Raw genomic sequence first — 144,179 nt, forward strand, 5'->3', positions numbered from 1 at the left:
TGTTTAATAAGGATCTTATAAAAGTTATGTCAAAATTACTTAAGCTGTAAACATTTTTAATTTTTCTTGATAAATTATTAAATAACAATGTTCTGGACGATGACGCTAAGTAATGTATCGATAACCGAAAGGTTCCTTTGTACACCAGGCTTTAGAAACAAATGTTTTGAGCGCTTTGTCCTTCAATAAACAAATTAATATAAATTTTAGTAAAAAACATAAGATTTAATGAACAAACCAAATAGTTTTTCTATTTGTTCTTTATAAAGTATGAAGAAAACTTGTAGAATACAAAGTTTAAATGCTACTGTGAAAATAGCTATATTGGACAAACTTTCCGTCACCTAAAAACAAGAATAAATGAGCATGTTGCAAAATGTATTATCTCGCACATCAGTGACAAAAAAGATAAAAAGAGCGTCGCAGTCAAAAATGCGATGAAAAAATTAATTATAAGAACATTTAGTAAACTACACTTGCTGTGGAAACAATTTTAATATAGTTAATTTTAATTTAAAAAAAAGTATTATGCGACAATATTCAAACACTTTTAATTAATAAGACTACAAGCCATTCTTATACATTTAAACAATCCTAATTTATGTAAAAAGAAAAAAATGATTACACTTTAGCCTTATTTAGTTAAAAACCATTTTGTTTAATTTACAAATATATTATGTTGATTACGCTTTAATTTAGATAATTGATTAATTAATAAATTTTTGAAATGTATTTTGTTTGTGTTTTATCTTAGTTTTTTATTTCAACTGTTTTTTCCTGACAAAAATTGATGAAATATATTGGAAAAGAAAAAAATTTAGTCTTTTTATTTAATCCGTAAAACATAAATTACTAAAATACTTAATTATTTAAAATTGAGTATTAGGTTTGGTATTTTAAAAGAGTTGTATTTTTGTGTAGTTTAGTTTTAGGCAACTGATCAAAAACATAAAAACTAATCGCAGAAAATGCTCATAACTAAAAAGAAAACAGTAAACTATATTTTCAAATAAATCCGCTATTCTTTAAAATCAATATATTTAGCAAACAGTTAAACAGTTTAATTATGCGATCAACCATCTTAAATCACTAGTTATACAGTTGAGTTTTACTTTAAGTCTAATAGTCAAAGTTATTTTTTGTTAAATTTAAGTTTTAGAAGTCTTATTTTTGCAAGACTGATTTTTTCAATATACAGTTAAATGATTATATAAAAGTCAAAAATAAACTAACTTTAATTTTTTTAAATTATGTTAAAGCCGTTTTAAATATTATACTTTTATAAATTAAATATATCTATTGTGTTTACAGTTGAGTTTTACTTTTATTCAACTAAAAATAGTGTTCTGTTATTAAGTTTTAGTTTTTTTTTTTTTCCGAGGCTGGTTTTCAAAAGAATTAATGTTTGAAATTTTGAATTAAAACCGGTATGTTAACTTATTCTTAGTTTTTTTTCCAAAAGTTTTTAAAAAGTATTTAATAAAACTTTTAGTATATGTTTTAAACTTAAATTTATTGTTTTTTTTTAACAACTTATTAATTTGATTTCAATAATTTAAAAAAGGTTTTATGTGGATTTATATTTAGGTCTTATTTTTTTCTGTTTGAAAGTGTATTTTATATTAACAATGGCAGCATATGAAAAGCTGAACTTTAATTATTCAACTAAGAACATTCCTTTATGCAACAAGACAGAATACAAAATAAAGTTAATGGAAAAAATTAGAAGTTTCTGTAGACGAATTAGAATTAAACTTTACTTCTGCACCAATGATGAAGATAGCACAGACATGATAGAAAACAAAGAGACATATGGTTTCAAATCAAAATTTACACCAAAACAGCTCAAGAACTTTTGAAAATGATATGTTTGATCTAATTAATCAAGTTAAATTTCGAAAATCAAAAGACAATTTCCAACAAGAGCTTAAAAAAGACTTAAGACAAATAGGCAAGACCAAAAGCCTAATAGTACCAGCCGACAAGACAAACAACTACTACAAGATTCCTAAATTAGAATACGACAGCCTATTACTAAAATCGATTCGAAAATCATACAAAAAGAGTGACAAAACAATTACAAATGAGATAAATAAATAAGCAAAAGAGATAGTAACAAATCTTAAACTTGAAAAGAAATTATTAAACTACTTACCGAAACAACAATGCTATATAACGCTAAAAGACCACAAAAAGGATTTTGCCAGCAATCCCAAAACAAGATTAATAAATCCTAGCTATATCACAGATGTTCTTGTGCTAAAACTTTATTCCGACTAACGGCGTTTCACTGCTCTCAAATAAATTTAAGAACAGATCTACGGAGTCTATAAAATGTTAACACACATTAGAAAAAAAGCAGAAAAAAGCATGTATAATTATGTATAGTGTTTATCTAGGTAGTAACTATAAATGGACTTTATGGTTTAAAAACAAAGTTTGGGATAAAAGCGTAAAATTATAAAATTGTCTACAAAAAAAACAAATTTAATAAAAGTAGGCACCAACCTCAAAAAGCTCTAAGAATAGGCAAATTTTAAAAATGAAAATTAAATTGAGTTGTGCAGAAATGTTACGTCATAATAATTTTAACAAATTATTCAATAATTTATACAGCTTGAAAACATGAAGTATTAAACTTGCAAGAATATATAAGTTTTGTGAAATAAATTGGTACATAAATAGACAGAGTTATTTAAAGTAGAATCGTCGGTTATGGGGACAGATATTCGATAAATCTTGCCGCTTATTCAGAAGTAGGTCTTTATCTTCTGCTTCAATTACTGCTCTTTCTGTATTGCAAGTTGGGCAAATTCTACTTACTCCGTTGGATGTATGTTTTATCTTTGAAACAATACTCCACTCCATGTTTGGCCTTTTACCGTACCTGTGAAAAAAGCTCCAGACATAATCCGATAAACGCGTGCTTTGTTTTTTATTTATATTTTTAAAAGTATGTTTATGATTAGCATATCTATCCTTGAAACTACCTGCTGTACTTCCGATATAAATTTTATCTGGGCCCTTACTTTCAACTTTAACTTTATAAATTACATTTTTAATTAAGCAATTACCTTTTAATGGGCAGTTATCTTTGTTTAATTTACGGCAATTACATGTTTTAGGCATATTACTTAACTTATTACTATTAGGGTTAGCTGGTTTTGAATATTTATTTATAGTTTTATTGTTATGCACAAAACTTATATATTCTTGCAAGTTTAATACTTCATGTTTTCAAGCTGTATAAATTATTGAATAATTTGTTAAAATTATTATGACGTAACATTTCTGCACAACTCAATTTAATTTTCATTTTTAAAATTTGCCTATTCTTAGAGCTTTTTGAGGTTGGTGCCTACTTTTATTAAATTTGTTTTTTTTGTAGACAATTTTATAATTTTACGCTTTTATCCCAAACTTTGTTTTTAAACCATAAAGTCCATTTATAGTTACTACCTAGATAAACACTATACATAATTATACATGCTTTTTTCTGCTTTTTTTCTAATGTGTGTTAACATTTTATAGACTCCGTAGATCTGTTCTTAAATTTATTTGAGAGCAGTGAAACGCCGTTAGTCGGAATAAAGTTTTAGCACAAGAACATCTGTGATATACATTCCGATAAGCTTAGCTTATCAGGATCTCCAGGATTTAACGCCTTATAACGTTACATCTTATAAATCCTAGCTATTCAGACATAGGTCAAATTAGCAAATGTATAATTGACAGAATCAACAATGTCTTAAGAAAATCAACCAAATGCCTCCAGTGGCGAAGTTCCAAAGAAGTCTTAAACTGGTACAAAAAACTTCAAAAATACAAATACAAGTTCATGAAGTTTAACATTGTGGAGTTTTACCCATCTATATCAGAAAAACTACTAAGTAAAGCTTTAGCTTTTGTAAACGAAAGTACAAAAGTAAGCGAACAAGAAATGAAGATTATCTTAAACGCATCTAAATCAGTACTACATAATAAAGAAGAAGTTTGGGTAAAAAGAAAAAGTAACACAGAAGAGAATGAACTTTTCGACATCACCATGGGAGGAAAGCATGGAGCGGAAATATGTGAATTAGTAGGTCTCTATATACTACATAAACTCAAGAATGCGCTCCCAAATCTAACAACAGGACTGTACCGTGACGATGGATTAATTGTCATAGAAAAAAACAAAAGTAATGTTGATATAGAGAAAATTAGAAAATCTATGCACAACATATCAAAAGAAATGGGAATAAAGTTAGATATCGAAAATCCTTCACGTAAAATTAACTATCTAGACCTAAGCTTCAATCTATACAACCACACATTCCAACCGTATAGAAAAGAAAACAGCAAAATCATATATATTAATTCAAAGTCCAACCACCCTCCAGCAATACTGAAGCAAATTCCAAAAATGATAGAAGAAAGACTTTCCAAAAATTCTAGCAATGAAAATCTATTCAATGAAATAAGTAAAGATTACAATGACGCAATAAAGTTAAGTGGCTACAATTACAAAATAAAGTTCAAAGGTGAAGATGATGGAAAGAAACGACCTAGAAAAAGAAAAAGAAAAATAATATGGTTTAATCCACCATACTGCAAATCCATAAAAACAAACATTGGCAAGAAATTTCTCCAAATAATAAACAAATACTTCGGAGTAGACCGTAAATTCAAAAAATACTTGAATAAGAACAACATCAAATTAAGTTACAGCTGTTTGCCAAACATTGAGACAATCATAAAGAATCACAACAAGAAGCTCACAAACTGCAACAAGAATGATGAAGATGAAACATGTAACTGTAGAAACAAAGAGAAATGTCCTTTGAAAGGCGGTAACTGTCGAGCAAAAAATGTCATATACCAGGCCACAGTAAAAACTGACAATGCAACTAAATCATATATTGGTCTAAGCGCCAACCAATTCAAAAAAAGAGTGGCAACCCACAGAACAACAATAAATAGCAACCCAGAAGATAGAAATTATATGCAATACAAACAAGCAACTGAACTATCAAAACACATCCACACATTGAAGAACGAAAATAAAAATTTTGAATTGACTTGGACAATACTAGAAAAAGAATATGAATCAAGACCTAGAGTAGAAACATGCAGGTTATGCTTGAAAGAAGCATTAAAGATCCTTCAAGCAGATAAGAATTGTATTAATAAAAGATCAGAAGTGATGAGTTCTTGCAGACACAGAAACAAATTTTTATTATTTTATTGGAATGAATCAAAAACCTAATAATTTAAATATTACTAGCATTTTAATCATCTGTTAGTTTTTTTTTTTCAGAATTTTGTTAAGAATTTGTTGTGTTTTCGTTTATATTGCATTTAGTTTTTTTATTAATTTTTTTTTTTTAATTTTATTTATTAATCAATACCAATATTTAGTTCACCTAATTATGCATTTTTCATTAAAATTTGAATAGTTAATGTTTATTTATTTTTTTACGCATCAATGAGTTCAGATTCACATTACTGCCAATGTCTAAATGTTATTTACTGTTTTGAATTTATTTGACAAGGTCAGCTAACGCTCACCGAAATAAGGTAATAAACCAAAGCAGTGCTTAAACATTTGTTTTATTATATTGAAAGTGTCCAAAACAATAATTTAAAAAAATAAGACCTAAATATAAATCCACATAAAACCTTTTTTAAATTATTGAAATCAAATTAATAAGTTGTTAAAAAAAAACAATAAATTTAAGTTTAAAACATATACTAAAAGTTTTATTAAATACTTTTTAAAAACTTTTGGAAAAAAAACTAAGAATAAGTTAACATACCGGTTTTAATTCAAAATTTCAAACATTAATTCTTTTGAAAACCAGCCTCGGAAAAAAAAAAAAACTAAAACTTAATAACAGAACACTATTTTTAGTTGAATAAAAGTAAAACTCAACTGTAAACACAATAGATATATTTAATTTATAAAAGTATAATATTTAAAACGGCTTTAACATAATTTAAAAAAATTAAAGTTAGTTTATTTTTGACTTTTATATAATCATTTAACTGTATACTGAAAAAATCAGTCTTGCAAAAATAAGACTTCTAAAACTTAAATTTAACAAAAAATAACTTTGACTATTAGACTTAAAGTAAAACTCAACTGTATAACTAGTGATTTAAGATGGTTGATCGCATAATTAAACTGTTTAACTGTTTGCTAAATATATTGATTTTAAAGAATAGCGGATTTATTTGAAAATATAGTTTACTGTTTTCTTTTTAGTTATGAGCATTTTCTGCGATTAGTTTTTATGTTTTTGATCAGTTGCCTAAAACTAAACTACACAAAAATACAACTCTTTTAAAATACCAAACCTAATACTCAATTTTAAATAATTAAGTATTTTAGTAATTTATGTTTTACGGATTAAATAAAAAGACTAAATTTTTTTCTTTTCCAATATATTTCATCAATTTTTGTCAGGAAAAAACAGTTGAAATAAAAAACTAAGATAAAACACAAACAAAATACATTTCAAAAATTTATTAATTAATCAATTATCTAAATTAAAGCGTAATCAACATAATATATTTGTAAATTAAACAAAATGGTTTTTAACTAAATAAGGCTAAAGTGTAATCATTTTTTTCTTTTTACATAAATTAGGATTGTTTAAATGTATAAGAATGGCTTGTAGTCTTATTAATTAAAAGTGTTTGAATATTGTCGCATAATACTTTTTTTTAAATTAAAATTAACTATATTAAAATTGTTTCCACAGCAAGTGTAGTTTACTAAATGTTCTTATAATTAATTTTTTCATCGCATTTTTGACTGCGACGCTCTTTTTATCTTTTTTGTCACTGATGTGCGAGATAATACATTTTGCAACATGCTCATTTATTCTTGTTTTTAGGTGACGGAAAGTTTGTCCAATATAGCTATTTTCACAGTAGCATTTAAACTTTGTATTCTACAAGTTTTCTTCATACTTTATAAAGAACAAATAGAAAAACTATTTGGTTTGTTCATTAAATCTTATGTTTTTTACTAAAATTTATATTAATTTGTTTATTGAAGGACAAAGCGCTCAAAACATTTGTTTCTAAAGCCTGGTGTACAAAGGAACCTTTCGGTTATCGATACATTACTTAGCGTCATCGTCCAGAACATTGTTATTTAATAATTTATCAAGAAAAATTAAAAATGTTTACAGCTTAAGTAATTTTGACATAACTTTTATAAGATCCTTATTAAACAAAAATATAATACAATTATCAAAAATTACTAAACTTTCATCTTTAAAAACGTACAATTTTTGTTTCATTTTTAATTAAGATCTTTACTTTTAAAGTGTAAATCGTTAGACATTTGTTTCAATATTAAATATATAAACTATACTATGTTAGTAAAAATTTGAAATAAATAGTCACCCTAAAAACTACTTTAATTTTAAATATGTTTTATGGTATTTATTTCTAAGTTATAAAAATCCATGATGTTTAATAACTATTTCAATTATCTTAAACTGTTTATATACCAATCGATATTTTTATTTTTAAAAATCTGTAGTTGAACAAGTTATAAAAAACAGGACTTTTAGTTCAAACTGTAACAATTATATAAACTTTGTTATATTTTATTGATTAAATACTTTCTTTTTAACGGACTACCAACAAGAAAATAAAAACCACTTAACAACAACCTTACAATGAGTTTTGTTCGGTCGGAGCTAATAAAATAATTTTATGTATACCGCTTATGTTCGCGGCTTTAAATAACGTGTCAAGTCCTACACATTCTGAGATTGTAATTTCAAATATGATATCTTTATTTATAATATTTGTGAAGGGGTGTACTGTGTGGTGACGTCAGCAATAAAGAGAGAAAAATCATCAGCGTTACGGATTATGATTAGCGATAGAAATTGCTCTTATTAGATAATCTGTTACTAGTTCTCAATATTGCTTAAATAAGTAGCATTATTCTAATATTTTTTTTTGATAGTCATTTAAGTTTTGTATGATTCATTTTCATTCTGTATAACTTTCTCTGTATTTAAATCATAGCTGTAAATAAGTAACAAATGTAGAGTTTTTTAAGCATTTCTTAAGTATTATATAACTATATTAAAACACAAAGTTGCTAAAGATTGTGGTTATGCTGTTTCTTTGTTTTTATAAATAGTTTTATAAATTGTTACTTATATTCTAATTATTTTTAGTTTCATTGTAACTAAAACTTTTTATGTATTATTAATTACCTTTTGCTCATTATTTTTACTTTAACATTGATAACCTTTTGACTATTTAAGCTGGATTTTAGACTTTATTATTTAGTTTAGTAAACAACTAAAGAGTTGAGCAAGAAAAATATTTTTTTATAAAAATTTGAATTGTTTATATTTTTTAAATTAATTATTTTAAATCTAGATTTCTCATGTTTCCTAGCACAACATTTATCAAATATTCTGCAATTGAAGATCCTTAGCTGATTTTTTAGAGAAGTCTTGTTGTAAAGGGCCATAGCTTTGCAAATCTCTTTAAAGTGGGTTTGAAAAAAATTTAATAAAACCCTCTTCTAGATAACATTTACAATAACACAACTAAACGATGAATATTTTGATATAAAATTCACCTAATTGAAACCAAAACTCATCTGTAAAATCATTATGACTAATTTTTTTAAAGTAAACTGTAAAACAAATTTAATTAACTTATTAATACAAAATCATAAGATAACAGAGAAGTTCTGGTACAAAAATCTTGCCATGCGTCCAGACATTTAAATTTATTTGCACCGATACTTTATTGCACACTAAATAGCTTTATTTACTGAAGAAAGCAGTTAAAACAATGAAATGTTGACCGCTTGAACTGCGGTTTAAATCGATCATTTGGTCGAAGAATTTGGAAAATTATAAAATCAAATACTACTTTTTTTATATATTTTGTTAGTGAATCGATGTATTGTGCTATGACGTCAGCAGTAGATTTTTAAAATTCTGTCGCATATTATTTTTTGTTTATAAAATAAATGCTTCTTTTGAAGAAAGGTAATCTTTTTCGTGTCAATTCAAATGTGGTTTAAACGAAAAAACCTCAATTAAATTTATTAAAATGTATCTGTTTTACTTAATGTAAATTTTTTTTTGTATAATTTTTAGGAAACAAACTAAAAACCTTATAATAAAAAGTATTTACAGTAGCAACACTGTAAATCATTTCTTAAACTTTTTAGTAACATTTATTATACTTCAAATTTAGTATAAAGTTAATGAAATTTATATTCTAGATTTTTACATAAATTTATTTAAAATATTGTATTATATACTTTTTAAAACAATTTTATCCTTTGTATTACCAAAAACCTTTTAAACTAAGTTAAATTATTCGCTCTCATAGCTTTAAATAGTTTAATTAATTTTGACTTTTTAAATTATATTAGTTGATAATATGTAATAAATCTTTTTATTTTTTATTTTTAATAAAATATTTACCAATTACAAAGTTAGATTATAAAACATACTTAAACAAAAAAATTAAGTATATGTAATTAATGATAAGTTTTGGTGCTTTAATTACAAACTTAGTTTAATCAAATATATTAAATCAATTTTAACCGAAAATTGTACGATAACTAAATGCTGATGTTCAGGTTCTGGTTATAGCAAACTAATTGCAACATACACTCAAGTAATGTCGTTGCAAACTTATACTTTTGTTGAGTTTTATAAGCCTTATATTTTATTCATAAAACACTTTAAAAAAAATTTAAGATATGAAAATAGTAACCCTGAATCTTTATCTAACCCGCTTTAATAGTTTTGGCCAGTAATACTTAATTGTTTTATTATGTCAAGTTAAAGTATTTTTGTTAATTTACATTAATAATATAAATGAATTCATCACGTGATTAAATCTGAATGCGTCACAATTTGTATAAAATTATATTAAAATTTTTTTTTTTATTAGTTTGATAAATAACTAACTGTTACATTTTTTATAACATTAACTCAGAAGTAAAAATTAACTGAATAAATGATTTGTCACAAAATTTATTCATAGTTGTATACAGTAAATGTAAACACTAATTATTGAATCAAAATTTAGCAATAACTGTAAAAGTTTTAAGATTAATAACAGTGTTTTTCACTTTTACTTATAAAGTGAGTTTTGTTTTGCACAATTGAAGTTGTTACAATTTTTAATGTTTTTTTGAATTATTTGGTGGTTAAAAAAATGATATGAAAAAGTCATTTTACAAATCACTTTTAATGTGCAACAAGATTTTAAGTTTTAAGTACATTAAATTTAAGTTTTTTTACAATTTATACTTTAAAATATTCAAACTTTTTATTCATGTATGTACCTTACGCAAATTTCAAGTTAATACTTCATATGTAAGACAAATCTTAAGCGGTGTAATGCAGACATGTTAAAATGCTAAGAGTTACTATGGTTATTTAACAATGAAGCGTATAAACTTTGGTTTGTTTTAAGTTAGTAATTTCACGCTCGAGTACACAAAGCAGTGCTTTTTAACATGTTTGGTGTAATGTGTTTTTAATTTTTTTTATAGTAGAAATTAATATTTTAGACTATGTTAAGGAAATTTTCTTAAAAGTTATAAAAACCGTTGATAGTTTTTATTGTTTATTGAACTACAAAAAAGCGCTCAAAAGTTTGGTTTGAAAAACTTTTCGGTTTTAGCTAGGTCCTCTGCTTTGTTTTATTTTTAAGAAAAAGTTTTTTTAGTTTTGAAAAAAAATTCAAAACTTTATTTAGAGGTACTGTATTTGCTAAGCGGTTTTAACTAAATTTAAATTTTAAATAATAAACAAACATTCATAGAAGTTTTATAAATCCTAAGAAATGTCTAGATATATTTTGTAATAATAGGAAATAAAACTATCAGATTTAGTTTTGTTTGTTTACTGAATACCCAACAAAAATTTCAAAGACTTTTGAAATAAAAAATATTTCTAAAAGTAAAGTAATTTTAAAAGCTATTTAAAACCTTTGAATTGCAAATGCCACTTTATTATGGTATAGTTGTAAAATAATGTAATTATTATTTATATTAAGCATATAAAATAAGTTAAAATTACACTAAAATAAACTTTAAAATTCAAAATGATAGTTAATTCTTATACTATTTACTAAAAAGTTTAGAAAAGTATATGTGAAGAGTATTCCTTTAACACAAAATCTCTCGACAAAAGTTATTTCGGAGATAATACTAATATTAATTTTTTTACACAAAGGTAACGTCGTTTTATCAAATAGGTTCTTCAGGCCTTTAACAATATTATTGAGTGTTTAAAAAAGAAGTAAAACTTGTAGAATATTAGTGTTTAGTAGTTCTAAAATTTAAAATTAGACATCAGTAAAAGAAAGAACTCCAATTAAAGTAAGAAGGTAATAAGAAATTTCTAATAAGCAATTTTTTATTAAAAACATAAGGTTTTATTTATCTACTAATAAAAGTATACTTTCATGGTATTTTACTTCTGGAAAAGTTATAAACTTTAAAAATTGTTGTTTGAAGTTTAACTTGTAAGTGCTAAAAGTTTCTTAGCCTTAGTAATAAAACTCAAAGTTTTTTTTTATTCAAAAATAACAGCTCTTAATAATGACTTTATAGAACATAATTACTAACTATCTACTTAGTTTAAGTTTACAGAAAGTCTTAGTCTTTTGCTATGGTAACTTTTGAGTTATTTTTAGTAAAAAATGTTGTGCTTTAACTTTCTAAATTTTGATGAAAGAGCTTTATTTTTATTAGTTTATTAAATAAAAAACTCTGCTCAAAATACTTGGTCTTAAGACCTGGTGCACCAAAAAAAACCCTTCGGTTTTTCAGTTTGTTTCACCACCTGGATACCTTCTAATGTCTTGTCCAGGACAACAATAAATTGAATTAATAGATCAAACTTATTTATTTGTTTATGAAGTCGAAAATTATATTTGATTGAGACTTTATTATTGATTGATGATCAATTTTTTTGAATGAAACATTGTTTTGAAAACAAAATCATAAAATATTAGTAGTCAATTACATGTTATGAATAGAGCTTACATACTTAAAAAAAAAAACAGAAAAGTTTATAGCTGCATATTTTAACTCTGCAAATAAAAAAAAATTTTTTTTTAATTGTTCAACTTTTTTGTCATATAGAGAATAAAACGAAAACATAATTAGAAAAACACTTTCTGTCATTTATTTTAAATTATTTGATATAATTAGCTGATTTGTGTAAAACGTGGTAAATAGTTGTATAATAATCTTTTAAACTATTTAAGTGATTATTCTAAAACTATAGTTTAAAGATACTTTTTTCTACTTACTAAAATTTAATGGATGTTTCGTATCGAGTTTAACACTATTAACAGTATGCTAAATCTATAGTTTTATTTTGGTTTTTACAAGGATTAAGAGAAAATAAATTCAATATAAAATGTTTTTTTAATGTTATAAGGTAGTATTTTAACACTTTATATAAACTTAGTAACCATTTAATTAAATTACTTTTAGTCATAAAAAAAAGAATTGCAATATTCAATTATAGTTTACAGTTGGTCTGAAAACATAACTTTATGGGAAATAAATTTAAAATTAATTTTAACATACTTAAAAAAATAATAATCTTTAAATAAATTTCTACATCTTCGCTTTGATTTGATGTTCTAACAGTTATGTTATTTAGGTTTAATTAAAATTTAACCCTATTTTAATATATATTTTAAATGAAGTACACTTTTAATTACTTTTTAGACCTGAACAATGCCTTTAAAGACTATGAAAAGTGTTCTACAACTTGTTTCGGTTAATCTAAGTTAAATCGACCGAAATACAAATTTAATATAAATCTCAAATATTTGTAATTTACTACTGTTCTTAAAATTTCAATCTAGTTTCAAATAATATTAGAAACTAATCGTTGTTACTAGCTTATGGTAGCATATCATTAATGTCTTGTTAACTGAAAAAAAATGCGAACCAGATTTTCTAGAAGAACTTTATAAAAACACCAGTTTGTTTAGGGTGTCTTGCGAAACACATGTACTATTTCAGCAATTATACACCTGTTTTTTATGGCTTACTGAGCATAAAAAAAGCATTCAAAAAACTAACTTTCAAAGTTCAAAGCAAACTAATTAAAGACGATATGTAAGCTAACAAGTAAATTGAGAAAGAAAAAACTAAAGTCAATAATAAAAGATCGTTAAATATCAAACTAACTAAGGTTTGCATAAAAAAAGCATTCCAAATGATAAATTTTAAAATTGAACGAAAGCTAATTAAAGACGATATGTAGGCTGACAAGTAAATTCAGCAACAAAAAAAATTAAGTCAATAGTAAAAGATGATTAAATATAAAAATAATTTAGGTATATAAGCAATAAAAAAACCTTAATAATACTTATATTGATTTTAAATCTTACTATTTTTAAGTTTATTCTAAAATTTTAAAGTAAAAAAAACATAAATATTTTTCGTTATATTTTCTTTACTTTAAAACAAATTACTTTCTTTAACGTTGTTTTATTTATCAAGAAAAGTACCTTAAAGTATGAAAAAGAATATTTATTTTATCTTTTTGATCATTACTTATTAATATAGTTTTTATAACTTGATAGGTTAAATGTACATTTTTTCAATATTTTTTTAGATAACTGAAAATAATGCCAACTAGTTTATTTAAATGTATTTTATTTCAATTTTATAACAAGTTTTTGTAAATAAAATGTTAATGTCAAATTAACTGCGCAAAATAACATTTATAATAAACCATAGTAAATTTCTAATATAACTAGAACTACTTGACTAAAAAAGTATAAAATTACTCACTTTAATATAATACTTCTATTAATATGACTCATATAGAAAAATTTTTTAATAAAAAATAGTTTAAGTATTTAAAAAGGTTACTTACAGATATCTTAGTAGTTTATACAAGTTTTTGTAAAAATTATATGTTTTAGATAGATTTTTAACATTATTATAATTTGTATTTAAAGTATGTTTTAAAAAATATTACGTACTTATGTTAAAAATAATTTATCATTTGAAAAAACGAACTTACATCCCTAATTAAATTTCATCAATTTATATTTTATCTTTATCTTAAATGTCTTTGTATCTTTTTAGTTATTAAAACTATCGGAATATTTACACTACTTATTAAATTTTTTTAAAACAATATCATTAAACAAAAACTACATCACAATTCATGAAGTAATTTTTGATAAAAGCGATATTACGATGAACTTTAACATTATATTTTATCTTATTAAAAGTTTAAAGTTGCAACTAGCAAAACTTAAAAAATAACTGAAATTTAAAACTTTATTATTTAGCTATTTAACAGTAAACAAAATTATAAACTCAAAAGAGTAATAAAAATAACGGCGTTTTTACAAAAATAAATTATTTATTTAAGCAGAGTGAAAGAAAAAAATCTTTAAATTCATGATTGATATGTAACTGTAAGATAAAAAGTTGAAACTAAGAATAGATTAATTTAACTCAAAACATTTAAATAGACATAAAGTTTGTAAGGGCCAGAGTCTTTTAACTTTTTCTAAGTTTAAGTCAAATATTTTACTTTATTTATCTTCATAATAAGTTAAGTCAAAGAAACTAATACTTACATAAGGTTCGTTAAAATAATTCTTGTTATATTGTTTGTTTCTTGTTTTATTGTATCACAATTTTTTTGTTTACTAAACAGTTTTAATAGTAAAAATATATAGTAGTTTTGCAAAAAACAATTTAATTTTTGTGAGCGATAGTTTTCTAATGATTAATTGTGTATGGAAGAGAACTCCAATTAACTAATTTTGTGGATAAAAGTAAAATATATAAACTCGAAATTGGCAATTTTTTAAACAACCACATGGCCGAGCGCTCTAAAGCGCCGAATAAATCTTTATTAGATAAGAGAACCAAGTTCAAATCCGCGCAGAGGCACATTATCATTGAATTATTTTTTTTTTAATTAAATTAATTAATAGTAAATTTTTCTCAAGTAAAGTTTAGTTTTTTTTTAAATATAAAGTTATTTTTCTCAAAAACTCATTAACTTCTTTCAACTTATAATTACAAAATATTGTTGATTATATGTTTGTAACTGTATGACTGTTGAAAAAAGTTTTTTTGAATTAGCTAAAAACTTTTTTACAAAAAATCAAAAAGTTACAACCACAACACAATAGAAACTTAAAAATTAAGGAATACATTGAGAGCGACCATGTTAGATCTGTTGAAAATTTATAATAAAACTATAGGAGGGTAAAGGTTTTTTTTTACAAAAGTTGAGACATAGGGGGGTGTGCTTTTATATTTGAAGAAAAGGCCATAGGGTGATCAATAACTTAAAAAAAAAATTTGGCTTTAATATGAAAGCTTTAAGCACTAATAAAAGCCTACTTTTTTTAAGAATTAAAAAATATCTTAAAAAAAAAACAGGTAAACTCAAGGAAGTTTAAGATCAAGGGATGTTTCTAGTCACTGAGGGAAGATTTTTTGATTCGGAGAAAGGCAACCCTGCTATAAAAAATCTAAATTCAAATAAAGATTTATATCTATTAACATAAGTGCACTTTGGTTTGAAATTCACAAACATATTAATGTTAAGACTATAAATTAGTCCTAATATAGAGTACTTTGGTAAATTTCGTAACGGCAGTGACCACGAGAAGGAAATGAAAGCACCAAATATTAATGTTTAGGTAACTTTAAGTCAAATAAACAAAAACAAAAAGTACTTTCAAGTGTGCACATTTTATAACAAGATTAAAACTATCTTGTTATAAACACCGCCATCCTGACTTTCCTGAATTAAAAAAAAACTTTTCCTGAGTTTAAAGAAAAATAAAACTCTAACTTAAAAGAAAAAATACTAACTAATTTTAGTTTGTGTCTGATCAAATAAAAAAAAGAAATAGAATAAATAGAAAAATGAGTAAACCTACATCAGAATTAACTGTTAACCATGCAACAAAAATGTTACAGTGATTAAGCTAATTAACTACATCACTTGTAGATTAAACCCATTTAATAAAAAGCTCTCTCATTTTTAAAAAGATAAAGAAAAAAAAGTTATTTTTTAGGAGACCTAGTTTTTTTATTTCCATTGCAGGGTTTATGAGCTGTACTTAATGCTGACAATGGATATAAATTAGCCTTATCTGATGACTCTAAATATACCTTATTATTTATTACTTTTCTTAAACTACCCCCCCCCCCCCTTAGAGTAAAATTCCTTCTCTTAATTGTTTCTACATTACATTCCTCAATGGAAGCTGAAAAAAGGTTATTTTCAAAAAATTCTTCAACCAAAGAGTTTAAAAAACTTTCATCAACACTGCTTAATTCAAAACTACCACCTGGAAATATAAAATCACCCCCGTTAGTAAACATTTTTTTTATATTTATAAGTTGAAGTTCGTTTAATTTATTTAAATATTTAATAAGTTCTAGAGGGTTTTGAGCTATCAAGTTATTATTAACAGTAGTACTTGTGGAAATAGATGTTATAGCTGGACTTAATGCAGGCGATGAAAAATTAGTTATAGAAGGTTCTACATTTTGGTTAGTGCACTGGGAAACTGTTTGAAACAAATTATCATTACCTATGTTAATAGTTAGGGGATTGTTAGTTAAGGTTTCAGGGGATGGTAAAAGAGAATAAGAAGTACTAGAAGAAGAAGAAGAAATTAAAGGTTCTACAGAGTTTTTAGTTATTACATTTTGGTTCTCAGTGCACTGGGAAACTGTTTTAAACAAATTATTATTGCTTAAGTTACAAGATGAATTAGGAGATTGTGAAAGAAAAGAAAGATAAGAAGAGGTAGAACGAGAGTCACTTACTTGTACTTCTGCAGCACTTAGAAGTATCTTAAGAGCTTCTAATATGTCTGGCCTCTGCTTCATTTCATAAAGCAATAAACCACAGGATGTACTTTGAATAGATTTAAAAAAATCTATTACATTTTTGGACATAGCATCATTCTGTAAAATTAAAAAATACTTAATTTCTAAACTAAAGGTAATTCAAACTAGTTTTATAAACAAATGTAGGTAAAACTTCTAAAAAAGAATGGGAAATACTTTATAATTATCAAAACAAAAAACTTAACTAATGCTCTATCTGCAAAGAAAAAAAAATCTATCTGACTTTAGATTATAGCACAGAAAAATAAACTCTTCATTCATTCTTATTTATTAAATCTTTAAGTACATATAAAAAACTAACCATATTTGTTTTTTAGTTGTTTTTTTGAATACTTTAAAATAAAGCTGTAAACATAGAATTATACTCAAAAAAGCTTAGTATTTCACAACAAAAGTAACTTATGCTTCTCAAAGAAAAAACTACTAAGTTTCAAAACAAATTGAAGTTAATATTCTACAAAAACTGCAAGTAAACTTTTGTGTAAACTAAAAGTTTCAAAAAAAATTAAGGGCATAGGGAGGGTGTGATCTTATTTTATAGAGTTTTATCTGATTATTTGCAGGGTTTTTTTAATTTTAAGAAAAAAAATTATTAAAAAAAACCACCTACTTTTTTGTTTTTTTTTCATCTCAAAATTTTATTTTTTAATATTTTTAAAATCGCAACATTCAAAGTCTTTTAAACTATAAAAGCAACATTTCCTGAAAATTTGAGGTCTCTAGCTTAAAAAATGAAGGAGGAGATAGATTTTTAGTGATTTCAAGATATATTAGTTTTTGTTTGTGCCTCCCATTAGGAACCTCGGTCACCAATTGATCGCCTATATCTCAAAAATTACTTTGAACTTTATAAATATGTAAAAAGCATCTTGTAGCTTGTATAAAACTCTTTAAAATAAGATCAAGTTGTGAAAAAGGTAATTTACCCCCCTATGCCTTTAAACTATCTAGCTAGTATACTAAGCTTTTATTCTTAAAATAATTTTTTTTTTAGACAATTTAATAGTATTAATACCCATGCTTTATAGTCAAAGGGGGGTCCTATCCAGTTTTTGACAAACATTTGTTATTTGTTTTAACTTAGCTACTTGACATATTTTTCTAATACTTATAAATTTCTTAGGGTTGCCACTCTTTAAGTCAAAACATATTCCCTGAGTGACAAGAAACTTCTCTGAGTAACCTAAATTTCCTTGAGTTTCCCTGAGTTGTTTTAAATCTTGAAAAAATCAAAGAACTAGCCGCAAGGCTAAAAAACTTCTAAATAAGCATTTATAGAAAAATAAAACTATTTTTTTGATTAAGTATAGAAACTGAATTTACTAAATCTCATTCTAGATCCAAAAAAAAGTTTTCCTGATATTTATATATATATTTAAAACTTTCCTGAGTTTCCCTGATACTTTCTTTAATTTAAAAATTCCCTCAGTTTTCTTGAATGTGTGGCAACCCTAATTTGTCTTTTTGCTTGTTTTCAAGGTTTTTTTCTAAAAATTTGAGATATAAATCAACTGAAGACCATCTTGTTTAAACTTTGATTTGTATATATTTTTTACTCATATTATGTATCATATTATTATTTTATATCATATCATCTCATATAATATATTTTATATCTAAATTATATTTCATTGTACTAAATAAACAAAAATTGTGAACTTCAATGTTTTATATGGTTTGAGTAAAAAATTACAGGTTTTTTTAGGTTTTTTTGGCTGATATTTTTATTCACAATTTAAATTTCTAGGTTTTCTGGTAAAAATACCAACTTCTTTCTTAAAGTTAGATAAAAGTCCATTTTTTTTTCATTTCACATTTTAAGTTGTTTCACAATTTAGCTTGCCTTAGATGTCATTAGTGCAATTCTAAAACATTGCTATTTCATGCTCAGTGAGCCATAAAAAACAGGTGCATAATTGCTGAAATAGTACATGTGTTTGGCAAGACACCCGTTTGTTTATTGAGAATTATTTTTTTTTTGGTAGCATAAGGTTCAGAGGTTAAAATCACATCATTTAATCTCCAACATGAAATAAGTTATCTTGCCAATGATTGAAGGAAACAAAGGCCACCTAACTCATGGATATTAATGTATTGGATCGCAGTAATTGTAAGTCAAAAAATGTATTAAATTTATTGCTGTTATAGTAATTAAAATTTTTATTTATCAATAAAAGTTCTAAATGTTGAAAAGTGCTTTCTAAGTTGAAATATTGAAAATTTGATAAAATATAGCTAATGACATAAATCTCTTAAATTAACAACAAGACTTTTCTTTAAGAGATATTTAGACATTTAAAAAATCTGTGATAAAAAATAAATTGTTTTCAGGGTTGCCACACACTCAGGGAACTCAGGGAACTCAGGGAATCTCATGGAATTTTCAAACTGTAGAAAATCTCATGGAAACTCAGGGAATCTCAGGGAAACTCAGGGAATTTTGGCATTTTTCTTTTAACTCAGGGAAACTCAGGGAAGTTTTGACTTTTTCTCTAAATTTTAGGGAAGTTTTTGAAAATCTCAGGGAAATTTTTTTCTAGATCTAGAATGAGGTTTAATTAAAATCCAGTTTCAATATTTTGTTCAAAAGTAGTAATTTTTATTATTTAAGTGGTTATTTAGAATTTTTTTAGCCTTGCGGCTAGTTCTTCAATATTCTTAGTAAACATTGTAGTTTTTTTAAGTTTTAAATTTATATTTACTTCAGTAAAATCAAACAGTTTAGAGAAATGAAAGTTGTTGTTAACTATTCATTATTATAGGTATGCATTTAAGTGAGTTCTTCATGTGAAATTATTATTATAGTATAATTAAATTTTGTCAATTAAAATGTCAAACAAATTAAACTTTATTCTTTTATGTAGAAAGTTAACTAACAAGTTTACACAAAGTTGTGCAAAAATTTAGTTTTTAATTTTTAATTGGTTTAAATTGAACCTTTTAAGATTGAGTTTTTGAAAACATATTTTTCATAAATTTAATGCAGAAGCATACACATACAACCTTCCTTTTATTATTAAAGAAGAAAAATGAGAATGAGGTATTAATAACTTGTGTTAAAAGAGAAATTTTTTTTTTTAAGATTTGAAAAATACTCAGGGAAACTCAGGGAAATTTAAGGTTACTCAGGGAAATTTTTGGTCACTCAGGGAAGATTTTTTGGCTCAAAGAGTGGCAATTCTGTGTTTTAAATAATTTTATTAACAATTGTCTAATAAAGTCTCAAGACAATCAAAATTATAGTGGGTCAATTTAAATAGTATTTGAGGAGGTCATAATTAGAAATAAAAAGAAATCTAATATATTAAGCAGAGAACTGAAACTAGTTTTGATAGAATTTAATCTTTATTGCAATACTATTTTCAAGCACATTTGACTGGTGTCTTTACATAGTTTAACTTCATAAAGTTTTAGTCAAATTTACTAATCATAAGTAAAGTTAAAATGTCATGTTTGAAATGTAATATTTATCCACTCATCAAAAATAATTTATTGCAAAATGACTGTAAAATAAAAATTTAGTTTGTAATTCTAGTTATAGTAGCTCTTTTGTAAACTAATGCAATTATCTGTATTACGTGTAACTATCATATTTCAGAATATTTTATTTTTAATGAGTTTGAAATAAGATAAATATTATCTTGTAACAAAATTCAAAAATTTAAACACAATATGACAAAAATCAAACAAACTGGGTGTCCATGTCAAATTCCAATTTGTTGGCATAAGATGTAAAATTAATTGTTGATAGCTAATTTTATTATTTTTCATTGTCATTAAGCTCTTCAACATCATAGATCTTACCTACTGCAGGCAGATTGGAGTCTTTTTCAACAATTTTGAAGAATTCAATATACATCTTTGGGCCATTGCCTGCCCTTTTTCATTTTATACATCTTAAAGCATTAAAAATGCAGATTTTAAAGTTAGCATTTATATGCTGATGTACCTAAGAGCTACTTCTAAATAATATTCTGTTATTCATTTCATAAATAAACATAATTTTGAATGTGTGCTATTTAAATTAATTACTAGGAAGACAATTATAATTTTTAATGCTAAGCAAAGTAGCTCATGTGGTCTCACAAACAAAAAGTGAATAAGATCTGAGCTAATTTATTTAAATTAATTGATCTTTGTATTTTGGTATGATGAAATTTTTTACTACTACAGTACATTTTATTCCTGCATTATGGAAATATTTTTGCCTTACACAGTGTTTCAAGCATCTAATAAGACATTAACATTGTGAAATTTTACTATGCATGTCAAGATGCAAGACAATTTATACTTTTTTTTGATGTTGTGTAACTTAAACTGCTGTTACAGAAGTAAAACAATCTCTTATAAACTAATAGCCAAAATGTTAGTTTGTACAAAATAGACTCTTAAAGTTTATTAAGTGTAATTATTTTCCCACAGTTACATACAAGTTCTTCTGTTTTATCAGAATTGAAGAATAACTCCTTGTCAATTTAGTTTAATAATTTATTAACAATGTAAAATCTGAAAAGAAAACAAGTATAAACATAAACACTAAAATTAGCTATAGTCTAATTATCCTACATCCCCTCCGGCTCATTAAAGATAATAACAAGTTTAAGGCAATGACATAGCTCGTCAAGAGGGGATTTAAACGAGTAACAAAAATATTTTACTAAGATGAAACTAAATTTTATGCATTAAAAAAAACTCAATTGACTTAAATAAAAAATCTTTAAACAAGGGATTTATTTGAAGAAAATCAAAACTACAATAAAACGCACTAAATAAATCAAAAACAATACAAATTCATGCTATTTCACGCTGAATCCTTCCTGGCTCAGCAATCATCACTATCAGCATCAATTGAACACTCAGCACAAACTTTTGTATAAACAGGAACAAACAGACTTCACTTACGGTGATTTCTACTTTGGAGTACTCCACTTTCAAGCCTCCCTGGCGCATTGAAGTCTTTCAACCTACGCAAAGCAAGCGGCACCTTATTTTTTTTGGGAACTATAGGAGCAGGAATGTACTCTTCCTCAACCTCTTCATGATCCGCTTCAACCTCACTGGTTTTACCACTATTGGCACTGTTGGAATCCTCTGTAATCTTTACAGAAGAATCAGGACGTTGAGGACCAACATTGCACTCATGTGAGCTTGGTAGATAACTGCTCCAACTATGGGAAGTTTTTGCTTCAATGCTTGTTGAGGCTGGGTTGTACATCCTTAAAAATTTTCTGTTCCTCCGAGTAAGTCTCCGTGAACCATCAACTCTGACTACATACTGATCATGTGGAAGCACCTCCATTATCACTCCGCTTCTGTCCCATTTACGTGGATGAGTGCCACTCTGGTTCTGTAGTAAACACCTACTGCCAACATAGAGAGGCCGCAAATTCTGGCTCTTTGGTTAAGTACTTCAGAATTCTTAACAAATCTTGTACGGAGCGCCTCTTCTTTAAGCTTCCATGCTTTTCTCCACATGGGTTGCACATTAGGATTGGAGAATTTGTCAAGTTTGTTCAAGAATGAGAAACTATCTCGCAGCTGACGTCCATATATGATCTCGGCTGGAGACACTTGACAATCGCTATCAGGAGTATTTCTCAGATGGAGCAAACTTGACAAATTCTCCAATCCTAATGTGCGACCCATGTGGAGAAAAGCATGGAAGCTTAAAGAAGAGGCGCTCAGTACAAGATTTGTTAAGAACTCTGAAGTACTTAACCAAAGAGCCAGGGATTTGCGTTACTATCTTTTTGTTAATTCTCTCACGTGAAGGGCTTCCGGCAGAGGTTTTTGGAACACCACGAGAAGTTTATCCTCAGTCACGTAATCTTGAAAATGACTGACTATGGGGGATTGAAGTGATTAATTTCGGTATAAGTATCGTCGTGCGACCATTTGAAAATCAAGAGTAGTAACGTAATTAGAACCCCCAAGAGTAACAGTACATAGACTGTAAATAAGAGACTACGCTAGCATTTGTTGTTCCACCTAATAACTCCAGAGCCTGATATATATAGCCCAACCCATCCAACATCCAAAGAATTTCATCCGGAGAGGCATTCGAAGTGCTCAACCTGAAATCGATTAAGAAGCTCTGATATGATTTCTTTATCGGGGCCGAACTCTTCTGTCTTAAAATCCGCGCTGCAGCAACCCAAGCCAAAGCTCCTCCTCTGGGACCTAACCACATGGGATTGAATCCGACCTCGAGCGTGACACCCTGTGCAAACAAAACGGCAGCCTTCACTTTGATGTCCACCTTTAAATCTGTCCTGATATAATTCTGATCCAATCCCTGAGCGTTGATAGCAAGCGTTGTTGCATTTAGCTTCAGCCCTTCAGTACCATAAAATTCTTGTCCTATTCTCCCATAACCCTTAAGCTTGCATACTGTATTCCCCGCCACTATGCTATTCGACGTCAGTATCATAACTTGATGCAGACTCAGCCCCACAACCCCTGCATTTGTATGCACACCAGTAACGTGCAATCTCGCAGAAGCACTGGGAGCCTCCGGGGGAGGAGGGCCCCTGACATTTTGACTGCTCGCTAAAATCGTATCAATCCCATTATTTGGTCGAGCAACTACGTAATCGTGGGCTTCAACAAACCAGCTGATATAATCCTCCCTTGTCTGACCATCCAAATTGCTGATTCCTATGCCTCTCAGGTTGTTCTCGAACTGGGTCATATATCTGCCGTTAGTAGAAGCAACTACCTTAGCACTCTCAGCTGCACTTTACTATAACCATTTTACTTTTCTCAGATTGTTGATAAGATTTTACATGAAGAATAACTCCTTGTCAATTTAGTTTAATAATTTATTAACAATGTAAAGTCTGAAAAGAAAACAAGTATAAACATAAACACTAAAATGAGCTATAGTCTAATTATCCTACAAGAATATTGAATTCTGCAACTAGAATCTATTTATTTCTGACAAAATAAGTTGTGAAAAAACCAATATATTTTTTTTGTGAAAATGTTGGTGATCTTCATTATCTTTTAAATTTGTATCATCATGAGGCTTTCTGTGAAACCATTTGGCTTAATAAATTATGTGAATTTTAATCTCAAGAGTAATTTTCATTTCTAACAAAAATACTGCTTTATCTATCAGTGTTTTTTTTGGGTAACCTGTTTCTGATAACTTTTAACTTTTATACACCAAATACAGTTTATATATATTTCACTTTAATTTGGGTTAAGTTACCCATTTCAATCTAAATTTGTTTCTTTTTATACTTTCTTCAAATGCCAAATATCTATATATAAGTTTTGTGTTTACTTATAAACAGAAATCTTAGACTTTCAATCAATTTATAGCTTATTTTACTGCAAATAAAAACCTTGTTATCCTTTAGTTTAGATGCATTTTACTTATTAAATTTATTGTTTCCAGAGAAACTTTTTCACATTGTATTTAAAGCTGTAGCAGTACACATGAGACTCTAAATTAAAAAAAAACCTCTTTTTTATTAAATATTTTAAATCTCCCCACATCCTTTCAACCTTCTGGGTATAAACCCAAATGTTAAGAGGGTGTACAAAACCTACCGCATAATTAACTTTAAAATGAAAAATTTATTTAAATTACGCTTATTCTAGAAATTAAGCTATTTCTTTTTATTTTTCTATTGAAGACAATTAGATTGTTAATATTATTACACAAAGCTTATATTTAAATATTATTTGAACTAATAGAGTATTAAAACTATACAACCTCAATTTAAGGTTTGGTGCCCTAGGATATAAATATGAATTTAAGGTTGCAAATATTCAGCTAACTATAGAAACGTCATTGCTACTAAGTAAATTTTCTATATTGTTATTGGCCACAGCTGTCTGATATAATAGTAGTGCTCAATATATTTAATAATTACTGGCTCCAACGTCTCCCTATCTGTCCTTCCCTCCATTCCCAAACAATGTATAAAACGTTTACTGCTACAACTCCATACCGCCAAATACCCAGTGATGGGTCCTTATAAGTGTTTTAAATGGTTTACTTTTGCAAGGTGATATTTTTGCTTGGAACATAACTTTTGCATGCAGGTTGATTAAATGCTTCTATGTAATACCAAATCTAACAAAAATTTTTAAGTTTTGAAAACTGAAAATCGTATAAATTATTATAACTATAAACTAACTTGCAGTGACTTTTAGTACACCTATAGTTTTTTATTCCCTGAAGCATTGGTCCTATTATATGTAAGAAGGTGCCCTTCAAATACTATTTTGTTGTGTTTGCCTACACAAGGTACTTCAGTAGAGTGTTTACTCTATAATTCTTTTGTCGCTTTTAAACTTTGAGAAAAAATACGTCAATTTATTAATGTTATCTTCAACCTTCCACGCCTCTTCTAATTCTAGATCGCGACTTCTTCTGCGTTAAATCCGGTAAAGAAACTAACACTGGAAATCTTACCACCATAAAAAAGCTGATCCGCTGACAGTCGACGACTCTCACTTTTTGTCTGAATCATTCTAATGATATTAAACATAGTTGGATCATTAGTATTATTCTCCATAATCAAATTTAAACAAAATGTTCTGGCAATTAATCACCGTTCTTTTTGTCTTCTTTGATCAAATTTAAATAAATTATTCTAACAATCAATTTATTATCTTTAACTCTTTAGTCAAATTCAAATGCGAAGCTATCTAACAATTATTTTATTTGGCTCCAATGAATACTTTTTTAAATAAAAGAGAAAACACTGAAATTTTTAATATATTATAATTTTTTGAATGAATCATGTTGTGGTAAAAACTTTGTTGATCCCATTTCAATTGGATCCTTGTTCAGTCAAACTTGATTGTTGAAAGCAGGTTTTCATCAGATGTGTGTTTGTGTTGTTTAAAAAAATCTTCTTTTGTTGTTTCAAAATTTTCCATAACTGAAACCAAACTTTCATCATTAGAATCTACTTTCAATGACTAGTAATTTTTACAATAGAATATAAATTCTAATTATTCACTTTTATAAATTCAAATGTTTCTCAGGTATATGTTCAATTTTTTAAGAGCTTCATACTTTCTTTTTATCTCTTTTGCCTTATAAAAATTAAGCATACATTTTTTGATATTAGGATCTAATACCAAATGATTTCTCTTTATTACTTGACATCCTAATTTTTTTGATGTTTCTCAGGTACATAGGTAATTATTTTATAACAGTTTTATACTCTGTGGTTATTCATTACTTAAAAAAAGCTTTATTAATGACATTTAGAAAATCAGCAGTACTATGGCTTAAAATCATGTTTTAATATACAATATTCTTTAAGCTTGTTTAAGACTTACTTTTCATGTTTCCAATTTACTTTTAGTACACCTATAGTTTTATTTTCCCCTGAATGATTGGTCTTATTATATGTAAGAGGTTGCCCTTCGAATACTATTTTGTTGTGTTTGCCTACACAAGGTACTTCAGTAGAGTGTTTACTCTATAATTCTTTTGTCGCTTTTAAACTTTGAGAAAAAATACGTCAATTTATTAATGTTATCTTCAACCTTCCACGCCTCTTCTAATTCTAGATCGCGACTTCTTCTGCGTTAAATCCGGTAAAGAAACTAACACTGGAAATCTTACCACCATAAAAAAGCTGATCCGCTGACAGTCGACGACTCTCACTTTTTGTCTGAATCATTCTAATGATATTAAACATAGTTGGATCATTAGTATTATTCTCCATAATCAAATTTAAACAAAATGTTCTGGCAATTAATCACCGTTCTTTTTGTCTTCTTTGATCAAATTTAAATAAATTATCCTAACAATCAATTTATTATCTTTAACTCTTTAGTCAAATTCAAATGCGAAGCTATCTAACAATTATTTTATTTGGCTCCAATGAATACTTTTTTAAATAAAAGAGAAAACACTGAAATTTTTAATATATTATAATTTTTTGAATGAATCATGTTGTGGTAAAAACTTTGTTGATCCCATTTCAACTGGATCCTTGTTCAGTCAAACTTGATTGTTGAAAGCAGGTTTTCATCAGATGTGTGTTTGTGTTGTTTAAAAAAATCTTCTTCTGTTGTTTCAAAATTTTCCATAACTGAAACCAAACTTTCATCATTAGAATCTACTTTCAATGACTAGTAATTTTTACAATAGAATATAAATTCTAATTATTCACTTTTATAAATTCAAATGTTTCTCAGGTATATGTTCAATTTTTTAAGAGCTTCATACTTTCTTTTTATCTCTTTTGCCTTATAAAAATTAAGCATACATTTTTTGATATTAGGATCTAATACCAAATGATTTCTCTTTATTACTTGACATCCTAATTTTTTTGATGTTTCTCAGGTACATAGGTAATTATTTTATAACAGTTTTATACTCTGTGGTTATTCATTACTTAAAAAAAGCTTTATTAATGACATTTAGAAAATCAGCAGTACTATGGCTTAAAATCATGTTTTAATATACAATATTCTTTAAGCTTGTTTAAGACTTACTTTTCATGTTTCCAAAATAATAGCTTACATATTTTACAAATTTACATTTTATCTCTTACCATAAAACATTCATCAAAAGTGATCATGCTTTATCACTTGACTTCCAAAGATGAACTTTGCAGTGCTCAACTTATTAAGACTCAAAGGATTGCTCAAAACAATCTACTTTTTTACCTTTAACAAAGTATACATTATAACTATCCTGTTAAGGATAAATATCTATTTTTGTGTGAAGTCTGCAATGTTTTTATACGATGAATGAGTTCCCATTTGGATAACAAATAGTTTTCTGGTTCTAAATTGTTTTAAAAACAAAGATTGCCTTTGTACTGGTTTTAATTAAAATTGTACTTATTTTATTTGAAAGCTAAATATTTCAATTGTGTAAGCTTTCATTTTGTAAACTCACATTTATATCTTTTATACCTACTCCCACAAAATTTAATAGTTATCACATTATACCCTTTTGTGTATGCAAACATGCTATTTCTACAACCAGTATGATGTAATAACTAAAATTTCTAATTGACTGCTATATGAGTGATTCTCTTACATGAATGAAGCAACGCTTGAACATTTTTGTTGCTTCTATTAAATCAAACCCGTTGTAGTTTTTCCTTTTTGTACAAGACTTGACTTATTGAACATACAGTATACTAAAAAATGTTTATATACTTAAACAAGTATACTTGACTTGAAATTATTTTTTAACTAATATTATGTTTTAACAGCCAAGCAATGGAGTTGCCACATACAAGTTGTTCATCTCTAGCTATGCTATCTTCAACAACTTGTCTTTGACTATTGTCTATTGATTTTACCAGAAATTCTTCTTTTATTCTTATTTAAATGTTTTGAGTTAGACTCTTCATTTTTATGTAATGTTTCCATTCCTAGTAATAAATACACTCTTAGTAGGTTTTAAGGTCAGTTTTTCTGTACACCTATTAAAACCATGTTAGGAAAAAGAAATCTTTTACTCATTGTAAAAATGTGTTTTGTATTACCACTAAATGTTACTTGCAACAAAAAATGGTAATTGTTTTTCTAGATTCTTTTATTTTGACATGTTTATTTTCAAAAGCCATCCCACAATACGGGTTGTGCTTACTAAATTACCAAGTAAATATATTTAACCTTTCTAGGTGAATTACATAAAGTAAATATTATTCTTGATCTAAACAAAATTTATTAGTCGGAAATATTTAGATTATTTACAGTTCAAAATATTTTTAAATACTTTCTTTGGCTTTAACTTTGAATAATTTGAGTGGTAGTGCATCAAGTTCAACTAAATTTTATAAATAAAATATTTTATTTAAACATTTTTTCACCGTATTAAAGTTACTTCTTCCTTTAATTTTCAAGGAGATTTTTCTAAAATTCTTCATCACTCACAAAGAAACTTATCAAACCTGTTTTCTGTTTGAATGAATACAACACTAGTTTGATAAACATAAATTTGTGTTTAGAAATTTGTGTTTAGAAAAACTTAATACGGTTGTTGCAATGCAAGATTTAAATTTTATTCTCTTCAAATGTTCCTCTTATAAAGATATGAGCAATTTATAAAGCATTATTTATTTTTTCGTATGAACAAATACACACTATGTAGGTTTTAAGGTCAGTTTTGCTGTACAAATATACAACTCTTTTATGAAAAAAGCTTACAATTTAATCATTGTGAATTTATGTATTTTATTAAAACTAAAATGTTGGCAATGAGCCAAGGCCCAAGAAAAAGGTATTTGTTTTTCTGGATTTTTCTATTTTGATATGATTATTTTTTAAAATATCAAAAACAATATTACACTAATTTTTACAATATTACACAATTAATTTAAAATTGAAAAACTTTTTTACGTGATCTTTAGAAACTGGCCATTTTTTATAATATCAATGGCCCTTAGATTTTCAAATTTTGACTTTTTAGTTTTGTCAAAGCTTGAAATTTCTTTTTCAACGTTTTCTTCCACTGTTTATTTATCAAGTTTATTTACAAGTATTAAGTTATCAGTCCCTCTTGATTTCATAAGTTGAGCCAACGCTAGAGACATGATCTGACCCTCATCAGTAACCGATTAGAAGACCCTTAAAACTCCCCATGGCATCACCATAAGTTTGTCTATAAATGCAATTGATACTTTATTTTTGCAAGACTAAAAAACAGTCTTACTGTATTGCTTGTTTAGGTAGTCTCTTTTATAGGGTTTTGAAATTGTAATTTTTCAAGCATACAAGTACAACAAATACTAGAGAATTGTGTATATTTTAATATATTTTTTTCAATTCCATTATATTTTGTAAAAGAGTTGCACTCTTCAATCAAAAATTTTGATTTTTAAGAATTTCATTATCAATATTTGCTTTTGAATTACCATATATATGTCTGCTAAAAAGGATCCTGGTAGAATTTGAAAACACAGTATTAATTGCTTTTGTTACAGCTAATCTTTTAAATAAATAGTTTCATCTGCTATTTTGTGCAAGGTTTTATCTATGGTTTTAAAAAAATCAATAAAAACATCAAATTTCAGGATGCTTGAAAAAAAATTAGTCCTATAAAAGAAGCAAGGTCTTTTGAAATCTGCGATACAGCTTTATATTTGTATAAGTTAATGTAGTAATTTAAAACTCTGACCTATCAAAATCTTATCAACTTGTATAAAACATACATAATTTGAATTTGTAACAAGCAAAAATAGGTCATATTGACTGTCCTTAATATATAATACAAAAGCAGCAATTCACTTTTACATTTATTTAAGATGTGTCTTCAGATAAAGCAGATCATATAAAGAGTAAACAAAGTTCTTAAATATTCGTTATCAACATTCCTTAGTTCAAAATTGCGAAAACAATGATTAATTTTAATCATTTCTTTAATATTAAGAAGTTGTAATTTAGTTAAGTTTTCAATTTCTTCAATTAATTTTAAAGGTCTAAGCAATTGATCATTAAGGAGCTGCTTAATTTTCCTATTTACACTTTCAGCACAATTATTTGTTTAAGGAATACAAGTACATGGAGTATTACATGTAAAATTTTTAATTAAAGGATTACAACATTGATCTTAATTTTAGGAAATTTTTAAAATGTATAGAATTTAATTGATTCATTACTATTTATTTGTTCTGGAAAGTTTGAAAGTAAATGTAAATTATCATGAAGTTTATTTATGGTCCTGCAGTAAGATGATTTTTTACCATTAGTTTAAGTTTTTTTTTAGAATTAGTTTTATGAGAGATACTTTTTGGTACTTGTAAATGGCAAAAATACATATCTATGTTATTAGAAGTCTCATTTAAAGAACTTACAATACTTGCTTCCTAGTCAGTGCAAAATGAAAATAATTGGTCAAAGGTTTGATTTATGTTTTGTTTTACAAAATCTCTCATTAATACTTTAAAGTGAAATCAGGTTTTCATCAGAAGTTTGTTTGTTTTGTTTGAAATAAAATCTAGTTTGTTGTCATCAATTTTAATACATTTTTGATGAATCTCAACAAAGCTTGTTCCCTCTTCCGGATCAACAATTCCCTCTTCTCAGCAACAATTCCCTCTTCCGGATTAAAAATTCCTTCTTCTGGGTATTTTTCATTTTTGAGGCTGAAAAGACCGCAGTCAATAGTAGTGCCCAATTTAAAATGTTTAACAATTATTGGCTTCCAATGTCTCCCTATCTCATTTTTCTCTTTTTTCATTAAATTCTTACCTTTTTACTTAAAAATGTTTATCATTAAAAGATTAAGGAAAAGTTGTTAATAAACTTTTACCGCTGCCAAATACTCAGTAAAGAATTCTTTGAGTTGCCGTCCTCTATGATACTTTGCTGTGCTGAACTTTTTAGAAAATTCATTTGATTTTGTGTGTGGTGGAGTGTTGGATTTTAAATTATTTTTTTGTTTATGTAATGATTTATTTTCGGAGTAAGGTCTTATAGCCCCGGGTTTTAGTTTCAATTTTAGTTTAAAAAATTAAAACAATGGCAGTCTATACCTGTATTACAATGTTGGAAACGTTCATTATCTAAAATTATTATTTAATTATGATATTTATAGTTTTACTAGAATACACCTTTCTACTTCTTACACCTAAAATACTATAATTATTATAATTTATATTATTATTGGAAAAGAAATCTTTTTTAAATTTTCTTAAGCTGTTTTTATCTAGGTTATAGCTACTAATTTCTTAATCCGGTAGTTTAGAGATTACCTTTGGGTTAACAATATATTTTTTGATATCTTTAAATTGAAAAAGCAGTAACTATCTTAATTTTTGGACTATAATTTTAGGACTTGCAGGTTCCTTTACAGCTGACTTATTCAAAAATTGGTGTTTTCTGCTACATTGTTTAAAACAGGCTTGTTCAGGTTTAAACAAATATATGGCTGTAAAACATATCTGAAAATTAAGTCCAAACTTTTGTTAATATACCTTTTTCTTTTTAAAGTGCAGGATGAGAATTGTTTAGAATTTAATATATTATTTTATTTCATTATATTTTGTAAAAGAGCTACACTCTTCCATCAAAAATTTTTATTTTTAAGAATTTCATTATCAATATTTGCTTTTGAATTACCATTTTTTGTTTGCTACAAAAGATTCTGTTAAAAGTTGGAAACACAGAATTAATCGCTTTAGTTATAGAATATTCTTGATCACTGACAAAAATTAATTTGTAGATTGCCAATCTTTTAAATAAAAAGTTTCATCTGCTATTTCTTGCAAGGTTTTATCTATGGTTTCAAAAAAATAAATAAAAACATCAATTTTCAGGATGCTTGAAAAAAAATTAGTCCTATAAAAGAAGCAAGGTCTTTTGAAATTGTTTGATACAGCTTTATATTTGTATAACTTTATGTAGTAATATAAAACTATGACCTATCAAAAGTCATATCAACTTGGATAAGACATTTATATTTTGGGTTTGTAATAAGCTTCTATAGGCCATAAAAACTATCTTTAATATATAATACGACAGATTACAATTCTTATTTACATTTGTTTAAAATGTTTCTTTTGAACAAAGTCATCATTACCAGCCTTTTTACTTAGATTACAGATTTGTTCAACCACATTTCTGTCAACCAAACGGTTTTTTTTTTTGGTTTTTTCTCTACTCCCTTTGTTACATCTGTACATTCCTCTTTTTATGTCATAACTGAATTTAAAAGTATTTGTAAGTTTAATGATATTTATATTTAATAAAAAATATATTGAATAGTTTGTAAAACAAGTAATTACTCGCATGGTTTGCTGCATTTTGGACACAGAGCTCCTTTTGACAAAACTCTGTGTTTTTGAAGAAACTTTCTGGAGAATTCTGGGCGTCAAATAATACTATTCTTATTAAGGGGTTGTCTATACAAAAACAGTTCATAATAAAATTATACATTAACTCTATGGCTTCTTACTAATTAGTTTTTATCTTTAAAAGTGTAGAGAAAAGTTATTTGTATTGGTACTATGTTACCAAGCAATGTTTTTAATTTTTATAAGTTAATGTAGTAATATAAACTCTTACCTATCAAAAGTCTTATCAACATGGATTAGACATTTATAATTTGAATTTGTAACAAGCAAAACAGGTCATATAGACTATCCTTAAAATATAATACAAAATAAGGCAATTCACTTTTACATTTGTTTACAATGTATATTTGCACAAAGTCCACATTACCAGCTTTTTACTTTGATCACAGATTTCTTCGACCATATTTCTATCTACCAAACGGGTTTTTTTAGTTTTGTTTGTATGATAATACATATTATGTTTAGTAATAAACTTATCTATAATCAGATCTTTCCAGAAGAACCTTATAAAAACACCAGTTTGTTTATTGAGAATTATTTTTTTGGTAGCATTCAAGTTCAGAGGTTAAAACTACATCAATTACTCTCTAAAATTAAATAAGTATGTCTGCCATAGGTTGAAGGTATCAAAATCCACTTACCACATGGGTATTAATATTTTTGCTGATAGTAATTGTAAGTCATGTTTGCACAATCTCCTTAGTCTTATTGACTCTCCAAATACAATTGGTTTGCGAAGGGAGCCTGGATGGTGTGACTTTCCATTTACAAATACACAATATTTTGCTGTCGGTTTTATATAGTTTTTTACAAAAAATCTGCCTTTTGCTGTTTAATCAATGACGTGGTTGACATCCAAAATATATCAGTTTTACAGTAGTTTATTGCAACATTTTTTATAGGGCTTTGGAGCATGGTGGTAATTCTAGATAAGAAAGTGTTGCCTAAAACCCTAATCATTCTTTTTGGTGTTTCTCTTATGTTTTTAGTTTTAACTTGTTCTGAGTTTAATTTATGAGTTTTAAATATTGGGTAAATTTGTCCTAGGTTATAATTTTTTAAATATTTAGCTTTTGGACCTGTTATTTTTAACAGTATTTATCCACTTTTGTTTATTTTTTCCAATTGTTTGAAATAATATATTTTCATCTATTCAATAACCTTCATCACTTATAAAAACAGTTGTATATTTACCTTCTGCTTCACTTTCAGTATTTGAAAGTGTTTGTCAGACAATTAGGTAAAATATTGTTTACTACCACATTTTTTACTTGAATTTTTTATAATTTGGACAGTTTTCAAATCTAATACTCCTGACTTTTTTTATTTATGACATGTTGCTGTCATTTTGAACTTAATTTTGGCTTTTAATGATTTTCAATTCAAGCATAGTTTGAATTAATCAACATGATTCTAGTTGATAAAATTTATTTTAACCATATATTTTATACTTGAAAAACTCCTTATGCCTGCAAAATTTCTTTTTGACTTGAAGTATTTATGATACTGTTGGTAAATTTCAACATTTTTTATTTCTTTATTGTCATTAACATTTTTTTTTAATGTTGTAACATACTACAGCTATCATCTGGTGCTCCAAAAAATTATTTAAAATTCTGCTTAAGACGTAGTCAAACCATATATAATGACTTAAATTGTCTTATACTTGAAGGAAAAGAATTTGGAAGCTCATCCCTTCTGAGTTAAAAGATATTTTAGGGGTTACACCAGTTTGTGGAGAAATTAAAGAAATATTTTATTTTTGAAAAGATCTTCAAGCTCATACCTAGGAGTTGAAGGAATACTTAAACACCTTCTTTTTGAATTTTTCTGGCATTGCTGATGTTCTACCTTCTAAAAAAGATAAAGTTCAAAATCTATAAAAAATGTTCGATACATACATCTAATAACACCTAAGTTTTTATTCACAAATGCAAGTTTTGTTTTTAAGGTTATGTAATGTGACTGTGCCCATCACCATAGCACTTACAGGATTACAAAAGTTGATGCATCCACAGCTCCATCAGTGGCATTTTCAACATTGCTAACAACTTTACAACACTTTTCACTAACTTTACTGAAATTAAAAGTTGATGCATCCACAAGTAATCACAAGAATTGAAGATTTTTCAGGACTTTTCAATATCTATAAACTGAATGTCTACAAGCGTCTTAATCTTTTTAACCACTTCCAAAGGTTTTAAAGTGCATGATCCTGTGATAGTCTTGATTTTAGCATTTGCGCTTTCTGCTGAAATATTGATGAGTGGTTTTTTATTTGGGAGTTTAAGTTTGAAATAAGAAGAAATTAATGAAATATTATGAGATGCGACACTGTTCATTCTGGTAACATAGTCCACTGACATGATCCATAGTAGGTTTTATTTTGGTCCACTTTGAAATAGCAATTAGTAAACTTTAAAATGTTTGTCTTGGAAATTTACTACTTTAATATTATTGGAAGGAAAATTGTGCCAACAAAGCTAAAAAAATTCAATTTTACAACTATTATCACGTCATTGTTTATGGCATTACTTATAGTTTTAAAGTTATTTTCCTGGTGGCTGTTTATAACCAGGCAGTTTTTACCAGTATTGTACTATTTTTATTACATTAGCCCAAATTGTAATATCAACAACCTGCTGTGATTCTAACCATCTTGTGTCAAAAAGTAATAAAGGAATTGTTCTTTAAACCAGTTTCATTTACATTATATCTTCAAATTTCACAACTTTTATTTTTATAATTTATCTTATTTGCAATTTCGCATTCAATTCAATACATTGTTGTAGACTTCATATCTGCTCAAGGTTTTTTTTTATGTAATAACTTGGGGTGGTTTCTCCTAACAACTCTTTTATTTTATTGAATATTTTGTTGTCTTCTTCAACAACTTTTTAGATTTTGTTGTTAAAGTTAGTATTAGAAAAATTACAGCTTGAATTTTTCTGATATAAGTTTAAATTGCAATAATCTGCATATTCATTCTTGTGATACATTCCAGTGTATAAATATATCTTCATACAGAGTTTAAGAATTGAATTGTCTTTTTATTTATACTTTTTGTAAAAATTAATGTTTGATTTTATTAAATTGTAAGTTATGTTCTTGCTTATATGTAGATAGCATCTAAACTTTAAACTGTCAGAAATATTTTTTATACTGAGTTTATTAGAGCTTGTTCTCCATCTTTCACAAACGATAGTTTAGACAGATCAAATTCAGGAAATAACTTTGTGTTTAAATTTGTTTTAATGAAGTTGAAAAAATGATCATAGTCCTCTTCTTAAGCATTTTTATGTAGAAAACATGGACCTTAAAACACAGGATTAGAATTATTATCTCCCAAGATAACTTTGTTGTTCTTAAAATTCTTACGAAGTGTGCTCCTAAGTTGAAATTTCTGTCTACACTTCAACAGATCTAAGATCTTTTGAACGAGTTACCATGTTCAGAAACTGATCTTTTGTAACAAGGACAATAGGAGAAACGTTATTATGTACATTATTAAATACCAGGTTATTAAATTTTACTATTTATTTACTATAACCAAATTTTTAACACTTATTATAACAAATGTAATATTTCCAATGTTTCGTTTATGGCAGTATTGTTCACATTGCATAAATAAAAAATTGAAATAATATATTTTTGTTGTTCAGTTTGCTATTTAGTGTTGTATTGTGTGTTGCTATACGTTTTTTCAGCTGATTGACACTTAGTCCAATGTATATTTTTGATGAATTGTCTGTTTTTATTGTTGCCTGGTAAATTACATTTTCTGCCCTACATTCTCCTTCTTACAAGGGGTATGTTGTTTCTTTCTGCAGATTTTCATTAACAAAAATAAGTACGCATAACTTGTTTTTCTAAAAGCTGTTCAAAAATTTAGATAATTTTCTTTTTAACTTCGTTAACAGGTATGCAGATAGTTTTTTTTTTCTCCAGATGCTCTTCTTTGTATTAGTATTTACATTTACAAGCTTTTATAGTGTCAGACATCACAACCTTTTTAATGAGATTAACTGCTTTACTACAAAAAAAAAACGACCTACAATTGTGAATAAACACTTTTTATTGTATGTTCAGCTACAGTAAAAGATTATTTTTCTACATTAAAGTATGTGCTACATCTTTTGTTTTAAAAATTTAAGTTTTGAAAACTGAAAAACATATAAATTATTATAACTATAAACTACCTTGCAGTGACTTTTAGTACACCTATAGTTTTTTCTTTGAATGATTGGTCCTATCATATGTAAGAAGGTATCCTTCAAATACTATTTTGTTGTGTTTGCTTACAGTAGGCACTTCAGTAAAGAAATCACTCATTTAAAGTATTTACTGCAAATTGACTCTATAAAAGGGTAAATACTGAAATTTGTAATGTATTATTATTTTTTATTAAGGCTATTATTTTAAACTAACATCAAATCATACATCCAGCTTACTAAAATCACTTTTATTATTTTCCATAATAATCAGATAGCAAAAACTTTGTAACACTTAAAATTTGTTTATTTTTCAACATTTGTTCAAAGGCTGTCTAGTAATTTTACTGAGCTCATGTTTTATAAAACTTGTTCTAAATTTTTTTCAACATGTAAGGTTTTTTGCATTGTAGTTGTGGAAAAGCCCACTGCCACGTCAAAATTGTCAGAAGATTTTGTCTAGATAATTTTTTTCCAATATTAGTTTTTACTGAATTGCTAAAAGAAGGGTTGTACCAGATCACATTTCTTTTATGTATTGATAAGTTTTAGGTTGTTGCTGAGGTATTCAGGTTCAAGTTTATTGTATCCGTATTTTTTCATTGTTGTTTCATAACCATCTTTTATCCTCTTCACTATATCGTTTGTTTAAGCGTCGATTAATTATCCTTCGAAATTGCTTTATGATATTTTTAGGATGGTTTGATTGTTTGTTAACAAGCATAATTTTTGCGTTTTGCTTTTTATAAGGTATAAAAGAGATATCATTCAAGTTGAGCTTCACATCAAGGAAGTTAGTTATCACTAGTGGCGATTCCACAGTGACTCGTAACCCCATAGATTTGAAGAAGGCATGAGTTTGTTTTTTTAGCTTCTTAATTTTATAGCCAGAAGAGTTATATGTTACAGCTAGACCTTCGTCTCTGTACAACCCAACTCTATTTAAAAAAAAAGATATCTTTTGTTTTATATATAACCGATGATGTTTATTTTTGTTCTTTATTTGAGCGATCTTTTGAACTTATTTAACCAAATCTGAAGAGACTTGATTGTTTGATGTCTGTAAAGTGTTCAATAGAAGAGGTCCAAACTTAGTTTGAATTACTTTAAAGTGATAGAATATTTATTGTATCTTACATATTGCAACAGTACTCTCAGTAGCATCAAAACTTAATGTTATAAAATTATCTGATATCATGATTGCCTCACTTTTCTGGCAAACCATGATAATGAACTTTCTAGAACTTTAAACTGGTTAGTTTTGAGAATTATTTTTGTAGTAGTTTTTAATGAACTTATCAGATTTGCACTCACTGTTTTGATTTTGCAAATGTTTCTGAAGTTTATCCAGCCTTGATAGTTACATGTTTTACAAAATAAAGCGATTTTCGTGTAAATAATATAAATATTTTCGTTACCTTGAAACTTGATTGACCCTGAGGCATAAAAAACCCATAGACAAGTACTTATTACATTTTATTTTTCATAGTAGTTGTTTTTTGGCTGATCGAGTTTATTTCACATCGTGAAGACATTCTCAGCAAACTCCCCAAGATCTTCGATTTGGAAGTTGCAAAAATACCCAGTCATGTACGAGGAAAGCATGAACATCGTTCTTGTGCAAGAAAAGTAAAGATTCAATTAGGTTGTTGAGTTATTTGTAAAACATTGTTTAACTAGTTAAGTTATTTAAAATTTGTTGTTTATTTACTAGTTAAAATTAGTGGATAATTATGTATAAAACTCTTATTTGTTTAATATTTATTACCAGTCTGTTGATTTATGTATAAAATGTTTGTAAAATAGCTGTTTTAATTAAAATTTCGTGATCTTTAATTATTCTATTGAAAATTGTAATGTTTTTGATAACCTTTGATTTGAGGATTAATAAATTTTTTAGGTAACTTTTAATTGAATTTTGTACAACTATATTTGTAAAACTAATTTGTACAACAACATTTGTTGCTTTTTTAGATGATCTCATTTACTTATTCTACTAATTAAATAATTAACAGCTTGCTGAGAGTAATCCGAGTGAAGCTAATAAACCTGAGGAAGACGATCAGAAGTTTGGTCGTCATGAACAGCGAGTTGGAAGCCCTGGTTGAAAAGTCTCATAATAGGGAAAGTACCTGATGTGTGGATGAAGCGCTCCTATCCCAACTTGAAGCCGCTGGGAAGCTACATCACCAATTTTTGTGTATTTATTTTATTCGTATCAAATCTGTTAATCTATATAAAACTGTGAGCACACTGAATTGTTGTTTTATTTCGCCCGAATAGGTATAAGGAGTAAGTATATATATTGACATTGAAATCTTAACAATAAATTGCTTGAGAGTTTAACTTTTAAGGAGCCAATATATAACTAAATCAAAAGTTCTATTGAATTTATTGCTTTACCTTTTTTCTCGCTTACCCAACGATCACAAGCAAGTAAACTAACAAGTGGCTATGGATAAACACTTTATATAGTTTTAGCTGGGAAATTACTTGTATAAAGATATGTTCAGTAAAGTTAATTATCACTAAAAAGCTAAAATAATAAGAACAAACGTAGGTAAATCAAATTTAGATCTGGCAAGTTATTTAGACAAAATACTTTTTGTCAACTCAGTAAAATTTTAAAAACAACGTATCTTTTAAAAAGTCATTACAGCTAGTATAATTTTTGATTTAAATAAGCATTAAAAAATTAGATAGCTTTCGTAAAATTAGTTACTGAATATTGTAACATAAATTTGCCGTATAGTCTTAAAATATGACTTACAAAAGCTAAATGTGTCAATAGGTAAAATATTATACTTATTTACGTGATACAATTTATTCTATTTCTGGTTTAAATTGATAAAAATTAAATTTGTCATTATTTATAGAAGTTTTTTAATAAAGGTTTGGTTTTTTTTTAAATTTTGTTTAAGTTAAACAATTTTTGATGCAGACTTTTTTAGATTGATTAGTTAACAAACTAAAATTTCTGTTAAACGAATTTCATCTTAATTTAAGGTTTAAGTTAATTTATAACTTAAACGTTCTTCTTAAACTTAAAAAAATTGCTAGTATTTGTACAAAGCTAAAAAATAGTTTTAGTTTATGCTTATTTTTGTTAAAAAAGAATTAACAAAGCTTAGAATAAACATTTTAATAACACGATGACTTACGTACCTATTGATACTTGCTAGATCTTACTAAAGATAGAGAAATTTTCTACAGTTACCAGCAGGTAATATAGATTATATACAAAGAATAACCAGCTATGTTTATGTGAAATTCGCATACAAATTTAAAACACAATTTAAACTTTTTTAAATGTTTTATTAATTAACTTGACGTAAAAGTTGTCTAAACACTACAATAAAACAATTAAAAAACACCTCTTTAATAAGTTTTTATTTTATTGAATATCCAGATACTTCTACCACTGTTTGGGAGAATATTAATACAACGAAAGTTGCTTTTAATTATATTTAGTTTCTTTTTTAATCACATCGAAACATACCAAATAAAAATAAATAAATTTAATAAATTCATTGTGTTTATGAACATACTTTAATGACATAACAAACAAATTTTAATCTTACTTGTTTGTATATACATATTATGATAAATAATTACTGGTTAGTCAATATGCTATTGTAAGTTTATTAAAATAATTTACATGAGCACTAAAAAAGCTTCTTAGAAAAAGAAGACAAAGATTATTCTTAATAATCTTTGTAATTCTTTATAATCATGGTATGTATATAACACAGACTAAAATCTTAAAACATAACTTACAAAACAATAAATCAAAATTACTGATTAAACAAAGTATTCTTGTAAGTTCCTTTAGAGAATTTTGAGCATTAAAAAAGCTTCTTAGAAAACAAATGACAATTAATTCTTTGCAATCACTGTAATTCAGTCACTTTATTGGCATCTATATAATATAGACTAAAATCTTCAAGCGTAACTTTTAAAAAAAAAATTCTCAATAGGTAAAATAATAATAATGACAACTATGACATAACACATTTATTTTTTAAAGTTACACATTAAGATTGATAGAAACTAAATCTATTTTAATTAATAAAGTTGCATGAAATATTTTAAAGACGACGTCTACTTTTACTGTTTTACTTTTTGTTTAAATTAGTTTGAAACATTTAAAACATATATACATGTTTTTTTAGATTGTTTAATTGGTTTGGTTCGTGTACTTGAGAAACTAAGAACTTAACTAATAAGTTTTATTTTTATTAAGTATTTTACGTTAGTTTATTACTATAATAATTTCATTAAGATATTAAAACAAAAATTGCTAGTACTTAAACAAACTAAAAAACATCCTTTGATTTGTTCACACTTTTATTAAAAACGACTTCAACGTTTCAGTTGAAGTAAAATTAAACTTACAAAGAAAGTATTAATAAAGTAAACGATGACTTACTAACACAACTATAAATACTTGCTAGATCTGAATTAAGATTGAGGTTTTTATTCACTTTACAGCAGTCTTAATTTTATTTGAAAAGTATCTAGATCACAGACATATTCTTCTGACATTAAAATAAAGAAATAACACAGACTGGTTTTTTCGACGTTTTATTAAGTAAATTGACATAAAATTTAAATTCCTAATATTGTACTTAAACAGTTAAAAATCATCACTTTAAAAGTTTTAACTTAATTTAAAAACAAAATATTTTATTTACTGATTAAAAGCATATTCATTCAAAATAAAAGCTCAAATATTTATACAGCCAAGATTGCATTGTATTATACTTTTAGTTTCTTTTTAATTAAAACGAAACAAACTATTTCAAAATAAATTAAGTAAAACATTCATCGTTTTTTGAGCATACTTTAGCGACGTAATAAACAAACGTTAAAGTATATCATTTGTATATATATATATTAAGATAAAACAACTGTTGAATCAAGGTGCTCTTGTAAGTTCCTTTGAAGAATTTGCTTGAGCGCAAAAAACATTTCTAAGAAATAGAAAGGGCAAATTGTTTGTCATTATTTTAACAAGATCGCTTTATTGTTATCATTATAACATTATATAGTCTAATAATGTGGACTGAGTTCTGATCATCGTTTGGGATTTGGTGTTGGTGCCTTCGGCGCTTTTGATCCTGACTGTCTTGATCTATCCCACCCACACCGCCCTAAACTTCTTCATTCAATTTATATTTATTGTGTAAGCTAGTGTTTGTGGGTGCAAAAAAAGTTATCTTTTACTTGACAGCTTCTTTAGTTGAAAAGTTAAACATTACCTCAATGCAAAGTTGCATTATTGTGTTGCTTACTTGCAAACTTGTTTTTCGACAAACTTGCAATGCATTGCAATTGAATTTTTAAAAACTGAATCTGAATATAAATTTTACTTGAATGCTTGCGTTTGTAAAAGACGTCAGAATACCATGCCTTTGTTGATGAGAGCTTTACTTCAGTAATTTTCATTGAAAAACTTATAACAATCTTATAACATCAAAAGAATTAGACACAATAGTGATTTAAAGGTATCACATTAGACCAGTAAAAAGTAGTTTTTGTTAATATTAAATAGATTAGTACTTTTTTATAAAAGCAAGTATTTTTAAGCTTAGTTTCTATATTTGTTAAACATTTTCAATAATTCATACTTCTATATCATTCAAATCATGTTTATCAAAATTAAATAATATCCATGAGAGTCTACTAATTGAAACTTAAACGCTTTAGTTTATCTTTTGTAAAAATAAATAAAAAGTAGTGCATATTACTTTATTTATTAACCCTAACATAAAACTTTTTGTTACTTAATTAGCTTAAAACGTCTGTATAAGTCGTTATCATTAAAAAAAAGTTGTTTATTCATTCTTTAAGTTATTTTTGTATTTTTTTATTAAAAATATTTAACAAAACTTAGATATACTTGTAAAGTATATGATACTAAATGTTAACAAAAAGTAATTTTACTGGTTTAATCTAATAACTTTGAGTCACAGCAGTGTCTAATTCTAAATATGTTATGAAGTAACTAAATTAAAATGATGACAAAATATAAACTTCTTTTTATTTATAAGAAACTCTATTATTACTCAAGCAATTTTTTTTTAGAAACTTTAAGTAATATTTTATGTTAATTTATAATTAATTTACAACTGTTTTTTTTTATGAGTTTGTTATTAAAAATGTTTCAATAAAAAACAGAAACCAAACTTAAAAAATAATTATTTTTATAAAAAAATACGTTTTTACAAAATGTTAACAAAAATTTTTTTTTTACTGATTTACTGCAATAACTTTGAGCACCTTGTTTAGGTATTAATTTCATTGTTATATATATATATAATTAGTTAACTTTAATATTTGTTTGTTACGTCACTATAGGATGTACATAAATACAATAAACGTAACTGCTTAATTTAATTTTACACATTATGTTAATTTTTTCAAAAAAAGTATCTGGGTATATAAGATAATTCTATTCTCACTATACAAATTTTAAAGCTTAAATTTTTTAAATACTCTTCTAATCTGTAGTTAAAAACGTTTAATTTTTCAATAAAGTTAAAACTTACTAAAGTAATGTTTTTAATTGTCAAAACTTAATACTTAAACAAATTTTATGTAAATTTACTTATTAAAACGTTTGAAAAAAAATGTGTTAATGCTTTTATTTCAGTTTTTCATTAATATATAACTAGTTAAATGATGCTTTGTAGATAAGCTAAAATAAAGTCTACTGAAAATTTTTGAAAATTCTTCAATATTTATTAAAAATCAAGCAAGTAGTTATAGCTGCTTTAAAAAGTCATCGTTCGTGATAATGTTATTAAAATAATATTTTTAAACATGTTACATATCATTTTTATTAAGACATGTTAAGTTTGGAAACCTTTCATGAAACCTAGGATAAGTTTTCAAAGCCAGTGGTCACACTGTCAAAACACTATTATTTTCATTTTAAATAGTATTTTTAAGATAAACAAGTATCAGCGTATTTTGTTCACCCTTAATCTATAACCTTAAATCACTAAACATTCACTTTAAAACAAACGATGCTAAACAGTAAAACTTTCAGTTTCATTTTTATGGCACCGACTTTTTTTTGTAGATTTAGTTCGTTAACTAGAAATTTTTTTATAACCCCAAGTGTTCAGTCAGGTTTTCCTGATACCAACTTAATATTATTTAAGTTTTGCAAAAGTTTTTCTTCACCACCTTCTTGTTTGTTATAAGTTGAACAAAAATTGTAATAAAAATTAATAACTGCAAATATTGCCATATCCATTACTAACAACATGTAATTGTTATTTGCATTTAACTTTTTATTGATTTTCACATTAATTACAAATAAACTGTTAAATAAACTAGCAAAAATTAAGCTTAAGTTTCAATAACAACTAAAAAGTACTATAAAATGTTTTTAATCACATGTTTAAGTACGTATACCACTCTAAAAACACTTATAACATAATAAATAAGTGAAAATTGTTTCAAAAAAGATAAAAACTTACATATTTTACAACAAATCCTTCAAAAATAACAACAATAGAACAATATTTAACATCTGCAAGATAATAAATATTAATTTTGATAAGTGGGATAAACTACTTAATCGAAAACTTAACAACTGTATTTTCTAAACAGGACATAAGTAGTAATAAAAAACTACTAATATTTAATTCAATAAAGTTAGCAATAGAAAAGTTATAAACATGTGCAAAACTCTTAAAGTAATTTGCAAGTAACTGAAATAATTTTTTGTTAAAAACAAACTTTAATTTTTCTGTATACAGACTAATTTGTCGCTTACGCACTACTAATCTTACAATCTAGTTCAAAATAAACTTTTTTGTTATACCAAACAGAAACTTGATTGTTTATTTACAAACTGATACATGTAGCTTCTTATCTAACACATACTATGACGTAGGTTAATTACGTGTTTAATATCCGCTTCTATAATAAACCTAAAAACAATATAAACCAATATAATAGTTTTAGTGTTAAGTGGTGTTATTAATATATGTAAGGTGTTTGTCAAGCTTTAAATACAAACTAGCTTATTCGAACCTTTTTCGTTAAATTCTAATGAAAGTTAAACTAAAATTAGAACTAAAACAATTAAAATGAAGCTAAAAATTTTGAAATAGTATATGATATAAATGTTTAGTGCTATTTAGGCTTAAAACAAAAAAATGTCATTTTAACAAAGTTAAGCCTAAACCAAACAGTCCTTAAACTGTTAAAGTAAGTATTTAGAATACTTTTTTATTTAGCTCTCATAATTTTACCATTTTATTGCTATTTGTTTAGTGTTAACACAAATACTATGCTAAAATATTTGCGAGCCATGATAAAACTTATTGTCAAAGAAAAATAATTTCGTAAATCAATTGTTTTTATAAAGAATTTCTGACTACATAAACTGAATACACTTGGTCTTATGATGCAAATCTTTTACAAATTAAATTTTTAAAATTAGAAACACTTTTACAAATATTATAGCTTTATATGAGTACTTATTTAAAAGTATGAGTTTTATTAAAATATCTTAAATAGTACTTAGTAGTATAACTTACCTAATTTAATTTACAGTTAATATTCGATTGTTTGCACAATTAATACTAATATTCTAGTTTTAATACTCTATGTCTTTTTTTTTTCTTTCGAATTTTGATATACATTTTATATACATAACTTAGAAAAAGAAACTAAATAACTATAAAAGAACATTTTTTCTATAAAAAAATTTGAAGTAGATTTTTTAAAACAACTAACAACTTTTAGTGTTAGAAGTATATAAAAACAATCAAGTAAAGAAAGTTTAGACTTCAAAGCGTTGTTTAGTTTCTTTGTATAAATTAATTTTCTTCAGTCACTGTGTCGTTTAGTTTAAATTTCGAAAGGAATAACATTTTAGTATACAAACAACTTTTTACCATTTTTTTTTTCTAAACTCTGACGTTCAAGAATATAATTTTAGCATTAATTTTTTTTTAATTTAACGAAAATTTGAATAACTTATTTAGTTTTTAACTAAATTATTTTTTATATAACGTATATATGCACAACTACCAAATTCAATCTAACACTTAAAGTTCAGTTAACATTTTAACTAAACTACTTCATTTAAAAACTAAACATCAATGATTTAACAATATTTTAGATTTCTACAGCTCAAACAAAAAGAAAAAAAGTGTTTTAAAAACTAGTCTACACTTGCTTGAATTTTAAATAATGACATAAGTATTATTTTTAAATATAAGAACTTCTACTACCTTCTAATATAGCCTTTACAAACTGCTTTATATTAACATATTTTTACAGCTATGACCTATTAAAAATTATGATTATTACAAAACTAATTTTCTATTCAAGTAATACTTTTTTATAATTATAGTCATAAAGTTATAATTTTAAAGCTGTTTTAAATACAGTTATGAAACTTTTACTTTCTTTAAGTAAATATAAGTAGTTTTAAAGCAATTTAAAGCACATAAGTCATATGACTTACTTTCATTAATAAATAAACATTCAAAAACAAACAAAAATTTACAATATCTTTTCAAAATAACTGTAAAACTTTGTTTGTTACAAAAAAGAAACAAATTAACTTCAAATGTATAACTCAATAACAACATTTATAGTTACTGCTTAAAGAAAACTAGCAACCTAATGTTATTACAAAAAGTAGACTATTAAAATTGAAAAAAAAAACTAATTAATTGGTTATACAATTTACACTTATAATTTGAAATACAGTTATTGTTTTAGTTGTAAAATGTAAGTATACCTACATTTAAAAAATTATACTTAATTACTATAACACATAAACATTTACAATTTAGTGCATACTGCATACTGTTTAAATTGATTCATTTGTTGTTGTTTTAACATCTATTTCATTCTATAACGGTACAAACTCAAATTTTTTTTATTTTTAGTTTGATATATTCAACTTTAAAAATTTATAGTTCTTATTTTAAAACTGCTAAATCCGTTTTCTAATTCTTAAAATTTTTCTGTCGAATTCATATATAAAAAAATGTTTAGAAGGAATTTTTTCTAAAGGATTTTGTATTGGTAAATTGCTTTAGTAAAATTACAAAAATCTTGAAAGAATAAACATAAAAAATGCTAATGATACTATCAATACTCTCTGTTAACAAAATAATATTTAAAAAAATTATACTTTTTTTAACTTGTTTTCATCATAAATATAGAAAAATGTCATTAATTTTTCATTTATTAATTGATTTAAATTATTAAAAGAAGTGTTTATTTTTTGGTACTTTAAAAATACTTACTAAATTTATGTATGTACCTTAAAGTAAAAGAAATTACTGATTGAAAAATAAATAAATCACTTATAAAATAAATTAAAAATACTTCAAATTTAACAAAATTAGAGAATTTCTTGTAACTTTCAAAAATATTTGAAAAAATGTTAAGTATTTACAGCTATATCTGCTACTACTAATAATGTTTTTTCAATTAAAAAAATACGTCAATAATATATAGAATTATTTAATAAGCTAATTTTGCTCACTTCCTCAAAATTATGTAAATCATAATAAATGTTTAGATTTTTTTTTGTAACAGACTGAAATAAAACTATCAGATATTAGTTTTGTTTGTTTATCGAAAACTTAAACAAAAGTTTCGAAGACTTTGGAAAGTAATAAATATTTCTACAAGTAAAAAACATTCAAAAGCTATTTCAAATCTTTAAATTACAAATGTTATTTTATTTTTGTATAGTTGTAAAATAAAGTGATTTTTATTTATACAAATAATATAAAAAATTAAAAATTACATCAAAATAAGTTTTTACATTCTAAATAATAGATAATTCGTATATTGTTTATTGAACGACAAAATAACGCTCAAAAAGTTTGGTCCAACGACCTGGTGCACAAAAAAAAACCTTTCGGTTATCGAGTCATACACCAAAACAGTTTAATGTCATGTCCAGCAACATACTTTTTATCAAGAAGTTTAAAAAAAAATTAAAACTTGTAGAGTATTAGTGTTAAGTAATTTTTAATTAAAAATTAAACATCAGTAAAGGAAACAACTAAAATCAAAGTAAGAAGGTAAAAAAAATGTCTAAGAAGCAAACTTTTATTGGAAGTATATTATTTTATTTATTTACTATAGAAAATATATCTTCATGGTATTTAACTTATTGAAAAATTATAAACTTAAGAATTTGTTTTTTGAAGTTTAACTTGTAAGTGGTTGAAATTTCTAAGCCTTAGTAATAAAGCTCAAACATTTTATATTAAAAAAGAACAGACTATTTATTGAAGAACTAACTATAGACTTAGCTTAGTTTTTCAAAAAGTTTTAATCTTTTGCTATTTTAATTTTTATGTTATTTTTGGTAAAAAAATGTTTTGCTTTAATTTTTTTTTAATTTCGATCAAACAGGTATATTTTTATTGGTTTATTAAACGATAACAAATACGCTCAAAATATTAAATATTTTCTCTTAAGACTTGGTGAACAAAACAACCTTTCAGGTTTCGAGTTCGTTTCACCTCCTGGACTGGATACCTTTTAACGTCTTGTCAGAACAACAATAAATTGAATTTATAATTTAAACTATTTATTTGAATAAGAAGTCAAACATTCTATTTAGATAAAACTTTATTATTAACTGATGATCTATACTTTTGAGTGAAACATTGTTTGGAAAACAAAATATTAAAATATTGATAGTCAAACAAATGTTATAAATAGAGTTTACACACTTTTTAACAAAACAGAAAAGTTTTTAGGGCATATTCTAACTCTGTAAAGAAAAAGATCATAACTTTTTTTCTAAAATCTGTTCAACTTTTTTGTCATATAGATAATAAAATGAAAACATAATTAAAATAATACTTTCTACTATATGATTTTAAAATATGTAATATAATTAGCTGTTTTGTGTAATACGTGGTAAAAAATGTATAATAATCTTTTAAACTATTTTAGTGATTATTCTAAAACTATAGCTTTAAGATACTTTTTTACTAGTTAAAGTGTTACGGATGTTTCGTATCGAGTTTATTATTTTTAAAAGTATGCTAGATTTTTAGTGTTATTTTGGTTTCTTATAACCATTTTAAAGAAAATAAAATCAATATAACATGCTTTTTTAATGTTATAAGGTAGTATTTTAACACTTTATATAAATTTAGTAACTACTTAATTAAATTACTTATAATTATTAAAATAATGAAACAAAATATTCAGTTTTAGTTTAAAGTTGGTCTGAAAACATTACTTTATGGGAAATAAAATTAATGTTATTTTTAATATACCCAAAACGATTATAATCGTTAAGTTAATTTCTACATGTTTGAATTGATTTGATGTTCTAACAGTTATATTATTTAGGTTTATTTAAAAGTTAACTCTAAACTATTTTCAAAAATATTTTAAACAAACTTCACTTTTTTTTTTCTTTTTTTAGATCTGAGCAAGGTCTTCAAAGACTGTGAAAAATGTTCTACCATTGGTAATATGCTTTAAGTTTCAACAAAATACTTTGTTTCGGTCGATTTAAGTAATGTTTTCATAAAAAAATCTCAATTTTTTGTAATTTACTACAGTTCTTAAAATTTCAATCTCGTTTAAAATAGTTATAGAAACTAATCGTTGTTACTAGCTTATGGTAGCATATCATTAACGTTTTGTTAAGTGAAAAAAATTCAAACCAGAATTTTCTAGAAGAACTTTATAAAAACACCAGTTTGTATATCGAGAATTAATTTTTTTGGCAGCATTAAGGTTCAGAGGTTAAAATTCTTTCAATTACTCTTTAAAATGAAATAAGTTAGTCTGCCATAGATTGAAAGAATCAAAGTCCACTTACCACACACATGGATATTAATGTTTTGGATCACAGTCATTGTAAGTCAAAATATGTATGAAACTTATTGCTGTTATAAAAATTAAAGTTTTTGTTCATCAATAAAAGTTCAAAATGTTTAGAATTGCTTTCTAATTTGAAATTAAATTGTTATCATAATGATCTTCAAAGACTTTTTTCCAGAAATATTTAAACACATTTAAAATCTGTGATAAAGTATTTTTATGTTTTTAATAATTTACTAAAAGTTGTCTAAAAAAGTTTAACACAGTAGAAATTAAAATAACTCAAATTAAATTCTATTTCTGGTAAAATATTATTGAGGTCATGATTAAAAAGTAAGAAATATAATATATTAAGCAACTGAAACCCATTTTGACAGAATTAAATATTAATTGTTTTACTATTTTCAAGCACACATGACTGGTGTCTTTGTTAAACTTCATAAGGTTTTACTCAAATTTACAATTTATAAGTAAAGTTGAAATGTCGTATTTGAAATGTTATATTTTCCACTCATCTAATATATTTTATTGCAAATAACAGTAAAACAAAAATTTAGTTATTAATACTGGTTATAGTTTTAGCTTTTTTGTAAACTTATGCAATTATCTGTATCATGTGTTACAATCATATTTCAAGAATTTTTTTTGATGAATTTGAAATATATAAATATTATCTTGTAACAAAATTCAAAAATTTAAACACAATACAACAAAGTCAAACAAAATGAAGGTCCAATTATAAACTGGGTATCCATGTCAAATTCCAATTTGTTGTCAAAGCTACAAATTTAATTGTTGATATTACTATTAATATTACTATACTTTGATTATTATGCATTGTCATTGAGGTGGATTGAGCTCTTCAACTTCATAGATCTTACCTACTGCAGGTGGATTGGAGTCTTTTTCAACAATTTTGAAGAATTCAATATACATCTTTGGGCCATTGCCTGCCCTTTTTCATTTTATGCATCTTAAAGCATTAAAAATGCAGATTTTAAAGTTAGCATTTATATGCTAATGTACCTAAAAGCTACCTCTAAAAAATATTCTGTTATTCATTTCATAAATAAACATAATTTTGAATGTGTGCTATTTAAATTAATTACTAGGAAGACAATTATAATTTTTAATGCTAAGCAAAGTAGCTCATGTGGTCTCACCAACAAAAAGTGAATAAGATCTGAGCTAATTTATTTAAATTAATTAATCTTTGTATTTTGGTATGATGAAATTTTTTACTACTACAGTACATTTTATTCCTGCATAATGGAAATATTTTTGCCTTACACAGTGTTTCAAGCATCTAATAAGACATTAACATTGTGAAATTTTACTATGCATGTCAAGATGCAAGACAATTTATACTTTTTTTTTGATGTTGTGTAACTTTTTCAATACCAAGAAAATACTTACATCCCATCAATAAGTCCTCGTTTCCGCTCATAAAGATTTTAGAGTCATCAAAACCGTTTATCACGGCCTTAGCAGTTTTAAGCAACTGCAAACTATCTATTCTTTTGTCGCTTTTAAACTTTGAGAAAAAATACGTCAATTTATTAATGTTATCTTCAACCTTCCACGCCTCTTCTAATTCTAGATCGCCGACTTCTGCGTTAAATCCGGTAAAGAAACTAACACTGGAAATCTTACCACCATAAAAAAGCTGATCCGCTGACAGTCGACGACTCTCACTTTTTGTCTGATTCATTCTAATGATATTAAACATAACGTTCTCCCATAACCCTTAAGCTTGCATACTGTATCCCCCGCCACTATGCTATTTGACGTCAGTATCATAACTTGATGCAGACTCAGCCCCACAACCCCTGCATTTGTATGCACACCAGTAACGTGCGGTCTCGCAGAAGCACTGGGAGCCTCCGGGGGAGGAGGGCCCCTGACATTTTGACTGCTTGCTAAAATCGTATCAATCCCATTATTTGCTCGAGCAACTACGTAATTGTGGGCTTCAACGAACCAGCTGATATAATCCTCCCTTGTCTGACCATCCAAATTGCTGATTCCTATGCCTCTCAGGTTGTTCTCGAACTGGGTCATATATCTGCCGTTAGTAGAAGCAACTACCTTAGCACTCTCAGCTGCACTTTACTATAACCATTTCACTTTTCTCAGATTGTTGATAAGATTTTACATGAAGAATAACTCCTTGTCAATTTAGTTTAATAATTTATTAACAATGTAAAATCTGAAAAGAAAACAAGTATAAACAAATACACTAAAATGAGCTATAGTCTAATTATCCTACAAGAATATTGAATTCTGCAACTAGAATCTATTTACTTCTGACAAAATAAGTTGTGAAAAAACCAATATATTTTTTTTGTGAAAATGTTGGTGATCTTCATTATCTTTTAAATTTGTATCATCATGAGGCTTTCTGTGAAACCATTTGGCTTAATAAATTATGTGAATTTTAATCTCAAGATTAATTTTCATTTCTAACAGAAATACTGCTTTATCTACCAGTGTTTTTTTTTGGGTAACCTGTTTCTGATAACTTTTAACTTTTATACACCAAATACAGTTTATATATATTTCACTTTAATTTGGGTAAAGTTACCCATTTCAATCTAAATTTGTTTCTTTTTATACTTTCTTCAAATGCCAAATATCTATATATAAGTTTTGTGTTTACTTATAAACAGAAATCTTAGACTTTCAATCAATTTATAGCTTATTTTACTGCAAATAAAAACCTTGTTATCCTTTAGTTTAGATGCATTTTACTTATTAAATTTATTGTTTCCAGAGAAACTTTTTCACATTGTATTTAAAGCTGTAGCAGTACACATGAGACTCTAAATTAAAAAAAACCTCTTTTTTATTAAATATTTTAAATCTCCCCACATCCTTTCAAGCTTCTGGGTATGAACCCAAATGTTAAGAGGGTGTACAAAACCTACCGCATAATTAACTTTAAAATGAAAAATTTATTTAAATTACGCTTATTCTAGAAATTAAGCTATTTCTTTTTATTTTTCTATTGAAGACAATTAGATTGTTAATATTATTACACAAAGCTTATATTTAAATATTATTTGAACTAATAGAGTATTAAAACTATACAACCTCAATTTAAGGTTTGGTGCCCTAGGATATAAATATGAATTTAAGGTTGCAAATATTCAGCTAACTATAGAAACGTCATTGCTACTAAGTAAATTTTCTATATTGTTATTGGCCACAGCTGTCTGATATAATAGTAGTGCTCAATATATTTAATAATTACTGGCTCCAACGTCTCCCTATCTGTCCTTCCCTCCATTCCCAAACAATGTATAAAACGTTTACTGCTACAACTCTATACCGCCAAATACCCAGTGATGGGTCCTTATAAGTGTTTTAAATGGTTTACTTTTGCAAGGTGATATTTTTGCTTGGAACATAACTTTTGCATGCAGGTTGATTAAATGATTGCCTTGTGTAGGCAAACACAACAAAATAGTATTTGAAGGGCACCTTCTTACATATAATAGGACCAATCCTTCAAGGAATAAAAAACTATAGCTGTACTAAAAGTCACTGCAAGGTAGTTTGTAGTTATAATAATTTATACAATTTTCAGTTTTCAAAACTTAAAAATTTTTGTTAGATTTGGTATTACATAGAAGCACTATGTAATACCAAATCTAACAAAAATTTTTAAGTTTTGAAAACTGAAAATCGTATAAATTATTATAACTACAAACTACCTTGCAGTGACTTTTAGTACAGCTATAGTTTTTTATTCCTTGAAGGATTGGTCCTATTATATGTAAGAAGGTGCCCTTCAAATACTATTTTGTTGTGTTTGCCTACACAAGGTACTTCAGTAGAGTGTTTACTCTATAAAAGGGAAAACACTAAAATTTTTGATATATTAAAATTTTTTGAATGGATCATTAAATAAATATATCTTTCTTTGTTGAGTTTATTTACAAACTAATTAAAAGAATGATAAAGTCTGTAATACAAAACATAACTAAAACTAGGTAAATACTTCTACAATCATGTTGTGGTAAAAACTTTGTTGATCCTATTTCAATTGGATCCTTGTTCAGTCAAACTTGATTGTTGAAAGCAGGTTTTCATCAGATGTGTGTTTGTGTTGTTTAAAAAAATCTTCTTCTGTTGTTTCAAAATTTTCCATAATTGAAACCAAAGTTTCATCATTAGAATCTACTTTCAATGACTAGTAATTTTTACAATAGAATATAAATTTCAATTATTCACTTTTATAAATTTAAATGTTTCTCAGGTATATGTTCAATTTTTAAGTTAGAGCTTCATACTTTGTGATTGTCTGTTAATTTTTTAAACATCTATTACAATAAAATAGAAAAAAATAGCAGTACTATGAGAAGTATGGCTTAAATATATTTCAATATACAATTTTTGAAAGCTTGTTTGAAAACTACTGGTTATTTTTCCACAACTAAAGCTTGTTTGACAAACTTTCTTTTTATCTCTTTTGCCCTATAAAAATTAAGCATAAATTTTTTGATATTAGGATCTAATACAAAGTAATGTTTCTTTATTACTTGAATCCAATTTTTTTTTTGATGTTTCTCAAGTACTTAGTTTTTATTTTGCACACGTTTTGAACAGTTAAGCGACCTGATCCATTAACTTTGACAACACATTGATGACAGTCCTTCACTTTCACCACCACTCCACTTTCAGCACACACTGAGCTCCTAGCCATGCAGTTATTCCTCCACGAGTACCCAGCCATAAATTATTAAATCCCACTTCGATAAACGACCCCCCATTGAACGCTGTAGCAGTAGTTACCTCAATAATACGTTTCATATCTTTTCTAACATAATTGTCATCTAACGTGTCGCTCGGTATAGTAACAATATCCAAAATTATCTTCTCAGTCCCGTAAAACTCCTGACCCACCATTCCGTAGCCTCTCAATCTAGCTATTAAAGTACCAGCTGCTATCGTAGAACCTGATTTAACCTCAAAGAGCACATTATTCGAACTTACTAACACAAGTCCCAACCCTGTATTGGGGACCACCGTGACATGCGGCCTAGCTGCTAAGCTCGGCGGAGGGGGAGGACCTCTAGCCATCAGGGTAACTAGCCAGCAACGTGTCCACACCATTATTTGCTTGCGTTACCACATAATCATGCGCATCAACGAACCAGCCTATGAAATCCTCTCGCGTCTGCCCTTCTATATTCGAGAGACCCACACCTCTTAAATTATTTTCGAATTGCGTCATGTAACGCCCATTACTCGCTGCTAACAATCTAGCGCTTTTAGATGCCTCAATAACCCTACGAGCTATAGTCCCAACGTAATCAGCCCACCTGCGAATTCCCTTATATGAATAAGTACACTCAGTGTAGGTTTTAAGGTCAGATTTTATGCACAAATATAGAACTTGTTCATGAAATAAAAACTACATTTTGTGTATTATGAATATTTTGTATTTATTTTTATTACAACTAGAATGCAGGCAATAAGCCAAGGCTCAAAAAGATGGTAATTGTTTTTTTGAATTCTTCTATTTTAACATGATTATTTCTAAAAGCCAGCGCACAATACAGGTTACTTACTTAATCATTATCAGGTGAATTTGTTTTTCCTTTCTAGGTCAATTACATGAAGTAATTATTATTTTTGATCAAAATGAAATTTATTAATTTTTTTTTAGCTATTTTGATCAAATATAGCTATTTTGATATTTACAATTCAAAATTTTTTTTAAATACTTTCTTAGGCTTTAACTTTAAATAATTCATAGTGGCAGTGCACCAAGTTCCAATTTTTATTTGATAAAATCATTTATTTGAACACTTTTTCACTGTATTAAAGTTACTTCTTCCTTTTCTTTTCAAGGAATTTTTCATCATTTACAGGGAAACTTATAGAACCTGTTTTCTGTCTGAATGAATTCAACTCCAGTTTCATCTCCAGAACCAAATACAACAAACAAAAATACTTTTTAGTAATTTTTCATAGCCATGGTTGTCACTACAAATATATGGTTGTAAAATAAATCTGAAAATTAAGTCCAAACTTTTGTTAATATACCTTATTCTAATTAAAATGCAGGATGAGAATTGTTTAGAATTTAATAACATTTTATTTCATTATATTTTGTAAAAGAGCTACACTCTTCCATCAAAAATTTTGATTTTTAAGAACTTCATCATCAATTTGCTTTTGAATTACCATTTTTTTGTGTGCTACAAAAAGTTCTGTTAGAATTTGAAATCACAGAGTTAATCGCTTTTGTTATAGAATATTCTTGATCACTGACAAAAATTAATTTGTAGATTGCCAATCTTTTAAATAAAAAGTTTCATTTGCTATTTCTTGCAAGATTTTATCTATGGTTTAAAAAAAATAAATATAAACATCAAATTTCAGGATGCTTGAAAAAAAATTAGTCCTATAAAAGAAGCAAGGTCTTTTGAAATTGTTTGATACAGCTTTATATTTGTATAACTTAATGTAGTAATATAAAACTCTGACCTATCAAAAGTTTTATCAACTTGGATAAGACATATATAGTTTGAATTTGTAACAAGCAAGAATAGGTCATATTGACTGTCCTTAATATATAATACAAAAGATGGCAATTCACTTTTACATTTATTTAAGATGTATCTTCAGACAAAGCAGATCATATAAAGAGTTAACAAAGTTTTCATAATATTCATTATCAACATTCCTTAGTTCAAAATTGCAAGCAGGAAAACAATAATTAATTTTAAACATTTCTTTAATATTAAGAAGATGTAATTAAGTTAAATATTCAAGTTCTTCAATTAATTTTAAAGGTTTAAGCAATTGATCATTTAGGAGCTGCTTAATTTTCTTATTTGCACTTTCAGCACAATTATTTGTTTAAGGAGTACAAGTACATGGAGTATTACATGTAAAATTTTTAACTAAAGGATCACAACATTAATCTTAATTTTAGGAAATATTTAAAATGTATAGGATTTAATTGATTCATTACTAATTATGAATTCTGGAAAGTTTGAAATTAAATGAAAATTATCATGAAGTTTATTTATGGTCCTGCATTAAGTTGATTTTTTACCATTAGTTTAAGTTTTTTTTTAGAATTAGTTTTATGAGAGATATTTTTTGGTACTTGTAAATGACAAAAATATATATCTATGTTATTAGAAGTCTCATTTAAAGAACTTACAATACTTGCTTCCTAGTCAGTGCAAAATGAAAATAATTGGTCAAAGGTTTGATTTATGTTTTGTTTTACAAAATCTCTCATTAATACTTTAAAGTGAAATCAGGTTTTCATCAGAAGTTTGTTTGTTTTGTTTTAAATAAAATCTAGTTTGTTGTCATCAATTTTTATACATTTTTGATGAATCTCAACAAAGCTTGTTCCCTCTTCCGGATCAACAATTCCCTCTTCTGCGTCAACAATTCCCTCTTTTGCGTCAAAAATTCCCTCTTCTGCGTCAACAATTCCCTCTTCCGGATTAAAAATTCTTTCTTCTGGGTATTTTTCATTTTTGAGGCTGAAAAGACCGCAGTCAATAGTAGTGCCCAATTTAAAATGTTTAACAATTATTGGCTTCCAATGTCTCCCTATCTCATTTTTCTCTTTTTTCATTAAATTCATACCTTTTTACTTAAAAATGTTTATCATTAAAAGATTAAGGAAAAGTTGTTAATAAACTTTTACCGCTGCCAAATACTCTGTAAAGAATTCTTTGAGTTGCCGTCCTCTATGATACTTTGCTGTGCTGAACTTTTTAGAAAATTCATTTGATTTTGTGTGTGGTGGAGTGTTGGATTTTAAATTATTTTTTTGTTTATGTAATGATTTATTTTCGGAGTAAGGTCTTATAGCCCCGGGTTTTAGTTTCAATTTTAGTTTAAAAAATTAAAACAATGGCAGTCTATACCTGTATTACAATGTTGGAAACGTTCATTATCTAAAATTATTATTTAATTATGATATTTATAGTTTTACTAGAATACACCTTTCTACTTCTTACACCTAAAATACTATAATTATTATAATTTATATTATTATTGGAAAAGAAATCTTTTTTAAATTTTCTTAAGCTGTTTTTATCTAGGTTATAGCTACTAATTTCTTAATCCGGTAGTTTAGAGATTACCTTTGGGTTTACAATATATTTTTTGATATCTTTAAATTGAAAAAGCAGTAACTATCTTAATTTTTGGACTATAATTTTAGGACTTGCAGGTTCCTTTACAGCTGACTTATTCAAAAATTGGTGTTTTCTGCTACATTGTTTAAAACAGGCTTGTTCAGGTTTAAACAAATATATGGCTGTAAAACATATCTGAAAATTAAGTCCAAACTTTTGTTAATATACCTTTTTCTTTTTAAAGTGCAGGATGAGAATTGTTTAGAATTTAATATATTATTTTATTTCATTATATTTTGTAAAAGAGCTACACTCTTCCATCAAAAATTTTTATTTTTAAGAATTTCATTATCAATATTTGCTTTTAAATTACCATTTTTTGTGTGCTACAAAAGATTCTGTTAGAATTTGGAAACACAGAATTAATCGCTTTAGTTATAGAATATTCTTGATCACTGACAAAAATTAATTTGTAGATTGCCAATATTTTAAATAAAAAGTTTCATCTGCTATTTCTTGCAAGGTTTTATCTATGGTTTCAAAAAAATAAATAAAAACATCAATTTTCAGGATGCTTGAAAAAAAATTAGTCCTATAAAAGAAGCAAGGTCTTTTGAAATTGTTTGATACAGCTTTATATTTGTATAACTTAATGTAGTAATATAAAACTATGACCTATCAAAAGTCATATCAACTTGGATAAGACATTTATATTTTGGGTTTGTAATAAGCTTCTATAGGCCATAAAAACTATCTTTGATATATAATACGACAGATTACAATTCTTATTTACATTTGTTTAAAATGTTTCTTTTGAACAAAGTCATCATTACCAGCCTTTTTACTTAGATTACAGATTTGTTCAACCACATTTCTGTCAACCAAACGGTTTTTTTTTTTGGTTTTTTCCCTACTCCCTTTGTTACATCTGTACATTCCTCTTTTTATGTCATAACTGAATTTAAAAGTATTTGTAAGTTTAATGATATTTATATTTAATAAAAAAATTATTGAGTAGTTTGTAAAACAAGTAATTACTCGCATGGTTTGCTGCATTTTGGACACAGAGCTCCTTTTGACAAAACTCTGTGTTTTTGAAGAAACTTTCTGGAGAATTCTGGGCGTCAAATAATACTATTCTTATTAAGGGGTTGTCTATACAAAAACAGTTCATAATAAAATTATACATTAACTCTATGGCTTCTTACTAATTAGTTTTTATCTTTAAAAGTGTAGAGAAAAGTTATTTGTATTGGTACTATGTTACCAAGCAATGTTTTTAATTTTTATAAGTTAATGTAGTAATATAAACTCTTCTTACCTATCGAAAGTCTTATCAACATGGATTAGACATTTATAATTTGAATTTGTAACAAGCAAAACAGGTCATATAGACTATTCGTAAAATATAATACAAAATAAGGCAATTCACTTTTACATTTGTTTACAATGTATATTTGCACAAAGTCCACATTACCAGCTTTTTACTTTGATCACAGATTTCTTCGACCATATTTCTGTCTACCAAACGGGTTTTTTTAGTTTTGTTTGTATGATAATACATATTATGTTTAGTAATAAACTTATCTATAATCAGATCTTTCCAGTTTGTTTATTGAGAATTATTTTTTTGGTAGCATTCATTTTCACAGGTTAAAACTACATCAATTACTCTCTAAAATTAAATAAGTATGTCTGCCATAGGTTGAAGGTATCAAAATCCACTTACCACATGGGTATTAATATTTTTGCTGATAGTAATTGTAAGTCATGTTATTATTTCTATTATTTTTCTATTCGAGATGCACAGTATGGATCTTGAGCAGGTGCATTGTCTTTTATAGTTATTTTCATCTTATGTATTAAATATTCTTCTGTGTAAAATATGTTCGCATAATCTCCTTAGTCTTATTGACTCTCCGAATACAATTGGTTTGTAAATGGAGCATGGATGGTGTGACTTTCCATTTACAAATACACAATTTTTGCTGTTGGTTTTATATAGTTTTTTACATAAAAGCTGCCCTTTTCTGTTTAGTCAATGACGTGGTTGACATCCAAAATATTTCAGTTTTACAGTAGTATATTGCAACATTTTTTATAAGGTTTTGGAACATGGTGGTAATTCTAGATAAGAAAGTGTTGCCTAAAGCCCAATTCATTCTTTTTAGTGTTTCTCTTTTTTTTTGTTTCAACTTGTTCTGGGTTTAATTTATGAGTTTTAAATGTTGGGTAGATTTGTCCTGGGTTATCATTTTTTAAATATTTAGCTTTTTGGCCTGTTATTTTTGACAGTATTCCACTTATGTTAATTTTTTCCAGTTGTGTGAAATAATATGATTTCATCTATTCAATAACCTTCATTACTTATAAAAACAGTTGGTTATTTACCTTCTGCTTCACTATCAGTATTTGAAAGTGTTTGTCAGTCAATTAGGTAAAATGTTGTTTACTACCACATTTTTTACTTGAACTTTTTAAAATTTGGACAGTTTTCAAATCTAATACTCCTGACTTTTTTTTATTTATGACATGTTGTTGTATGGAACTTTATTTTGGATGTTAATAATTTTCATTACATTCAAATTCAAGTATAGTTTGAATGTGTTCAACAGGATTCTAGTTGATGAATTTATTTTAACCACATATTTTATATTTAGAAAATTCCAAATATTTGTAACATCTCTTTTTGACTTGAAGTATTTGTGGTACTTGTGGTAAAATTCAACATTTAAATTTCTTTGTTTTCATTAACATTTGTTTTTCAAATTTATAAATATCACGTTATCAAATTTATAAATATTACGGCTATCATCTGGTGCTTCCATAAAATTCACCAGAAATTTGCTTTTAATTCATATATTTGTAATTCTTTTATAACAACTATTGCTTGAAAGATATAGTCAAACCATATATAATGATTTGTATTGTCTTATAGTTAAACGAAAATGTTTTTGAAACTCATGCCTTCTAAGTTGAGGAATATTTTAGGAGTTACACTAGTTTGTGAAGGTTTTCAAGAAATGTTGTATATATATTGTTCTTTCATTTCCTACCTATAAGTTGAAGAAATTCTTTAACATGTTCTTTTTAAAAATTTTCTGACATTACTGAGTTTTGTTTCACACTCTAAAAAGATATAATTTAATTCAAAATCAATAAAACATTTTTGTTACATAAATCTAATAATACCAAAGTTTTTATTGACAAACTTTTGTTTTTAAGGTAAAATTATTAAATTTATTTGACTATCATGGTAGTTTCTGTTTTTTTATGGCCAACTTTGAAGTAGCAATTTGTAAAATTTTAACTGTTTGTCTTTCACTTTACTATTTTAATATTATAACTTCAAGCACAGCTTTTGGTTGATTGGGTACCATATTCTCAGTTTTTATTTTTATAAACCTTTTGCAACTTATTATTAACAGATTATTGATTTTAGTATATAACTTTTTAGTACTACATATATTATACAAAAATCTAAGACAATTCAAAAACATCTTTTATTGGAGCAAAGAACAAATAAAATATATTTTGGCTAACACTTATCAACTACTTTTGTTAGCAACTAATTTTAAGATTAAATATTGAGTAAATAAATAGATAGAGGTTACATTACGAAAAACAAACAATTAACAAATTGGCATAATTGAGCAATAATTAATTAGAAATTCACAATTCATAACTACATATTTATAAACATTTAATCAGCAATTTAAGTAAGATAAGCAACAATAACAAAACCAACAATAAAATAAGCAACAAATTTAAACAAAAAAGAAATTCATAACATCTTATAAAGATTAGAATTATAAAAGTATTGTTGCTTGCACAAATTAGGTTTAAACGTTTTTATAAATAAAGATTCGAAAACAATTAAGGTGATAATCATTACAAGCTTTACTTATAATTGAAAAATTACTATCACTATAGTTCTTTGCACAATCTGAATTGTTTAATAAGTGTTCGGCAATCGCCGATGATATTAATCATTTTGTTTGTACTTTATTTCACAAAGTTTTTCAAAACTATACTAGTAAATTAATTTTCAAGTGGTAAATGTATAATGAATTTGAAAAAAAAAATTTTGGCTAGTAAACAGTTTACAAAAAGAACTTTAAATTATGACGTAAGAATAAATTTAATTAAAAAATCTTTCTATAATAGTACTCATTTTTTATAAATTATCTTATTTACAATTTTACATGCAATCCAATATACTGTTGTATACTTCATATCTGTCTCATGTTTTTTTCAAACAACTCTTTCTCTTTTATTTTATTTAATATTTTGTTGTCTTCTTCAACAACTTTTTAGATTTTGTTGTTAAAGTTGATATTAGAAAAATTACAGCTTGAAATATTTTTTTTATATAAGTTTGATTATATTAGCCATAATCTGCATAGTCATTCTTGTGATACAGTCCAGTGTAATAAGTAATTATGTTTAAAAATATTCAATTCTGTGGTTAATTTAATCTCGGTAAAGAGGGGCAACTCTGAACGATTTGTTCTCCAGCCTACATGTTTAAACTCTTTTTAGAAAAGTGTTTTTATTTCTTAAAATGTATAACTTCGACTAAGCAAATTTTAAAAATAATTAAACTGTTTATTTGTACCTCAATAACAAGTACCCCACAGTTTACGCAGTCAAGTTGTGGATTATGCTTTATGCCTACTACCTTAAACTTCTTAAAATTTTTGTTTGCTTGATATTCTTAATTTAGTACTCTGTTGTCTGAATATTGAAATTTCAATAAATGCAATTCAATAAATTCATCAGTTTAAAAATATGAAAAAAGAGTCACAGTTATTAGATTATCAGTAAATGCCACATCTGCTGGTATATTAGCCAATGCACTTAGTTGCCTTATCGAGCAAAACTTAAACTCAATTAGGTATTGGTTCTAGGAATGTGCCTTCAGTATATAACGGTAGGACTTTTTAATGGCAGATTTAATTGCAGCAACTTGGAAAAAATATTTATTTTTCATTTTGATGACATCTGAAAGAATTACTAATTAGATCTTTAAAATGTTTATTTCTAAAATGTTCACTAAATGCCTGGAATTGATGATATGAGAAAGAATGGTTATGCTTAACATTCTGTGCGCACGTTTTGGTTTAATATACATGAATTTTTCATCTTTATTTTCAATGATTTTCATATTTATTTTGAAAATAAGTACATAAGCAGTTTAAAAATCAAGGATCATTGATGTGCCGGCTCAATGAAAAAGCTTTGCCTCCGAGAATAGTTGATGAAGAGCCATTATTTTATGTTGGTGTAGAAATCAGTCCCTCAACATTAAAAAATCCTACTATATTGTCCATTAGGTCCCCTTATAGTCTCTTAATAGTCTGTGTGTGAATCCATGGGTTTCTAAGACCCACAAATCCGACTGCATGATTAACCGTTTGGTAGATGTAGTTTAATGTTTTCCCATCCACCAAATTTGCTTCAACAATTGAAAATTAATGCCGCCACTTTTTAAGAGTTACACTTTTTAATTAAAGATTTGTTTTTTGATTTTGATAATCAAACAATAAACCAAGTATCTCTTTTTAAGTTTGTTAGTTTTACTTTCGATTCAACAACTCCACGTCCACACTGAAAACAGACTTCATAGTCTGTCAAATTGTTTGGTGGTCCTCCAAACAAAAGTATGTCGATAGCAATTTGCTTGTGATATTCATTGGTTTCTTTAAGACTTTATGTCTAGTCTTGATTGTTGTTTTTATCAGTAATTCGGCATACTGTCAAAAGCGTATTTTTTAAAAATGTTTTATTTTAAGTTTTTTTAGTTTAATAACAACTTATATTTTCTATAAAGTATAGAATTAAAAAACATACATTTATTATAGCAAGCTCGGCATTGTTATTGTGATCTTCAGGTAATAGTTCTTGCATATAGACTCTTACGCCTATGTTTACGATGCAAACTAAGTTTCCAAGATAACTTAGAATTTCTCTATTATTTTCTTCCACTTTTAAAAGACTCAAAGCCGTCAAAAATTGTTTAGGCTTGTTGATATACTGAAAATAATTTTTACATTTTACTTAACTTTAAAACTTGTATTTAAAATAAACAAAGTTTAAACTATTTAATTATTATTTTAAGTACATCCAATGGCTCACCACTAAACGTGGAGTGAATACTTTTATCAAAAATATTACTATATCAGCTTTCATCATTTTTTTCAAAGGTGTTGTCTTCTAAATATCCACATAAAGCATGGTTTTTGATTCTCCTTTCATGCACAGATATAACACATGTATCTGTATTAAAAAAAATTCAATAAGATTTGTGGTATTGTTTTAATACTTATGATTAAATATATTACCAGGTATTTTTAGAAATTTTCAAATAACACTCTGCTACACTTGGCGATAATCTTCTTGATGGATTAATTGAATGATAGTCGTAGTGCCGCAAAAAGAATTGTTGAGTTGACTAACACTTGTTAAAACTAAAGATGGTTGACATTTCTACAAATGAGCTCTCTAAAAATGTCAGTTGTTAATAATGTTTTTTTAAATTGAAATATACCTATAACTTACACCTCTCAAAGTTTGACACATCATTTCTTGTTCTGTTGTGTTGCTATCAATTTGTTCAGCTTCAAAAAGTTGTTAATGTTTATTTTTGAGAGCAAACAACGTATTAAATAATAAGTTTATTTTGAAATGTTCTTTTATAATAAAAAATACGTACTACATGATCCTCATTTCAGTACAACTTTACAGACTTGGCTTCTTTGTTTGTCCTGTTTATACAAAAGCTCATCTTGTTCATCTGCTGGATTGTCTTTGTTAACAGGATCAATACTATACTATCATCAAACACTTGATAATTTCTCATGTAGAGAATTTCGTTATCACAAAAGGTTTGATCATGTTAAGAAAAGTAATAAATGACTTAAAATTATTACTAATAATCTATACTTCTTTGTGCTGCTTCTATAAAGCTTCCAATTTCCCAAACTTTTCTTCTTTTTGTGAAATCATTTCTAGCTTCTTCTCGATCCGGATGGTATATTTGGTGATTTTTAAGATAGGAAAAAAGGACTTCTACAGCTTGGTTGCAGAAGCTTCAGTTTTACAATTATATTGTAGGGTGCAATTATTTTGCTTCTAAAATTATTTGTACAACTGTATGATATTTTAATTGTGTTGCGGTTGAATATTTTATTATATAAATGGTTTTCATCAAAGCACTGAAATTATAAAATGATCTCCAAATATGACCTACATAGGTTAGTTTCCAACTTTATGAGAATGTTTTTCCAGTTGTTTCTAATTCAACAGAATCCCGAAAATACATTTTGCTGGTTATTGTATCTGAAAATCTGCAGTAAACTAATAATTTTGCTTCACCCAATACACCAACAATCTCATCTTCTAAACCAAAACAAGCTTAAAGCCCAGGCTTAGGCTCTGTTTAGTATTAATAAAACTTCTTTTAGGCACAACTTCTTATTGTTTCTGGTTTAGATTTTTTTCCCCTAGTAGTATTTTCCAACTTAATTTGTTTTCATTTTTTGATTTTTGTGTTTATTTTGAAAATTCGGTTGCTTACTCGAACATGATTAAGTATTTGTTACTGATCGTTCTTACAATTTCAACAGTACTCCCAGAGCAACAAAATTTTTAAATTATCTGATTTCATAGAAACAATCATAATTTAATTGTTAAATTTTATTTGAACCGGATTTATTGCTTCCATACGCAAATCTTTGTATTTTATTGGTGCATTAAACGTTGTTCTGGACCTCAGAATTTTTGGTAAAAGGCAGCTTTTGTCTTGCAGAAAGCGGTATAAATTGTTGTAGTGTCTTTCCTGCCTCGAGGTTGACTCCCAGAAGACATGCCTTTAAGGCCATTTCTGTAAAATAATATTTTTGTTAAGTTATTATTTGTGTTATATAATATGAAATCATATGGAGGGTGATTTTGTTTTACATGAACATGTGTGACTTAGAAGTTAAGATTTTTTTATTGTGATTAAAAATAATATTTTTGCATAGCGTCACCTTTCTATGGAAGCTCACTTTTAAATAGGTTACTTTTGCAAGGTAATGTTTTGCACGCAACATCACTTTTACATGCAGGTTAATTAAATGTTTCTAGGTAGTACCAAATCTGTAACACAAAATTTTAAGCTAATTTATATATATTTTTTATTTAATTACAGACAGTAATGAAAAATAGAAAACAGTAATTTCATTTTTACAATGAAACATAACTCAACTCTTTTTTTTTACTTTATACTTTTTTTTAATAATAAACACCAACAAAAAAATACTCATTCAACTTAATACAATCAACTGTTAAAATTTTAATATTAATTTATTTTTCAAATTAAAACAACCCACCATTCAATGTATATAAAATAAAAAAAAATGTGTGGCTCATTGTCGCCAACTTCTGCTATGTCCTTGATTTCATCTGAAAAATACTACAAAAAAAAATCAATACTAAAATAGTTACACAATAAAACAGTAAATATTTACCTCACTTAATTAAAACACCTAAGGTAAGTTCACAGGTCATTTCTTTTCTTAGATATATCTTTAGTTTCTAAATTTAATTGGTGGTTCCTTGAAATTTGTTTGGCAAGTTCACAAGCAAAGACACCACAGCTGTTACAGTCTGTTTGCTGAGGTGTCTCAGGATATTCAGGCCACCATTCACATGCTGGTATATTGGAAATAAAATTAGTGGTTCTGATAAACTTCCTGACATCGCACAACAACCATTATAATCAAGACCACAATTTTTGATAAAAATATTAGGGTAGGTGTCAGAAAAGCACAGCGTCACTTTAGCACGGGGTAACACTTTAGCACGGTGTGACACTTTAGCACGGGGTGACACTTTGGCACGGGGTGACAATTTAGCACGGTGTCACTTTAGCACGGTGTCACTTTAGCACGGTGTGACACTTTAGCACGGCGTCACTTTAGCACGGAGTGTCACTTTAGCACGGGATGACACTTTAGCACGGCGTCTATTTAGCACGGAGTGTCACTTTAGCACGGGGTGACACTTTAGCACGGCGTCACTTTAGCACGGAGTGTCACTTTAGCACGGCGTCACTTTAGCACGGAGTGTCACTTTAGCACGGTGTGACACTTTAGCACGGGGTGATACTTTAACACGGAGTGTAACTTTATCAATGATTGATTCTTTTGCACAAAATGATTCTTAAGCACGGAGTGACACTTAAGCGCCATCGATAGTTTTAAGTAACTTAATTAAATATGTGTAAAGTTTGTAGTTAATAAAACGTTTAAAAATTAATTTATATAACCAGCATGCTGTTAATTATGCAATTTAGGCACTTTAAAGTGTGATTTCAAGAAAGAGTGTGTTTTTCAAAATTGTTAACCTAAACCTAAACTACTTTATTTTTTTTTTTCAACATAACATATAAGCATAAACAAATGTGTCATTCCATGCTAAAATGACGCCGTGCGAAAGTGTTACTCCGTGCTAAAGTGACGCCGTGCTAAAGTGTCATCCCGTGCTAAAGTGACACCCCGTGCTAAAGTGACGCCGTGCTAAAGTGTCACTCCGTGCTAAAGTGACGCCGTGCTAAAAATGTCACTCCGTGCTAAAGTGTCACACCGTGCTAAAGTGACACCGTGCTAAAGTGTCACTCCGTGCTAAAGTGACACTCCGTGCTAAAGTGACGCCGTGCTAAAGTGTCACACCGTGCTAAAGTGTCACACCGTGCTAAAGTGTCACACCGTGCTAAAGTGTCACACCGTGCTAAAGTGTCACCCCGTGCTAAAGTGTCACACCGTGCTAAAGTGTCATCCAGTGCTAAAGTGTCACACCGTGCTAAAGTGTCACCCGTGCTTTTCTGACCCGTTCCCAAATATTATGAATCTATCTCTAACATTAACAACTGCAAAGCCCCAGTGGCCATCATTTTTAGTTCTTGCAAAGTTTAAGGCAAACAAAATTAAATCCAATCCTTTAAAGACACTTAACTTTATCAAGGCTGTAAGGAACACTTAATTTTTGTTTGTTTTTAAATGTTTGATAGTTAACGGAATCTTCAAAAAAAATATTTAATTTACTGCTATCTGGAACTAATTGAAAATGTGCATTTATAACCTCGTCGTTTAACCACTTTCAGTGTTTTAAAACCTTTGCCTGTCATTGTGCAGTCTTGAATTTATTTTATTTTACAACTTTTTATTCATAGTTATTTGATAGATTTGTTCTAAATAATAAAAGTGTTTAATAGTTTGGGAAATTTTGAAATAGTTATGGTCGTTGTGTAAACTTTTATAAGTTGTTTCAGGTGTTTTACTTATGGCAGAATAAAATTTATCAGACACAGACTTCACCTTAGGGGTCGAAAAATAAATAGATCTCTTATTTTTTACACTCTGTTCATGGCATCTTTTTTTGCTCCAACGTTCTTGAACAACATTGAAGCTAATGCTGTCTAGCTACGTTTTATTTTGCTGATGGTAATTGCATTATTTAAACAAATCAGTCTTTCTTTTCTTCTGTCACTAAGAACAGAGTGTAACTTTTTAATGAAATCAGTCGTACTATATCTCTTATGTATCTTTTTAATCAGTCTGAACCAATTTTCCACATGGCTATTGGTGTACCTTGTTTTGTCCATGTGAACCAAGTGGACACCAGACCATAGTGAAAAATGGCAATATATTTTTTCAAAAACGGTGTTGAATATAATTCTGGACAATAAAAGCAGTTGATCTTTTTACTTTTTGGTGTTGAATCAATTGCTGTCTCTGCTTCAAAAAATATAGAGTGAACCAAAAATTAAACCAGTTTGAAAATTCATTTAAGCTATCGCCTTGGCTTTCATTATCAATATCATTTAAAAAAGAAAAATTTAAATTTGGATTTTCAATTTTGGAGTTTAGTACATTTAAACTATTTGTAAAAAGTTCAGATTGATATTCTGAAAAAAAAAACAACAATATGAACAAAAAGTTCACTGAGTTGTTTAAAATTCTTTATCATTCACTGAGAAACTTATTGAAGCTGTTTCTGTTTGAATGAATTAAACTCCAGTTTTATTTGCAGATTTTTTAGTTCAATTTTATTTGGAGAATGTAACATGGGTGTTGCAATGCAAGATTTTATTTGTCTTCTCATCAAATGCACCTTTAAGTTTTTTTTTGGATCCTTAGACTGTTCCGTCTTTGTAAGAACGAATGGTTTAATCTCTTTTACATAGGATGTCCACATTTTACACTTTGGAAGACCCATAAGACTCCTAATGGCAACACCATAAGTTTGTCTATAAATACATTTGGTACTTTATTTTTGCAAGACGAAAAACAGTCTTATCGTATTGTTTATTTAGGTAGTCTCTTCTATCGGATTTGACAGTTGCGAATTTTTTCAAGCATACAAATACAACAAATATTGTGTGGGTTTTCAGCTTTACCAATGTGATAAATTATTTCCCAGTATATTTTAAAGTTAGTGTAGTTATTATTAAGTTTGCAGATGTATTTTGATTTTTCTGTCCCGTTTTCTTTGTAAATTTTAAACTCACTGATGTGGTTGTGTTAACTTTGTTTTTGAGTTTGCTACCCGTAGAGCTTAGATAGTTTATTAAATTGTTTACCAAGCTTTTTTTGCTTTATAAAAATTCATTGAGCTCAAATTTCAGTTTGGCGGCAGCCTCTTTAAACACGTCATCTTTCCACTCTGGGTATTCCCCTTTTTGTGGCAGCCATGGTTTACATCCTTGCTGAGCAGCTTCTTTTTCGTCATCCCGTTATACCATGTGTCATCATCTGAGTTTGAAATTTTTTTTAAGTTTAATGCTATTTATATTTGATAAGAAATTTATTGAGTAGTTTGTAAAAAAACTAATTACTCGCATGGTTTGCTGCATTTTGGACATAGAGCTCCTTTTGGCAAAACTCTGTGTTCTTGAAGAAACTTTCTGGAGAATTTATTGTCTTCTCTTTGGGCGTCAAATAAACTATTCTTATTAAGGGGTTGTCTATACAAAAACAGTTCATAATAGTATTTATACATCAACTCTAAAGCTTCTTACTAATTAATGTTTATCTTTATAAGTTTAAAGAAGTTGTTTGTTTATCTTTATAAGTTTAGAGAAGTTGTTTGTTTTGGTACTATGTTACCAAGCGATGTTTTTAATTTTTATAAATTAATGTAGTAATATAAACTCTGACCTATCAAAAGTCTTATCAACATCGATAAGACATTTATAATTTGAATTTGTAACAAGCAAAACAGGTCATGTAGACTATCCTTAAAATATAATACAAAATAAGGCAATTCAATTTTACTTTTGTTTACAACGTATATTTGTACAAAGTCAACATTACCAGCTTTTTACTTTGATCACAGATTTCTTTGACCATATTTCTGCCAACCGAATGGTTTTTTAAGTTTTGTTTGTATGATAATACATATTATGTTTAGTAATAAACTTATCCAAAATAAGATTTTTCCGGAAGAACTTTATAAAAACACCTGTTTGTTTATTGAGAATTATTTTTTTAGTAGCATTAAGGTTAAGAGGTTAAAACTACATCAATTACTCTCTAAAATTAAATAAGTATGTCTGCCATAGGTTGAAGGTATCAAAATCCACTTACCACATGGGTATTAATATTTTTGATGATAGTAATTGTAAGTCATGTTATTATTTCTATTATTTTTCTATTCGAGATGCACAGTATGGATCTTGAGCAGGTGCATTGTCTTTTATAGTTATTTTCATCTTATGTTTTAAATATTCTTCTGTGTAAAATATGTTCGCATAATCTCCTTAGTCTTATTGACTCTCCGAATACAATTGGTTTGCAAAGGGAGCCTGGATGGTGTGACTTTCCATTTACAAATACACAATATTTTGCTGTCGGTTTTATATAGTTTTTTACATAAAATCTGCCTTTTGCTGTTTAATCAATGACGTGGTTGACATCCAAAATATATCAGTTTTACAGTAGTTTATTGCAACATTTTTTATAGGGCTTTGGAGCATGGTGGTAATTCTAGATAAGAAAGTGTTGCCTAGAACCCTAGTCATTCTTTTTGGTGTTTCTCTTATGTTTTTAGTTTTAACTTGTTCTGAGTTTAATTTATGAGTTTTAAATATTGGGTAAATTTGTCCTAGGTTATAATTTTTTAAATATTTAGCTTTTGGACCTGTTATTTTTGACAGTATTCCACTTTTGTTTATTTTTTCCAATTGTTTGAAATAATATATTTTCATCTATTCAATAACCTTCATCACTTATAAAAACAGTTTTATATTTACCTTCTGCTTCACTTTCAGTATTTGAAAGTGTTTGTCAGACAATTAGGTAAAATATTGTTTACTACTACATTTTTTACTTGAATTTTTTATAATTTGGACAGTTTTCAAATCTAATACTCCTGACTTTTTTTATTTATGACATGTTGCTGTCATTTTGAACTTAATTTTGGCTTTTAATGATTTTCAATTCAAGCATAGTTTGAATTAATCAACACGATTCTAGTTGATAAAATTTATTTTAACCATATATTTTATACTTGAAAAACTCCTTATGCCTGCAAAATTTCTTTTTGACTTGAAGTATTTATGATACTGTTGGTAAATTTCAACATTTTTTATTTCTTTATTGTCATTAACATTTTTTTTTAATGTTGTAACATACTACAGCTATCATCTGGTGCTCCAAAAAATTATTTAAAATTCTGCTTAAGACGTAGTCAAACCATATATAATGACTTAAATTGTCTTATACTTAAAGGAAAAGAATTTGGAAGCTCATCCCTTCTGAGTTAAAAGATATTTTAGGGGTTACACCAGTTTGTGGAGAAATTAAAGAAATATTTTATTTTTGAAAAGATCTTCAAGCTCATACCTAGGAGTTGAAGGAATACTTAAACACCTTCTTTTTGAATTTTTCTGGCATTGCTGATGTTCTACCTTCTAAAAAAGATAAAGTTCAAAATCTATAAAAAATGTTCGATACATACATCTAATAACACCTAAGTTTTTATTCACAAATGCAAGTTTTGTTTTTAAGGTTATGTAATGTGACTGTGCCCATCACCATAGCACTTACAGGATTACAAAAGTTGATGCATCCACAGCTCCATCAGTGGCATTTTCAACATTGCTAACAACTTTACAACACTTTTCACTAACTTTACTGAAATTAAAAGTTGATGCATCCACAAGTAATCACAAGAATTGAAGATTTTTCAGGACTTTTCAATATCTATAAACTGAATGTCTACAAGCTTCTTAATCTTTTTAAAAACTTCCAAAGGTTTTAAAGTGCATGATCCTGTGATAGTCTTGATTTTGGCATTTGCGCTTTCTGCTGAAATGTTGGTGAGTGGTTTTTTATTTGGGAGTTTAAGTTTGAAATAAGAAGGAGTTAATGAAATATTATGAGATGCAACACTGTTAATCCTGGTAACATAGTCCACTGGCATGATCCATAGTAGGTTTTATTTTGGTCCACTTTGAAATAGCAATTAGTAAAATTTAAAATGTTTGTCTTGGAAGTTCACTACTTTAATATTATTTGAAGGAAAATTGAGGAAACAAAGCTAAAAAAAAGTCAATTTTACAACAGTTATCACGTCATTGTTTATGGCATTACTTATAGTTTTAAAGTTATTTTCCTGGTGGCTGTTTATAACCAGGCAGTTTTTACCAGTATTGTACTATTTTTATTACATTAGCCCAAATTGTAATATCAACAACCTGCTGTGATTCTAACCATCTTGTGTCAAAAAGTAATAAAGGAATTGTTCTTTGAACCAGTTTCATTTACATTATATCTTCAAATTTCACAACTTTTATTTTTATAATTTATCTTATTTGCAATTTCGCATTCAATTCAATACATTGTTGTAGACTTCATATCTGCTCAAGGTTTTTTTTTATGTAATTACTTGGGGTGGTTTCTCCTAAACAACTCTTTCTCTTTTATTTTATTGAATATTTTGTTGTCTTCTTCAGCATCTTTTTAGATTTTGTTGTTTAAGTTAATATTAGAAAAATTACAGCTTGAAATTTTTTTCTGATAAAAGTTTGATTACAATAAACTGCATATACATTCTTGAGATACAGTCCAGTGTATAAATAAATTTTCATATAGAGTTAAAGAATTGAATAGTCTTTTTATTTGTACTTTTTGTGAAAAATTAATGTTTGATTTTATTAGATTGTAAATTATGTTCTTGCTTATATTTAGATAGCATCTAAACTTTAAACTGTCAGGAAATATTTTGTATACTGAGTTTATTAGAGCTTGTTCTCCATCTTTCACAAACGATAGTTTAGACAGATCAAATTCAGGAAATAACTTGGTGTTTATATTTGTTTCAATGAAGTTGAAAAAATGATCAAAGTCCTCTTCTTAAGCATTTTTATGTAGAAAACATAGACCTTAAAACACAGGATTAGAATTATTATTTCTCAAGATAACTTCGTTGTTCTTAAAATTCTTACGAAGTGTGCTCTTAAGTTAAAAGTCCTGTCTACACTTCAACAGATCTAAGATCTTTTGAATTCAGATACTGATCTTCTGCAACAAGGACATAAACGTTATTATGTACATTATTAAATACCAGGTTATTAAATTTTACTATTTATTAACTATAACCAAATTTTTAACACTTATTATTAACAAATGTAATATTTTTAATGTTTCGTTTATGGCAGTACTGTTTACATTGCATAAATAAAAATTTGAAATTAAAATGATATATTTTTGTCGTTTAGTTTGCTATTTGTGTTGTATTGTGTGTTGCTATACGTTTTTTTAGCTGATTGACACTTAGTCCAATGTATATTTTGATGAATTGTCTGTTTTTATTGTTGCCTGGTAAATTACATTTTCTGCCCTACATTCTCCTTCTTACAGGGGGTATGTTTGTTTCTTTCTACAGTTGTTCATTAACAAAAAGAAGTACACATAACTTGTTTTTCTAAAAGCTGTTCAAAAATTTAGATAACTTTCCTTCTAACTTCGTTAACAGTTATGCAGATAGTTTTTTTTATCTAGATGCTCTTCTTTGAAATATTCTAGCTTTCGCAGTGTCAGACATCACAACTTTTTCAATAAAATCAACTGCTTTACTACTAAAAAGTACTAAAATTGTGGATAAACACTTTTCATTGTATCTTCAGCTTCAGTAAAAGATAATTTTTCTACATTAAAATATGTGCTAAATCTTTTGACTTTTTTAAAGTGATATTAAAGAACTGACTAGTTTAAATAGAATTGTTTTTGTTTTATCTTTTAAGAACTCAGATTTTAACTGTTGATTTTGCTGCACCTATTGTTTATTTTTCTCTGAATGATTGGTCCTATCATATGTGAGAAGGTTCAAATACTATTTTGTTGTGTTTGCCTACAGTATGCACTTCAGTAGAGAAATCACTCATTTAAGTTATTTACTGCAAATGGACTCTATAAAAGTGTAAACACTGAAATTTGTAATGCATTATTATTTTTTATTAAGGCTATTATTTTAAACTAACATCAAATCATACATCTAGCTTACTAAAATCACTTTCATTATTTCCCATAATGCTAAGATATCAAAAAGTTTGTAACTTTTTTCTTGCTGTTGCATATTTTTCAACATTTGTTCACGAGCTGTCTAGTAATTTTTCTCATTTATTTCAAATTCTCAACTTTTTGTCAAAATGTAAGGCTTTTTGCATTATAGTTGTGGAAAAACTTTATAACTTAACAATTTTTCAATATTTATTTCTCATACTTAGATAGCAAAAAGTTTGTGACACTTTTTCTTGCTATTGCATATTTCCAAACATTTGTCTACAACCTGTGCAGTAATTTTACTCCGCTCATGTTTTGTGAAAGTTGTTCTAAACTATTTATCAACATATAAGGTTTTTTGCATTGTAGTTGTGGAAAAAGCCCACTACCACGTCAAAATTTTCAGATGATTTTGTCCAGATAAGTTTTTTCCAACATTAGTTTTTACTGAATCGCTAAAAAAAGGGTTGTACCAGATTGCATTTCTTTTATGTTTTTGATAAGTTTTAGGTTGTCGCTGAGGTTTTTCAAATTTAATTTTATTATCCTAGCCGTGTTTTTTCATTGTTGTTTCCAATTCATCTTTTATCTTAAAAAAGTTCTTCTTTACTATATCGTTTGTTTGAGCGTCGATTAATTATCTTTGGAATTTGTTTTCTGATATTTTTAGGATGGCTTGATTGTTTGTTAACAAACATAATTTTTGCGTTTTGCTTTTTATAAGGCATAGAAGAGATATCATTCAAGTTGAGATTAACATCTAGGAAGTCAGTTATCACTAGTGGCAATTTCACAGTGACTCGTAACCCCATATATTTGAAGAAGGCATGAGTTTGTTTTAGTCTTTCAACTTTAAAGCCAGAAGAGTTGGGTAATACAGCTATCGTCTCTGTACAACCCAACACTATTTAAACCAAAGATATCTTTTGTTCTATATTTAACCAAAGGTGTTTTTTTATTTTGTTCTATATTTGAGCGATCTTTTAAACTTTTTCTGAAGAGACTTGGTTGTTTGATCTTCTGTAAAGTGTTCAACAGAAGAGGTCCAAACTGAGTTTGAATTACTCCAACATGATAGAATATTTGTATCTTTCTTACATTTTGCAAAACTACTCTCAGTAGCATCAAAACTTTATGTTATAAAATTATCTGTTTTCATAATTGCCAACAAAATTTTCATTACCTAACTTTTCTGGCAAACCATGCTAATAGACTTATTAAGACTTTAAACTGGTTAGTTTTGAGAATTATTTTTGTAGTAGTTTTTAAAGAACTCATCAGATTTGCTCTCACTACGTTGATTAGCAAATACGTTTTACAAAATAAAGCTGATATTTTCGTTACCTTGAAACGTGGAAAGTTTATTGATCCTGAGGTATAAAAAACCATATACAAGTACTCATCCCATTTTATAGTTGTTTTTTGGCTGATCGAGTTTAATGAGCATCGCTGAAGACATTCTCAGCCAAGGACTTCGATTTGGAGGTTGCTTTATTGAAATATCCAGTCATGTACGAGGAGAGCATGAACACCGTTCTTGTGCAAGAAATGGATTGAACCAGTTTGTTGTTTTAATATATAAATTTGTGAGTTAATTGTAAAACATTGTTAAATCAATTAAGTTATTAACAATTTGTTGTTTATTATTATTGTTGTTAGTTAAAATTAATAGAAAATATTTACAAAACTCATTATTGATTAATATTTGTTACCAGTCTGTTGTTGTTTGTAAAAAATGTTTATAAAATATTGTTTTCAAGTAAAATGGCACAACCTTTAATTCGAAAATGTAGTTTTTATTAGATAACCTTTAATTATTATCTTTTGTAAATGTTTTTAAATTGTTAACAGTTGGCTGAGAGTAATCCTGAGGAAGGCGATCAGAGGTTTGGTCGTCATGAACAGCGAGTTGGAAGCCCTGGTTGGAAAGTCTCATAATAGGGAAAGTACCTGGTGTGTGGATGAATCTATCTCAGCTTGAAACCTGTGTGTATTTATTTTAGTCGTATTAAATCTTTGAATATAAAACTAAGCACTTTGAATTGTTGTTTTATTTTGCCCGAATAGGTATAAGGATCAGGTATATATATATATAAATATATATATATATTAAAATCTTAAATAGTATTAAATATATTATATAAGATTTTAAAAAGAGGTTACTAATTGTCACTAAAAGTATGTAGAAAATTAAATCTAAAAATTGCACCAAGTATGTATAACAAATTGACCTTATAGAGTTGTTCAACATAAGTCTGCATCATTTAAGAAACAATATATTTCAACAGGCATGGTTCGGCCGTTATAAATATCATTTGAAAAAGTTAAGTTTTATCAGCTAGTCTACTGACTACAAATAAAATCTCAAAGTTGTAAAAACCAGTGCTTCATACTACCAATTAGTTCAGTCTGAGTTTTTCTAGTTAGTCAAAATAAATGCACTATATATTTTCATTAACATTCAAAGAGTAGATCATTCAATTAAATTGTCTCAATACCTAAAACTACAGTTCCTTGACACAATGCTTATAAGTGTCAAGTCAGATACAATTTTTAAATACAAATTTTTCGTTATTGTAATAGGTTTTGCCCCTTTGCAGATATTTAAAAACATGTTTGCCCCCATTTTAGCCATCGCCTGTTTAAAAGTCAGTTACCATTTTCGGTCATACTGATTAACACCCCTGATGGTAAAAAATAATTTTAAAGGGGCAATACTGCCTATTTTTTGAATCCCTGCAGTATTAAATTAATATAGTAAAAAGAAGTGTAGAAAATAAAGAAATATTATTTAGAGATACATCTTAAAAAGCTTTAGATTAGTCTAAACACTACAAACTTAGTCTCAATTAATTACAAACTATAATACAAAAAAAATTTAAATCTGTACCTAGCGTATAAAGTTATGTTTCAAGCTAATAATATAATCAAACCGAAGATTTTTATGGATATTAGTTGCCTGTTGTAAATTTACAGTTATTTAGGAACAAAGATATAAACTTAAGAAGCCTTTCCACTTATATTAGTATACGCATTGTTTTAATATTATATCTTAACATCCATGTATATTAGTATGATTTACGGCCTAATTAAAATCGATTACTTCAGAAAACTGTTGACTTGAGGCTTTTAAGATAAAATGAATGTCATTTAAAAGATTTGAAGGTTACAGAACAAGGTATTGCACATAAATTTACAGTTTAAAAATAATAAAAGTAGTGCTTTTTACTGGGTGATCTTTAGTTTACTATTTTAAGGTTACAATAGTTCAGTCTCAGAACTTAAAAAAAAACATAATAATTAACATAGCTAAATTGTGTACTGTTGTTTATAAAGACAATATAAATCTTTTTAGAATTTTTAATTAAACGTTTGTTATACTCTGTTTATCTTTAAATATTTATCATGTTTGTAAGAAACTTATTATTTAAAATGTTTCAATGAAAATCGCTGAGCTTTTACTTAATTTATATTATACATGTTAAAAGCTTTTTTATCAAAAGTAAAATAATTACTTACTACAGTGACATTTTAAACAAAAATTTACTTTTCCAGACAATAATAGTAACTAATAAAAATAAATAAAATAAACTCAAAACGAAAACTGTTTATACAATATTTCAATAATTCTTTTAATTATTAATATTAATAATAATAACTTTTGAACGCTTTCCATATTCCAACGCTTATCAAATGCAAGCACATACATTAATTAAATGTACACAGAATTATGTTTGGAAAATTGAATAACATTAATGTATATCTTAAAAGTTATTTTAAGTATTTTTAGCCAAAACAGTCTATTATGTGTCATAAATAAAATTTAATACCTTAAAACTCTTACTTTAACGTTGAACAACGAATTCTATATAACTATTACAGTGTTATTTAAAAAAGAAATATTTAGAAGTTAGTGACTTTAGCTCTTTATTTATGACAATTTTGTTAAAGAAGCCAACCAAATACAATACTTTACTAGACATAGTGACATTTCAATTTATATATCTTTTCAATTGATCTTGCTTATAACTTATTTTTTCTTGTTTAAAATCTATGCAAAGTTTTATTAACTTTAGGGTAAAATACTTTTTCTCAAATAAGTCATTTAAAAACGACTTATCTTGAAAATATGATCACAGACAGTACAACTTTTTGATTAATTAAACATTAAAACGATTCAAATAACTTTTGTAGAAATTAGAAACTATAAAGTATAACAAAAACTTGCTGCTTAGGTAAAAATTCTTAAAATATAACTTAATTAAAAAATTTTTGTTTCTTTATTTTTACTAAAACGAAACAAACTATGTTCAAAAATAATAAATTAACTATACATTGTATTTATGAACATCCTTAAGTGACGTAACAGACAAATACTAATGTTTATTATTTATATATATACAAAGATGAAATAAATATGTAAAGTAAAAAACTTAGTTCCCTTAAAGAATTCGCTTGAGCACTGAAAAAGTTTTTTTAGAAACAGAACAATTTATCTTTATAACTATTTTAGTTTATTTATTAGTTACTATATAAAATTCTTAAACGTAAATTGAAAAAACTAAATGTATAAATAAATAAAATAATAATAATGATATCCACATACCTATTGATTTGAAATATTTTTTTAATGTTATATATTTAGATTGATGAAGACTAAATCTACCTTCAGTAAAAATAAACATTACATTTTTAAACAACGTCTACTTCTATTGTTTTACTTTCTATTTAAGTTTAATTAAATTAAATTTTAGAAATTAAAATTGTTTACATTTTTAAAATTTATTTTTGAAATCAGTAATTGTATCCAACAAACTAGAAGTTTAACTAAATAATTTTTTCTTTATTAAACTATTTTACGGTAATTTATTACTAGAACAGTTTTATTAAGGTTGTAAAAGAAAAATTGCTAGTATTTGCACAAAGTAAAAAAAAATCCTTTAACTTGTTCACTTGTTTAATAAAAACAACTTTAATGTTTCAATTGAAGTGAAATTAAATTTTCAGAAGAATATATGATCACGAACCATCACTTAAATACTTGGTTGATATTACTAAAGATTGAGTAATTTTATTTCCACTTTAACTTACATAGAAAATAATATATTTCTACTACTGATTATAAGAATATTTAAACAAATTAAAAGTTTAAACATTTATATAAGGAATTTGCATTAGATTATTTTTTAAATTATTTTTGAACTATTTCAAAATACACATTATGGCAAATAAATTAAGTATTACATTCATTGTATTTTTGAACATCCTTTAGTGACGTAATAAACAAACGGTAATGTTTATTGTTTGTATATATATATTAAAATAATATAGTTGTTGAATCAAGGTGCTCTTGTAGCTTCCTTTGAAGAATTTGCTTGAGCACTAAAAAAACCTTGAATAAAAACAATGACAATTTATATCTAATTATCGAGCATGATCACTTTATTGTTATCATTAAAACATTATTTAGTCTAAAATGTAGACGAAATTATGATTATCGTTAGGGGTCTAGCATTGGTGCCTTCGGCATTTTTGTTCCTGACTGTCTGATTGATCTATCCCACCCACACCGCCCTAAACTTCTCAATTTAATTTATTTTTATTGTGTAAGCTAGTGTTTGTGGTTAAGTCACTAATATTTATTTTTTGCTCAACATTTCTTCAGTTAAAAATTTAAAAAATTAATTTAAAGCAAAGTTGCATTATTTTGTTAATTCCTTGCAAATTTGTTTTTCAACAAACTTGTAGTGCATTGTAACTGAAATATTAAAAACTGAATCTAAATATAAACTTTACCTGAATGCTTGCATTTGTAAAAGACGTCAGAATAAAATACTTTTGTTGATGAGAGCTTTTCTTCAGTCATTTTCATTGAAAAACTTATAATAATCTTGAAACATCAAAAGAATTAATCACAATAGTGATTTAAAGCTATCACATTGGACCAGTAAAAAGTAGTTTTTGTTAATATTAAGCAAATATGTACTTTTGTATAAAAGCAAGTATTTTTAAGCTTAGTTTCTGTATTTGTTAAACATTTTATAATTCATACTTATATATCATTCAAATCATTTTTATCAAAATTAAGTAGTATCCATGAGAGTCTACTATTTGAAACTTAAACGCTTTAGTTTATCTTTAAAAAAAAAAAAGTGCATTTTACTTTATTTATTTAACCCTAACATAAAATGTTTCGTTACTTAATTGGCTTAAAACGTGTGTATAAGTCGTTATCATTAAAAAATAAGTTGTTCGTTTATTATTTAAGTTGTTTTTGTATATTTTTATTAAAAATGTTTAACAAATACAGAAATAAACTTAGAATTACTTTTAAAGTATATAATACTAAATGTTAACAAAAAGTGTTTTTACTGGTTTAATCTAATAACTTTGAATCACAGTAGTGACTAGTTCTGAATATGTTATGAATTAAAATTAAAATGATGACAAAATATAAACTTCTTTTTATTTATAAGAAACTTTATTAGTACTCAAGCAATTCTTTTTTGGAAACTTAAAGATTAACTTATGTTAATTTATAAGTACTTACAATTGTTGTTTTTTTAGGAGTTTATTATTGAAAATGTTTCAACAAAAAACAGAAACTAAACTTAGAAATTAGTTGTTTTTATATAAAAATACGTTTTTACTAAATGTTAACTAAATGTATTTTTTTACTGATTTACTGCGATAACTTTGAATCACTGTAGTGTCAAATTCTTTTTATGTTATTAAGTTACTAAATCACAACGATGTCAAAAAATTAAACCTCATATCTTTTCTCAAGCAAATTCTTTGAAGGAACTTACAAGAACGCCTTGTTAAGGTATTAATTTCATCGCTATATATATATATATATATACAAATAGTTAACTTTAATATTTATTTGTTACGTCTTTATAGGATGTACATAAATACAATGAATGTAACTTCTTAATAATTTCACACAGTTTATAAAACGTATCTAGGTATATAAGATAATTCTATCTTCGTTATACAAATTTTAAAGCTTAAATTCTTTTAAATACTCTTCTAATCAGTAGTTAAAAAAGTTTTAATTTTTTAATAAAGTTAAACGTACTAAAGTGATGTTTTTTAATTGTCAAAACTTAATACTTAAAGAAATTTTATGTTAATATACTTACTAAAACGTTTGAAAAAATAGTTGTGTTAACACTTTTATTTCAATTTCACATTAATATATAACTAGTTAATGATGCTTTGTAAATAAGCTAAAATAAATTCTACTGAAAATTTTCGAAAATTCTTCAATATTTATTAAAAATCAAGCAAGTATTTATAGCTGCTTTAAAAACTCATCGTTAGTGATAATGTTAAATAATTTTAAACATGTTACATATCATTTTTATTAAGACATGTTAAGTTTGGAAACCTTTCATGAAACCTAGGATAAGTTTTCAAAGCCAGTGGTCACACTGTCAAAACACTATTATTTTCATTTTCAAATAGTATTTTTAAACTAAAAAAATTTCAGCGTATTTTGTTCACCCTTAATCTATAACCTTAAATCAGTAAACACTCATTTTAAAACAAACGATGCTAAACAGTAAAACTTTCAATTTCATTTTCAGGGAAGCGACTTATTTTTAATTTTGTAGATTTAGTTCGTTAACTAGAAATTTTTTAACCCCAAGTGTTCAGTCAGGTTTTTCCAGATACCAGCTTAATATTTTTTAAGTATTGCAAAAGTTTTTCTTCACCACCTTCTTATTTGTTTTAAGTTAAACAAAAGTTGAAAGATAAATTAATAACTGCAAATATTGCCATAACCATAACTGACAATATTACGTAATTGTTTTTTGCATTTAACTTTTTATTGATTTTCACATTAGTTACAAATAAACTGTTTTTGATTTCAAATGTTTGTAATAAAGTATTTTTACTAGATTGTTTGAGTTATAATCTGAGTGTACATGAAGTTTTAGTTAAAATTTTTGTTTAGGACTAAACTTTATATATTTACTAGAAAAAACACACTAAGATGAGTCATATTACCAGATAAAATTTGCAATATTAGACCCTATTAGAATGAAATATATACATCAAATGCTTGTCCTCGACAAGACGTTAAAAGGTATCCGTGGTGTGCGACACGATAATTGAAAGGTTCTTCGTGCACCAGGTCCAACGACCAAATACTTTGAGCTTGTTTTTTATCGTTCAATAAACTATAATATATTTTATCTATTGACTTTAAAAGGTATAAGTATTCAGCTAATTTAATCATTAATAATATTGATGCTAGAAATCAAAGGAGCTTTATAAAAATAAATACGAAATTTCTAAATCATACTTTATGTCTATAAATTATTCTGCTTGCTTATAACAGTTGTTACACATCTTGTAGCAATCACTTTTTACTTCACTTAACAAAACTTAATACCCGAATGAGTACAGGCAAAATTATGATTAAATCTATAGTGACAAGTCTTTCTTTTTTGAAAACATTTTGTTGTGTAAACTATAGACTAAAGCCAAAATTAATAAAATAAGCTGAAACTTACAGAAAGGATACGTTATTTACCTTAAGTAGAATTATCTAGGATTGATAATTATTAAACTACTATTATATTACAAATATATATTTGTTTTTTTTATTGAAGTGTTCTGCATATACTTTTTCTGGGAACGGGTCAAAATTGCACAAGGTTACTAAATTGCACGAGGGCACAAATTTTCACGAAGACTAACTTGCACGAGTTACAATTTTGCACGGAGAGTCATTTTTGCACGAGAATAAAAAGGGGAAAAAAAGAAAAAAAAAACTAAAAGAAAAATTAATTAAAAAACAAGTGATTAAAAGTATAAGTGATAGTAATAAAAAAAAGTTAAATAGATCAATAAAACAATTAAAAAAATATCAACCCTTGCAAAAGTGTCTCCGTGCAATTTTTAGTACAATTTAGTATCTCGTGCATTTTTGTACCCACGTGCAAACTGGGTGCACGACTATTCAAATTCGGACAATTCAAATTCCGACAATTCAAATTCTTAATAAAAGATTAAAATGACTAAAAATAAAAAAGTAATGTGTATTTGACTTAAATAAAAAATGCATATGTAAATCATATTAATATTTACAGGCCATTTTTTTCTTTTTGCAAAACATTAAATATTTTTTGAGATGTGGCTTATATAAAAAAAAAAAATAGTTATTTTTAGTAATTATAAAATATCTTGAAAAGTATTTCAGATTTTGAAAAAAAAAAAAAAAGTGGCTTTAGATATTATTAAGATCTACATATGTATGTTTTATTTTTTTTCAAATTTATATTTCTTATTGAGATATAGTCCTTTTAATATTTTTTTAAGAATTTGAATTGTCGGAATTTGAGTTGTCCGAATTTGAATAGTCATGTAACCGTGCAAACTTGACAGCTACTGCGTACTAAGATATTTTCTATGTTGTGCGTACTAGGATATTTTCTATGTTGTGCGTACTAAGATATTTTCTATATTGTGCGTACTAGGATATTTTCTATGTTGTGCGTACTAAGATATTTTCTATATTGTGCGTACTAACTGTATTCAAATAACACTAGTTCGCTCGAGTTATTAGGGAATAGGTTCCTAATGTATAGGAAAAAGTCTTAAGGCTAAACTTGGGTGATTGTAACACAAACTGATTTTGTTCAGTTACAGTTTAAATTATAAAAATAAAGAATTACACAAAAACTTTTTAATAAAATACTCGTTGTTACGCATTTTCTCTTAAACAGAAATTTTATTTGTATGTTATAAAAAATGTTTCTTAATAGTTAATGTACATTTTAATATATGTGATATATAAATACTAAACTAATTTTACAGTTAATTATTTCTCCCGAGTTACTTAGTTAGCTAAAATCGAGCTCTTACTCGGATACACGTCGTTTCAAATTATGGATTTTGTGTTCGGATAGATATTGTTTACCATTTAAGTAAACATCTTCGTATAAATCGCATCTTCGTAAAAAATGTTTTCTGAAAGACGGTACAGAATACAAAATAATATGAAAAAAATACCTTAAATCTTCTTATTTGCTCAACCTAGTTTTTTATTGGATAAATCTGAAATTGGTACAAGAGTTAAGCCGTCTTTAAAACATTTAATAATTTAGTTACTAATAGAAATTTTTAATTAGATACAAATATCGATCAAGTTAAATATTTTATTTTTGTGAAATTATTTAAAATGAAACTAAACTAATTCGTTTATAAAACCTGCAAGAAATTAATTTTTACTATGCAGAAAGATAAAAAGCAGTTGATATCATTTTTTGTCAGAATTATTATAATCATGTTAGTATGAATTTTAAAATACCTTAGGTTGGAGAATATTTCCAAGAATATTTATTAAGAAAAAATTCTTTAACTTGATAATTTGTTTGTTAATCTAACTTAAGTGGAACCACTCTTTTATAAAAAAAATTTTTTTGAAACTTAATCTTTATATTATACATTTGCACTATAATAAACTTATGCGGGCGAAATAAAACAACAATTCAGTGTGCTCACAGTTTATATAGATTCACAGATTCGATACGAATGAAATAAAAATACAGTTAAAATGTAAAAACGTTCACAGTGGTTTGTTCAGTCGTCAAGAGCGCACAGCAGAGTTAGTGGAAGATATTCGAACAAAACTTCAGGAAGTTGACCAACCTGTTATAATTTAATTATACTGAAGTAAAAATGAATGAAAACATTTTTTTCCACTTTAAATGTGTTTTGTTATGTGATTTATGTTAACAATTAGATTTGAAACATATTAGAATAACTATTTTTGTTATTTTTTCTAAATTTAACTAATTTGTGAGTAAAATTTTGGAAAAAGGCTGAATATTCAAAACATTTTCGATTTACCCTTGTCATATTTATCATGTGGGTTTAAAATATATATAGTGAAACTTCAGAAAAAAAAATCATAGCATACATAAATTTACCTATAGAAATTTGAGTCGGGCAAGGAAAATTGGTGATGTAGCTTCCCAGCGGCTTCAAGTTGGGATAGGAGCGCTTCATCCACACATCAGGTACTTTCCATAATATGAAACTTTCCAACCAGGGCTTCGCTGTTCATGACGACCAAACTTCTGATCGCCTTCCTCAGGTTTATAAGCGTCACTCGGATTACTCTCAGCAAACTGTTAATTTTTTCAAATTATTAAAACCTAAATAATATTTTAATTAATAATACTATACAAATTTAAACAATTTAGAAAGCAACTAACTGGTTAAACCTTTCATTTCTTCAACATTTGAACGTTGTTCATGATTCGTACATGACTTGGTATTATTACAACTTCCAAACCGAAGTCTCTCGGGTTAAAATGGTTAAAAAGCGATGTTGTCTGTTTTGTCAAAAAATCCTAGTGAGTGCAGGTCAAAGATCTTTTATTTCTGAATATTAAACAGAAAACTAAAATGTCAGTTCAAGAAACAAAAAATCTTTACATGTCAGTAACAATTTATAATTCGTCATGTAAAGACTCACAGCGACATAAAAGATGATTAATATCATGTTTGCAAGAAACTTTATAATTGCAAAGACAATTTGAACCAACAAATTATATCAAACAGCCAATAAGTTCAATGACTGACTAAAAGAACATGTTCACATTTTATGTTAATTAGAATTTACAATTTGAATTTACAATGAAAAATTATATGTTTACACTGTAAAAAAAGAATAAAAAGGGCTGAGTATTTTTTATAATAAAGAGAAATGTTTAAATTAGTAAATTATTTAAGCATGACAATTTTCAAGATTGGATCAGACTTATCATTAGACAAATTTGAAAACAGAATATAAATGCTTCTGCATAAAGACCTGAAAAATATTTTTGCCTAAAAAAACTCAACAATGGGTTTTATATATCATTTAATAGTAGCTAAAACAACTACCTCAAAATATGAGAATATATACCTCAGGGCCAATCAAGTGCTACATATAAAATTAATTGCAGCTTGCTACAAATAACTTATATAATAATTCCTCATATAAACTTTTTCGAAATTACTTTATATTTTTTATAGGGTAGTGTTCCCAAAATTGTTCTTAATAACCAAACCAGCACAGAATTTAAAAAGGTTAAGACCACTTGTTTATAATAAAGAACAATAGTTACTATTGTTAAACAATTACAATCACTAATGTGCAGATTAGCTTCAATGACCACAAAAGATGAAAATAGAACTCAACACGAAGTTGAAGAATCAGAAATGATAATTTTTAAACAAATGATAGCTTAGTTTAGGTATTTAATTTTTTACACTTTAAAAAATTAAAAGAAAAGGTTATTAGGTTGAATTTTATAAGTTGACTAATTTATCAGTTTATATTTTATTTTTGAATCATCATTTTTTTATAAACCCTTTTTTATGTTAAGCTTTTAAAATAGCTGTTTCAGATCTTGAACTACTGAAGCTATTCTTTCTTTTCTTGAACCAACAGGTGGGGGGAATTCCCAGAACACCATAGCTTATCCAGAAACAAAGTTAGAGATCGACAGACTTTTCGATTCGATCGTTGCCAAACCAGAGACACTTAAGGTTGATTATAAATTCTATGTTGAAGCTCTTGAAACGATCGTTAAAGGCCTTAATTCTTAGTTGCCAAAAGTACTAAAGTTAAAAAGTTAATAGTTTAAACTAATGGAAAACAAGTATGTAAAGAAAAGTTGTTGGTATATGTGTCAAGATCACAACTAGTTTTAGAATGGAAAAAGACTACAAAAGGATCCTAAAAGTTCAGGTACTTCATTATCAAGAATAACAAAAACCTATAATTAAGTAACAATTATATGTTATTACAAATATCAATAATTTAAAAAACCTAAAATACAGATGAAATAGCTCGGATACTCGATATAAATGACAATACCAACTATGTACCTAGATAAATGTAGCAGAATTGTACCACAGAAATAATGAAGGCAAATTTATGCAACTTGTATAATGTTTGTAAAAATAACAATTGACATTTAGTTTTAGTATCATATGATTAAGAAAAATTTTAGTTTGTTAATAGTTATATATGTATTTTCAAAAATTGACATTCTTGATTTACTAGTGAAATGCAAGTAAGAAATGCAAATCAAAGAGTCACAGTTGAAAGAAGAAAAGATCAGAAGGACTAACTTGAAAAGATTTTGTTAACAGAAAAAGAACTTTGTATGAAAACTTAAAACAAACCCATGATTTTACAAAAAAAAATATGGTTGTCAACCTTAGAAAAAAATATAAAATCGGCAATGACTACTTAATCGAAATTTAATTTTAAAATCTGATATAAAAAAGAAAAAGAAAGTATACAAATATACACTAAAACCGACGCGTTTGTGACCATAAAAGATCACAAACCCAACTATCCGTTTAAAACTGAATGCAGAACATTAAACCATAGAAAAAAACAAATTCGACTGCTAAGCAAAGTAGTAATAATGTCATAAAAAAGAAATCAGACTTAACCCAATGGAAGTACTCATATGAAGTGTTAGAATGGTTTAACAATATTGATAATATAAAAAACAAATGTTTTGTAAATATCGATATTATTAATTTTTATAGTAGCATCAGTCATGAACATTTATCTAAAGCCATAGAATTTTCAAAAAAACTTAACAGAAGTAAAAATCAAGGATATTAAGTTAATGGAGTATACATGCAAAACAATTGTCACTTATGATAATATGGGTAAAAAAAGATAGTAACAGCCAATTTGATGTACCGATGGGTTTATTCTTCGGGCGGAACTTAGAGACCTGATTGGCCTGTATTCTTTAAGCAAACTTAGGCGGTTTTCTGTGAAAAAAACTATTTGGTACAAACTTCTAGAAATCCAGAAGAAGAATCAAAGATTACATGTATGCATACAAATACTGCCCATTTGGGGTAGATAAAATGCATATCTGATACCCAATTTGAACAAAATTTGTGTAGTACATTAATTTAAGTGCTTCTGTGAAAGAAACTATTTTGAACAAACTTCTAGAAATTTCAGAACTAGGATCAAAGAACATATACTTAAATGGGTGTTGAAATTTTAAGGAGAAAAATCTGAAACTAAGAAACCAATTTAACTTACTGTTAAGATAAACAGTTAATTGACATAAAAGAAGAAAAATGAGTGTGGCTATAAACACTGTACATGAAGAAATACCAGCAGGTGTCAAAAGTCAAGTGTTCAACTATACTTTCAGATGGTACTTTTTCAACAGCTCCAACAAACCTCTTTAGCCAGTTATACACTGTACATGGAGAAATACTGGCAGGCGAAGAAAAAGCTGTGGTTTCGCTTGTATACCCATTTTTACCTAACAATAAACGAGAGAAATTTGATTTAAATCCACCAACATGAATTGTTGACTTTTAAAAAGATGCAATAAATGCAATTGAAAAATACTGGCAGAATGTCCAGAGGATCTTACTTTCATTAACAGCAATCTGTGTACAGGAAAGAAATAATCGGGTTAGAAATGATCGGGTTAGTTATGATAGTTGACTATCTAAAATGTTATTCAGAAGTTCCTAGGTCCTAAATTAAACATAACAAAGGCAAAGAAAAAAGTTATTTTTCAATGTCTATAACTTAAATTTTATTCTGTTGCTAAAAATTTTAACTATTTGAGTAAATATGAATATGAATGTTTCTTTAGCAATCAAGAACTTTCTATATTCTCAAAAAACTGGAAATATTTCCAAACTAAAACTTGTTCTTATGTTTCATACATAACATTTAGTAAAAAAATTCATAAAAAGTTGTTAAGTAACTATTGAGCTAAAAATTAACCAACTTGTTATTTGCTAGATCGATTTATAATTTTAAAGTAAAATCATATAATTACTAGTGATATTTATAATAGGTTACTTTCAACTGTATGCCATATATATAGTAAATTTTATGGGGCAGTGGTCACCTCAGTATTAAGCTTGTTGATAAATAAAAGGAAAGCAACATAAAGGACTTTTATAGTAACACTGCTTTATAAGACTACTTTGTCTACAGTTGAATGGCTCACTGATTTTGAAAGATCAGCAACAAATGTTATTGAATAAAACTACATTTTTAATCATTAATTTCTAATAGTGCTATTTCCATTTCATTCAGTGTATTTATTTAAGTTTCTGTCAAAAACACAACTAATACTCTGCATGTAATAAAAAGGAACATTGCATCTTAGTCTTGATAAATGTATGTGGGTTACTTAAATTACAAGAACATAATTTAAATATAGATAAAACATCTTACTTCAAGAATTCAACAAAGAAAAAAAAAACTATCTAGTAAATCTTATTTAATCAGAAAAATAATTTCGATGTAAGTAGGTGGATATGAAGAAAAAATCATAATAAGCAAACCAATTTAAATTTATAATAATTCAAAACAAAATGAATAAAAACTATTTTATTTAACTATATAGTAATAAAAATATATAATATTCTATTTCAATAAGAAATTAACATAATTATTTGGTAGTATGAATTCATATATGTCAAAATTCACCATCTACCAAGTCTATTTAATGCGAAGACTGCATGAAAGTGGCCTGGATGGTGATCAAGTTATTGCTGGGATGAAATCTCTTGAAAGAACTTTTGGTGCCTCAATCACGTGGATCTAGAAATACTGAAATGCCTCTATCTACCCTCGAGCCAACGGAAGCCTCTACTACAGAACAGCTGCAAGAGGTTGCATCTAGAGGCAATGCCAGGAGCAGGGGTAGAGCGAAAAAGGTGCTGAAGTTTGCAATCGATGAGGAAGATCGAAACAGTTTCAGTGATGTTGCTTCTGTTCGGCCAAAGTGTACATGATGTTGTGGAAAGGATCAAACTCATGGTCGAAAGCATCGATGACATTTTGAACCATTCTAAAAAATCTGAGGAAATTCAGATGAAAATTTAAGCTACTCGTTTGTAAAAAATTGGTTGAAATCACCAAATACAAGGGATAAAAATAAGGTAGTCTTGCTATACAAATGGCTATTAGAACAAAATGACTAAAATAGAAACAATAGAAAATTAAGGCCATACTGGGTGGTTAATGTTTTTCGATCTAAATTTTTGACTGTATAATTATAAATTATTATTATACAGGCTTTTATTTGTTAATAACTTGTTAAATATTGTTATACAATAACCATATTCCAATCTTGTATTTTGTAATGTTAGCAATATTAAAACATAATAGAGGGTAATAAATATATAGAAATAGTGAGGAAATCTTAAAGGAGAGAAATCCGGATCAAGATGTAAAAAGACTCATTGGCAGGCAAAATCCAGCAAAAATCTCAGTGGAAGTACTAAAACTATAAAAAGGCAAATCTGATCTCGTATTGGGATTAAACTGTTAATTTGGGTAAAATCTATTCAACTGAACATTCCGCGCCAACCTTCCAACTAGTTTATCTTCAACCTTGCAAAATCCCGAAAATAGTGTGAGAGAAAACTCTTTTGTCATTATCAATAGTAAATTGTGCAAATTCGACAAGAAGCAGACCGCAATAGAATTTGCGGTTTACGTAATAGATATGCTAATTGGATAAATATTTCCAGGATAAATATTTTTCGATATGAAGGAGAACAGCCTAAAAACTTTCAATGGATAAGATTAAATTAACTCTAACATTAACTATAAGAATATAAAAAACACAGTTAGTGACCCAGGATTGAAAAACAAAACAATTAAAAACGCTACGTACAGACTCAATCTTAGGCAAGCATTCAAAACTTCCTATTACATACAAAATTCTAGCTGAAACTCGCATTGGTTGGACTGTAGGTATGCTGCAGAAAAAACACGCAGTGTATAAGGTGCTAACTAAACCACTTATTAGAAAATGGAAAACCTTAGTTAAAGAAAATAATGATTGTATCACTACAGCTGCTTTAAAAGACAATGGAGTTAAAAAACCAGCTGAAAACCCAACAAGCAAGAAAGAAGTCAAAGCTAACACTGAAAAAAATAAATCTTTTAAACAAACTAGTTTTGGAGAAGCGTTAAATAACAATCAACCGAAAGGCAAGAAAAAGAAAATATTTCCAACAGTAGTAGATGGAATTCTTGATATTCAAAAAAGGCTATACCAAATTGTCAACTATGTAAAAAGCAAGAAACCAGTAATGACATAAGTGACGAAGAATTTATAAATTTTTTTACTTCTAGAAAACGAGGAAGAACTGCATTATTACCTTTTGAGTCAGAAGATAGCACTGATAATTCAAAGTTTCTGCAAAATCATGTGGACTGCATAAAATTTTTAACAAAGAACATGGAGGTAATTGTAAAGAGAACCTAGCAGATGACGTAGAAAACCTTTAAAAAAACTAGGCGACGGTTTTTTACAAAGTTAAATTTATTTAAAAATTATTTATCTAAAGTCAACAAACTTACCATCTGTTATCATTTTTACAGAAAATCAATTTATTGACATAAGTAGCACTGCTGATTTTTTTTTAGTTTAAATGTTGAAAGAACCTTTAGTTTAGGAATTTGTTTTCTGATTGCTGTTTGTTTTAAACATAAAAAAGTGAAAACCAGAAGTTCTGGTAACAATCCTGTGTTTTTGAGACCTTGTTTTTTATAAAAATTGCAAAGGAAGAAGATTACACCTACTACTTCTCTTTTTTTAGATTTAAAATATGAAATAACCGTTAGTTTTTTTCTATAACAGATGGAGAACAGGCCATGATAAACTCTATTTACAGTTGTTTTCCTGAGAGTTCAAAAATAATATGCAGCATCCACATTGAAAATAACATAAAAATAATTTAAGAAAATATAAAATGGTTTATTCAAGTAGAATAGCTTTTTAAGCGCGAACTTGAAAACTTTATGTTTTCAGAAAGTTTATTTTAGTTTGCTGATATAAAACAAGATATTTTAAAACTGACAATGGATGATAGCACGGCAAGATCTGTTAGTGATGTTATAGAAGAAATATTAATGTGGAAAGGGGAAACATTAGAGAAGCAAAAATTGATTTTGGAGGAACTTTTTAACTTCCTCAAAAAAAATTATTTTGGATTTAAAGCTTTTAGACGTGAAAACATGTTCAAATTCAATGAAGAAGTCAGAAGTGAAGGAAATCATTTTGTCAAAGCGGTGGATAGTAATGGGAAGCTCGTTTGTTTTGTGCTCAAGCAAGAGCTCGAAGCAAACCGTGCTCCTAATTCATTCATTGCACAAAAGTCCTGTTGTTAATAGATCTTTCAATTACGTCATCGACAAACTTCTTTGGATAACCATTTTTTATGAACTTTTCTTTTAATTTTGTGATTTCTTGCTTAAACAACAGTAAGGAGTGCACTTATAAGAAACTTAATAGTTCAAACTTCAAAAACATCCTGAAAGTACCTTACATTGGAAAGCCAAGTATTAAGATAAAAAGAAACGAGAAACTAGTAAACAACTATATTGAAGACTTCAAAGTTATTTTTACCACATTCAAAATTGGCAACTACTTCAGCAATAAGGACAAAACACCTGACGAATTGAAATCCAATGTGGTTTATGAATACAAATGCTCTAAGGACAAGAGCATCCAATACATTGGATTTACATCAAGACCACTGATAGAAAGAGTCATAGAACATCTTAAGGGTAAAACAGCTGTATCTGACCACATTAGTAATTGTATATTTGTGAAGATGAAAGAATAACTGTAAAAACTTTGATATTTTAAAATGATGCAGATACAAATTTGAGACCATGATTAGCGAAGCTATTTTAATTAAATGTCATAATCCAATTTCGAACTAAAAACTAACTAAACCGGGTATTGCGCACACACTAAGAATTTTCGACTACTTAAATATATTTTCCTTTTCAAAATTCATAAAAACTTATGTTAACTGATATTGTACTGTAATTTTAATTTTGTTATATAGCTGATAGATATGTATCTTATTATTTAAGTTTTCTTGTACATTTAGATGTTTTAACACAAATTTTTGTTACTTTGCAGTTTTTTATTTGAAAATGACTGATGAAAAGTCGAAATACTGTCAGAATTATTTAATAAACCATAAATCTACAATCTGTATCTCTCTAAATTGGTATAAATTGGTATATATAAGTTCCAACATCCCCTCCTGCATTTGATTTAAAGAATATTATAAAAAAGAATTATAACACTAAATTGCGATGCTGCCAGTTTTTAACCAGAATTTTATTGGAATGAAAAAACTTAAGAACTGCATTAAGAAACATCTAGAAAACTTTTTCCTACAAAGCGAAGTAGTTAAAATAAAGGCGAACTAATAAACTTAAAAAAGACATCTGTTACCTCCTTCAAAAGAAAGCCAATCTTCATAATCAAACCAATTTGTATATGTTTAACCAAATTGATTGTTTTTAACTAAAAGTTTCAAAATTCAAAATTAAGTTGAATTGATCCAGAAGTCATGGATAGTCTATATATTGAAAAGGGAGCCAGTTAGAATATTTTAGATATTTACTAAATTTTTGTCAAAGCGGTGGATAGTAATGAGAAGCTCGTTTGTTTGGAAAGATTTTTGACAGGTGACCACATTGGAGGAGTAAAAGAGATTTTGGAGATTATTTCCTCACAATAATTATTTGAAATCTACAGATTTTACTTAATTCAATTTAATACCAAAATGGAGAACATAGATGAATGGAAAAAAGAGAGAAAGGAACTACCTAGAGACAAAGGCATTCAGAGTGCAGAAAATCTTGAGTAATGAGGACATTGCAGTATCCGATGATGAAAAGAAACTTGTGTCAAAGTGATGAAGGCATTAAATGGTTGACAGACAGTTTATAAAAGCAAAGGTAATATTGGTAAAATATCAGGGTTTTCAGCAATAATGCTTAAAAAATTTTTTCAGTTTGAAAAAATTACATGTAGTTAGCGTTATATTAGATTGATGAAAAATGAAGAATAATATCTTGTTGAGATGTGACAGTGTCAGCCTTTAATATAGTTGTTTTCGTGGTCAATTCGAATATACAAAGCTATCCAAATTAGCCAAGGACGTACAACAACCAAAGTACAAGGTCAGTGAAAATGGAATGCCCGATATCAAAAAAGCAGTTGTTGAAAAGGTTTAGCACATTAGAAAACTATGTAACAATATGCCATCCTACTTTAACAACATGAATTTAGAGAATTTATCTCAGCTCATCATTAAAGACATTCACGCTTGAGTTTTACTTCAGTATATTTTGTTTATTTGTAAGTTTTTTGTGTGCCAACTGGAAACAGTTGCCTTTATACAACGTGAGTTTGAAAAGACCACTTTCATTAAGTTGGCCTGGATGTAGAATTAAATAAATCATTTAAGTCTTAGTGTAATCAAGACCATGTGGTTATTTGAGCCAATGAAATATATTTCAACTTAATGCATTAAAAATTTTAGATCAGCAGAAATCTAGTAGGATTTTTTTTGCTTCGAGAATTCCTGCAATTGAAATTGTTATAAACACTACTCAGTAGGAACGACCTGATAAATTAATAGATATCAAATGCAAAGATAAGAAAGTATCCAGAAATTCTCCTTTCACCAAAGACTTTCAAGTTTGACTATTTTTTTAGACTGATTTAATTGCTATTTTTAGGAAATAGAAAAAAAGTCTCTGACAAATAGTTAAGCTATAAAAACAAAACAAGATTGTAAAGAAAACACATTTTTTATGTAAGTTTTCCGGGTATATCATTAAGCAATCGGCACCACTAATTCCATTAATTACTTGCAGGAATGTTGAAATTTGTCATAAGTCAGAGAGTGTTTCAAAATTATTAAGCAGTAGAATCCTATTTTGCAAACTTAAAAAGACATACAATGAGCCAACCACAGCTAGAAAAAAAAACTTAAGGGATCTCTCCATAAGAAGAAATGTTTGGGAGTTTGACGACTTTATTTGTGGACTTTGCAAAAGAATTGAGTAAGTGCTTTTGTTGATTAAATTAAGTTTGTTAACTTTATATTAAATATTGAATTATGGAGAAATAACAATTACTACAAATTCCAACATCGTTTAAATTATAATATTTCATATAAAAGAAATAAATAGGATTTTTTTAACACTTTTGACGTTGAAGACAGCATAACTTAATGCAAAACGAAGTTGAATAAAAAACCTTTATAATAGAAAAAAAAATTGTTTTTTAACATTCCAAGTAAAGTATGTTTATTCTTTTTATTTTTGGTCCTTTTAGTCATAGCTTCTTATAACAGTAGTTTGTAATAATGTTTTACATTAGGTATCACTATTATTTAACATTTTATAACGCTTTAGGTAAAAAATAGAAAAAATGTATTCAAATCACGAAATGAATGATAAGTCACGAAAACTGCTTGATTTACTAACTGTTAGTTATTATTAATATTTCAACATGCGAACATTTTTAAATACTTGAACTATTTTTCAGCGGAATTATCTGTGGAATGTTAAACCAAGGGCGGACATTCAAGCTTGTATTTTAACTGCTGACAAAAACAGTTAAATTTAAAACACATAGACTTCTGCATGCTTAAACCGGGTAGACGGATAGTCAAGAAGTCAACCCAATGCAAAAACCATAGCGATTAAAAATTAATTTGAGTTTTACTAAAAGTAGTCCTGCAATATTGTCTTTAAAGATGACAGTAGATCATAGCACATGTTATTATAATTATTAATAAAAACTGCAAACAAAACGAAATATTAAATAAAATATTAAACAAAAATAGCTGTAAACTGTCTTGTAGTTGAATAAACAATATCAAGGTGACTATAAAAAGCACAAGATGAAAACTTTACATGAAACCAACAGAATAACACCACTAATACTCCATCCTGTATCTGCCGCTCCAAAAATCTATGCCCCCTGGATAACGAAAGTTTTATAAAATAAAGTTTACAAAGCAACAATATCATCTGCAAAGGAAAAAAAAAAGTATTTAGGTTTGACTGGAATCAATTTTTAAAGTAGATGGTACAGTCACAATAACAGCTTCAAAACTAATATAGACATCAGGACCAAACTAGCAACATACATTTGGCTTTTGAAAAACATCAAAATTAGTAGAGACAAAAAATGGAGCATCCTCCACCACAATGAGAAATTAAAAACATACACAACATCTACAAGACTTGTATTTTCGAAAAATAGAGATAATCTATGCTAACAAAAAGCTCAACTTGAATTTATCAAGTTCAGCTCCCTTTCTATTGATTTAAGCCGCTGCTTGAAAAACAATCAGCCTTACTTAATAAAATTGCGTGAGAAAAATGATTGTTGCAGTAGTTTAACACATTAGAGACCTATGAGATGGAATGCCAACCCATTTCGACAATATGAACTTTGAGCATCTATCAAAGCTCATGAGCAACAAACTTCATGCTTGAGCTTTATTCAAATTGTTTTTTTGTTTATGTTGTATATAAGATTATCGGACATATGTTTATATGTTTCTATGGACTCTTTTTATTTAAGCTTGTCTCTACTCTTTCAAGGCCATCTTATTTTAATCAGATTTTAATAACACAAAATTCTATTGTATCTATCTTATTATATTTAAATTATATATTTAAAATACTTATATATATATATATATATATAATATAAAAATATAACAAGTTGTTATGTAGTTAATAGAGGCTCAGCTACTTAGACCAACAAAATAAAAACCCCAATAAGCAAATAAGTGCCAGAAGTTCAAGAGGTAAGTAGCTATTAAAAATTAATTAGACTCTTGGTGAAATTTTTCAGTATTTTGGTTTTTTTTTCTGGTTAAAAAAAAACCTTTAATGAAGTGAAGCATCTTGCTAATGAATGTACAAATTGACACATTACTGAGGCTAAAAGTCAACAACATTATGCTTCGGGCAAAAGATTAAAAAAAGCAGATCAAAGATTGAGTGGAATTGAAGTTAATTGAGGTGAAGTACGGAGAACTGTTCAAGCGGATTGACTACTAGGAGCTCAGAATGTTCAAGGGCTGAAATTGGTGTATATGAAACAGAGGCTGAAATTGGTGAAAATAACCAAAAACAGGATAGTATAAAAAGAAGCAAAGTGCCAGACATTCAAAGACTTAGTTAATTAGAAGTTTCTGAAAAATATATTTTTTATTATAAGTGTGCAAAAAACCTTAGTAAAAATTACAAGCAATGTTTTATTTTTGCAACCAGAACCTGGACGGCCACAAAACTACCCAGCGCATCAACCAGTGCACCTGATGCATCCACCAGTGCACCCAGGGAACAATGCAATAAACATCAGCATCAGCAGCAGTACGTCGTTCCACACACCTTTTCAAGGCAGACAGTTGATGCAAGGGCCATCTCAACACGTAATCTACCGCCAGTAGGAGCTCCACAGTACAACCAGCACCAGTAACATAATGAGCTGGGCAAAAAATTAGAAAAAGGAGATAAAAGATTGAATGGAATTGAAGTTAATTGAGGTGAAATTGAGGAGGAACTGTTCAAGCGGATTGATTACTAGGAGCTCAGAATGTTCAAGGGAATTTCAGAATGAAATTGTACATGTCTTATTAAATGCTCAAAAAGCTGCACAAGGCTTTGGAACCTTCAGAATGTACTGCAGTTGTAAAGAATTTTCTCATACTTATGTACAAAAAGCTGTAACAAATTTACCCTGTTATTAAATAACATTTAAGTTTTAGCCAACGTTTTTCTCATAGTTTATAGATTTGTTGTTTATGTTTTTGAATTTTGAGAATTTACATTTTAGAATTTGCATTTGAGAAGCAATTCATTTTGGTGTTGTATTTCAAGTTGTTTTGAATTTATTAAGTTTTACACTTAATAATTGTAAAATAAAGTTATGAAGACTATTTATCTATAATATATTTTCTGGTATTTAATATTTAAATTATTGATTATGGATCAGGGAAATGTAGGTCAGGCCCCCAGCACCAAACGCTTAAACCATTTGGTTGTAAGAAAATTAATAATAAAAATAAGAGGAGTTTTAGCTCCATATCTCAAGGTAGCCCCTTGACAGAGTTACAAAGCAACTTTGCTAAAAAGTGTTTTGAAAAACTGTAACTTTTATTTTAAACACAATGTAGTTTTATAATGTCATCTTATTCTATACAGCTGCAACTTAGTAGCTACAGATGTCAGAGTTCGGAGTTGCCAATAGTCTCCACACCTGTTTTACTCCAAAGATGGTAGTCCTTCAATACAACGTTTGAAAGCTGCAGTAACTGAACAGTTGCAGGTGTTAGAGTTTCAAAAGGTCTCCTAGTTATACTAAAGATAGTGTTGATCAATACAACGTTTGGAAGGTATGCAACTCAAATTTGACATTATTTAACAATTAAGTTTAAAAAGTAAGTATTAATATAGAAATATACACAAAACCACAAAAAAAAATCATGTGTGAGGGAATCTTGTCACTTTTTTAGCTTAACAAAAAACATTGGAGACTGATTTTTAAGAAAAAATATGTTAACAAAAAGCTTTAATTGAAGCAAAATTGCATAGCATCTTGCCATGGGTGGTAAAATATATTTCAGTAAATGTCTTACTAAATGCTTGAGAAGCTGTGTAAGTCATAATGACTTTCAGAATGCAAGAATAAAATGTACTGCAGCAGTAAAGAACGTTCTATAAAAAACTTTAAAAATATTTTTTCAGAAATAGCTGTTAAATATAAAATTGGGAGTTCAGAAATGTGCATTTTTTTTGCTAAAAAATGTAAAAAAAAAAGGGAATGGCCTTAGCTCTAAAAGATATTTTCCAGTTTTACTTTGATGATAAAAATTCTTGTTGACTTATGTAATTGAGAATTCTTGCATTTTAAATGATAATTTGTATTTAATTTAAAAAAAATAATTTGTCAACCTTGTAGTAAATTGTAATGAAAATATTCTGGTAAGTTTAAATAAAACTTGCTTACTAATACTTTAGCCTAAAAACTACCATTTAATAATAGAGTGAGAGAAACTTAAAATCTTACAGGAGTTATTAAAAAAAATTAACATATTCAAAGCTGTGTGAATCAAACACAATAAACAAACAGATGGAGTTAGCTGTGAAATTTATGTCATTGAGGTAACGTGTTTGTGTTTTATTTTTCAATTTAAACAAATAATAAAACACCTAGAGAAAGTTTCAAGTGGTTATGTAAAGAAATAACAATTAATAACTTATTTTATATGAGCTACTTGATGTTAAGTTACAAACAAACTAGAGAAACTTGCTTTGACAATAAACAATTAAAAAAATAACAGTTTGGTCAACTACCCAAGGCTGCAAATAATTAAAACTTAGGAGCTTGAAAAGATGATGTTTTCAAGTTGAACATTGCGCATCAATAAGTTTTAATTGTTTAAAAAATTATAAAATTTTATCACAATTTGTAAGACTAAGGCAACAAAATTAGATACAAATTTGTTACCTTTTGCAGTACATAGGAATAGCAAAAAGATTCACAGTAGATCTCTAATCAAGGCTAAATTGAATCAAGTTGTGGTGATATCAGATTGGTTTTGTAAGCATAGTTGTACAGTTTGAAATTCAGGATCTGAAAATTTTATCTTACATAAGTGATTAGGTGCATAAAATTATAGAATCCAAATAAATATTTTTTCTCTATGTATAGATATATATACAAGATTGCCACTTGTTTTTCAATTTTTTTCCAGGTTTTCAAATTTATTCCAGGTTTTTAAAAGTAAACATTTTTTGGTCTACTTTTAGTTTACAGTTAAGTTTAAGATATGAAACTGTATTAAATAATATAAAAACATTGAAAAGATACTGTAAAGCTACTTTAAATATAATTTTTTTATAAAAAATTTTTTGATGATGCCAAAAAAAATTTTTTTTATATGATAGATTTTTTGAGTCAAATCAAAATTTTACTTTTGAACATGTGAAATTAGTTAAAATTCTAGGTTTTTTTTTTTAATTTCTCAAATTCAAGGTTTTTCCAGATTTCCAGGTAAAGTGGCAACTCTGTTTATATTAAAAAGTTAATACGAAAATCTTTATCTTATAAGCAAACAAACAATTTATGTTTAATTTTGGTCAACTAATAAAAATACTTAGAAATGATTAGATACCAATAAATAGAAACTAAAAACTTATAGTACAATTTCAATAACATAATTTAAATTCAGAATAATAAATCCTATAAAAACATTTAGAAACTTAATGATTAAGCTATGCTTTGAACAATATTTAAATGGTAAATTAATATTTGTACACTGTTTGTAAAAATATTAGAAGGGATAGAACTTTATACATGGTTGCAAAAAGTTTATTTAAATTTATTCCAACTTTTTTAAAAACAAGTTTTTTCGTCCATTTATAGTTTAAAATTAAACTCAAGGTAGAAAACTGTCTCAAATAGTATAACAACATTGAAAAGATACTGTAAAGCTACTTGAAATGTGTTTTTCAACAAAAAAAAAATAGTTTTTTATTTATTTTTTGTCTTTATCATAAATTTCAAAGCTCAAGGATTTTCAGAATTCCAGGATTTCTATTAAAAAAGTTTATAAAAAATCTTTTCAAAACTATGTTATTTTTTAATTCATAATGTTTATTTTACAAGTTCAGGGAATATGTAACAAGATATAAACAGTTTTTAGACCATTTTAGTTAACCCTTTCATGGTTTATCTCTGAACTTTAAAAATGATCTGTTTGTTTTAAAATTCAGTTATATTTGTTGAGAGCACAAGTAGCTTAGTCAAAAGTAACAACTATTTAAGGGCATAGTTAACCTGGATTTTTACAAGTTGATCTTATTTTATAAAGTTTTATCTCTGAGATATCAGACAGTTTTAACTGCTTAAAAAGATTTAAAGTAACTTTTGAGATACTCAGTAGGTTCCTAATAGAGGGCACAAACTAAAAACGCAAAAAAAATATTTAACTAAAAATTGATGTTCTCCCTCATTTTTTAATTAATCTTATTCAAATTTTCACACAAAATTTATTATTAAATTTTAAAACGATTTAGAGCAGGATTTTTTATATTTTGAAAAATAAAATTTTTACTAATGTTTTTTTAATCTAAAATTTTTATTCTCTTATATTTTGATAACTCCAACACAAATTTTTAAAGCTATAAATGGAACGTTTCCTAAAGTTTGAGGTCTCTAGATCAAAATATGAAGGAGAAGATATATTTTTGATGATTTTTTAAATTTCCAAGAAAATTGACCTCAAAAAATTTGCAGTCCATATGTTTGTATCAGAAACTGTTTATAAAAATTACAATATCTCAAAAGTTAAGGCCATAGGGGGGTAAAAAATGTTTTTTACAAGTTGATCTTATTTTAAAGAGTTTTTTCTAAGCTTGAAGATGCTTTTTATTGTTTTGAAAAATTCAAATTATTTTTTGAGATATGACCAGTCAAAGTTTGGTCACATAACAGGTTTCTTATGGAAAGGAAAAACTAAAACAGCGAAAAAAGACTATTTTATTTAAAATCTATCTCGTCCTACATTTTTCAAGCAATCTTTTTCAAACTTTCACAGTCTAATCTTTATACAATAACAAAAAAACGTTACTTTAGAATTTAAAAAAAAAATTGTAAAAATATAATTTTTTTGAAAAAAAAAACACTTTTTTTTTTAATTTTTGGGATAAAAGTTTTATTTTTTTACATTATTAAAATTCTAAAGTAACGTTTTTTCCTTTTAATGTAAGGGACGTTTCCTGAAAATTTGAAGAAGATTGCTTGAAAAATGAAGGAGGAGATAGATTTTTAGTGAATTTTTAAATTTCCAAGAAAATTGACCCTAAAAAATTTGCGGTCCATACGTTTGTATCTGAAACATTTTACAAAATATAAAATATCTCAAAAGTTAAATGATATTTTTGAATTCTATAAAAACAGGCTTGTAGTTTGTATTTAAAGCTTTCATATAAAAGCCAAAGTTAATTTTTGTAAAAAAAAAGTTGGACCCCCCCCCTATGGCCTTAAATAAGAATTTATAATTTTATAAAAACTGGCTTATAGTTTGTACTTCAAGCTTTCACTTAAGATCCAATGTCATATTTGGTAAAAAAAATGTCAGAGCCCACTCCCCTCCCTATGTCCTTAAAAAATTTCTTAAAGGTTTTCAAAAGTACAAGCTTCCTTTTTTCTTTTAGTAAAAAATTATTTAAGAAGTAATATTCAAAGAAAAAGGTATTTGATAACTAAAATGACTGTAATGCTTCTTTAAATTTATTTTATAATAAACTAAATAGAAACTAATCTGTTTTTCTGAATATTTTTTATCTTATCTAGAACTTATTATTTTTCTTGTAATCTTGTATTCTTGTAAGAATTTGAGGATTTTTTAAAAGTATCAAATTCAAAACTTTTTAACTCTTTTTTAAAATTCCATATAAAATGGCCACCCTGTTAAGACTAAACCAGGATAATCCAATGTGTTTTACCCTCTACCTCTACAGCCTTGAATGCACTGTTAATAAGCATAAATACTAAAAAGGATTCAAAAATGAACCAAAGCAGAATTAATTAACTAAGATGTTAGTTTGCAAACAATACAAATTGTTTCCAAGACATTATTACTACATTAATTTTTATTGTTTCAATTTTTAACCTTTACAAACTTAACATCCTATTTACAAGTGAAAACTTTTGAAGCCAAAGTGGTCAAGTAATTGTTTTTACAAAACATAATCTTAAACTTACTCAGGAAATTAAAATCTTTGAACTGAAACTAAATTACAGATATATGACCAGTATTTTTTATAAATCTTCAGAATTTAGTAAGTTCACTTAAAATCTTTTATTTTTATGCTTTTAGTCAGAGTATTGTTGCTAAATTTTTTTAGCAACCCTGTATTCAGGAATATTCCCAGAGTAGTTAAGCTTTCTAGTATTAAAATTTTACAACACTTAAGATGCCAAAAAATGTAATGAAACAAACAAGGCTGGTTTTAATTCAAAAATTCCTTCAGTACAATCATTTAATTAAATAAAGCAATCTAATAATTAAATATCTTAGTTAAACAGTTACCAGCAGTTATACAAATAGTATATTTATAAATACATCATGTTTAATTTCTACAAATGAACTACAAACATCCATTTATTAGGTTTATAACTTAAAGTGATGAACAATACTTTTATTTTTCTATTACAATAATAAGTTTAATAAATCATAATATACTTTGCAAAATCTACAAAAAAGCAAATAAACTCACAATCACATACATCCATAACATCAATGTCCATGCTATAGTACAACTTGATACATTGTACTGTATGTGTATGGATAGTACTTTAACATAGTTATTGAAGTTTACTTTTTCCTTTCCTTCTATTCATTTTAACCTTTGAACTTTTGTGCTAATTAGAAAAACAAAATTTCAATCAACTAAACAAATTGGTGTTTTTGTAAAAAAAATTGTAAATTAAGCTTTAAGTTTGGAAAAATTAAATTTCTACTTTTTCAATTTATACAAGCGTTAATAATATGATATCAAAATTTCAAAATAAAAAAGTTTAATAAGTTTTTTAGAATTTTTCATAAAATCTTTTTACACCTTAGAATTTCGAATCATTTAAAAGTTTGTGATGTATAGATTAGTTTAAAGCTGTTTTCAAATAAAATATATTTTAGTCAATTTTAAATAACTAAACTAAAAAAGAGTTTTTAGCTGTAAAGATTATGATCGAAAAAGCTTTTTACCCTCTTCATCTTTTAAAAATAAAGTTGTTTTGTTTGTTACTGATTACTTATGACAGCAAAGATTCAAATTGTGATAATTCTGCATCTATTTTAAAATTTGATTAGTCTGCTTTCAACGTTTCATAGCTTTTGCTGTTTTTATTTTGTTAATAAATTTTAGTTTTTTATTTAAACAACTTTGTTTTTAAGAAACTATAAATTAAAGCTTTAATCGTTTTAAATCACGAATATACAATTTCCAGACAGTCTATCATTTTTTACTTTTAAATACTTAAAAGTTTACCAGTGGCCAAACTTTTTATATAAACATTTATAAATCATTATTTTTATTACTTTTAATAAAAACCAGAAGAAAATTTACGAACTTTAAATCAGTTGGTACTCAATAAAATATTTTATTTTATTGATTTAACACTGCGTTCGAAATTTATTAAAGTTAAGTAAAGTCATATAATATCTTCTGCACATAAAGCTGTTATATTTACATTAAAATATCGATGCAAGTAAATCTTAATGTCTGAATGCATTGTATGTTTTTGTTTCAATAACATAAGTTTCTCTATAATATTAAAATTTTATTTCAATCATATAATCACATTTGTTTAAAAGTTTACATTTAAAAAGTTAATCATAGTGACTTCATAGGTGAGTTTTGGTCTAAATTAGGTGATTAAAATATTTTTTAGTTAGTTTAGTTATTGTCATTAAAACCTAGAAACTCGTATTAAAAGTAAAGGCTTACTTTATTATAAACTTATTTAATAAATGCTTGCTTACTTACTAAAAGCGCAGTTTGAATATTTATTAATAATCAACTTCTTTTTTTTTAGATAAATATTGATTATCAGATTTTTTTTTTCTATAAGCAATAACTTGAGATAAGTTTTTGTAATAAAAAAGTTTTTTTCTACTTAATATCAGCTATGTTTTCATTCAAACTTTAGAAAATAAATAGATACTTTACTACTAGTCAGTTGGAAGGGAACAAAATTTATCAATAGTTTTAAATAAAGTTTTCATGAATGCATTCACAGCACAAAATGAAAAAGTTTTAGTATAAGTCTATTTTGTCTTAAAATATGTTTTATTATTTTTAATATATAGGGTGTTGTGCAATGTTGGACTTATACATAAAAACCTAAGCTTTAAAACAGGACACACAATGAGAACAATGAAAATAAAATTAAATACATTTACACTCAACGAAGATAAATATGAATAAAACATTAAACCAAAATAAAGTTATTTAAAAACTCATTAATAATTTTATACTCATTTGCTTGATATAACAGGCGACAATTTAGTACATACCAGGGACGTGGCTTGGTACGTTTCTGCAAATCTACAGAAACGTATACTTATGTGCGAAAAAACTTGCTTTTATTTCAGCTTGAAAAATCTGCTTTCTTAGCTTTTAGTATTCATTTATGCTTAGTTATGCACTGCTAGAGATAATTTTGACATATATGTACTCTTTAGCAGTTTTAGTTTCGTAAAAAAATTGAACGAATTAAATACATCCAAATTGTAACATTTAGCGCGTTAAAGCTTTGTTTTGTCAAAAATCTACAATGCAAAATTAAACCTATTAGAAGCTGTAGCTTCAAAAATCAAAATCATACAATTTTATGTTACAAAAGTTTGCATAACTTGTTGTTACTATAGACTACGTTAAATGTTTGATTTTCTACGTTTAAATGTTTGAATGAAAACAATATTAATCGTTGAGTTAAATTTTGATTTTTTTAATGAATGTTTTCTGAGTTTACACAAGTGGCATGACATAAAGAGTCATATGGGGTGTAGAGCAAAACAAATTTCCTTGTATACAGTTATCACTCGTACTTCAATATTCAATTTTTGATGTATTAAAATAACTGCATATTTTCAGATTAAATTCAATAATATTAGAGGTAGTTTAAATTGCTGTATTCCCACTAGGACGTGTTATTTCAGATGTTTTAGTTTTTGCAGATTCGTAACTTTTTTGAGCTAGCTACGTCCCTGGTACATACGAACACATTTAAACAAAATTAATAAAATTAAATTAATAGTCTGTAAGGGGGGAGGCGTAGGGAAACGAAATAAATTAATATTGGAAAAAAAAGAAACCACTACTTAATTTAGATGTAATAGGTACTACAAAAATTTTATTTGTTTATTTTTATGTATTGTTTTTTGTGGAAAGTTACTACATATTATTAATGTTTATACTATTGAATTTTTTTTTTAGTTTTAAAATGTTCCACCCTCTCACACGATACCACATCCTGTGGTAACTTTTTCCACATAGTCTTTGGACTTGAAAAAAATGAACCTTGTCACTGATAGATAGCTGAAGTGCTTTTGTACAAAAAATAATCTTTAATAATAAATTTGTTATAAATATTTGAATAAAAAAAACCTATAAAAAACCAAAGAAGATAATTATTTTAATTTATCTCCATGATTTTCATTAAAAAATTAATAAAAATGCTTGAAGTTTGGAGATTAGATGCATAAGGAAGAGTTAGCTTTAATATAATATTTGAAAAAGTACTAAAAAAAAAAATTGTCTTTTTAAATTCAACTTTTTAAAGTTTAAGCATATAAAAAACTTATTATGCTAAACGAAACATTGGTTGTTTTAAATTTCAAACTTTTTAAACTTTACCTATTCTAAACAAATTAAAGTTTTTATGTTCTATAAGATTTTTTTCGTAAAATTCTTATAGACCCAATTTTAAATGTCAAAAGTTTTATAGTTTCATTTTTCTCCAAAACATCAAGTTATTTTCTGTGTACTAAAATCAAATCTTGATGCAACTTTTTCTACAAAAATGGCTTCTACAAAATTATTTTTTTTGTTTTTTTTTTAATTTGTCAGTCACAGTAATTTACAATTTCGTATAAAAAAATTGTTTTGTGATTTTTCGTCGAGTTTTTGTTCTAATCAGCTAATCTAAGCTATTTTACAGTTGAGTTTTACAGCAATTTAATTTCAGTAATTTTATGATAACTTTTAGAAGAATTTTTGTTTTTATCTTATTTAGAATATTTTCACTATTATTTGTACAAACATAACTTTTTCAGTTATAAACAAACAAAAATAAAATTTAATGTTCAAAGTTTCAAATGGAAATTTAAATATTCGTTACTCACATCACACCACAAATACATGGCTTCAATGATAAAATATCCTTGTTCAGCGAATTTTGTGTTAATTTTAGCTCGGTTTAGTTAATTTTTCAATTTAAAACAGCGATTTTAAGCGGTTTGTTATATTACATACAATATTTTTTCAATTTCTACAGCTATCTTAAACTTTTGCTTTCTAATTTAATTTTTCATATTTGTATATTGTTTAAGTAAATTGAATATTAATCAAAACACAAAAAAGGAGTTGATATAAGTTTAACAAAATAGTTACATTGCATCAATTTTTTTGAATTTGTTAGATAAATTGTTGTACTTAGTTTTGCTCACAATGACAATTAAATAAAACTTAAATATCAATTTTGACTAGATTTTTCTAAACTAATTGCATTTAACTAAATTTCATCATAAAATCAAATATAAATTAATAAAAAAATATAAAAAATTAAGTTAATAATTATTCATACTTGAAATATTAACTAGTTCCTTTGGCTTTACTTTTATAAAACATTTGCTGTTTAAATAAGTTTTTTTTCTTTTATAAAATATTAGAAACCTTTCGAATTCAAATAAATAAATAAAAGTAAAGAAACTATTAAATAAATAAGTTGAGTTTATAGAAAAATTCAAAGCTGTGTGAGTAAAATTTTTATAGTTAATTAGGACAAAAGTACGTAAACTTGGTAAATTTAAAAATGAACAATAATAAAATGTATTTAAAGTTTTTTTTAATCATAAAAAAACAGTTTAAAACTTGCCTAAAAATTAGCTCTTGTATACATTAAAATTCATAAAAATTTATATTTTTACATTACAGTTAACTTAAATATAAAAAATAACCGTTTCTGTTAAACATAAATATTAATATAAAAGTTAATTTCCAACAGAAGTTTGAATATTTGCTGCTTACGTCACACCACAAATCATCAATTCATTGATATTAAATTTTGTTGTGGAATATATTTACACATGCTTGCATTATTTCACTCCTGCAAATAAATATTTTCAACTGCAAAAAATGCGAAAATAACTACATCAAGTCTTGCAATATACGTTAAAGCTCGTAAATGAGAATTTTTAGTTGCAATTTTAGTTCAATATATTTTTACTCAACAAAATGTCTCACTTTTTATTGGTAAACATAAAAGTTGTAAACACAACTTTTATATCTATATTAACAAACATTAAGATATTTTTTCAAATAGTTAAATTAAATGTTGACAAAGACTAAAATACTAAAAATTACTTGAAATTTAAAAACTAAGCTTCTAAAAAGAACTAAAAAATTAAGTTTAAGTTTTTTACTTAGTTTTGTTCCAATTTAGTATTATTAAAAAAAAAATTAAATAATGTATGACATAAAGTCAAACAACTTTAACTTTAAATAAATGAAAACAAAGTCAATTTGGCAGCAATAATATTTTTTATCAAGTTAATGATTGAAAAAAAAATTGAATTAAAGGTAAGCAGTAAAATTTTAGTTACTAATGTATATTTCTACAAGTGTTCTCTACACTCATTAATTTTCAGCGTAATATAACGAGCAACTTTAAAGAAGGAAATAAAATCAATCTCATTTCTATTAAAAGCGTCAATTTTAATTGTTTATTTTTTGCTTACGTCACAACACAATACATAACTTCATTGATAAATATATTTATGAAAAGTTATTTTACAAATCAGTGCAATGAATATCTAATGTTCATCTTATATTTTAAGCTGCTTTAGTTAATTTAAAAAAAAACATTTCAATTACATAAAAAAAATTCTTTGCTTGTAATAAATAAAGTTCACAAAGTATTTTTTTAATAAACAATTATTTTGAATATTTAAAAATTTGAGCATATAGACAAGTTAAAATGTAAAATGAAACATTGATTGCTTTGAACTACAAACTTTATAGACTTTACCAATTTAAAAAAAATAACGTTTTTTGTAAACCTTTAACTTCTAATTCAAAAGACTTTTGTCCACAAAGTTCTTATAGAACAAGTTGTAAAATGTTAATATCTTCATCTAGTATCTTCAAAATAGAAAGGTATTAGTTGTGTGATAAAATCAAACGTTGATGCAACTAAATCTACAAACTTTTTCTTAAAAGTAAAACAAAGCAAAGGACTTAACTAAGACCGAATTAATGCTATTTTTGTAGTTTAATAAAAAACAAAAGTTATCAAAAACTTTTAAGGCTTTTATAAAAAAAATCCGTTACATATTCCAAAATTAACGTTTATACTTTTGATAAAATTTAAAACACATATCTTAAGAAGTATCCTACATATCAAGTACAACTTTGAAATATATAAAGTGAAAGTTTGCAAAACGCAAGTGTAGGAATATAAAAATTTAAAATTTCAGAATATAATTTGTAGAAATTTAAATCTAATGCAGCAAAAATAAAAAATCTTATTACGAACTGAATGTTCTTTAAAAAAACAGATATTTTAAGTAATTTTATGGTATAACTTTATTAAACCACCAAAAAGTTAAAAATTAAAAAAAACAGTTACAACTACATTTGTGTACAACAAAACTTGCTTAATAAATTACTTTTTTTTATAACTAAAGCTTATATTATTGATTCTTAATTTAGATTGAATAACTAGTACAGGGGTCGGCAAACTGCGGCCCGCGGGTCAATTGCGGCCCGCGAGCACGTTATTTTTTTGAATGGAATAAGCCCGCAAAAGAAAACTGTGTGGCCTGCGAGCATGTAAATGTGGCCCGCTGAGCAAAAACATATTTCAAGTTATTTTTTTTCAGTAATTCGATTTAATTTAATTAGTTTGGTTTTAAGTCTCTGTATAACATTTAAAAATAATAAGAAGAAATTACTGCATTTAGTTTAAAAATGTGAAAAAGATAGATTAGCATTCTAACAGGATATTTTTCTTATTTTCATAATAACTTCTTTTCTACAATAACAAGTAATTATCTGAAAAAAGAGTGTAAAGAGTGCTTAGATTTAATAAATTAGTTATAAAATACCTGCCTATTAAGTAAACTAAATGCAAATGTTTTACATTTTGTACAAAAGTAATGCACAGCAATTGACTAAAGAGTCATTTCAAAATAGCTTAAATATTCTTTTCAATATTTTTCATACCTAAGTTTCTTTTATATATTTTTTATCTGTAAATGTTATATTTTAGTGTAAAAACATTTAAAGTAACATAGTAAGAAGTAACAAGGTTTATTTAATTTTTGTTTTGACACATTTTAATTTTTTAGAAGATTTCTTTGCACTTTAAATTAACTTCTACGCAAACCAACTTTAAGAGATGCTCATATTTTAAACCACTTTTTATTTAATACATTAATTAGTTTAAGTTTAAATTATGCATAATTTACTAACATTGTTGTTTCTACATGTAATATCTAAATTTGTACAGACACATTTAAAACATATATATGACGTGAGTCAATATAGATTTTGTAGGTATACATTTTCATTTTTTAAACATTGTTTTTGTCAAACTAAATTAATTTTTATGCCTTGCATATCAATACACACAATTGCTGTTTTTTGGAGCTACCTATTTATTATAAACTATATTTAGGGATGGTAGATCTATTAAGTTTGTACATTGTTAATCAAAATAGTTTAAATTAAAGCAAATAAACAACTAAACATTGCCACACACTCAGACTATCACTATTCGAAGACTTTAAATCCAATAAAGTCATTTTTTAAGTTTTTTGCTAGAATTGCTTTTTCTATACAGAAATATCAGGAATGCTTTTGTTGACTTAGGCTGGCTTTTATGCCTGAAAGAGTAGCAAATTAAACTTATGATTGAGTATTGCTTAATCCACAGTGTTAGTTTGAGTTATTTTATATGTTAAATTTTAAGTCTTGCAGCTGATATAATTCAAAATATAATTTATATTATTGGGTACATTTGAGTGTGAACAATCAGTGTTGCCAAAAAACTTGAATCCCGGAAAAGCTTTGAATTTGAAAATTTGTGCTTAAAAATTCTAGAAAAAAACTTGAATTTGAGAAATTTTTTAAAAACCTGTAATTTTAAACAATTTTTACATGTAAAGTTATGAAATTTCGATTTGACACAAAAAATTTACCAAATAAATATATTTTTGTATATTTCACCAACTATTGTGCTTTGCGTTGGAACCAAGCCAAGAAGTTCTACTAAAGTGTCAAAGTAAGTAAAAACATCTTTAATGAAAATTCCCAGATGTTCAATAGTTTTTCTATCAGTGCTCTAATGTTAACAGATTGATTAAAGTCCAAAATTGATATATTCGACTTTATAATCTTAATGCATTTCCTTAACACAACTTTTCTTGTGTTCATTGAAGAAATAAACAAAAGTTTTTCATTACTGCCAACATAAATTCTTTTAAAAAGTTTTCAATTATAGACGTTATCTAATTTTAAGTAATAACTTTTGCTACCTTATAACTTGCCTTAACAATTTTTATTGATAATACTGTATTTAATGAAGATAATCATGTGCTTTGTTTGAACTGACCAGGTTATTTGTTTTATTATCGTTTCTCGCAATGACACCTAACTAAGTTTTTTTTTATTCTTGTAGCTCGTCTTGTATTTTAAAATTACTATTTTTAAAATTACTATTTTTAAATGCAGTATTCTTATTGTAGATAGAGAATTGTTATAATGCTTACTAAAAAATAAGTTTTTCTACTTCGTCAATGACTCAACAAAGTTCTATAGTTTTGTTAAAATTGTTTAAGAAACTTAATTGTCCATTCCAATTGACTTATATACTTTTGGCATGTTATTTATTTACTGTTAATAACCTTCGTTATTTTTTTATGTTGTTAACTCTATTTTAACTGGGTTGCTACACAAACAGGCTGTTTTAACAGCTTGAAAACTCAGGAGTGTAAAACTTTTATTTTAAAATTCTCTGAGTAGTTTTTATGACTTTAGTGTAGTTTACTGATTGTAATTATTTCTTGTTTTCTTACACTTTGTGTACTTTTTGATAATGATAATAATTTAACTAGGTATTTAAGCTTGATTAACAACTATTTATTAGCTTTTTAAATTTTTAATAAACTTAGGCTTGTATGATACACCTAAGAAATTTTTGCTTTTAAAGTGGTAACAGTGTAAAAGATTAATTTTAAATAAGATATTTTATTAAAGTACTGGAGAATTAACTATGTTAAATAATTTGTTTTAGCTTTCTGGAATACAGACCAGTATAATTTTTATTTAGTCAACTGATAGCTAAATTCTTTAATGAGTGTAAACTATTTAACTTGCAAAAACTTTTTTTAAAGTAAGTATTCTTAGAAATATGAAAACAAGGTTGATAATATAACAATTGTATAAAAGTAACTTATAAATTGTCTTTTAAGTTAGGTTTTTATAGAGAGTTAGGTTGTAAGAAAAATTAGAAAAGTATTAAGTTTAATTTCTAGTGCTTATGAAAGTACATAGCTTAAATATAATATTCAATATAAATTCTATTCTAATAAATATTAGTTTAAATAGGTATTCTGTGTGTAGCTAAAAGTCATTTAAAATAATAAGGTGAAAAAAAGTAAAACTTTTCTCTAGTGTGACTAAAACTAAAACCAAACGATTATTCAAATGTCACTCAAACTAAAACTGCGGCCCGCGAAGGCTTTAAAAACTTGAAATTTGGCCCGCGACCACCAACTGCATGCCGACCTCTGAACTAGTACTTACTTTTATTTTATACAAATAAAAACAACTTATGAGACAAGGTTCTTTTTGATTTTTTTTTAAGTAAATTAAACAAAAAAGTAAAAGTTTTTTTTTAAATTTAAAGACTAAACGTTTCGAACTTGAGTTCTATAAAGATGCATTTATACTTTATCATGCAATGACTTCACTTATGCAATTAAATACCTTATAGGTCAATTTAAAAAAAGTTCGTCAGGCAAAATAATCAATTAAATATTATAAGGGAAACCAAATAAAAAATCACGTTTATTATATTTAAAAAAAAGTTTTAGAGTGTATTATAAGCAGAATACAAAGACGTGAACTTATAATGCTCAACAAATTGTTGATTTGCAACAAAAATGTTTTTACTATTAGTTAAGTTTGCTTATAACTAAAATCAAAGGTTAGCATAAAGTTACTGTAAAACATTTTGATTAAAATTAATTAAGTATTATTGATTTAACTAAGTTTTTCATTATTATCTTGAAAACTAATAATACTTAAAATTGCTATTTATATAAAAAACAATAAGTTTAAATATTCTTGTAGTAAAACAAAGTAAATCATTTAAAGCTGTTAAAACAAAAATTTCAATTAAGTGTAAGAAGGTTAATTATTTAATTCAAAGCAGAAAAATGTTTAAAAGTGAATACAATAAATATTTTTGATAAAATTAGGTAGAAGTGTAATATATCATTTATCTAAAGTATTAAATTAGGTTTGCACTAAAAAGTTAACGAACTGATTTACAGTATTGCAATTGTAAATAATTTTCAAATGTAAGGTTTTTAGTTAGTGTCCTATAAAATACAAAAAAAAAGAACAAGAAAAAAACAGGTGAGCTTAAATAAACTTAATTGATATTTTTTTGCGCAGAATACGTTAACAACCGACATTAAAAATTACCTTTCTTTATAACAAGCTTTTATAAATAATCAGTTTGCGACAAATTTTAATTTTCGCTAATGACGTCATCTCGCATTAACTTCACAAATTTTTTCAAAAACTACTTTTTAAGATAATTTTCATCATTAAATACCGAATTGCCACTCCGCAGTTGAAGCGGTCAACATTTCATTGTTTCAATTGCTTTCTTCAGCACTTAAAACTATTTGTTGCGCAGTAAAATCAAATTTCATTGCAAATAAACCTAAACGTCTGGATGCTTTGTATGTATTTGTTTTAACAAAAATTTCTCTGAAATAACATGAATGTGTTACAATCAGTTCATAGAAGTTAATATAGTTTACCTTGAATCAAAATCATTCTACCCTTTAGTTTTAGTTTAAACTACTTTTTAAGATAATGTTCAAATACTGAATCGCCACTTTAAAACCGCAGTTCAAGCGGTCAACATTTAATTGTTTCAATTGCTTTCTTCAGCACATAAAGCTATTTTGTGTGCAATAAAATATCGATACAAAAAAACTTAAATGTCCTGACGCATGGCATGTTTTTTGTTTTTATAAGAACTTCTGGCTTACCTTATTACGCAGTTATTCAATTACTACTTGATTACTTACTAAAAACGTAGTTTGAATATTTTTTCATAACAAACTTCGTGATTAATGAATTTTTGAATTAAGTATTTATCATCAAAAACTTTTTTCTATAAGCAATAACCTTAGAAAAGTTGTTACAAATAAAATAAGTCTTTTCACTAATTATCAATTATGTTTTCATTCAAACTATTAAAAACAGATAGTAAGTTTACCTTAGTCAATCAAAAGGTTATAGATTTTATTAAAAGTGCAATTCTTTAATTAAATATTTTAAGTTTTATAAATGCTTTTACAGCACTAAATAAAATATTTATAATATAAATTTTTTATATCTTTGAACTATTTCAACAATAACTTAAAACAACTTTTTATTCATATTTTATTCTGAAAAAAAGTATTGTTAATAAACTGTTACAAGGTGTAATTAGACAGAAAAGTTATTAAGTTTTACCTCTTATTAAAGCTGTCGCATTTTATATAATTTTAATTTGTTTTAATAATACTTTTAGTTTTACTAATTAGCTAAAAGTACCAATGTTTAGATATTTTGACTAGTTGATGTTAACAAGGTTTCTACAATTGCTAAATAGATTAAAACTATGTTATAAATAAAAACAAAGATGTAATAAAATTATCTCGGATGCTTAAATATTTATGTAAAAAAAATTTTAAGCTTTTTAATTATCAGTTTATAATAACTTTACATTAAAAAACTTATTTGATATAAAACTAAAAGTAATTTTTAAATTTAATTTTTCCTCTTGCTTTCCACAACAGCTTGTAAAAATGTTAATTTTTTTGTTACTAATTCACAACTAATTTTTTTTTGATTTTGTTATTAAGTCAATATTTAGTTCAAGTAGTTCTTTACTACAATTTTTAATTTTTACAAACTATAAATAAGACTAAAACACAATTATTTACTTGGACTTTAAAACTAAGCTTTAAAATAGAACTGAAAAGATCAAAAAACATTCCTTGACCAAAAAATGGTTTGTTAATTTCTTATGTGTTTCATAAACTAATAAAAAAAAAAGGTAACGTTTCTTTACTTTATAAACAAGTTTTCTTCCCAACCAATGTTAATTAACAATTGTTTAAACAGAGTTTTTTAATTATGTATGATATATTACTAAATAACTTTAATTTCAAATAAGTTTTTACAAAGTCATTTGAGTAGCTATATACAATTTTTTATTAAGTTAAAAGTTTTTGTAAAACTTTCAATTAAACTGGAAAGTAAAATACTAAAAATTTTTTATTATAAACACTTGCTATAATTGTTATTAATAAGCTTAATTAAACAAGAAGCTTGTTTATACAATACATCGATTCACAAACGTCATACTTAATCAAAATAATATAATTAAGATTAATATTTTGTTAGAATGAACTTTAAAATCATCAATACGAAACAGAAATTTAAGCGGTCAAATTTCATAGTTTCAACTGCTTTTTTCAGGTTAGCATAAAGTTACTGTAAAAGTTTTCATCAATTGAGTATAAACGAATTAACTTCGTTTTTTATTAATAACACGAAAACTAATCACTAGTAATATATACTACATTTTTTCTTTAAGTGTGTTTAAAAGTAAATATATAACTACTTTAATAAAATTATCTATAAAATCTAGAATATAAATTGTTAATAATGTTTTACTAGGTTTGCAGCAAAAAGTTTATGAACTGGTTTAAGTATTGCAATTGAAAATAGTTTTTAAATGTGAGCTTTTTAGTTAGTGTTTTATAAAATACGAAAAAATAATTAAGGAAAAATAAAATAGATAAATATTAATAAACTTAATTGAGGATTTTTTGCACAAACTATATTAAAACCGATATAAAAAATTACTTTATTTTTTAACAAGCCTTTATAAATAAAAGTAAATTTGCGACGAATTTTAACATTCGCTACTGACGTCATCACACAATACACCACTTCTCAAGTTTTATACTTATTCAAAGTAATATATCACAGATTAAGCTTTTCTTCAAAAACTTTCAAGTTCTTCAATTTAAAACCGCAGTTCAAGCGGTCAACATTTTATAATTTCAACTGCTTTCTTTACCACATAAAGCTATTTTGTGTGCAATAAAGTATCGATACAAATAAATTTAAATGTCTGGATGCGTTGCATGTTTTTTGTTGTTATCAGAACTTCTCTGTAATCTTATAATTCTTTTTATTAGTTAATCGTAGTGATTTTACAGGTGAGTTTTGGTTCAAAATAGGAGATCGAAATATTAATTCTTTAGTTTAATTATTGTTATTAACTTCTAGAGACTCTTATTAAAACTAAAGGCTTAGTTTATTGCTAAGTTATTCAATTATTGCTTGCTTACTTACTAAAGGAGCAGTTTTAATATTTATTAATAATAAACTTCATGACTTTTTATTTTTTTTAAATAGGTATTGATTTACAACTTTTTTCCATTTTTAATTAAATGTTAACAAAGGTCGCAAATTTAGTTAGTAAATATTAACTGTTGGGTGAAATATATTCATTTTGAATTAAAAAAAAATCATAAATTAGAGACTAGAGTTAAAGAATAAAGATTAGTATTGGTAAAGTTTTCGATAGTGTTTAGTAGATAATATTTATTATTTGAAGTACATAACTAATAACAATAACCAAAAGTGTTGGGTAACTTTAATTTAAACGATGATATTTTTTATATATCAGTTGAAAACTATAACTAGAAAATTTTTATAACTTAATATCACTATTACAGTTATAAATTTCACTTAGACTAACTTACTGTTTTTAGCATTAGCACTATTTCAGTATACTTTTGTAAGATAAAATATAATAAATAATATAAGCTAAGTGTTAGTCGATAATATTTTTTGGTCAAAAATTATAGTAAAAATTCTAATTAAAAACATTAAAGACTTAAAATCAATCTATAACAATTTTTGATAAAATGTAAAAACTAAAATTAGCAAGCTTTAAGTAATTTCATAACAATTTAAAATCTAAAAGTTTCACCGTAAAAAATGAATAAACAAGTAATACAAGTAATAAACAACCTAAAAAAGCGGAAATGTTTATAACATAAGGTCTACATTAAAAGCCTTGAAAGTAACCGGTATACATACTTAATCACAATTATTAGGTTAATTTACTCGTGTATCAACAGTCAGAAACTTAAGTTTTATTATTAGTAAAAATATGCAAAACGGTTGTAGATCGACGATTCGCTAAAAATGAACACGCATTCAGCCACGTAATTTTCAACTAAATTGTTCTTTTTTTAAATAAAAAAATATCATTTTTAGCTAAATATACGTGACTTATATATGTGACTATTTTTGATAGTATATAGTTACAGTTTTTTTTTCTACTTTTATCAAAATTCTAATTTAATATTATATTATTTCAATTGATTGCTACAAGATTTTATTTACTTATACCCTGAGAAAGAAGTTTTTTATAGTGTGCGGACTTCAAACAAACTTGTTTATTAATTTAATTTTAGTTTAAAAGTTAGTAAACATTTGCAAGTTGCTAAAACTTTAACGATACTCAAATAAAGTTATAAGTTTCAAACAAAGAAACAAGTAAGTTTTAATTAAAATAAATAATGCAGATATTGTTAATGCATACTAACTGATATTTTAAAACTTTTTTACAAATAAAGTGTAAATTAGATAAAACAATAAACAACTAATATATTAATTAAAATGTATATTGTTTTAAAAAACATTTGATTTTATAACAAACACAAGTTATAATAAGTTTTTGATTTTTTTTTTAAACTTTTGAAATATATTCTGTTGCCGTTGTAATTGTTAAAAATTAATAGTTTTTCGTACTAAAAAAACAGTTTACTAATGTAATAAACACTTGAATTGTATGTTTCACTGAAATCTACTCAATACTATTGTTTTCATAAAACTAATTTATTTCATTTTAAAGTATTTTCTTAACTAGTATTAATATTAAAGTATTAGCTTAACTTTAAAATGAGCGAATACCATAAAAATCTGAATAAATTACGTGTAGTTTTTCAAGTTGAGTAAATAAAAATTCTCAATAAAATCAAACAACAGAGTCAAACAATGTTGAGAAAATGTAGTACTATTTACTCTTTATAAGCAAATCTCTTTAAAGTTAGTCAAGCCAATCAAGTTTCTTTGTTTTAATGACGTCACTCAACAATATGTTCCTTCACAAGTATATTAATATTAAAAAGCAATGTTATACAATACAACTTCTTTAAGCGTATTGTGATCTGCACTTAAAACATACCATTTTGAAACCGCGAACATAAGCGGTAACTTAACACTATTACTAACAATCTAATCGAATACTTACTTGTGACAAATACTAGTTGAAAACTTTGGACTTATTATTACATCAACAGTTAAACAAATCGTAATTCAAATAGTATATGTTTGTTTACAGAAACTTTTGCTGGATATTAAAGCTTATTGAATGATAAAAGTTTTATAAATAAAAAATTTTAGGTGAATGCTTGTTTGTTGACTAGTTTTTAGATGAAAGTTTGAAATAAAATTTGATTTGTTTTTTCAATAATGTGAAGATATCAAAAGGACTCTGATTTAGACTTTTAAAAATAAGCTTTAAGTTTTTTTAATGTTATACAACAGTGGCCGTCAACCTTTTTATTTGCACACTAAATTACTGGGAAAGAAATTCCTTGCACGTTAAAATATAAAATATCTAATTATTAACAGAAATACCACTTTTTTAAGTGCCTTAGTTAAAAATGAAAGTTTAAGAACTATTGTCTTATGTTATGATAATGTTTATTTCCCTTAGAAACAGACAAAACTAGCTTAAAAATCAGTTTTTCAGCCTACTAACTTTTCTGTGCACAGTAAAAAAATTATGCACACTAGTATATATATATATATATATATTTATGACGTCACGCCACAATACATAACTTCACGAGTGTATATGACGACCACTGGTATACAACATTAATTAATATAAAATTTTAAAAACATTTATATGAATAAATTTCTGACTAAGTTAGGATAAACAAAAAAAATTATGACATTTAAGTTTTCTGAAAACAATTTAAATTCTTATCGAATTGTCAAACAGTCAGCTTTTATGTCAAAAAACAGAACGTTTTCTATATTTATTCTACTACCAACAATTAACTTAATTATTGATCGCTACATGACTTTACAAATACTATATAATTTCGCAAAGTTTGATTATATAGACAAAAAATTCTTTAAAATATTCAAAACCGTTTAAAACTACCAACTTTAGAGGTATTTAGAATTTTAGATTAAAAGTGAAACTTTCAGATAGTATAAATTGCAAAAATTTTGCAGAAGTTAAACCAGGGTTTCCCTAAAGTGGGGAAATCACTCCTTGATGGCGATTCTTCGACCGGCAGAGAACAATAACTAGTAAGGCGGTGAAAAAGTAAATTTGTAAAATCTAATAATGGGCAGGCTATAATTTTGATTTCCGCCAAGTAGGCATCTATAAAAACAAGTTTGGGAGTCTCTGAGTAAAAGAAAATGTAAAAAACTAAATAGTTATTCAAACAGTTTTTGTATTTCATCTATACTTTTGAAACTAAAAGTTTATTTAAATAGTACTAGTTTAATGTTATCTTTTTACATTTGTTAAAATTCATATTTAACAAATTATAAGTTACTTCGAATCTAAGTTGATTTTAAGTAGTAAGATTCTGATAGAGTATATTTAACTTCTTGAAATTTACAAACTTATCAAGTGTTTTAATACGGTTTGTTTTATGCTTTTAGTAAATTACATGTTTTAATTAATAAGAAAAAATTTTTTGAACTGAAATCTCTGCCTTTGTATTTATTTGTTATCTCTAATGAACAATATTTTTGTATTTTTAAAGTTAGTTTACTAGTCTGTAGTTTAGTATTATTCAGCTACTGATATTAAAAGTAATATTGAAACAGATGAATAGTTGCAACTTAAAATATAAGTTAATAACTTACAATTATGTAATTGTTGCTAACCTCAGTTTCTAATAACATCTTGTTTTAGTTATTCCTTATTATTTTATGAAAGCAAGTTTTGTTTAATCAAAAAGCTATAACATAAGTATATAGTTTTTACGTTTTTCGTAAGTACTATTTAATCTAAAATATATTTTGCCAAGATAACTCATCAGATGCTAATTTTTATTAGTATTAAAAATGGTTACGCTAATTTTTATTACTACTTAATTGATTAAATGTTTAAAAAAGACATCATACCTTTAAAATAACTTTAAGGCACACTAATTATTTATTGTAAAACATTTGATAAACATTTAAGTTCTACAACTTAATAACATTTAAAGATAAACAAAGTCTAAACTAACTCTAAATAGAAACTTTTAAGTTTTTACAATATAAAAAGCTAGATAAAAATTTTACTTAACCTTTAAGAACTAAGTAGTACAAGTTAAAACAATATAACTCAATACTTTACAACTGTTAGGCTATTAATTTCTACTTTTATAACCTTTTTACAAAAGAAAAAAAAATTAAAGTTAGTGAAGTTATGATCGCATAGCATACCTTTCTATGTTTTAAACTTTCTTCATTCTCAACAATAAAAAAAACTAATCAACACAGTGCCCTAGAAAAATAATTAAAATTTTAATTCTTTTTTTCTACATTAATATTCCTTTAAATAAAAAGCTCTTCTTTTAAAACTATTTTTTATAGTTAAACTGGAAGAATATTGAATAAAGCGCTTCAACTTTAATTAACCTAATTTTAATAATTAAAGATTTTAGTACATTTATTTATTGAAAGTGACAACATTAATTTTGCTGTTTTAGATGTATAAAATCAATTAAACACCAAACTTGATTTATTCCTTATATGTAATTTAAGTAAAATGACTACTCATATAAGATTGTACAAATGTTTTCAAATTCATATTGTTTTAAATATTCTATTTTACCTATATTTATATTTCAATATTCTATTTATACTTCGGCAGCTTTATATAATAAACAGCTAGAACGTTATTTTCTTTTAATTAGATATATAACAAATATGTAACACTCTCTAATCTTTTTTGTGACAGTTATACACGTATTTCTCTTCTTTTCTTCAAAAACTCGCAGTATAACAGAGCATAGAATTATGAATACTTTTTCACTAAACACAAAAAAGAGTTAAAACGAACAAATTGATTAATAAGCGCAATAAATAATCAATGTTAATAACCATTAAACTAAAATATTATTAAAGGAAACAAAATGGCTAATTTAAGTTAATAATTACACTCTGTAATCAAATTCTTTTTGTTTGAACAGTTCTTGTTTGTTTAAAAATATAGAGATAGCCTTTAGAACCTAAAATTGCTGTCGTCACAGGTTGTGTACATTAGATACATCGATGATTTTTTAGTTATATGCAATAATAAGTATAAAACAATTATTTTCCATAAAATAAATAATTCTTTACATGAAGAGATAACTTTCACTATAGAAGTAGAAGAAAGCAACTAACGGCCACTTTAGATCTATTGAAGATATTAAAGATGAAACAAAATTCCTAACGATTGTCAGTGTTAGTTCCTACGGAAAACAACTTTAACTGGTTAGTACTTACACTACCAATATTTTTGAAGTAAGAAGCCAAAAGTAAAGTTAACAAAAGAAACTATACCTTGATAGCCTACAGATCTGTTCAATAGAACTCTTTCATTATGAGGTGAAGAGAATAAAAGACATTCTATTAAAAAATGGATACACACCAGATGTGATTAAGAGGATCATAAGATCACATGCAAATAACTTAGACAAACGTAAGATATACGGACTAGAGAAGTTACCAGTAGTTTTGAAATTACCATATATTGGAGAAACACCACGTGTGCTTGAGTATAAAGTAAACAATTTAACAAAAAAATTTTACAATCAAGTTAATTCAAGAATTTTATTTGTCTCAAAAACAGTATTTAAAGTGCAGTTGAAGGATTTGATACCAGATTTAAACAAAAGTTGTGTTGTATACAAATTTAATTGCTTCTAAAAAAAAAACAAGCTATACCGGACAAACTTCGAAAATTTTCGAAACGAGTATCAAGAAAAGTTTACTTACGTTCGTGTTGAAATTTACAGAAGAAAAATCTGAAATCAAGACAACAGCAACCAAAAACGCAGCTACAAGATCTTCAATTGCAGAATATTTAATAAACAATAAAGGTTGTGCTAGGAAATATGAGATATCTAGTTTTAAAATAATTAATTTCAAAGGTACACATAACTCAAATCTTTATAACAAAATATATTTCGTGCTTAACTCTTAAGGCTGTTTACTAACTAAAACATAAAGTATAAAATCCAGCTTATATAATAAAAAGGTTATCATTGTTAAAGTAATAATAATGAGCAAAAGGTAGTTAACAAAACATAAGTTGTTTTATTTAAATTGAAACTAAAATTAATTAAAACATACGTAAAATTTTATAAAACTATTTATGAAAACAAAAAAGCAGCATAACCACTTTAGCAACTTTGTGTTTAAATATACTGATATAATACTTAAACAAAAGCTTGAAAAGCTTTACATTTGTTACTTATTTACAGCTATGATTTAAATTAAAAGAAAGTTATACGTAATGAAAATGAATCATATAAAACTTTTATGACTATTAAAAAAAATTAGAATAATGCTACTTATTTAAGCAATATGAGAACTAGTAACAGATTATCTAATAAGAGCAAATTCTATCGCTAATCATTCAAACGTAACGCTGATTATTTTTCTCTCTTTATTGCTGACGTCACAACACAGTAGATCACTTCACAAATATTATAAATACAGATAACGTTTTTGATAAAACAATTTTGAAATAGATACGGGATTGAAGTGTTTTTTAAAGCCGCGAACATAAGCGGTTTACATAAAGTTATTTTATTAGCTCCGACCGAACAAAACTCATTGTAAGGTTGCTGTTGTGTGGTTTTTATTTTCTTGTTGGTAGTTTGTTAACAAAAAAGTATTTAATCAATAAAATATAACAAAGTTTATTAAATTAAACTAAAAATTAAGTTAGTTAAATTAAAGTTTGAACATAAAATATTGTTTTTAAAACTTATTCAAATAAATTTCTTTTAAATAAGAAAATTGATTGGTATAAAAAAACAGATTTAGAAAGTTTACATAGTTATTATAACCAATAGATTTTAATTAATTAAAAATTAATCCTATAAGACATATTTAAAGCTAAAGTAACATTTCTATCAAGTAACAAAGTTTAGTTCATATATATATTATTTAAACAATTTTTTAAAGATTTACAATTTAAAAGTAAAAATCTCAATTTAAAATTTAACATAAACTCTACGTTTTTTACATTCAAAGTAAAGTAGTTTTAGGTAATTGTATTAGATTTTTGCTTAGTAAGGATCTTATAAAAGTTATGTCGAAATTACTTAAGCTGTAAACAATTTTAATATTTTTGAACAATGTCCTGAACGATCACGTTATCTAAGTAGTGTATCCGATAGGTACCTTTGTACACTAGGCTTTAAGATCAAATGTTTTGAGCGCATTTTTGTCGTTTAATAAACAAAATAATATAATTTTAAATAAAACATAAGATTTAATGAACAAATTTAATAATTTTTCTACTTGATCTTTTTAAAGCACGATGAAAACTTATAGAATACAAAGTTTAAGTGCTACTGTGAAAGTAGCTATATTGGACAAACTTTCCGTCACCTAAAAACAAGAATAAAAGAGCATGCTCCAAAATGTATTATATCGCAAATCAGTTACAAAAAAGATAAAAAGAGCGTAGCAGTCAAAAATGCGATGAAAAAATCAGCTATAAGAACATTTAGTAATTAATGCTTGCTGTGCAAACTATTTTGAGATTTCAAAATTAAGTATTATGCGCACAAATACTTTAAATTAATAAGACTACAAGCCATTCTTATAATAAACCTAATTTATGTAAAAATAAGAATTTGATTACACTTTAGCCTTATTTAATTAAAAGCCATTTTGTTTAATTTTAAATTTTACTTATTTTGATTACCCTTGCATGAAGTTGATTAATTAATTAGTACATTTTTTTAATATATATTGGTTGTGTTTTATCCTAGTTTATTGTTTCAATTGTTTTTCGCTGACGAAAATTGATGTAAATATATTGGAAAAGAAAGAACTGAGTCATTTTATTTATTGAGTAAAACATAAATTACTACAATACTAAATTATTTTAAATTGAGTTTTAGGTTTGGTATATTAAAGTTATTGCTTTTTTGCGTAGTTTAGTTTTAGGCAACTGATCACAAGTATAAAAATTAATTGTAGACAATGATCATAACTAAAAAGTAAATAGTTGGCAATATTCTCAAATAAATCAACCGTTCTTTAAAAACCATATATTTAGCAAGCGATTAAACAATTTATTTTGTTATGCCAACAACTTGAATCGCCAGTTATACAGATGATGAGTTTTACTTTATGTCTACTAGTAAAAGTGAGTTTTTGTACGTTTTAGTAGTTTTATTTTTACAACACTGATGTTTTTAATATGAAATTAAATGTTTATATAAAATTCAAAAATATACTAGTTTTTTTTTTTGAATATGATAAAGTTGTTTTAAATGTTTTTTAATATTGTAAATCTATGTAATGTATTTACTGTCGAGTTTTACTTTTGTTCAACTAAAAATAGTGTTCTTTTACTAAGTTTTAGTTGTTGTTTTTTCCGAGACATATTGTTTTATAGAATGATTTGATTAGATTTTTGAATCAAAGTCGTTATGTTTACTAATTCTCAATTTTTTTTTAAGTTTTAAATACTATAAAGCAGGGACGTAGCTAGCTCAAAAAGAATCTACAAAAATTAAAACATCTGAAATGACGGCAGACAACGTCCTAGCGGGAACCAGTAACTTAGACCACCTCTAATATTATTGAGTTTAATCTGAAGCTATGCAGTTATGTCAATACATCAAAAATGGAATGTTGAAGTACGAGTGATAACTGTATACAAGGCAATTTATTTTGCTCTACACCCACTATGACTCTTTATGTGTTGCCACTTGTGTAAACCCAGAAAACATTCATTAAAAATAAGTATAAAAAATCACAATTTAACTCAAAAACGTTTATATTCATTAAATCAAACATTTAACGTAGTCAATAGTAACAACAAGTTATGCAAATTTTTGTAACATAAAATTGTATGATTTTGATTTTTGAAGCTACAGCTTCCATTAGCATCAATTTTGCAATGCATTTTTTTTGACAAATTAAAGCTTTAACGCGCTAAATGTTACAATTTGGATGTATTTAATTCGTTTAATATTTACGGCACTAAATGTGCTAGAGAGCACATACATGTCGAAATTATCTCTCAGGAGTGCATAACTAAGTTTAAATGAGTACTTAAAGCTAAGAAAGCAGAGTCTTTTTAAGCTGAAAAAAAAGCAAGTTTTTTCGCATCATATAAGTATACGTAGAAACGTACCAAGCCACGTGCCTGCTATAAAATAAAACTTTCAATATATGTTTTAAATTAAATCTTTATTTTATTTTTTTGTTTGAACATAATTTTACTAATTTAAAAAAGGCTTTATGTAGATTTATATATAAGTCTTATTTTCAAGCTTTGCTTTTAGAAACTTATAATAATAAAAATTAGTATAATTCATGTAATATTTTACCATTTTATGAAATTTAGATTAATTTTGTTAAGTATATAATACGACGACATATTCAAACATATTCAAACATTTTTTACTGGAAAAAAGTAACAACTACTATTTTATGATCAAATCTGTCGCAAATTGTTTAAAAATTTAAATTTTCTAAAATTTTTGTTTCTATGACGTCACCAACAATTTACAGCATCGCTTTAAATTATAAATACTAAAAACAACTTTCCATTCGCAACAGTGTTGTAAGATGACGTTCAATTTTTTCAAACCGCAAGCATAAGCGGTAATAAAAATATATTTTTAACTTAATAAAATTTGTAGCAAAAAAAATTCTGCTTGATGCTTAATTGTGATTTGCAAATGGTTGGCAATTAGGAATTTTTATTTTGCTTTTTATACAAATTTGATAAGTAACTTATTCTGTCAGTATTGTTTAGTAGTCTTTTATTTTAGTTCGTTTTTTTTAACACAACTTAAAGGTTGTAACTGCCAAAAAATCGTTTAAAACTTATTTTTCTTAAAATTAAGATTTTTGAAAATTTTTATAGTTCATCGCAAAGTATTAAAACAAAATTTAATAAAAACTTCTTTACGATTTATTGTAAATATTTTTGAAATAAAGAATTTATATCTTTAATTTTTAGTAACTTAATAAACTGTTACAGTCGATTAATTTCAAATTTAGTATAGGTCAGCAAATTAAATTTAAAAATAAACTAAACAATTTAATAAAGCTTAATTAAAACATATTTACAATTTATTAATAGATAAATTTATGTGCCTTATTTTTATGTGAGTTTTAAACCCTTATACTTTTATTACATAATTAATTGGTTCTGGTTATGAACATAAGCAAGAAATTTTACAAGTTTTTTTTTTCTGTTTTTTTTTTTGAGTTGTAGTTGTATTGTTAAGATTTTTTTTTAATTTTTAATAATGGCTAGAACTGTATTAAAAAATAAAATTTTTTACAGGTTTATTGCAGAGTCAACGATAAATCATAAAACATTACACAAATAATACAAATTTTATTGAATTATACAAAAAAGCAGAAGTTTAAATAAATTAAACTAAAACACAGAGTTAAACGATATTTTACAATAAATGTAAGAATTACTACTTTATAGTCAATTCTGTCGCATATTAGTGAAGAATTTTTTTTTATAGAAACCTGCTTACGTCACACAACAAATTACAGCATCACGTGATGATATCATGAGTGAAAGCAATTTTTGTTATATTATCTCAAACATTCGTGGAAAGTCGTATACCATTTGAAACCGCAAAAATAAGCGGTAATTACACATTTATCTAATAAAGCGATGCAACTGAATTTTAATTGATAAGTATTAATTTTTTTAAATGTTAACTAGTTTTTGCTCGCATTATTTTATTACATACCCAAAATTATAAGATTTGATTTTTGTTTTTAAACATATTTAATGAATAAATAATTCTTACAGAATAAATTTAGTAGTAAAATGTGTTGTTTTACTATTTAGTTTATAGTTTAAGTACTAAAAGTGTATTTTCATTACAACAATTGTTTTGTTCATCTTTATAAATTTGTAGTTAAAAATCGCTATTATAAGCGATAATTTTACATTTTTCTAAAAAAGCAACGCAACTGAATTCTAATTGGCGATTATTAGTTGAAATAATAAAAGCTTGTTTTTGCTCGCATTTTTAGCGGTAGTTTTACATACACAATAAATATTGGAACTCAATTTCTACTTGTTATAAGTAATCATTCAGCTACGTTTAACTATTTTCTTTTATTTTGGTTTTTAAACAGAATTACTGTGTAAAATTTCTGAACGAATTAATTTAGCATCAAATCTTTGGTTTCAGATTTTAATTATTTGTTTTTTTATAAAGCATAGAAACAGCTTAATTTACTTTAACATTTTTAAAAGGAAACTATACAGATCATTTTTGTTTTTGTAGAAAAAATTATGTTTATCATTTTTGAATATTAAGACATAAAATTAAAAATATATAAGCGAGATTGTTACCTTGTAACTACAGAGTATATCAAAAAAAAAGATTAAAAAACTTAAATCTTTTTTATAAACACTTTTTAATCATTTGGGTAAAAAAAAAACTTTTAATTTTCGTTAACATATACTTTACTACTTTATGATAAACAAAACTCAAATTTGCACAAAGCTAGTTATTTAACTCTATCTAACAACATTTTAACTTACCAAAATGCAAAAAAAAAATTCTAGTTATCTAAGAGAAAAGTTTTACTTTTGCTGCAAGTTTTTGTCTTTAAATGATAACATCTCCTTATTCATATAAAGAAATATAAATTTTCTGTGGGTAAAACTTTTTTTAATTAACTGAAGTAAATTTTTGATTTTCATAAGCTGTGCACAGTAGATTAATATACTAAAGTTTAAGTTTTAATGTGTTATTCAAAGTTAATATACTGTTTTAAGTTTTAGTTTTAACTAGCAAATAATAATTATTTAATATCAGAGTTTTCGTGTTGTCTAGTTGATCACAGAGAGTTTTTGAGTTAAGTTTTTGAGTGAATAAATTTTTAACCAAAGTTTTTTCTCTATTTAGTATAAAAACTTACTTAAAAGCAAGTTAATATTTTTTTCGATATTAACCCAGAAGTTATTTTTATTGCATGCTTATTGTCAATACGAGTTTAAAAGTTGAAAAACATATATACATAAATCTAAAATTTTTTACTTTAGCTGCTATATAAAAGATATATATTGCTGAAACGTCAATATGACTTAAGTTAGTTTTAAGGTTTAATAACTTTTAAGTAGTAAACAAGATGTTATTATTAAATAAAGTGTTGTTTAAGTCTCTACGTAAAAACCATAAAAAGTACCAACTGATTTTAAGTTTGTAAATTTTATTTTGGTTTCTATTAAATTGAGAAAAATCAATTTAACAATTAAAAATATTGTTTTTTAAATTTTATTTACGACAAAAAGTATTGAAAACAGTTTTTTTCATCATTAATTTTAGTACTTTTTTTAAAGATAGAGCCTAAATTAAATACATATCTATTTGTTCAAGTTTAATCGGTGATATTTTAAGTTATAAATTGATGATTCTTACTAATATCATTTTGTATTAAAAACTAAAAGTAATTTTTTTTTATCAATCATTTTGCAAAACTCTTGTTTAGTTTATTTTTTTAATTGATTATTTTATAATCTATGTTCATTTTACTTTATAGATCACAATAATAGTTCTTGACTTAATGGTAAGGAGAACCGACAAAATTTAAATTATATTAAAAAAACAATGTTTCACTCGTTTGAACTAAATCAAACGAGATCATCACTTGAATAATATCTGTAAAAAATATATATATATAAAAATACAAGAAGACATTAGGCTAAACTAAAAAGAAAATTGGCGTTTATAAGTACAAAATCGATACAAAAAAAAAAAAAAAAACAAAACAAAAACTATAGTTTAAAGCTATTAATTTAAAAAATCATAATGTTACTAGGTTAGTTTATGTTAATTTTAGAAAATTTATATTTTAGCTAAAAACAGCTTCAAACTTATTTCTACATCACATCAAATTTAATTAAACTATTATAATTTAATTACATTTGTTGTAATTCACATTCTTATTATTTGTTTTTTTCCTTTTATCAATTTTTTATCTAGGAAATGGCCAAGGCAAATGATAGTGTAATATACATCATTTTGTTTTGGGGCCAAATCGTAAAAGATATTAACATTATTTATAAAATAACTATTTAAGAGTTTAAATAACATGCAAACTAAGGGAAATCAAAAAAAAAATTGAAAAAAAAAATAAATTTGGTTATAAAGCAATTTTAATAGAAAAAACAAAAAAAAAACCTTTATTTTTTGAGGGACCCCATGAAATAATTCAAACCCCAAACCAAATTTTTTTTTCTTAAATTAAAGACAAAGGTGCGTTCTCTAAAATAAAAAAAAAATTTTTAGATAGCTTTTAAGATAAGGAAAATAATTGACATTAAAGTTTTATGTTTTTTGAAAAATTTATAAGTTTGCCAATAAAATTAACTTTATGCTCGTTCATATACATTCACATAATTCAAAAGTTTATAAGTTTTAAAGTTCAATACGCTTTTACGAAGCTCTTCTTATTATTTTCTTGAATTTTCGCTACAATATCATTAACACTTGTATTACCTAAAGAAAAGTACAGACTTATTTTTTGCCAACCATAAAGTTTCATTTCAGAAAAATTTTACAAAAACACCAATTTATTCAGTTGATTAAAATTTTGTTTTTCTAATTAGCACCTAAGTTCAAAAGTTAAAATGTGTAGAAGGAAAGGAAAAGGTGAATCATCATAACTATGATTAAAATTATCAGTTTGGAACATATTCAGTACAATATTCAGGGTTGCCACTTTACCTGGAATCCTTAAAAAACCTGGAATTTGACAATTTAAGCAAAAATAACCTGGAACTTAATAATATTTTGAAAAAAACCTGGAATTTTTAAGAATTTTAACATGTTCAGTAGTATAATCGGTAATTTCCTAGGATGATTTCGCACCAATATCAAAGCAAAAATATCTTACACTTTCTGATTTATATTCTGATAAGACAAGTATAAAATTGAAATATAGGGAACACGATTAATCAAATTTGGACAATAAACATTTTTTTAATACTTTTTATCAGTAATTTTTTTTTATTTTCACTGTTACCCCTAACCCTTACTCCTGATTGGTAGCTTTTTTTTTTCTATTAATTAGTTTTTAATTTCCTTTTTTATAATATCTTTTATTAGTTTATTACTTTACTATCACTGCTACCCTTAACCTTTATTCTCGATCGGTAGTTTTTATTTGATTTTTAATAAATTTACCTCTCAGTTTTATTTTAAAAAATTATTTCTATTAGTTTTTTTTACCTTTACTATCACTGTTACCCCTAACCCTTACCCTCGATCAGTAGCTTTTTTAATCAAAAATTCATTTTATTTACCTTAAGGTCTCAATGATTAAGGTAAAGTTTAGATTTAGAGCTTTTCAACTCCATACTTATCTTATCAGAATGTAAAATTAGAAAAGTTAAAATATTTTTGTTTTGATATTGGTGCGAAATCATCCTAGGAAATTACCTTCGGATTGATCAAAAAATTTCTTATATAGATAAATTTTCATCGCCAAACATTTTTTTATTAAAAAATACATTTTAAGTAGCTTAACAGTATCTTTTCAATCTTTTTATACTATTGAACACAGTTTCTTACCTTAAATTTAACTTAACACTAAAAGTAGACCCATAAATGTGTACTTTTAAACACCTGAAAGAAATTTAAAAAATCTGAAAAAATTTTTGCTTCTCTGAGTGTTGTTTAAATATTATCTCCTTTTAATCTTCTGACCAACAGTTGAGCATTTATATTCAGCCTCATATGAAATATTTTTTTGAAATATTTTAGGTCAGAGTTCACTAAAAAACCACTGTCTATATGGTTTCATTCTATTTAAATGAGAGTTAATAATGTTTAATTGATAGGAAGTGTTTTGAAAAAAAAAACATTTTTTGTTTTATTTAGTCAAATTTTCCAAAACTGTCCAGTTTTCAAAATCAAAAGAGGCAGACTACTTTCATTCCATCATTTTAATTTCTAAATAAATCTATTGTATATATGATATTTTTGTGATCATCAAAAATTATTTTATTAAAAAACACATTTAAAGTACTTTTACAGTATCTTATCAATGTTTTTATACTATTTAAGACAGTTATTTTACCTTAAATTTAAATTATAACTAAAAATATACTCTAAATAATATAATCTAAAAAACCTGAGAAAGTTTTTGAAAACCTAGGGAAAATTTTCCAAAAACATTTGGCAACCCTGCTGATAATCTTTAAATACTCTGACACAAAAAAAAAAGACTTATAGTGAACCTACTGAATTCTGGATATCTATAAAAATATGCTTGTCTATATAATTGTTATGTACTTTCAGTTTTTAAGACTTTTATCTCTTAAATGTTAATATTTTGGTTGGAAGATTTTGTTTTGTACATTTTTTGTATAAACAATTATTTTACTACTTGGGCTTAATGTTTAAGTTGTAAATATAAGATGAGTTTCATAAAATTAAAGTTTAAAACTAAAAACAAGAAAAATGTTAATTAACGATAAGGTCTTGAAAGCAATTTGTATGCATACTCTAAGTAGTGCTACTAAGTTGGTAGATTCTTTTATGGATCTCTTTTGAGTTGTTTTTAGTTAATAAAAAAAACCATGCTTGTTAACATTGAATTCTAAGTTAAAGAGAGGAGAGGGTTAAACACTTTGTATGTAGCCTGGTTTTATTTTAACAGGGTAGCCATTTTGTATACAATTTAAAAAAATCAGTAAAAAAGCTTTGTATTTGATACTTTTTGAAAAAAAGTTCTTAACAAGTTTACAAGTAAAATAGTTAATTTTAGGTAAAATAAGAAATGCACTAAAAATACAATAATCAGAGCTTTATTTTAATAAAAGAGATTTAGTGGAGCATTACTGTCTCTTTCATTTATTCAAATACTTTTTTCAAACTTTACCACCAAAGAATTTTACCCTAAAAGAATCAAGGATGCATGTACTTGTGCAAACTTGAAAGTAAATTTTAAAGACTAGTGGCCACCTTGTTTTAATTACTTTTGACTAAGCTACCTTGTGCATTCTACAAATATAATAAAATTACAAAGCAACCAGATCATTTTTAAAGTTTTAAGGTAACCTATGAAAGGGTCAACTAAAATGATCTTAAAAACTGTTTTATTTCTTCTTATATATATCTTGAATTTATAAAATAAACTTTTAAAAGTTGAAAAAACTTAGATTTGAAATGCTTGCTTATAATTAGGGTTGGAAAAAATCCTGGAAAAACCTGGAATTTGAAAGTTTAGGCAAATAAAACCTGGAATTTTGAACAAAAACCCTAATAAGTTTTGAAAAACCCAGAATTTGAAACTATTCTTACATGTTAAGTGTTACAATTTGATTGATACAAAAATCCATCATAAAGACAAAAAAATATATATAAATCATTATTTTTATTTTTTATTGAAAAACACATTTTAAGTAGCTTTTAAACAAATTTAATGTTTTTTACCTTAAGTTTAATTTACTCTAAATATGAACAAAAAAACTTGTTTTTTAAAAACGTTAAAGAAATTCAGATAGCCTGGAAGAAAATTATTATAATTTTGGTAAACTTGTATAAAGTTCTAATCCTTTCTCTTATAATTTGGCAACCAGTGAACAAATATTAATTTAACATTTAAATATTTTTAAAGCATTGTTTTCTAAATGTTTGTTTTTATGAGCCAGACTTTGAATTAATAGGAACAGTTTTCAAAATGTACTTAAGTTTTTAGTTTATATTTAAAGGTAATCATGTAAATTAAAAGTTTAATCATGTAATAACCAATGTCAGTTATTTGTGTTTTATATTAAATTGTTATATGACCTTAATTTAGCATGAAAGCGTTTGTTTGTTTTTTTAGACATAAATTTTTGTATAAAATTTTAAATAATTTTTTATAAGAAACTACAAAATTTTGATTTTATCATTTTATGCAGTGAAAGGGATTATGTAAGATAAAATTTTCAGATTCTGAACTTCTAACTGTCTAACTATGCCTACAAAAGCAATCTGAAGTTGATTTAATTTAGCGCCCACTGAGCAAAGAACTTATGAGAATACATACTGTATAAGGTAACAAATTTGTATCTTATTGAATTGCCAGAAAATCATAAAATATTTCAAGTTTTAAATACAGCACAATGTCAAATTATAGTTTAGGAACTTATTTCTGCTTTAAAAACAATTGAAATAAAGCTTGCATAAAGTTACAATATTTTTAGTTTATTTCATACTAGTTGTTTTAAGTAGAAAACTTATTTTAACAAACTGGAAAATTAATATTTGAAGCTGTTAATATTAGATTCAGACCATAAACTTAAGAAATATTCTGTAATTAAATTTTTTGTCATTCCTTTTGGTTTTCTCATTTTGCTTTGAAGTTAATGTTAACACAATACATTAAAGTTTCAGTATCTAATGGTATATTTTAATAATTATTTAAACAAATAAAACTATTTAACATTCAACTTGAAGACAGCAACATTTTAAAATTCTAAGTTTTAATTATTTGCAGCCTTGGGTTGTAACCATTTATTATTTTATTTTTTTTGTCAAAGCAAGTTTTTCTCCAGTTTCATTATTTTTTTTAACATCAAGTAAACTGCTATTTTTTATTTCCATAATTAAATTCTTGAAATTTTGAACAGATATTTATTTTTGTTTAAGTAGAAAAACAGCACACAAGCACATGTAATTTTTTAAGTTTCTTTCTTACCCTTTTGTTAAATGGTAGTTTTTAGGCTTAAAAAAAAGGCAATTTTTATTAAAACTACTAGAGTATTTTCGTTACATTTCACTACAAGGTTAACAGATTCTTGAATTTTTCTTGGATACCAAGTCTTTCAGTATATTAATTATCTCCTTCTCAATTTTTTTATATATTCAAAATAACTTACTGGTCTAATTTTCACAAATTTTGATTTGTCATCTATTATTTAAAAACATTTTCTTGAATACTCTGTTTTGTCAAGCACCACTATGCCTAAACCCTTATCAGGCTTTGCTAGGACAATTTTATCATTACTTTTTATATTTCTAATGACTTCTGACATTTGGTCTCATCACTAAAAATTAATAAGGTCTACAGCTGATATTTTAAATTTGTTGATTTTTTAATATAACTATGAGAAAGTTTTTTACAAATGCAATACATTTTATTCTAGCATTCTAAAAGTCATTATGACTTACTCAGCTTCTAAAGCTTTTAACAAGACATGTACTAAAAGATTTTACCATGCATGGCAAGATGCAATGCAATTTTTGCTTTTTGTTGACTTATTTTTTCTTACAAAACAGTCTCCAATGTTAAGCTGAAAAAATTATAAAAATTCCATCATACATGTTTTTATTTCAGTTTTTTGATTATTTTTTAAAAATTTTGATTAACTTTTTAATCTTGATATAAAATGTTTTTATTACCCCGTAATGTCAAACTTTTTCCACATAACTTCCATTGTTGTACTGATCAACACCATCTTTGGTATAGTTGAGAGACTTTTTGAAACTCTGACATCTGCAGCATAAACTGACGTTATAAAACTACATCGTTGTTGTAATAAAACATAACTTTTTTAATTTCATTTTTTAAAACTCTATCGATTAAAGAATTAGGATATCAGTTCTTTATTAGCATTTCTTTTATAGCATTAAGTTCATTCTAAAAAACTTCTGGAGAACATATTTTCTTAGCTCTGTGAAATAAGGTTTTAATTAAACAAGTTTTTCTCCTCTTGCTACAATAAAATTTGAAATTTAGATAACAACAAGTAAAAGACCTTGTTTGTTCTTAATGAAGTACAATAGTGTTTAAAATAAATAAATTTTAAGATGGTATAATCAACAAAAGATTACAACAATATAAGAAAATTAGAAATAACTAGATCAAATTGGATTATGACATTTAATTAAAATAGCTTCGCTAATCATGGTCTCAAATTTGTATCTAAATCATTTTAAAATATCTAAGTTTTTAACAGTTGCTCTTTCATCTTAACAAATGTTACAATTACTAATGTGGTCAGATACAGCTGTTTTACCTTTAAGATGTTCTTTGACTCTTTCTATCAGTGGTCTTGATGTAAATCCAATGTATTGGATGCTCTTGTACTTAGAGCATTTATGTTCATAGACCACATTGGATTTCAATTCGTCAGGTGTTTTGTCCTTGTTGCTGAAGTAGTTACCAATTTTGAATGTGGTAAAAATAACTTTGGAGTCTTCAATATAATAGTTTAATAGTTTCTAGTTTCTTTTTATATTCAGTACTTGGCTTTCCAATGTAAGGTGCTTTCAGGGTGTTTTTGAAGTTTGAACTATTAAGTTTCTTATAAGTGCACTCCTTACTGTAGTTAAAGCAAGAAATCACAAAATTAAAAGAAAAGTTCATAAAAAATGGTTATCCAAAGAAGTTTGTCGATGACGTAATTGAAAGATCTATTAACAACAGGACTTTTGTGCAATGAATGAATTAGGAGCACGGTTTGCTTCGAGCTCTTGCTTGAGCACAAAACAAACGAGCTTCCCATTACTATCCACCGCTTTGACAAAATGATTTCCTTCACTTCTGACTTCTTCATTGAATTTGAACATGTTTTCACGTCTAAAAGCTTTAAATCCAAAATAATTTTTTTTGAGGAAGTTAAAAAGTTCCTCCAAAATCAATTTTTGCTTCTCTAATGTTTCCCCTTTCCACATTAATATTTCTTCTATAACATCACTAACAGATCTTGCCGTGCTATCATCCATTGTCAGTTTTAAAATATCTTGTTTTATATCAGCAAACTAAAATAAACTTTCTGAAAACATAAAGTTTTCAAGTTCGCGCTTAAAAAGCTATTCTACTTGAATAAACCATTTTATATTTTCTTAAATTATTTTTATGTTATTTTCAATGTGGATGCTGCATATTATTTTTGAACTCTCAGGAAAACAACTGTAAATAGAGTTTATCATGGCCTGTTCTCCATCTGTTATAGAAAAAAACTAACGGTTATTTCATATTTTAAATCTAAAAAAAGAGAAGTAGTAGGTGTAATCTTCTTCCTTTGCAATTTTTATAAAAAACAAGGTCTCAAAAACACAGGATTGTTACCAGAACTTCTGGTTTTCACTTTTTTATGTTTAAAACAAACAGCAATCAGAAAACAAATTCCTAAACTAAAGGTTCTTTCAACATTTAAACTAAAAAAAAATCAGCAGTGCTACTTATGTCAATAAATTGATTTTCTGTAAAAATGATAACAGATGGTAAGTTTGTTGACTTTAGATAAATAATTTTTAAATAAATTTAACTTTGTAAAAAACCGTCGCCTAGTTTTTTTAAAGGTTTTCTACGTCATCTGCTAGGTTCTCTTTACAATTACCTCCATGTTCTTTGTTAAAAATTTTATGCAGTCCACATGATTTTGCAGAAACTTTGAATTATCAGTGCTATCTTCTGACTCAAAAGGTAATAATGCAGTTCTTCCTCGTTTTCTAGAAGTAAAAAAATTTATAAATTCTTCGTCACTTATGTCATTACTGGTTTCTTGCTTTTTACATAGTTGACAATTTGGTATAGCCTTTTTTGAATATCAAGAATTCCATCTACTACTGTTGGAAATATTTTCTTTTTCTTGCCTTTCGGTTGATTGTTATTTAACGCTTCTCCAAAACTAGTTTGTTTAAAAGATTTATTTTTTTCAGTGTTAGCTTTGACTTCTTTCTTGCTTGTTGGGTTTTCAGCTGGTTTTTTAACTCCATTGTCTTTTAAAGCAGCTGTAGTGATACAACCAATATTTTCTTTAACTAAGGTTTTCTATTTTCTAATAAGTGGTTTAGTTAGCACCTTATACACTGCGTGTTTTTTCTGCAGCATACCTACAGTCCAACCAATGCGAGTTTCAGCTAGAATTTTGTATGTAATAGGAAGTTTTGAATGCTTGCCTAAGATTGAGTCTGTACGTAGCGTTTTTAATTGTCTTGTTTTTCAATCCTGGGTCACTAACTGTGTTTTTTATATTCTTATAGTTAATGTTAGAGTTAATTTAATCTTATCCATTGAAAGTTTTTAGGCTGTTCTCCTTCATATCGAAAAATATTTATCCTGGAAATATTTATCCAATTAGCATATCTATTACGTAAACCGCAAATTCTATTGCGGTCTGCTTCTTGTCGAAGTTGCACAATTTACTATTGATAATGAAAAAGGATTTTCTGTCACACTATTTTCGGGATTTTGCAAGGTGGAAGATAAACTAGTTGGAAGGTTGGCGCGGAATGTTCAGTTGAAAAGATTTTACCCAAATTAACAGTTAAATCCCAATACGAGATCAGATTTGCCTTTTTATAGTTTTGGTACTTCCACTGAGATTTTTGCTGGATTTTGCCTGCCAATGAGTCTTTTTACATCTTGATCCGGATTTCTCTCCTTTAAGATTTCCTCACTATTTCTATATATTTATTTCCCCATATCACGTTTATATTGTAACATCACAAAATACAAGGTTGGAATATGCTTATTGTAAAACAATATTAAACAAATTATTAACAAATGAAAGCCTGTATAATCTTAACTTTTATCTTTTCAATATATCATAATTTACATTTATAAAATCTTTATAATAGTACAGTCAAAAATTTAGATCAAAAAACATAAACCACCCCCTATGGCCTTAATTTTCTATTGTTCCTATTTTAGTCATTTTGTTCTAACAGCCACTTGTATAGCAAGAGTACCTTATTTTTATCCCTTGTATTTGGTGATTTCAACCATTTTTTTACAAACGAGTAGCTTAAATTTTCATCTGAATTTCCTCAGATTTTTTAGAATGGTTCAGAATGTCATTGATGCCTTTTTTTTTTCTTTAATTGAGCCTTGACCAGCAAGGCGCGTTTCTTGAAGAGCTGCAATATCAACTTTAAGACGAAGAAGTTCGTTATTTATAATAGCAGTTTTTCTTGCATCATTTTTGTTTTCGGGGTCCATACCAGTAGTCATGGTACGAACGTTCCAGCTTCCCAGTTTAAGAGTGGGTATCATTTTACGTTTATGTTTGTCAGGTGACATAGTTTCAGTTTACTTTTCACTTAAAGCTATCCCCATTCACCCAATGAGGAAGGTAAACTGTGGCGGAACAACACCTTATTGGCTGAGGGCTGCTCAGCTTAAGGCAGACGGTGGTTGTTCAGTGGAACTAAAAAATTCCTCCTACCGACGAATACGACCCCTGGCGCCCATCCTTTCGCCAAACAGGATTAGGCTTATCACCGGTAACTGCCGTATTCCGTGTTGTGTCTTCGCGAAAAACCTGCGAAGCTGGAGTAAACCTCTCCAAGCACAAAGCCAGGGCATAACATTGAGATTCCAGCTGTTGCCCATGCAGCAGGGTCTTACTCTCCACAGTGAGAAGAGCTCAGCGAAACAGCAAAGCTGATACAGCCAAGATTCATCATTGTCGCAGGAGCTGCCGGAATGACATTGAATACAAAGTCAGACAGCCTACGTGGCTCCGACTACGGCTTTTTGATCAGAGTTTTGCATCTCCTAGAGGAATAGAAGTACAGTTCTTCGGAGTTTCCTCTACCCCCGTGTTTAAGACTTTACCATGTCTGATTTTTCCTCAGGGTTTACTCCCGAAGCCTTTGCTTAGCCAAAAGCAACCACAAAGCAGTGGTGGTCGGCAAAGGTTTTACAGAGCTGATGCTAAATCAGCTCCAACCCCAAGGGAAGATCATGAAAGTTCTTCAGGGATCTTCTGTGTCATCTTTGTGATCTTCTGTGTCATCTTTGTGATCTTCTGTGTCATCTTTGTGATCTTCTGTGTCATCTTTGTGATCATCTGTGTCATCTGAGGCTTTAATGCACTATTACATTGGTAATCGTCAGTATGTTCTTCGTAATCTTCGATGGATAAGTAGCTTGTCTCATCGATTATAAATTCCAGTATTTCTTCTAATTCAATATCAACATAGGACTTTTGATTCATTTCGCTGATTACAGGGGAAGTTTGGTCCTCTTCTTTGATTGCCGGATAAATATTTTCATCCGCTTGGTGAGGTATGAAGTAGTCAGGTGGTGGTAGTGAATAGTCGAAGTTCAAGATTTCTTCTCTTGTGCTCGGCAAATTCCAGTTGATAATTTTGACAAATAAAAACCTGTATAATTCCAACTTTTTTTTTTTCAATATATCATAATTTTCATTTTTAAATCTTTATAATAATACTGTCAAAAATTTAGATCAAAAAACATTAACCATCCCCCTATGGCCTTAATTTTCTATTGTTCCTATTTTAGTCATTTTGTTCTAACAGCCATTTGTATAGCAAGAGTACCTTATTTTTATCCCTTGTATTTGGTGATTTCAACCAATTTTTTACAAACGAGTAGCTTAAATTTTCATCTGAATTTCCTCAGATTTTTTAGAATGGTTCAAAATGCCATCGATGCCTTTTTTTTCGACCATGAGTTTGATCCTTTCCACAACATCATGTACACTTTTGCCAAACAGAAGCAACATCATTGAAATCTTCTTCTTCGATTGCAAGCTTCAGCATCTTTTTCGCTCCACCCCTGCTCCTAGTATTACCTCTAGAAGCAACCTCTTGCAGCTGTTCTATAGTAAATGCTTTCTAAACAAGTTTGAGTACTCTTCTCGTTGGAATGGGTTAGTACGGTCTTTCATAACATGGCTTCACTTCTTTTCTGTCCATATAATGGCTTTTATTTGAATATATTATAGAGGGATCTATTTCAAGAGGTATATCTTTATAGCTCTTGCTTGAGCACAAAACAAACGAGCTTTCCATTACTATCCACCGCTTTGACAAAATGATTTCTTTCTATTCTGACTTCTTCATTGTATTTGAAAATGTTTTCACGTCTAAAAGCTTAAGATCCAAAATAATTTTTTTGAGGAAGTTTCTTATTAGTGACTCTCGATCCAACCCCTTCATACCAACTTTTTATTAGAATTTCATTCTGGCCTTTCTAAACAAGTTTGAGTACTCTTCTCGTTGGAATGGGTGAGTACTGTCTTTCCTCAACACGAGCAATCACTTCACTTCTGTCCATAGAATGGCTTTTATCATAGCCGTAACAGTAAGCAGTCAGTGCTCATTAGTTCTATAGTAGTAAAAATCAGAAAAACAGTTCTCTTTACCCATTCCGTACCATAGGGGTCAGATAGTACACTCATGCAGGAATGAATCATTATTCTTTTGTCTTCAGGACTTATTTTGATGGAGCTTTCTGCAAACTTAAATGCATTAGATAACTCAGTCCTTGTCATAGAATAACGTGATAGATAACTCAGTCCTTGTGAATTATGTAAAAGTTATTAATTGTTGTTAGCAATATATATGACACAATCTTTTCTTAATCTTAACTTAATCCTCATATAAGTTCAAGTTTTTCAGAAACATTTTAATCATTTGTGCAAGTTTTTACATTTACAAAATACAAAATTTTGTAAACATAATTATTACTGTTTTTTACAAAAAATGAACAGACTTACATTTGTAATCTAAATACTTGAATACAGAACATTTTTGGAAGGTTTTTATAACATACAGTCTAATAGCTATATACTTAAACATTATTGCAATGGCTAATAGTTTAAATTAAATATATATTTGATGATTTTTCCACACTTATTGTTTATCAAATGCTCAGCTATTGAGGATCTTTTAGCAGCGTTTGTAGTTACTATTGTCTTAGTTTCAAATTTTCTTCTATAAATTTAAACACACATTTAGGCTTGTTCTTTGATCTTAGTTCTGAAATTTCTAGAAGTTTGTTCGAAATAGCTTCTTTCACAGAAGCACTTAAATTAATGTACTACACAAATTTTGTTCAAATTGGGTATCAGATATGCATTTTATCTACCCCAAATGGGCAGTATTTGTATGCATACATGTAATCTTTGATTCTTCTTCTGGATTTCTAGAAATTTGTACGAAATAGTTTTTTTCACTGAAAACCGCCTAAGTTTGCTTAAAGAATACAGACCAATCAGGTCTCTAAGTTCCGCCCGAAGAATAAACCCATTGGTAGATCAAATTGGCTGTTACTATCTTTTTTACCCAGGTTCTATCATCATAAGTGACCATTGTTTTGCATGTATACTCTATTAGCTTTATATCTTTGTTTTTTAGTTCTGTGAAGTTTTTTGCAAATTCTATGGTTCAAGATAAATGTTCATGACTGATGCTAGGATAAGAATTAAAAGTATTGAAATTTACAACATATTTATTATTTTTATTGTCAATATTATTAAACCATTCTAACTTTTCATATGAGTTGTTCCATTAGGTTAAGTCCGATATCCTTCTACGACATAAATAGTTCTTTCTAGTACTACTTTGCTTAGCAGTCCAATTCGGTTTTTTCCGGGGTTAAATGTTTTGCATTCAGTTTCAAATTGGTATTTGGGTTTGTGATCTTTTATGGTCACAAACGCATCGGATAGAGTGTACATTGGTATTTTTTATTTTCTTTCAAGTATTAGTATGACCTTTTTTGAATTAAGTTTATAGTATCAATTTAGTTATCATTGCCTATTTTATAACTTTTTGTGAGCTTGTCAATCTTAAGTTTTTTTGTAAAATCTCGGGTTTGTTTTGGGTATACAAAGTTTTTTTTTCCACTAACAAAATCTTTTCAAGGTAGTCCTTCTGGTCTTTTCTTTTTTTAACTGTGATTCTTTGATTCCCATATCTTACTTGCTTTTTACAAGTAAATTGAGAATGTTCTCTTTTGAAAATATTCGTACAACTATTAACAAACTAAAATGTTTCTTATTAATTTTGTACTACTAAAAATAAATGCCAATTGTTATTTTTACAACATAAACATCATACAAGTTGCATAAATTTATCTTACCTTCATTTTTTCTGTGGTATAGTTCTGCTACATTTTTTTAGGTACATAACTGATATTGTCATTTATATCGAGTATCCGAGCTATTTCATCTGTATTTTAAGTTTTTTAAATTTAATGATATTTGTAATAACATACAATTGTTACTTGTTTACCTCTATTGGTTTTTATTGTTCTTGATAATGAAGTACCTGAACTTTCAGGATGCTTATGGAGTCTTTATCCATTCTAAAACTATTTGTGATCTTGACACATATACCAACAACTTTTCTTTACATACTTGTTTTCTAAAAAGTTAATAGTTTATGATTGAACTAAAGTAGTTATGGCAACTAACAATTAAGACCTAAAACGATTGTTTCAAGAACTTCAACATAGGATTTATAGTCAACCTTAAGTGGCTCTAGTTCGGCAACGACCAAATCGAAAATTCTGTCGATCTCTAACTTTGTTTCTGGATAAGCTATGGTGTTCTGGGAGTTATCCTCGTCTGTTGGTTCAAGAAAGAAAGCTTGAGATCTTGCTTGAGCACAAAACAAACGAGCTTCCCATTACTATCCACCGCTTTGACAAAATGATTTCCTTCACTTCTGACTTCTTCATTGAATTTGAACATGTTTTCACGTCTAAAAGCTTAAGGTGCAAAATTTTTTTTTTTCGGAGGAAGTTTAAAAGTCCTCTGCGAAATTTCACACAGGCTAACTAATGAAGTATGTGAGAATCATTAAATTACAGCATGAAACAATTCTAAAGTAACATATTTTAAAAGACTAGTCATATTTACTTTCGGTGTGGTACTTCCAGATACTCCATTTGTGTTCATGTGTAATGTCTCTTGAAATTTACAACATTTAATTACAATTTCAAGAAATAGTATAAATCAACTGGTAGTTAAGTTGATAGTTTTAGAAATAAGACTAACATTTAAAATAAAGTTTTCTTTTTAACTTGACCATGTTTCTCTTTTCCTGCCTTTCTGCGTTTAATTGCTCGCGGTTATCTGCAGCAAATTGCTCAACTCATTTTCAAACCCTTCATTTTTATAAAAGAATAAGCGGTTTAAAAATATTCACTAGAATAAATGGAGAATTATTTTCATACAATCTAAGTATATCAAAAACTGGTGTATTAACATATGGACTGTATGTACTCTCTTGACGAAACTCTAACCATTCAACTATGAATAACCTCAAAATAAATATGTACTTTGTCAAATATTTTTTTCAATTATATTTTATACAGACTTTTGCTGCATATGTTGATGTTGAGAAATATTTATAATAACAGAAATGTTCTTGTAACTTGTAAATATATCTACAGTAATTTAAATTGTAACAGTGCGCATATTTAGATGATCCTTACGCTTTGCCCACCTTCAATCACAAAATTCTGTGAATCTTAAGTGGCGCTAGTTTGGCAACGATCGAATCGAAAATTCTGTCGATCTCTTACTTTGTTTCTGGATCAGCTATGGTGTTCTGGGAATTCCCCCCCCCACCTGTTGGTTCAAGAAAGAAGGAATAGCTTCAGTAATCCAATATCTGTAACAGCTATTTTAAAAGCTTATAGAAAAAGGGTTTATAAAAAATGATGATTTAAAAATAAAAAATAAATT

The sequence above is a fragment of the Thalia democratica genome, chromosome 7 (assembly GCF_965202585.1).
Source record: "Thalia democratica chromosome 7, ktThaDemo2.hap1.1, whole genome shotgun sequence".
Classification (NCBI taxonomy): Eukaryota; Metazoa; Chordata; class Thaliacea; order Salpida; family Salpidae; genus Thalia; species Thalia democratica.